Source organism: Peromyscus eremicus, chromosome 20 (assembly GCF_949786415.1).
Source record: "Peromyscus eremicus chromosome 20, PerEre_H2_v1, whole genome shotgun sequence".
Lineage (NCBI taxonomy): Eukaryota > Metazoa > Chordata > Mammalia > Rodentia > Cricetidae > Peromyscus > Peromyscus eremicus.
In genome coordinates this window covers 4,838,674-4,944,336 of record NC_081436.1, presented here as the reverse complement: position 1 = coordinate 4,944,336, position 105,663 = coordinate 4,838,674, and the positions used below count along the sequence as shown (strand labels likewise).

Genomic DNA, 105,663 nt, shown 5'->3' with positions numbered 1-105,663 from the left:
GCAAGCATCCTGCTGGGTGTTTAGACCATGAGAAGAGTGAGTGTTAGGGGTCTGGTTAGAGGACCATCAAAGCCGGTGGTTTACCTGGGCCACAGTTCTGACTCCCGACAGGCAGGGGGTGAGGGGGGTGGGGTGCGGGATTTGGATGTTCTGAAGTGCTTGAGCATGGCCAAGGACCGAAAAATCCTGTCAGAAATAGTCAATGCAGGGTAAGGAGCGGAGAAGTTTGCCTAGGAACATAATTTGGAAGGAAAATCTGCTGCTTCAATACCACAACATGCATTTCAAAGGCAATGACAGGGGAGTTTGCTCCCCAGAGAAATGTATAGAATATACCTACTCTTTGCTTCCTTCCTTCCTTCCTGCTTTTCTACCCATTGTTCTAGATTGTGAATCACTTCTACCCAAAGGCAACCAGCAGACACCAGCAAAATGACCAAAATCGGGTTTATTGACTCATTTCAACAAGGGCACACACCACGGCAGAATGTGGTAGAACCAATGTTCGCTGTAAGGGGGTGGGGGTGGGGTGGGTTAAACTTAATTTTAATTATCTGAGAGTGAAATCAAGGCAGTGAGGCTTTGCTCTGATTGGACTCTGTCGGAAAGTGACACGTCATGCTAACTGGTATTGAGAAGGTGGTGGTGTGAAGCGGGCTGGAGCTATGACTTACAGAGGAGTAGTAGCCATACTCGCCAGGGTGGGCTCATGTTTGCTTATTCTTGTGGCTTGTTTGTTCGTTTTTGTTTTTTGAAACAGGATTTCTCTGTGTAACAGCCCTGGCTGTCCTGGAACTCACTTTGTAGACCAGGCTGCCTCGAACTCACAGAGATCTGCCTGCCTTCTTTCTGGGATCCAAGGCGTGCGCCACCACCGGCCTTGATCATGGTCTTATTTTTATTTCTATTCAGATCTGATTACAGAGAGGTCATTTTCTGTCTTCAGCTATCATGGCCATAGACTGGCCTTGCTTGATAATGGTCTTGTGAAATGACTTACGTTCAACAGGAGGAAAGCAAAGCATTTGTGTGGGCCCAGTGCCCAGTGCCCAGCCAGGGACTGCACTTTTCCCCTCAGCCACTCCCCTGCTTCTCTTCCTGGGAGCTGGGCCTATTCCCGACATCTGCTGAATCAGCAGGAGGGAAACTAATCCGGAGGAGAATCTCCCAGGAAAACACCCTGAGAGAAACCCCGCTGAGCTATGATGCAAATCAGTGATGGCATGCTGGGAGCTGCTCAGAGTAGAGGGAACGTTCTAGACTCTAGAATCCAGAAGAATAACATGGCTTGGAAGTAAAAGATGGAGGCCTGGGGAACAGTATGGGGAGGGGGTGGTGGTGGTGGTGGTGGTGGAGGTGGTGGGGTGTGTGTGTGTGTGTGTGTGAAGATAGGTGTAGAAGGAGGGAAAAAATGAAAGTAAGAATTGCATGTGGTGGCTTGCGCTTGTAATCCCAGTTACTCAGAAGGCTGAGGCAAGAAATTAAATGCCCAAAGCCAGCTTGAACTACAGAGTGAGTTCAAGACCAGTCTAGGCAAGACAGCTAGACTTGGTCTCAAAAAAAGTTTTTTTTTTAGTGCTGAGGATGCACCTCAGGTAGAGTGCTTGTTTAGCTGTGCAAGGTACTAGGTTCAATTCCCAGTACCAGAAAAAGAAAGAAGGAAGGAGAGGGGAGGGGAGGAGGGGGAAGAGGGGAGGAAGCCTTCTGAGGCTGACTAAGAATTAGTGGGGAGGTACAGAAGTTTGAGGATGGGGCTGGAGCAGAATCAGGGCAGTGCTGAAGAGAGTGGTCATGGAGAAGCCTGTGTCCTGTCCCCCTGGAGCTGAAGAAGTGGGTGGTGCAGAGGCAGAGAGGGGTGGAAGCAGCTGAAGGACTCTCGGTGGTGGTCATCTCTCTGGCAGTACATGTGGGAAGGAGACTGGAGAGACCACAACATGTGAGTCTTCCTGCCGTCTCCTGCCTCCACTCCAGGGCTTGGCCAACGGGTGCGGTGTGACATTTCCACACACGCACACGGCATGGAGTGATCAGACCAGGGTAGATGGTACATCTATCATCCCGGTGGATGTTCAAAGGTTTCTTGTGAAGTTGCTTTGGTTTTGGTTTTGAGAAAGGGTCTTATCCGTAGCTTTGGCCAGCCTGGAACTTGCTCTGTAGACCAGGCTGGCCTCAAACTCACAGGGATCTGCCTGCCTCGGCTTCTGGAGTGCTGGGCCTGGCGCTTTTTTTTTTTTTTTTTTTTTTTTTGTGTGTGTGTGTGTGTGTGTGTGTGTGTGTGTGTGTGTGTGTGAGGTTTTTTTTTTTTTAGGATTTATTTATTTATTATGTATACAGAAGAGGGTGCCAGATCTCATTACAGATGGTTGTGAGCCACCATGTGGGTGCTGGGAATTGAACTCAGGACCTCTGGAAGAGCAGTTGGTGCTCTTAACCTCTGAGCCATCTCTCCAGGCCCCCGTGTATGAGTATTTTGCCTGCATGTATGTGTGTACGTATACCATATGCATGGCTGGTACCCATGAAGGCTAGGAGAGGGCATTGAATCCCCTAGAACCGGAATTGAAGGTAGTTATAAATTGTCACATGGGCCGGGCAGTGGTGGCATATGCCTTTAACCCCAGCATTCGAAGGCAGAGCCAGGTGGATCTCTGTGAGTTCAAGACCAGCCTGGTCTACAGAGCGAGATCCAGGACAGGTACCAAAACTACACAGAGAAACCCTGTCTGGAAACAAACAAACAAACAAACAAAAACAGAAAACAAACAAAAAATTTCACATGGGGGCTGAGAACCAAACCCAGGTCCTCTGCAATAGCAGCAGACAGGAATACATGATTTCTGGCGGGAGGGACTTGTGATGGCTATTCTTGGTTTTCAACTTGAGTACATCTGGAATTAACTAAAACTCAAGTGGGTTTTATACCTGTGAGAGACTTTTTTTCTTAGGTCACTTGAAGCGGGAACACCCACTTTTAATCCAGATTAAAGGGTAGATCCACCTTTAATCTGGGCCACACCTCCTGCTGGCAGCGTATATAAAGGTCATGGAAGAAGGAAGCTTTTGCTCTTTGCTTGTTCTCACTGACAAGTCCATTCCTTCACTGGCATTAGAGCCTACTTCTTTGAGATTCTGGCCTATACAGAAGACCAGCTAAGACATCCAGCCTCATGTACTGAGCAACTACTGGGTTCTTGGACCTTCCATTGGTAGGCAGCCATTATTGGACTACCTAGACCACGGTCTGTAAGCCATTCTAAAAAATTTCCATGTATACCTATATATAGATATAGCAATATTTAGATACAGACATCTTCATTCTATAAGTCCTGTCCCTCTAGAGAGCCCTGACTAATTCAGAAGTTGTGTGTGTTTGTGTTTGTGTTAAGTGCACTTGTGCACCCATGCGTGTGTAAGGCAGAGGACAACTTCAGTTGTCATCCCCTAGTCCCTTTCTACCTTGATTTTGAGGCAGTCTGCACTGGTCTGGTCTCAGCAAGAAGGGGCAAGGTTCCTCAGCCGGAGAGTCCCAGGGATCCTCAAGTCCTGGAGGATCGAACCCAGGTTCTCATGCCTGCAAGCAAGCGCTTTAAGGATAGAGCTACCACCCCAGGCCATGAATATGTTAGATTGCAGCCCAAAGTGTGCCTCGATGCTAAATAAGACACAGATGTATAGAACTAGATGTGTGCATTTATCTTCCAAAGTGTCCCGAAACACTAAGTGCAAGGCACTCGAAGATTGTGAGCTGGGTGATGGTGGTGCACACCTTTAATCCCTGCCCTCGGGAGCCAGAGGCATGTGGATCTGTGAGTTCGAGGCCAACCTGGTCTACAGGTGAGTTCCAGGACAGCCAAGGCTACACTGAGAAACCCTGTCTCAAAAAACAAATAATGTCAGGGTTGGAGAGCTGACTCAGCAGCTAAGAGCACTTGTTGCTCTGGACCTAGATTAAATTCCCAGCACCCACATGGCAGCCCACAATTATTTTTAACTCTGGTTCCTGGGGCTCTGGTGGCCCCCTTCTGTTTTCTATGGACTTGAGGCATGCACATGGCGCACAGACATACATGCAGGCTAAACACCGATATACATAAAATTAAATTTAAATTAAAAACATGTCAGTGATACAAAACACCCATTCAAATAAAATAAAATTTAATTTAACTAAATTTAAAAAACCTATCAGGATACACTAAATAGATTTCCCTGTCCAATGTGCTCTGACACATGGAGCGCATACTCAGGAGAGTGTCACAGGCGGTCCCTCTTACCAGGAATGTCCTTTTCCTCGATTGTGCCCTGTTGACACCTTTGCGTCCTTTGGAACTCAGGCTAGCATTACCTATCCAGAGAGGTCACCCAGGCCAAAGAGCCAGCTGATTCTTCCCTCCCACGTACTCAATACGACCTTTGTCACTGTCTTCTCTGGTTTACGGTTTGTTTGTCTGTTTGTTGTTGTTGTTTTCAAGACAGGTTTCTCTCTGTAGCTTTGCACCTGTCCTGGAACTCACTTGGTAGCCCAGGCTGGCCTCGAACTCACAGAGATCCGCCTGGCTCTGCCTCCCGAGTGCTGGTTTTAAAGGCGTGCGCCACCACCGCCCAGCTGGTTTACGTCTTTTGTTTACCTATTTTCTATAAACTGTTTTTCTGTTTTTAAAGTGCTTTATTACACTGTATGTACGTATGTATGCACGGACCGATGGATAGATGGATGGATGTTGGGGGGGGGGGGCACACACGCGCCTCAGTGCTCACCTGTTGGTCTGAGAACAACTTTCCGGAATCAGTTCTCTCCTTCCACTAAGTAGACTCTAGATATCACACTCAGGTCTTCCGGCTTGGCAGCAGACACCTTTACCAGGTGAGCCACCTCGCCCGCTCTGTCGACTGTCTTTCTACCCCACTCTGACTAGGTGGACTCCACGGGGACAGGGACCCGTCGGTATCGTGTCTAGAACAGCATTCGGGACATAACAGGAGCTCAGGGACTTGGTGGAGGGAAGAAGTGAGTCTCGATAGACTCTTCTTTGGGCCTCAGTGCCGGTCGGGAGCCTCTCCAACAACATGGTCAGTCCAGGTTGATTGGACACCACAGCGTGTACTCCAGACTCCTAGGGTCAGCGTAGTGGGAAGGGCAAAGAGGTCAGACTAGTTACCCACAATCCTGTGCACCAGATCCCGGGGGAGGGCAGAGAACAAACACTGGACTGGCTGACTGAGGTCCAGCCAGACACAGAGAAGACAACCACACCAGTGGACTCTCTGGGTGCGGCATACTCTGCCTGTATTGTGCACCACCCCTCAGTTCTGGGGATGAGGGTGGGGTGGGGTGGAATCAGAAACGATGCTTCAGAGCACGATGGCGAATTTCACTCCTGAGGCAGCAGATTGGACTCAAACCCTGACTATGTCACTTGTAGAGAAACAGGCTGAGAACTCGTGCCAGCCAGTGGTCTACTTGGAATCCGGTCCCTCTGAACCACTAACTGGGTGACCTTGGATAAGTTGTTCTCCCACTCCTGGAGTTTTTTGCTTCTTGCTGTCTCTGATGTTACTTCATGTTTTCCCCATATGACCTAGGAAGCCCTCCTGGGGATTGGGACTCTGAAGCAAACTGGGACTCTCCATTTGGCTCCTTCTCCTCTTGGCCCAAGTTCAGGGGAGGGATGACTGGCTCCGCTTTCAGCAGGCTGAGGGCCAAGCCTCGCTAACCTGTGACTTTGGACAAGCCACAGTTTGGACTCCTCTATTTCCTCAGCAGAACTCTTTGGATTTTTGCAGCCAGGGCTGGATTCAGGACAGGGACAATGTTCAGGTGGCCAGCCTCAGTCTCTCCAACCTGAAGGAGAGGAAATAAAATTGCTACCGAGAGTCCTAAACTTCCTTTGGCTTCGTTTTGCATGCTGGGCCTCCTTTTCAGGGCCTGTGTCCAACTCTGTTATCTTATGTGTGTGTGCACATGTGAGTGTACATGCATGTTCAAGTATGTGCAGGTGCACATATGAGTTTTAGATGGTGCGCTGGCTAGTTTTATGTCAATGGCACAAGCTAGAGTCACTGTAGAGGAGGGAGCCTCAATTGAGAAAATACCTCATAAGATTAAGTTATAGGCAAGCCTATAGGGCACTTTCTTAATTAGTGATGGATGGGGGAGGACCCAGCCCTTTGTGGATGATACCATCATTGGGTTGGTGGTCCTGGGTTCTGTAAGAAAGCAGGCTGAGCAAGCCAATGGGAAGCAAGCCAGTAAGCAGCACCCCTCCATGGCCTCTGCTTCAGCTCCTGCCTCCAGGCTCCTGCCCCGTTTGAGTTCCCGTCCTGACTTCCTTTGATGGTGAACAGTGATGTGGACGTGTAAGCCGAATAAACCCCTTCCTCCCCAGTTGCTTTGGTCATGGTGTTTTGTTGTAGCCGTAGTGACCCTGACTCAGACAAGAGGCTTCTGGGAACCAAACATCTCCTGTGCTTACTGGCACCTGCCAGGCCTTCTCCCCAGACACAACTCTGCTGTTCTTTTTGTTTTTCAATTTTTTTCGAGACAGGGTTTCTCTGTGTAGTTTTGATGCCTGTCCTGGATCTTGCTCTGTAGACCAGGCTGGCCTAGAACTCACAGAGATCTGCCTGGCTCTGCCTCCTGAGTGCTGGGATTAAAGGTGTGTGCCACCACCACCCAGCCTTCTGTTACTCTTTTTAACAATTTTATTTTATATGTATACATGTTTTGCTTATGTGAATGTCTGTGAACCATGCGTATGCCTGGTGCCTGTGGACTAGAAGAGGGCATAGGATGCCCTGGAACTAGAGTTATGGATGCTTATGAGCTACTGTGTGGGTGCTGGGAATGGAACCCAGTTCTCTCTAAACCACTGGACCATCTCTCCAGACTAACAAATAACTTCATTACTCTTAAGAGTTTTTTGTTTTTATTTTTGTTTTTTGTTTTGTTTTCCCTTTTCTTTTCATTTCATGTATCCCAGGCTGGCCTCAAACTCACCACGTAGCCAAAGGTAACCTTCTGCTTCCGATCCCTTTGCCTCCATCTAGTAAGTGCTGTGATCACAGTCGTTCATCCGGTTTACAGCAGGGATCCAGCCGGGGCTTAGTGCGCATCAGGCCATCACGCCACCATGGGAGCTACAGCCTCAGCCCTTGAGAGCTTTCTTTCCTTCATCCAGCTTCCTCCAGACTGAATAAAGCCATTTTGTGCTTTCACAGGGCTCTCCGTCCAGCACCTATGCCTTTCCCCTAACACTGTGACGCTGGGCTCAGCTCCATGACCCTGCCTAAACAGACTGAGCAACAGAGCCGAGAAACAGCCTTGTGTCCCAAGGACCCTAAGACTCGGATGGTAATGTTTTATTTTCACGTCCTTTGTCCCTGCAAGCCTGGGCTAGGTGTTTTCCTGGATGACTTCACTTAGACCTTTTTAACTCTAGGACTTTGATATTGTTTTATTGATGATAACACCTGAATTCATCTGATGGGTGCAGGATCCTCTCTTCATCCCACTCCACAGCACTGACTTCGAATAAAGATAGTGGTGCAGCAGGCAAGCCACAGACCACAGAGACAGCCACAGACCACAGAGACAGCCACAGACCACAGAGACAGCCACAGACCACAGAGACAGCCACAGACCACAGAGACAGCCACAGACCACAGAGACAGCCACAGACCACAGAGACAGCCACAGACCACAGAGACAGCCACAGACCACAGAGATAGCCACAGACCACAGAGACAGCCACAGACCACAGAGACAGCCACAGACCACAGAGACAGCCACAGACCACAGAGACAGCCACAGACCACAGAGACAGCCACAGACCACAGAGATAGCCACAGACCACAGAGACAGCCACAGACCACAGAGACAGCCACAGACCACAGAGATAGCAGCTTTTTCTGAAGGGAGGACAAATGCCACAGTGTGGGGAGTTTCTAGGAGTGAAACAAGATGACAGTCTAGGGATATGAGGTATAAAACCCAGAGACAAGCAGTCACATTGAATAGCTCAGTCTCAGTGCTGATTGCTGGGAGAGGCAGAGGCTGGAGGTGGGGAGTGAACTGGAAGTTTAGATTTATTTATTTCATGCGTTAGGGCATTTTGCCTATCTGCATTCTATACACTACCTGCTTGCCTGTTGCCTGTGGCGGTCAGGAGTGGGGTGTTGGGTCTCTGGAACTGGAATCACACATAGTTGTGAGCAACCATGTGGGTGCTAGGAACCAAACCCAGGTCCTCTTAGCAGTGTTCCTAACCACTGAGCCATCTCTCCAGCCCTAGGAATTTTCTTTTCTTTTCTTTTTTTTCCCACTTCTTTCTTTGCTTGTTTTTGTTGTTGTTTGAGACAGGCTGGCCTGAGGATGACCATGAACATCTGACCCTCCTGCCTCCACCTTCAGAGTGCTGGGATTTGAGGCCTGGGCCACCACACCTGTATAAACAGGACTTTTCAACAGAATGTAAGAGTGTGTCATGGGGGTAGCAGGGGTGATCTGGTCAGGGGAAGAAATGCCCCAACACCCACGCCTGAGAAGTGGAAGCCGGGAAGGTGCTACTGTGTGAGCTGTGTTTATTCTTTCCAAAGTCTAAAAATACAAGAAAAGGAAACGCACACACTCACTGGAGCCAACCTGACCAGAAGTGGGGAGAAGTGGCCACAGCAACAGCTGAGAAATGAGACAGGAATTCAGGAATTTCAGGAACTCGGTGACCTGAGCCTGGAAATTCCACTATGACGTGTACGTGACCCAGCTCTTGAAGCTGCACGCTTCCCATCAGCATCAGAAGCACTTTCCAGCAGCCTGGGCAGGGCAGGGAAGGAACAGGGAGGTGGGAGAGGTGACTGGCAGCCAACCCTGTGGCCTGCTCAGGGCACTGGATGGATCTAGTGCGCAACCCTGCATTTAGCCCACTGTTAACAGCGATAATTGGCTTTACCACCACAAGCCCTTACTACGCGTTCATCCAACATCAACAGTCTCATGAAGAAATATCTCCACTTTACTGTTGACACAGAGGCTCGGAGAGGTTCTTTTAAAAAGTGCCCAAGGTGGGCTGGAGAGATGGCTCAGAGGTTAAGAGCACTGACTGCTCTTCCAGAGGTCGTGAGTTCAATTCCCAGCAACCACATGGTGGCTCACAACCATCTGTAATGAGATCTGGCACCCTCTTCTCTATACATAATAAATAAATAAATCTTAAAAAAAAAAAAAAAAAAAAAAAAAAGTGCCCAAGGTCTGGCAAACAGCAGCCCTGGGCACCTTGCTGAGACGGCAGTCCATTTTGAGGGTCAAATAGGTACCCAGAATGGGGGTGGGGGGTGGGGGGGTTATAATGAACTTATATAAGCATTTTATATTTTATTTGGAGGGGTTTTTTCAAGAGTCCCTAAGCCCATTAGTTAAGGAACCTGTATAGAAAGGCCATTGAATTATCAATGGTCCCCCCCACTTTATCTCCCCCCATAGTCCCAGGAAACAATTCACAGTATACTTGCACAGGGGTCTTCTCGGCTGCCTGTCACCCCTGGTAACCTCTGCCATCCTGGAGCAAGGCTTTGCTAAGTAGGTTTGAGAGGTCTCCCCGCTGGGGTGAGACAAGGTTAGGAGTGGCAGCTGGGAGGGAGAGAGTGGGCCTTTTAGAAAAGCCGCTCTGGGCTCTGGGGACAAGCCTGAATTGGGCTGTTCTGGAGGCCAGCGCTCTTCACTCGCCCCCTCAGGCTATCCTTTTCCGGCTGAGATTTGGAATTGCCCAGCCTAGAAGAGATGAGGGCCTCCTGCCTTAATTAAATGCCCAGAGGTTGCTATGGAAACCAGAGCTTCCAAATCCTGGTCAGACAATGGGGAGAGGAGCTGTCTCGGGCCTAGTGAAGCTTCTTTGGGAGGCCTCCTAGGTGACAGAGGTGGGGGCCACGTGGTGAGGAATAGAAGGGGGTGCCAACTTAAAAAAAAAAAGAGAACACCATTCTCCCCTCTACCTGAAAGTGTGGGAAGAGGCCTTTGAGGGCCAAGAAGGGGTCTGTCTGAGGTATAACCCTCCTGGGAAGCGGAGGGGGGTGAGCTGCGGTCCAGCACCTTTCAGAACTGAACACCTCTTTTGTTTCTAGAGAAAGCCTGCCAAGTTGGTAAACAAAGAGAAGAGGCCAGAGGGTAGACACAAAGCGATAAGGCCCGGGACTGCAAAGAGCTGAGTAACACAGCCCAGGAGAGGAGGAGGAGGGCTCTCCTGAGTCCTAGTGATTGGCAGACTACAGCACGCCTGCATACATTGTCCACGGAGGCATGTAGGACACCCATGGGTGACAGACACACTCCTCTGCAGAAGCCGGACTCTTTAGGGACACTCAGGCCCTCACGTTATCCGCACTTCTCCTTAGGATTCCTCTTTGCTCTCTGCCTGGAGTTTCTTTTTAAAGGCTGAGGTGGTCCTCTCGTCACCAAGTTCAAGCTCTGACTCTGGGTATATCAGACAGAACTTCAAGGACTTCAGTGGGCCATGGGTGCTCTTACCTCAGTCGGAGAGGAAAGATCTCACTTTGGAAACTACAATATCACAGTGCCTTTGTGCCAGGACAGTGCCCACAGGAAATAGCCTCTTACCCAATGCCCCGACAGCTAGCCCGGTGAGGGAATGGTGGTATATGGCCTTTTGTTTTTGATCTTGTTTTCTAATGAACTTATATACACATTTTATATTTAACTTGGATGTGAGGGTTCTTAAGAGCCCACTCATTGAAGAACCTCGATAGAGAACCCATGTTGAATTATCTCCCACCTGTATTTCAGCCGGGGTCTCACGTGGTCCCGGGTGGCGTCAAACTCTATATGCAGTTGAGGATGACCTTGAACTTCTGGTCCTCCTGCCACAAACTCCTGTGTACTGAAGTTATACCTATGAGCCACCACGTCTACTGGGATCAGAGCCCAGACTTCCCGCTTGCTAAGCAGCGCTCTGTCCACTGAACTACATCTGCAGCAGCCACATTCTATCATTGCTTTTATCATTAACGTGTTTGTCACGAGAAAGAGGAACCTGAGAGGATGCTAGGTCTGGCAAGCAGCAGCGCTCCAGCCAGAAAGTGGAAAAGATGGGGTTTAAAGCCAGGTTTGTCTGACGTGGTCATTTTTCTGTCTTTGCTTCGCTAGCTTCTTGGAAACTTCTGAGCAGGCCCACTCTGTTCTGAACCCTTCATCTCCCACTCAGTGTTACCTAAATACTTCTGTAGAAGCAGTTCCCAATTCTAAGCTGGTTATTTAAAGAGTTTATGTATAACTTGACTGTTTGGAAGAAAAACACATATTTCGGAGGCAAAAAAAAAAAAAAAAAATGTTAAATGGACCCAGAAAGGCCACTTGACCCAGAATACAACCAACTGCAGTACAGCTAGTCCAGGACTAGACTGGAGCTTCAACTAAGAATACTGTTTCCTAGAGAAATGTATCTGGTTCCAGGTTGAGAAAGAAACCCTTTCTCCTCTCTCCTTCTATGGACCTATTTTCCACCCAGTGGGGTGTTTTGTGGAAACAATGTAAATGTGGGAGCTGACCCCAGGGAACATTTTTAAAGAAGGGACCAGGGGATAAAAGGGTTGAGTAACTAAGGTCCTAGAGCTGAGAGAATCCACAGGCAGGTTTGGTAAAGCCTGGACGACGGTGGGGCAAGTGTGGTGGCTGTCTGGGGCTTAGGGGGCAAGAGGCAGATGATCAAGCAACAGTACAGAGTGCAGAGGAGGGAGGGGAGGAAGCCTTGAGTGAATGTGTGAGGAGGGAGGAAGTCCCGAGTACGCGGGTGTCGTGGACAATGTGATGGTTTGAATAGGGACACCACTCCCCAAAGGCTCATATATTTAAATGCTTGGTCATTAGAAAGTGGCACTACTTGAGAGGGATTAAGAGGTGTGGCCTTGCTGGAGGAACTGTGTTACCGGGGGTGGCCTTTGAGGTTTCAGATGCTCAAACCAGGCCCAGTGGACCTCTCTCTTCCTGCTGCCTACCGGTCCAGATGTAGAATTCTCAGCTACCTCTCCAGCACTACGTCTACCTGCGTGCTGCCATGCTTCCCACCATGATGACAATAGTCTAACCCTCTAAGACTGTAAGCCGGCCCCAATTAAATCCTTTCTTTTATTAGCATTACCAACGTCATGGTTTCTCTTCACAGCAATAGAACACTGACTAAGACAGACACAATGCCTCAGACCCATGGGAATTGGGAAAACCTTCCTCCACGGAGTAGAGTATGAATGTTGACAGAGGATACAGAAATCATCTCCTGCAGCTTTCTCCCTCCAGGAGGTTTGTAGCCTGAGACTGCTCCCCTACAGAGGCCTCCCGTGGAAACTAGCCAGGCCCGCTTTCTCATGCTGTACATAACACACACTGAGGTTCCGGGTTCTTCTATAGTCGGTACCGTTCCATCAGAGAGAGCATGACCCACATGGTCCCCCAGCTTTTCTGTCGTGGGCCCATGTCTTCATCCTCTTATCGGCCCAGTCTGGATTCCAGGACCAAGCCCTCCTGGACAGACTGGAGAGACCACAGTATGCCTTCTCCTGCCTCTACTCCAGGGCTTGGCCAACGGGTGCGGTGTGACATTTCCACACACGCACACGGCATGGAGTGATCAGACCAGGGTAGATGGCACTTCTATCATCCCGGTGGATGTTCAAAGGTTTCTTGTGAAGTTGCTTTGGTTTTGGTTTTGAGACAGGGTCTTACTCCATAGCTTTGGCCAGCCTGGAACTTGCTCTGTAGACTAGGCTGGCCTCAAACTTGTGGCAATCCTCCAGTCTCCTTCCCACATGTACTGCCAGAGAGATGACCACCACCGAGAGTCCTTCAGCTGCTTCCACCCCTCTCTGCCTCTGCACCACCCACTTCTTCAGCTCCAGGGGGACAGGACACAGGCTTCTCCATGACCACTCTCTTCAGCACTGCCCTGATTCTGCTCCAGCCCCATCCTCAAACTTCTGTACCTCCCCACTAATTCTTAGTCAGCCTCAGAAGGCTTCCTCCCCTCTTCCCCCTCCTCCCCTCCCCTCCCCTTCCTTCTTTCTTTTTCTGGTACTGGGAATTGAACCTAGTGCCTTGCACAGCTAAACAAGCACTCTACCTGAGGTACATCCTCAGCACTATAAACAAACAAACAAACGAACAAACAAACATAAAAAATGGAGACAGAGTCTAGGTCTCTTGCCTAGACTGGTCTTGAACTCACTGTAGTCCAAGCTGGCTTTGGGCATTTATCTTCCTGCCTCAGCCTGCTGAGTAGCTGGGATTACAAGAACAAGCCACCATATCCCGTTCTCCTTTCCTTCTTTTTTCTTTTTGATTTTCTTTTTAAAGAAAAGTCCTGGCTTTTCTGTGTAGCCCTGGCTGTCTTGAAATTTGCTCTGTAGACCAGGCTGGCCTTGAACTCAGAGACCAACCTGCCTCTGCCTCCCAAATGCTGCGATTAAAGGTGAGTGCCACCACCAGCAGCCTGTAGTTGTTTTTTTGTTTGTTTGTTGTTGTTGTTTTGTTTTGTTTTTTTACTCTTTGGGATCCACCACCAACTCCCAAATAAATACACAAACACTTACTCTTACTTGTGAATGCTCAGCCTTAGCTTGGCTTGTTTCTAGTCAGCTTTTCTAACTTAAATTATCCCGTTTCTCTTTAACTACATTTTGCCTCTGGGTTTTTCACCTTTCTTTATTCTATGTCTCTTTCTTTCCTTCTTACTCCGTGGCTGGGTGGCTGGGTGGCTGGCCCCTGGCGTCCTCCTCTCCTCCTTTTCTCACTCCTCACTCTCTTCCCTAGATTTCTCCTCCTATTTATTCTCTCTGCCTGGCAGCCCTGCCTGTCCCTCTCCTACCTAGCTATTGGCCATTCAGCTCTTTATTAGACCAATCAGGTGTTTTAGACAGGCAAAGTAACACAGCTTCACAGAGTTAAACAAATGCAACACATCTTTGCATCATTAAATGAATATTCCACAGCATAAACGAATCATAAATCATTGTCTTTTCTCCTGCTACACCTACCTTCACACACACACACACACACACACACACACACACACACACACACAGAGGCAGCCAGGTACTGGGTGGGCACTTACAGCAATACTTTATTTTCTTTATATTGAACATAAGCCAGTTCATACAAGATAGAGAGGGGCTGATGAGGTGTCCAAAGTCATACGAAATTTTTTTTTTTTTTTTTTTTGAGACAGGTGCCTATTTTGGCTCTCGCTCTGTAGACCAGGCTGGCCTCAAACTCACAGAGATCCGCCTGGCTCTGCCTCCCGAGTGCTGGATTAAAGGCGTGTGCCACCGCCACCTGGCCATATGAAATGTTTTTAATTTCATGGTTTATTCTTTCTGGAGGAGAATCTATATGGTTTTTGTTTTTTGTTTTTTTGTTTTTTTGTTTTTCGAGACAGGGTTTCTCTGTGTAGCTTTGCGCCTCTCCTAGAACTCACTCTGTAGCCCAGGCTGGCCTCAAACTCACAGAGATCCACCTGGCTCTGCCTCCCAAGTGCTGTGATTAAAGGCGTGCGCCACCACCACCCGGCCTATATGTTTTTTTTATCATGATCTTAAAAGATCTCCAGAGTCTGGCAAGATGGCTCATCAGCTAAGCACACTGGCTGTTCTAGGGGGCACGGTTTGGTTCCCAGCACCCACATGGCAGCTCACAACCATCTGTAACTCCGATGTCCTCTTCTGTCGTCCAAGGCTCATATGTGGTGCGCGCGCGCGCGCGCACACACACACACACACACACACACACACACACGCAGAGGTTAAGAATCCTTGTGCATTCTATACTTGTTCTGATTGGCTGTATCTATCTGTAACAGTTGTATACTCAATAAACACTTACTGAATGAATGAGTAAGCCTCCCCCTCATTAGGATGTTTTTTCAATGGGGGAAAAACCAGGCCAATAACCAAAAACAAAAAATATCAAAAGAAGACTGAGGGAGAAGTTAAGCCTTGGTTATTCCAGCCCTCCATCCTGTGACCCCAAGGACCGTCTTCTCAGTGGGGCCCACTGCTTAAGACCCACACTTCGGTGGCTCCCAGCCCCTGCCAGTACCCATCTCCTGTCCTGAAATCCACCGACTGCGCCTTTGCAGCTTGTCAGCTGAAAATAACCCTGAAGCTGGGGGTGTGAGCGCCTTCCGCAGAGGGAGACTCTGCCCCCTGCCGGCTGCTCAGCTCCATGGACCCCGGGGAGAGCCAGGATGCTCCGAGATCGAGGTCCCCACGCGGGAACCGAGGGCTGCGAGGCAGAGGGGCGGTGGAAGGGACGGATCCTCCCACGGGACAGGCTTCCAGCCTGCGACCTGGCTTGAGTCTGGGGCGGTTGTGCTTCCTTCCCAGAGTTCGGGTCTCCCAGGTTAACAGTTCGGGAGGCAGGCACGAGGCGGCTTCGGAGGCGCTTCTGGAGCTCCAGGGAGGTCCTGTCTCTCAGAACTTGGTTTCTCATCGATCCCGTTTCCCTGGGCCCGGCTGCGACTGCGGCCGACACCTTTCGATCCTGAGCCAATTCTCTGCGTCGCCTACACTTGGCGTGCGGTGTACCAGCCGCCCCATCACCATGGAAACAGGAGCCTCTGCATCTTTCCTAGAGCAGATCTGTGAAGCTATGAGAAGAATCTGGGTTTGGGAAAGAGAGATAAAGAGAGATGGTGGGATGGTCACAAAGGTTATTGAATATGTACCTTGTGAAGATGGTTGACTTTCCTGATGTTAACGCTGTCCCCTCAGGCCATCCAAACTGACCAACTTCTGACGTAGCCTTAAGCTATATGCCTCCAAGCATCACTTTTCTCATCTATTAAATAAAAATAATAGCCACACTTACTTCACAGGGCTGTTGTAAGAATCCCATTAGGTAATGCACACCTAACACTTAAGTCAGCGCTCAGCACGCAGTGAATACTCAAAATGTAGTTATTCGACATTATTTTTGCATATTTGTTATTTAAGTATTTGTTATTTCTGCCGCTAAATGGCTAGTCCCTTGATAATAATGCCTTTTGGGCCAGGCGTGGTGGTACACACCTGTAATCCCAGCACTTGGGAGGTGGAGGCAGGAGGACCAGGATATTGAAGGCTAGATTCAGCTACATAATGTGTTCAAAGCCAGCCTGAATGTGAGACACACACACACCCCATCTCAAAAAAAACAAAACAAAAAAAACAAAAATGGAAAATCATAAATTTCCTTTTTGGTCTCGTGTGTGTGTGTGTGTGTGTGTGTGTGTGTGTGTGTGTGTGTGTGTGTTGCACAAATATGAGCACGTGGATCAGATTGTGTACCTATTTTCAGAAATGCAGAGGCCGAGCAGGGCATTGGGTGCCCTCCTTCACTCCTTGCCTTGAGACAGGGTCTCTTGTGAGCTGGAAGTCCAACATGTTGGCTAGGCCAGCTGGCCAGTGAGATCTGAAGGTCTTCCTGGCTTCAGCCCACAGTGCTGGGGTTACAGACACAGCACAGCCCTGGCAGGCTTTTTACCTATGTGCTCTGGATCCGAATGCTGGTCCTCACGCTTGTAGAGCTGCGCTCACTCACTGCCCTCTCCCTGGCCCTTTGCTCCTTTTCCTGTCTCTTCTTTGGATACCAAAATTCTAACCATGCTTGCCCCTCCACCCTGGGCTGCCACACCGTCTCTGAAGACTCCCCCCCTCCACGCAGAGTGGAGACCCCCCCCCTCCACGCAGAGTGGCCTGCAGTCTACCGCTGACTCTAACTCAGGTCTGGGGAGTTAATCCTCAAGTGTGGGTCCCTGGGCTTCACCAGAGTGAGAGCAAAAACTCTTAACTGAATCTACAAACGGACAAGCTGGTGCATGAATTTGTGTGAGACTCAAAAAGCCCAAGGGTAGCCAAGATGCTCTTTGAAGGGAACGAGGCTGAGTTCCTGGTCTAGCATGCATCAACGACTATAATAAATCTCCAATAACGGGAACAGCATGCTGTTGTACAATAATAAACAAATACTGCCATGGAACAGAATAAAGAGCTTAAGCACAAACCCAGTCACATCTGGAGTCTTGATTCCTGATGGAGGAAATAATGCAGAACAGCGAGGAAATATCTCCAAGGCACAGACCAAACCACAAGATCACACATTAAATTTCAGGTATAAATATAAAAGGCACTAAAGGCCAAGCTTTCATAAATAAAAAAAATTGAGATAATGCTATTTTGGTCAGTTTGGAATGCTGTAATAAAATAACACAAACTAATATATATTATATACTTATATAATGCAGAACAATAAAGCCTCTAGAAAATATGTAGGAGCCAAGCTTACTGTGTTTAAGAAAATACTCCTCGAGTGCTATCCAGAAGGGTTATGACTCAGGTTGTAACCCTTCTCGAGCAAATGCTGGACAGTCCTGGCTCCATCCCCAGTACACACGAGCAACAAAAGGTGAAAACAGAATGGCTAACTATTATGGCACATGAATTAAAATTGGTAGTTAACAGTGAAAAAATGAAAGTGAAGAGGTAATTTAGGAGCCGGTGAGATGGCTTAGTGGGTACAAGGCACCTGCTGCCAAGCTTGAGTACCTGGGTTCAAGTCCTGGGACTGACTCCTGAAAGCTGTCCTCAGACACTCCTGTGCAATGTGTGGCGCGTGCGTGCGTGCGTGGTGTGTGTGTGTGTGTGTGTGTGTGTGTGTGTGTGTGTGTGTGCCATAAGTGTTTACAAGAAAGCTTTAGTCTGGGAGGAAAAAGTTGGGGCCTACACTGATAAAGAACCTATCATCAGACTGTGAAATGAGAGCTGATGATGTAGCTCCGTGGAAAAGCACTTGCCTAACACATTCAAGGCAGTGGGTTCAATACTTGAGAAAAGAAGATAGAAAGGCAGATTGCAAGTTGTCCTCTGACCTCCACATGTCCCCTGCAGCATGTATGAGCAGGCACACAACACACAAATAAATACAAATAAAGAGTAAAGCAAGCGACACAAAAGATGTAAAGAAAAAAATGAACAACTACAAATCTAGTAAATGTAAAACTTGCTATTAAGGTGGGCAAAAAGCTTGGACAGAAAAGAAGATGTCCAAACAGCAATAAACACAGGAAACAGCATGCCCAAATCTGCCTTCCCTGCACACAGTGCTTCTGCCCAAACCACCAGCCACGACTCAGAGGATATCACATCCATAGTGTCACTTCTGATCAAGGTATTCGCCTCACGGTAACCAAAGTATGATAATGGACCAATGCTTATGATATTCACTGGCCTCATAATGTTCCTTAATGGTCTGAAGTTGCTGGCTTTGATAAAAGCCTTTCTGGTCTTTGGAAGACACCATTACGATACTAGAGAAGTAGTGATGCCTTGCAGAGCTGAGGCAAAATTCCCCAAACGGCTGTATATGCTGGGGATCAGTTGCCAACACATGCGCTGATTCTCCCAGAGCCAGGATTGATGGGTGAAGAAATGAGGAGCTAGGACTGGGGTAGCACTTGGGAGGTGGAGGCAGAAAGATCAGGAGTTCAAGGACATCCTTGGCTACATGATGACACCAGCCTGGGTTACATGAGACCCCATCTCAAAAAAAACGAGAGAAGGAAAGAAATAAATGAAGAAAGGAAGAGAGAGAGAGAGAGAGAGAGAGAGAGAGAGAGAGAGAGAGAGAGAATGTATGAGGCAGGGAGGAAAGGGAAGGGAAAGCAGAGAGGAAAGAGAAGAGAAGAATGAAGGAACTAGGGTTGGGAGGAGTGCTACTACTCACTGGCGTCCAACGTGGTGGCAAGAGTTTCCACCTAAAAACTGAGAAAAAAGATTCTAAAACGTGGCTAAAAACAGTTCCTAATTGTCTCTCTCAAATGAGCGGCAGCTGCTGGTTTCAGCTACTTGTGGGTTCCTAGCGTGTGCGCTCAACCTGCAGTATGGTGGGAATGAGGCCTCTGCAAGTGGCACATTAAGCTGCGTGGTGGATTTAGCCTTTGCAGGTACAAAACAAAAAAAGAGGTTTCTGGGCTACACGCTGCTTGGCTAAAAGCATAGACCCCCAATAGCTCCCAGAGCTGGTGGTAAACGTAGCCATGTTGGGAAGCTGAGGTGGGCGGAGCCAGCAGCCACAGCTGCTGCAGTTTAAGGCAAGAGATTCACAATAAGACAGATTCAGATGTAATAGTTTACAATGTGTGTAAAAATGTACGTAGGCTTGAAAGAGAAAGAAAAAGGAATATATACAGTTATATAAAGAAATAAATAGTTTTTAAAAATAAAGTCTTTAAAGAGACAGTAAAGGTAGTATAAAAAAAAAGCCACGTAAAAATGGATATTACACAGAGAATCTGGATTGTGTTGTCTTTGGGATTTTTAACTGCAGAAAAACATTTGATTGTAAAAGCTGTTGAGTTATGCCAAAATGTATATTTTAAAGGTACCTTGACTTCAAAATTTGAATGTAAGGATATGTTACTTTGGAAAAGAGACTCTGCTTTTGTTCCCACAGAAAGCCAAAGGCTATGGATTTGTTCCAGATTAAGATACATCAGGTTTGACCAGCCAAGACCCCCTGAAAGGTCTCCGATGACACCATGGCCCAGATGATCCAACATCCAGAACAATTTAAAGGCAACTGGCTCAGACGATACAGCCTCATGGACTATTCCATAATTCTAAAATTTTCTTTGTTTCCCCATAAGATACAGCGCCCCCCTCCAGCAGGAAGTAGTAAGAGAAGCTACGCCCAAATTCCCAAATTATATGTAATTTTACTTTGTTAAAGTTAAAACTTTCCTTTTTGAAAAAAAAAAGGGGGGGGGGGAAGTGCTGTGGGATGTATGGCAAATGTGTTGCTAATTAATCAATAAAACACTGATTGGCCGTTGGCTAGGCAGGAAGTATAGGCGGGGCAAGGAGGAGAATAAAGCTGGGAAGTGGAAGGCTGAGTCAGAGAGACACTGCCAGCCGCCACGATGACAAACAGCATGTGAAGATACCGGTAAGCCACGAGCCATGTGGCAAGGTATAGATTAATGGAAATGGATTAATTTAAGCTATAAGAACAGTTAGCAAGAAGCCTGCCATGGCCATACAGTTTGAAAGCAACATAAGTCTCTGTGTTTACTTGGTCGGGTCTGAGAGGCTGTGGGACTGGCAGGTGAAAGAGATTTGCCCTGACTGTGGGCCAGGCAGGAAAACTCTAGCTACAACTCACTGTCACCCTCCTGATGCCCTAACAAACACTTTTCTGTTCTGCTCGACTGGCCTAGCTCTCTCTAGGGAGGAATGCTCCCCCTGGGGGATACTCAATGATTTTATGGAACTGGAAGTCGAGACTAAGCCTTGGCCACTTTGGGCTCTTCATGACTTTGAATCAACAGACCAAGAATGGAGTTAGAGTGTTGTTGGAACTGATTCATCTTCTCCACCAAGGAGAAATTGCTATCCTATTCCATGATGAAGATAAGCAAGAAAGAGTACGTCTGGAGTACAGGACATCTCTAGGGCCTCTCCTAATCCTGCCTTGTCTGTGACTAAGGTAATCGAGAAAAGAACAACTTATAGGCAGGACAATGAATAGCCCAGATCCTTCAGAAATCTCACCAGATAAAAAAGCACAGCTTGCTGAAGTGCTTATTATAGGCAAGGGCAATGCAGAATGGGCAGGAGGAGGAGGTACTCACACCAAATGTGGCCATAAGACCACGGAGAGAGCAGAGGATCAAAAGTATTGCTGTTGTATTTTGCTATGAATGTTTGTATATAAGAAGACTCAGTCAGGTATGATGGTGCACACCTTTAATTGCAGCACTTGGGAGGCAAAGGCAGGCGGATCTCTGTGAGTTCAAGGCTGGACTTGTCTATATAGCAAGCTCCAAGCCAGCTAAGGCTACATAGAAACCCTTCAAACAAACAAACAAAATAATGATGGTGATAATAATAATAATAATAATAATTATTTTATTTTATTTTTACATGTATGAGTGTTTGGCCTATGTACATGTATGTATACCAAATGCATATAGTGCTAGAAGGGGCCAGAAGGGGGCATCAGATTCCCCTGGAACGGTCATGTGGTAGATAGGAACCCAGCCAGAGTCCTCTGCAAGAGTAATAGATGATCATTAGTCATTTGCTCCAGCCCCTCAATGACTTGTTGTTGTTGTTTGTTGAAACCAGGTTTCTCTGTATAACCCTGGCTGTCCTGGAACTCACTCTGTAGACCAGTCTGTCCTTGAACTCACAGAGATTCACCTGCCTCTGCCTCTTGAATGCTGAGATTAAAGGCGTGCACTACCATACCCGTCTTCGATGACTTTTCAAACCCAATTTATGAGGCTGGAGAGATGGCTCAGTTGGAGAGATGGCTCAGTTGGAGAGATGGCTCAGTGGTTGGGAGAGCTTGCTGCTCTTCAGGAGGACCAGTTCAGTCCTCAACACTCATAGGTGGCTCACAACCGCTGGTAATTCCAGCTCCAAGGGATTTGGTGCCCTCTTCCGGCCTCTGTGGGTACCTACAGACACCTGCACACACACACACACACACACACACACACACACATACACACACACTAAATATGTCTTTTTTTAAAAAAAAGATTTATTTATTTATTATGTAGACAATGTTCTGCCTGCATGTATGTCTACAGGCCAGAAGAGGGCACCAGATCTCATTACAGATGGTTGTGAGCCACCATGTGGTTGCTGGGAATTGAACTCAGGACCTCTGGAAGAGCAGCCAGTGCTCTTAACCTCTGAGCCATCTCTCCAGCCCCTAAATACATCTTATTTTAAAACCTACTAAATGTATCAAGCTGTGCAGCATAACTCAGTTTTAGAAAGTTTCCACCATTCCATATGATCCTTTGTGTACTTGTACTATTAATCTCCCTTCCGCTGACCTGACCAAGGACGACTATCTTAGTTCACACTGTTACAGCAGAACACAACGACACAGTGTGGCTGAAACAACAACCACTTGTTTCTTACCGTCTGGAGAACAAGAGGTCTAAGAACACAGTGCTGACAGAGCTGGAGTCTAGGAAGGACCCGCCACCGTCTTGGAAGGCTGTCTTTTGGTATATTCAAAGTCTCCAAAAGATAGCACTTGTCTCTTTCTCTTCTTCTTGAATTTATTTAGTTTTTTTTATTAGGTGTGTAAGTGTTTTGCTTACATGTATGTCTGCACCACACGTATGCCTGGTGCCTGAGGAGGCCTGAAGAAAGTGTCAGATGGTTGTGAGCACCCATGAAGGTTCTGGGAATTGAACCTGGGTTCTCTGGAAGAGCAGCCAGTGCTCTTAAGCACTGAGCTATCTCCCAGTCTAGTCTCTTTGTCTGCTAAGGACACTAATCCAATTAAGGGAACTCAACTTCACGACAGTCTAAACAACCTCGATTCTCCAGGGTTCCACCTCTTACTCTTCTTGTTAGCAGCAGTTAGAGTTGCAATTGTTATCTATTTTCTGTCTTTGTAGCTTTGTTTTCCTGAATATCTCATATAATTTTCAGAATAACACTGTCAGTGCCAGCAAGAAGTTCGACTCAATGATGTCGGCAACGCGCCCGAGCAGTCTCCAGCAAAGCCATAGGGACTTCTGCTGCGGGTCCTCTTGGGTACGTTTACCACAGAAAAGAATTCCAGGATGAGTCAGAGTGAAGCAAAGATACTTCATGGATTTAACAGAAAAACAAGCCAACTTGGAAGACTGAGGTGTGGACATGGAGAGAAGAACGCACCTGGCTGCCTGAGCTGTGGCAATGTATGACTTGAGAGCTTTGTTGCTCCTTTGGCTGCGGGTGTTTATATAAGAGAAAGCATGCCCTGCTATATTTCTTTTTGTTACCCACAGAATTTTGCCCTTGAAAAGTAGGCTTTGAAAATTTTTTTAAGCTACAAGTGGTAATGTAGCTTTGATCCCAGCACTGGGGAGGTAGAGGCAGACGGGTTTTTATGAGTCTGAGGCCAACCTGGTCTATAGAGTGAGTTTCTGGCCATCCAGGACTACACAATGAGATGCTGTCTCAAAATATTTTTTAGATTTATTTGTTTTACATTCATCTGTTTTGCCTGTATGTATGTTTGTGCACTGTGTGTACCTGGTGCCCACAGAGGTCAGAAGTGGGAATCAGATCTTCTGGAACTGGAGTTATGGACAGTTGTGAGCTGCCATGTGGGTGCTGGGGACTGAACCCAGATCTTCTGCAAGAACAGCCAGTCTCTTGTCCTCTGAGCCATCTCTCCATCTCCAAGGAGACCATTTAAAAAAGATTTAAAAATTGTAATGCATATGTCTGTGTTTGTGCACATCAGTACAGTGTCCACTGAGGCCAGAAAGCTAGATTTTGATCTCCTTAAGCTGGAGTTACTGGTGGTTGTGATCTCAGGTCACCAGGCTTGGCAGCAACTACCTCATCCACTGAGCCTTCTCACTGGTCCACCTGTTGTGAAATATTATTTTAACTGTGTAAAGATGTGTTACATTTGTTTATGCTGCAGAATATTGCTTTAACTGTGTAAAGATGTGTTACATTTGTTTATGCTGCAGAATATTGCTTTAACTGTGTAAAGATGTGTTACATTTGTTTATACTGGAGAATACTTTAACTGTGTAAAGGTGTGTTACATTTGTTTCTGCTACAGAATATTACTTTAACTGTGTAAAGATGTGTTACATTTGTTTATACTGGAGAATACTACTTTAACTGTGTAAAGGTGTTACATTTGTTTATGCTGCATTTGTTTAATTATGTAAAGATATGTTGCATTTCTTTCTCCTTGCCTGCCTAAGGCACCTGATCGGTCTAATAAAGAGCTGGGTGGCCAATAGCTAGGCAGGAGAAAGGATAGGCGGGGCTGGCAGGCAGAGAGAATAAATAGGAGAGAGAAATCTCGGCTCAGGAAGAACAAGAGAAAAGAGGAAGGAGAGAGGGAGATGCCAGAGGCCAGCGGCCAGCCACCCAGCCAACCACGGAGTAAGAAGGAAATAAAGACATATAGAGTAAAAAAAGGTAAAAAGACTAGAGGCAAATCGGAGATAAAGAAAAATAGGTTAATTTAAGTTAAAATAGCTAGCCAGAAACAAGCCTAAGCTAGGCCGAGCATTCAAAACTTATAATAAGTCTCTGTGTCATGATTTGGGAGCTGGTTGGTAGCCCAAAAGAAAAAATCTGGTACACCCACCCACCCACAAAAAAAGATTGTGTGTTAAGTGGTCTTGACCAGTTCCAAGGAATCCAACACCCTCTTCTGGCCTCTACAGGCACCAGGAATGCCCATATATGCAGACATACATGCAGGCAAAACGCACATACACAAAATGAAACAGTAAAATAGAAAAAAAAATATTTGAAGGCTTTTTTTTAAAAAGAGAGGGAGGGCTAAAAGACCCTCTCCACAAGAACTGACGGCGGTCCTCCAGCGTGCAGGGGGCGCTTCGAAATAAGGCTCGCCTCCGGATTTCTCACGCGGGCCGGGTCTTAGCGAAGGTCCTTGTTGCTAGGAGACAAGACGCATCTTTCCGCTCCCGAGCAGGGTGTCGCCGACTGCCTGAGCTCTCTTGGCGGAGGACTGAGGTCTAACTAAGGCTCCATTGCCTTAGTTCCAGAAGGTCCCTGTCTATGGGAGCGTTTTCCTTCTAATTTCTCACAAGTAGGTCGTGGCAGCAGGCAGAGGCTCTTTGCCTGGACCCAGTCCGCCGCCCAGCCATGCCTAAAAAAGGAAAAAAGTCCAAGGCACCCTTGTCGGATGAGGAGCAGCTACTTCTGTTTCAGCAGAGGTTGCTGGCAGAGGAGGAGGCGGCCAAGAAGAAAGAGAGGCTTCTCACCCAGTTCTTGAAGGTGATGCTTGTCTTCAGTGTGTTTTGCCCAAACCCAGCGCCCATGAGCTGGCGCCGCTGCCTGGGTCGCCGTTGCCTGGGTCCTTGTGGCCCCACTCATTTTCACCCCGCCCGTGCCTCCTCCGAAGTCCTTGGTCCTAAAATACACGGGTTACAGGCAACATTGTTTTCGGCCTAGGGAGTTCTCTGTGAAGCATGGAAGTGGGGGATAGAGCTCGGAAGTATCAACTGAGCTCCGGAATGAGGACAGTAGATGCTGTCAAGTGTCCAAATTCAGCTGTCTTGAAAATTCTGATGTTTTGTGTGGAGTGGGGGTCATTAGAAAGTCTGCTTTGACGTTTCACCTTGAAGGAAACACATCGAAAAAAACATAATCAGGATCCCCTGGGTATCGGTTACCAAGAGCTTTGGTACTTACTTCAAAAAACACAAGGGCTGATATTTTTCAGGGTGGTATCCACTGTAGTGTGGTAGACCCTTGGCTGAAACGGATGTGTTTATTCCTCACACAGGACAAGCTGGCCAAGGAAGAACACAACAGCGCCCTGAATCTTAATAAGATTAACACGCAGTGGAGAACTGTCCTTAGGGAAGTCAAGACCAGAGAGCTTCACAAAGACATCGAGATCCTCAGCCAAACGTTCGAACGCGTGGTGGACTGCAAGGACAGTGTCATCAAGGTATGGCTTTCTCCCAAGAATGCTTGAGGATGGCTCCCCTGACCTGAGTAGGATGTGTCTAGTGAATTAATATTGGTTTTGTAGGACAAGGTCATGTCTCCCCATACTGGTCCCAGACTCATGATATAACTGAGGAAGAACTTGAACTCCTCACTCTCCTGCCTCCATTTCTGGTATCACAGGTGTGGGCTGCACAGCCGGATCTACCTAACTGGGCTTTAAGCCTTCACAGGGCGTGGGCTCTGAGAAATCTAGCTTCTTGGTTCTAATTGTTGTCAAACGAGAAACGAGATATTGAGCTGTTACCATCCTCTTCTTTCTTGGAGGAACCACTCTCCTTGGTTGTTTGCTGCCCCAACAGCACACCAGCAACTTAAACTTAGTCCCAGCCTTTTTTTTTTTAATGATTACAGATTCTTTTTAAAAAAAAAAAAAAAACAATTTATTTATTTATTATGTACACAGTGTTCTGCCTGCATGTATGTCTGCACACCAGAAGAGGGCACCAGATCTCATTACAGATGGTTATGAGCCATCATGTGGTTGCTGGGAATTGAACTCAGGACTTCTGGAAGAGCAGCCAGTGCTCTTAACCACTGAGCCATCTCTCCAGCCCTAGTCCCAGCCTTTATATCAGCACCAGAAGGCTCAGTTCCAGAGAGGGGGGGCCGACCTGGCCAGGGTTGCCAGGCTCTAGTCAGAGGGCTAGGACTAGAGTGTGGTGGGTTTTTTTTGTTGTTGTTGTTGTTGTTTTGTGAAGGGTCTCACTCTGTAGCTCTGGCTGGCCTGAAACTTGCTATGTAGCCCAGGCTGGCTTCAAACTCACAGCGATCCACCTGCCTCTGCCTCCCAGATTCCAGGGTTTGAAGGCTTGCGCCCCTGCGCCTGGCAAGGTATTGGTATTTTGGCTCTTATTCGGCTGTTTCATTCCACCAGTTTGGCCTCCTTGCTGCAGCTTGAGTAGGCCCTGGATAAGACTGGGAAGCCTCCGTAGGTAAGAGCAGTTCTGGATTTCCAAACCAATCAGCTGGAATCCTGATGCTCTTTTGGAGAGAGGAAGAAGATAGAAACAGACTGGTGTAGCCCAGGCTGGCTGTCAATCAGCAGCCCTCCTATTTCGGCCTCCCAGGCACTGGAATTATTGGCAGGTACCATCAGTGGAGCCCATCCTTATGCTCTTAAGAAGTTCTCGAATCACTCTCATCCTTTAAAGGATTTTTGATATACTTAACAAAGAACCCTGTGGATGATGTGTGTGGGTGTCCATGCCATGGAGGTCAGAGGACAACTCTGTGGGGCCAGCTCTCTTCCTCCTCCTATACGTGGGTTTAACCGTCTCCGTGGCCTCGTACATCCCCACCTCCCACTCTTTAAGTGTTTGTGGTTTCATTTAAGCACAAGTGAAATGTGCACGTGAGCCATTTCTTCACTGTGCTGCCGGCTTTGGGACTGGTGACTTTGATGGCCTCCATGTTGCCCTTTCCCATGCTGCCCTTTCCACCACGGCTTTGGGATTCTGGGAGGACACATGAACAGTCTCGGCACAGTGAGATTTGTTAGACAGGGACAGCACTTCCAGCTCCTTGACACTGTGGACCAGGAACTTACAGGGCCCCATGTGTTTGGTTTTCTTGATGCTCTCATGACCAAGGCTGGGCATCTGAGTCTGGCTCTCAAACCTTCTCCGCAAACTATTGACGCCTCTGCCTTTCTGCTTAGTTCTGACAGACTGGGCTGACTCTCGCTGGAGGAATTTCTTGGTCCTTTCCGCCCACACACACCGACCCCCCATCTTTCGAGACTCGGTTTCTCTGTGTAGCCTTGGCTGTACTGGAACTCACTCTGTAGACCAGGCTGGCCTTGAACTGACAGAGATCCACCTGCGTGCTGGTATTAAAGGTGCAGGTCCAAAAAAAACAAAAAAAAAAAACCCAAAAAACAAAAAACAAAACAAAAAAATAACGGGGCTGGAGAGATGGCTCAGAGGTTAAGAGCACTGACTGCTCTTCCAGAGGTCCTGAGTTCAATTCCCAGCAACCACATGGTGGCTCCCTATCATCTGTAATGAGATCTGGTGCCCTCTTCTGGCCTGCAGTCATACATGCTGTATACATAAAAAAACTCGGGCGGTGGTGGCGCAGGCCTTTAATCCCAGCACTTGGGAGGCAGAGCCAGGCGGATCTCTGTGAGTTCGAGGCCAGTTGGTCTACAGAGCGAGTTCCAGGACAGGCTCCAAAACTACACAGAGAAACCCTGTCCTGAAAAACAAACAAACAAACAAAAACAAAAACAGGTGCAGACCACTCCTGCCCAGCTATGGCCCTCTTTTTTTTTTTTTTTTTTTTTTTAATTTCAGGCTTCACTAAAGATCTGAGGGGAACCAAGATTCACACAGGAAGTGGCAGCTGGTTGAAGTTGCACAAAGGAAGAGAGAGCTGCAGTCCCTTTTTGTTTTTTGAGATAGGGCCCTCACTGGCCTGGAACTCACTATTTAGATCAGGCTAGCCTCAAACCCAGAGAGAGCCACAAGCCTCTGCCTCCGAGTGCAGACATTCATAATCAAGCCCTCGTTATCCTTTTTTAAATCCACCTTTGATCTGTTTGCCGATCTTTCTTTAGTCTTTTCTTCTCAAACAAAACTCCACAGTAACAGCGATGCCCACTGCCATGTTGGCATCTCCCCTGGAGAAGACACACCTTCCCTTCTGCCTTAGCCTTGAGGGGCAGGGTTTCTGCAGACCTGGGCAGCTTCACGTTCAAGGTTACAGCTTAAGTAAGGCCTTTTCCCTCTCTCTCTTTAAAATGATTAATTTATTCCTATTTCATGTGCATTGGAGGGTGGTTTGTCTGCCTGCGTGTCTGTGTGAGGGTGTCCGATCCCTGGAACTGGAGTTACAGAGAGCTGTGAGCTGCCATGTGGGTGCTGGGAATTGAACCCGGGTCCTCTGGAAGAGCAGTCAGTGTTCTTAACCTCTGAGCCATCTCTTTAGCACCAGGCTCCCCCCCCTGCCCCCCACAAGTGCTGGGGAGCAAACCCAACACCTTTTACATGCTAGATAAGCACTTCGCCACTGAGTCACACACCCAGCCCTGGAAGGTTTTGGATCTGGTGTGTGTGTCGTATGTACACATGTGTATATCCATGCCAGAGGCTGCTGCCAAGTGCCTTTCCTTCACTATGGTCCATCGTTTTGTTTTTAGAATACGGTACACTTGGGCGGGAGAGAGGCTCAGCAGCGAAGAGCACTTGTTCTTGTAGAGGACCCAGGTTCGATTCCCAGCATCCATATGGTGGCCTACCATCTGTAACTCCAGGAGATCTGGTGCCCTCTCCCGACCTGTAAGGCCACTAGGCACACACACGGTATACACACATAATATGCAAACAACACTCATGAAATAAATCTAAAACAATCATTAAAAGAAGTCATCTAGGTCTGGTGTCACATGCTTTCAATCAGAGCAGAGGGCGAAGGATCTCTGAATTTGAGGCCAACCTGGTCTACATAGCAAGTTCCAAGCTAGACAGGACTCTATTGTAGTGAGACCCTGTCTTTTTTTTTTTTTTTTTTTGGTTTTTCGAGACAAGGTTTCTCTGTGTAGCTTTGCGCCTTTCCTGGAACTCACTTGGTAGCCCAGGCTGGCCTCGAACTCACAGAGATCCGCCTGGCTCTGCCTCCCGAGTGCTGGGATTAAAGGCGTGCGCCACCACCGCCCGGCTCCTGTCTTAAGAGAAAAAAAAAAAAGCAATTTCACAATTTTGCATGTCCCCCTTGCTCGGGGTCATGTTAATCTTTCTTTGCTGTATTATTCCAGTTCTGGTATATATGCTGTCAAATGAGCACTTTCTTCTTTGAGACAGTCTCACTGGACCTGAAGCTCCTCAATTGGGCTAGGCTGGCTGGCCAATGAGCTTCAGGTATCCACCATGAATGAGTGGCGATCTTCACTCCCTATCCTAGCACTGGGGTTATAGGTGTACCACCAGCCCTGGGGGTCTTTGTGTGGGTTCTGGGACAGGAACTTTGTCAACTAAGTCATTAACCCACCCTCCTTTTTTTTTGAGTCCAGACTGATCTTGAAATTGATGGCAATATTCCTGCTTCAGCCTCCCAAGTGTTAGCTGGGCAGTGGTGGCACACACCTTTTAATCCCAGCTCTTGGGAGGTAGAGGCAGATGGATCTCTGTGAGTTCATGGCCAGCCTGGTCTACAGAGCGAGTTCCAGGACAGCCAGAAGAGAAACCTTGTCTCAAAAAAACAAAAAACAAAAACAAAAACAAAGATTCACAAAGCTCCTCCCTGAAGTTATATAGGTAGAAATGACTGTTAGGGACCCTCAGACCAGCTAAGCTGTGGAGCTCAAGGACATGGTTTGTTAGCCATCACCCAGCACCTGTAAGTAACCCCAATAAACTAACCGGTTCACCAAGGTGGACTGTAGTGGTATCATTAGTCTGTCTCTATCTCTTTTGGGGAGAGTGGGTATTTGTCCCTGTTCTCCAGGAAAGCTACACAACACATCCTTAGCCCTGTGGCAACCGTACTCCATAGGCAAGAACAGCGTGGCAGTCAGTCAGTCACCTCGGCCTGACTGGACTAGCCTCGATCCAGCTGTCAGCCAGGAGCTCGGCTGAGCTGTTGACTAGAATTCACATGACCTCTCCCTGAGCTCTGGGTTTCTCACAGCACTCTGGCTCAGTTCCTGGAGGAACTGGAGGAAGCATTCCCAGGAATAGGCATTCCAAGAGGCGGGAAAGGGAAGCTGGCAGGCCAGAGGAAGGGCAGTGTCAGAACCAGCCCAGTCCAACTGTCCTCTTCACCTCCTCTCTTGATTCCGGTAATCATAAGCTCACTCAAGTTCAAGGAGGTGGAAAGAGAACTCTTTTCTCCTGTCCTCCTTCCCTCCCACTCTCCCATCTTCCTTTTTCTTTCTGGCCTTTCTCTTGAGATGCGTCTTGCTGGCTTCAAACTCATGATCTTTTAAAAAATACTATTTTTAAATTATGTGTATATGTCGAGTGTGTGTGTGTGTGTGTGTGTGTGTGTGTGTGTGTGTGTGTGTAGGGGGGGAAATGTTCATGTGAGTGCAAATGCCCACAGACGCCAGAGGAGGGCGTCAGATCCCTTGGAGATAGAGTTACAGGCAGTTGTGAGGCACCTGATTCCATAGCAAGTGCTCTCAACCTCTAAGGCGTCTCCCCAGCTTCCGAGCGCCCAAGCTCCTAATCTTCCTTCCTCCCAAATGCTGGCATTGTAAGCATGTGTCACTATCCAAATGAGGAATGACAAAATCCCATTGCAGAAAACTGTAGGATGGGAGTGTACCCGTCTCTGCAATGTATACCACAAGAAGCCACTTCCCAGTGGCCCCCGAGTCACTCTGATATGGCTTGACTGGTCTTCCATAGCTCCCTTGCTTTTTGTCTAGTACGGTGATTGAACTCTGGGCCTCATCCATGCTAGGCAAACGTTCTGCCACTGAGATACATCCCTGGAAAATGTTTTTGCCGCCTGTGGTGGCGCACACCTTTAATCCGAGCTCTAGGGAGGCAGAGGCAGACAGATCCCTGTGAGTTGGAGGCCAGCTTGGTTTGCATAGTTAGTTCTAGGCCAAATAGAGCTACATAGTGAGATACTGTTTCAGCGCGCGCGCACACACACACACACACACACACACACACACACACACACACACACCTTGTTAAGTACCCAAGCAGGCTTCAAACTCATTATGTAGTCCAGGGAATTTACAATGCTCCAGCCTCAGTGCCCTGGTATTATGGGTGTGCATCACCATGGCTACCTTACTAATTTATATAAGAAGACAAATTAGGTTCAAGTTATTTTCTACCCTCAGACATCCAGTTCTCCACGGATACCTGGCTTTAATGGTCGCTCCATCAATGTAAATGTTTGTGATCCATCCGGGCGGTGGTGGCACATGCCTTTAATCCCAGCACTCGGGAGGCAGAGGCAGGCGGATCTCTGAGTTCGAGGCCAGCCTGGGCTAAAGAATGAGTTCTAGGACAGGCTTCAAAGCTACACAGAGAAACCCTGTCTCGAAAAACCAAAAAAAAAAAAAAAAAAAAAGTTATCCACAAGACGTTGGCTCACTTCACTTTTTTTTTTTTTTTTTTTTGGTTTTTTTTGAGACAGGGTTTCTCTGTGTAGCTTTGGAACCTGTCCTGGAACCACTTCACGCTTCTTTAGGAAAAAAATATTTTCATTTGATCTCTGTGAGTGTCTGCATATATGTTAAGTACACCATATACATACAACACCCATGAAAAGGGCATTGGATCCCCTGGCACTGGAGTTACAGTTGTGAGCCTCCACATGGGTGCTGGGCATCAAACCCTAGTCCTCTGGAAGTCCTCCTAATTGCTTAGCCAGCTCTCCAGCTTTTTTTTTTTTTTTTTTCTAAGACAGGGTCTTATGCTGTATCCCTGGCTGGCCTGGAACTCCTAGTGTAGACCAAGCTGGCAGTGAACTCACAGAAATCCACCTGTCTCTGCCTCCTGAGTGGTAGGAATAAAGGTGTGCGCCACCAGGACTGGTCCCCACACTTCCAGATGTCATTCTTGCTTTGCGTCAAGTCTCAATGGAAGGGGCTGGAGAGACAGCTCTTAAGGTTCTTTCAGAGGACCTGGGTTTGAGTTCTAGTACACATGGTAGGTACCTCACAACTGCTTGTAGCTCTCATTCCAGGAAATCCGAGGACCTCTGGCCTCTTCTGGCTTCCTGGGGCACCTACAGTACACAATAACATGAACTAGAAAGACATGCATATGTACACACAAATCATAAGTAGATTTTAATTTTTAAAGACTGAATAGGAGAACCAGCATTCCTAAATCCATTAGGAAATAAGAGGAAAATGCCATTGTGCCATCCACCTAGCCAGATGGCTAAGAGTGTGTATGTGTGTGTGTGTGTGTGTGTGTGTGTGTGTGTAGGCCAGAAGTTGTCATCAAGCATCTCCTTCACTTGCTCTCTCCACCTTACATTTTGAGATTGGAGCTCATTCACCAAATTGGGTAGACTGGCCGGTCATTAGGACCTAGGACCTCTCCTCTCTACTTCCCTAAACCCAGGATTACAGGAGTGCCATCATACCAGACTTCTTCTGTGGGTGCTGAGGACCCAACCGATCCATCTCCTCAGCTCCCTGAACCCATTTTTTTTTTTTTTTTTTTTTTTTGGTTTTTCGAGACAGGGTTTCTCTGTGTAGCTTTGTGCCTTTCCTGAAACTCGCTTTGTAGACCAGGCTGGCCTCGAACTCACAGAGATCTGCCTGCCTCTGCCTCCCGAGTGCTGGGATTAAAGGCGTGCGCCACCACCGCCCGGCTTCCCTGAACCCATTTTTATTGTCTCTCGGATGCCACTTGGCCAGGACAGTAATTCTCTTCCTTCTGCCTAGTCTTTGGCTAAGGACTTGACGGAAGCCGAAGAGCAGTATGCCCATGCTCTCCGAAGCCACTTACACAACGTTGACCAGCTCTTGACCCTGCAACGACGCCGTCTCAGCCTCCTGGAGGAAAATTACAACATGGAGCTGGAGGTCCTAACGAAAGAGTTTGAGACAGAAAGGTACGGGGCCAGAGAGTCAAGAGACTGGATCCCGGGGAGTTCCCAGAGCCCATCCCTAATACCAAGGAGCCTCCTTCCTATTCATAATCCCAGGCAGAGAGGTCCAGAGTTCCTTGTACATGAGTCTGGGTTTAATCTTACAGCCTTAGCTTACCTTAACCCCTGCCAGGTCCTTGTCTGTACCTCCTAATTCCAACTATCAAAATTCTATCCATCTAGCAGTACATAGGGATGGGAGAGATATTTCACTGTAAACTTACATTTTTGTTTTTGTATCATATGAAGGTATTACCTATTCAAAAATCAAAATATTCTTTCTGGAAAAAAAAAAGACAACCCAAAACTTTCCCTCCCTGTCTGCCAGTGCCTAAAAGTTTGTACCATCTATAGTTTTGTTTTTGTTTTTTAAGGCAGAGCCTCACTGTGTATCCCTGGCTGGCTTTGGAGTGTGCCACCACACCTGTCCACTCATAGTTACAGTACGGATTTCTTTGTTATTTTTGGTCTACATGCTGTATCCATCATGTCTCCTGTAGGAAGACAATCATTGACCAGCATGAGAAAGAAATTCACTACCTACAAGATGTCTTCATGGCCATGGAGCAGAACTATATAGATTCTGAGTATGAGAGCAAGCTAGAGTTCCAGAGCATGTGGGATGATCTGAAAAACAAGGTACAGGGGGAGAAAGGAAGGACGGGATCTGGACAGACATGACAAAAACTGTTCAGGGCAAGCCGAGCTGGATGAGAGCCTCAAAGCCAACAGTCAATAAAAGTCTGTTGCCCTGAGGGGCCTCCATGCTTCTTTGTGATCTTGTGAAAACTGCTTGGGAGGCAGGACTGGTCTAAAACATTCTGAGAATGTATTTTAGGGCAAAACAAAAAACAGAAAAACAGCCGGGCGGTGGTGGCGCACGCCTTTAATCCCAGCACTTGGGAGGCAGAGGCAGGCGGATCTCTGTGAGTTTCGAGGCCAGCCTGGGCTACAGAGTGAGATCCAGGAAAGGAGCAAAGCTACACAGAGAAACCCTGTCTCAAAAAAAAAAAAAAAAAAAAAAACAGAAAAACTAAACAAACAAATCACCACCATGACCAACAACAAAAAACCAAGAGATCATCTGGCTTTGTCCTTTGAGTTGTAGATGAAGAAACAAAGACCCAGAGTAGCCACATGAGCAACTTGATTCCACTGCTGGTTTGTGATTGGTTCAGGACAATCTAGGTCAGTAGAATCTTGACCCATAATTCCATCTTTCCATCATAGTTTGCAGTCTAGTCAGCATGCAGAAGTTTGGGTATAGAATTCTTGGTTATCAATTAACTTACTTTTGAGGCTGCATCTTCCTTAGCCCAGGCTGACCTTGAGCTCACTATGTGGTAGAACATGACCTGGAACTCACTCTGTAGCCCAGGCTGGCCTCGAACTCACAGAGATCCACCTGCCTCTGCCTCCCGAGTGCTGGGATTAAAGGCGTGCACCACCACCGTCCCAGCTGTTACCTTAAACTTCTGATCCTCCTGCCTCCACCACCCGAGTGGGGTGACAGGCATGCACCCTCATAACCAACCCGATTCAATGCTAGGCAGGCACTCTAAGCTCCACCCCCAACCCTTGCTTTTATGTTAGCCAGTGTTTTACTTTATTTACAATTTGAGTAATTTCCTACATGTGAAAATTGAAAATCAGATTTCACATGAAAATCCCAACTATCAGCTTCACTTTAAAAAGTTAAGAGATATCGGAGTCAGGTGGTGGTGATGGTGCATACCTTTAATCCCAGCACTATGAAGGTAGGAGGTAGTGGCAAATGGATCTCTCTCGAGTTCGAGGCCAACCTGGTCTACAGAGTAAGTTCCAGGACAGCCAAGGCTACATAGAGAAACCTTGTCTCGGGAAACAGAGAGAGAGAGATTTGGAACACGGGGCCTTATTCTTTTTTTGTTTTTGTTGTTTGTTTGTTTGTTTGTTTGTTTTTTCTGAGACAGGGTTTCTCTGTGTAGCTTTGAAGCCTGTCCTAGAACTCGCTCTGTAGACCAGGCTGTCCTCGAACTCACAGAGATATGCCACCACCTCCCATCTCCTCATTCTGTTTCCAGTTGGCATTATTCTCATGGAGCTGGGCCCACCCCCACACTTTCCTGTCCAGGTCATGATGCACTGCCCTGGGGACGTAATTCACTAACCGCTGCTCCCCACAGTCCCTGGGGGTAAGGCTGCTGGTGGGGGTGAACGGGCACTCAGAGGGTAACTCTAAGCGGTTGGTATTTGGGATACATGTCCTAGAATTTGGAAGAGAAGCACTTTCTTCGTCTACAACTGGAGAACATAGTGGAGGATCTGTGGAGAAGGTTCCAGGACGCACTCAAGAACTACACGGAAGCCACGGAGGACCGGAAGATCGCCTTTGAGACCCTGAAGGTGAAGGACGAGAAGAGTTCCAAAGAGATTGAGATGCAGATGAAGAAAATCCAGAAGCTGCAGGTCAGCGCTCCACGGGAGACACTTCCGGTGTCTCGCGTGTTCTTCTGGGGGTCTCGCTGGTTGGGTCAAGACGACAGACTCTGCTCTTAGTCTACCCACAGTCAGTGGCCCCTGCTGTCCCTCTAGGAGGCCATCGCTGCCTTGAAAGGGAAGATCATAGCCTACAGCCGCGAAGGCGAATGGCAGAACCAGTGTATCCGCACCGACAAGGAGCTGGTCCACGTGCAGCTTCGGAAACTTAAGGCCCAACGGACGCAGGCTCGGGGGAAGTCTCAGGAGAACTTAGTCAAACTCACCCTCGAGAGTAATGCCGCCCTCAAGGGCCTGAAAAAGGTCGTGGAGAAGGTAAAGGGGACAAACCAAGAAACCTGGCTGGAGGCGAAAGGGGTTCAGGGAGACATGGGGCGGGGCTCCCTCCTCCTCCTTCGTCAAGTGGTGGATGTCCGTGTTAGCTTTTCTTTTAATTCTGTTCTCTTTGAAATGAACAGGGATTCTTCAGCTTCCCGAGTCCCCACTTTACTTTGCAGAGGGTCTTTTTCTCTGTGTGTCTGATGCATGAATGTTTCCTCACCCCCCAGTAAATGCCGCCGTCTTCCAGCTGGTGATTCTGCCTGCAGCCTGGAAGCTGAAGATCTCTCGGCTGCTACCTGCTCTGCTGCGCTTCAGATTTTTCCTGCCTTTAATTCTTTAACTGGCAGAGGAAATCAAGACCCCTGGACTGTATTATTTCTAGACTACATCATTTTGGGGGGCTTGTCTCTGGATTTCTTCTGAAGACAATATCATTTTGGGACCTGATCTACAGATTTCTTTTGAGACTACCGACTCATCAAGATGGCACTTGTCAGTCATATGACATGCTCCAAAGATAGACACTGTCACTAAATGGCTGTCTTACGCTCTGGATCATTACCATTGGTTAAGTTTTATTATGGCCCCTTGGACAGAGCCTCCTCTTAGGCTGACCCCCAATATCAACCTTTGGTCAGCTCAAAGCAGCTAAGAGCAGTGGTCATCACCCCCAAATACCCTAAGAGCAGTTAGGGTGACCTCTGAGATGGGAGCCAGAGGATAACAAGAGACCAAGAGTCGGACAGACTTCCTGGTAGGCAGACGGATAGGGAGAGGAGGAGCTACAGCTAGGTAATAACGGTGGTGAACTTTCAAGATGGTCACTTCTTCCTCAACCTCCAGACTTGAGAGAAAAGCCTGGCAGCTTTTGTGTCCCACCAGGAGGGCACCTGCTGACGACTAGCTCAAGAAGTTCAAGGCCTGCTCAGGACATGTCACACACGGTTGCAGACCAATCAACCCTCCTGTCTGCTTCCAACTGACCAGCTCTAAAGCAGGGAAGGAAGACTCTTCAGAGCTTTATAACCAGGCCTCCAGAAGGGACAGGACTTTCCAGCTTCCCCAGTTCCCCCTCTGTGTGTCTGCTGCATGTGTTTCCTCGTCCCCAGTAAATGCCTTTCTTTTTTCTAGTTTTTCGAGACAGGGTTTCTCTGTGTAGCTTTGGTGCCTGTCCTGGATCTCGATCTGTAGACCGGGCTGGCCTTGAACTCACCTGGCTCTGCCTCCTGAGTGCTGAGATTAAAGACATGCACCACCACCACCACCCCACCTCCCACCACCACCAACAACCCCCCACCCCCCACCCCTGCTCGTAAATGCCTTTCTTAACTGAGAAGAAAAAGAAGTAATAGCTGCATTTGTGGTAAGAATGTGAAATGCTGGGCTAGTGCTTGGCCCGTGCCGGGCGCTGCATCAACCGGGCAGGCTTCCTACTGACCGAGCTGCTTTCCTGGGCTCAAGCAGGGGGACTATCTTGTTTTTCCTAAGACATCTCTTCATACTCCCAACAGGGTGAAAAGATCCTTAAGCTTGCTGAAATATGTAGGAAATTTGAAACAGAGGAAGAAAAGGTGCTGCCTTTCTATTCCTCAGTATTGACTCCCCAGGAGCAGGAGGAGGTGGAGAAAGAGAATCCAGAAGAGCTCACTGAGGAGCTTGCCAAGGTAAAGGAAGGGGCAGGTGGGGGCTGGGCAGCATCTGCCCAAGGGGACCGTCACATCCCTCCGTCCTCTGTCTCCACTCTCAGGTTATGGTGGACTATTCAGGGATGGAGAACTTCTGGAAGAGATACAACAAGGTGAAACTGGAGGTCCTGAGTCTGGAGCACAGACGAGGGCAGTTGCTGGACATCAGTGGAAAGCTGAGGGAGATGCTCAAACAGTACCTGGACGGCATCTCCGTGAGCGACGAGGTGCTGAGCCAGCTGAACCCGCTCTTCATCGTGAACCATAGAAGCAACCTGCCCCAGCTGCCTGCACCTACCCCGTCAGGGGACGGAAAGCCTCCAACCACTTACAACATCATCGAAGCGGCTCACGTCATCTCCCACACTCTGTGATCCAAGGAGGGGCCTCTTCCCAAACCTCGGAGACTTTCTTCTTGAAACCTGAGTGCTTTGCTGTTACAAACGTAGATGGAGGATCCAGACAGTACTGTAGTTGTTGACTACCACTACCCTCTGCAGCAGAATCAATACATTATTCTTTTTTAAATACAACTTTCTTCATGATTTTATTTTTGTGTGCATTGGTCTTTTGCCTGCATGTATGCCTGTGTGAGGGTGCCAGGCCTCCTGGAATTGGCGTTACAGACAGTTGTGAGCAGCCACGTGGGTGCTGGGAATTGAACCTGGGTCCTCTGGAAGAGCAGTCAGTGTTCTTAACCGCTGAGCCATCTCTCCAGCTCCAATAAATTCTTAAAAAAATTAAGTTTCTTAAAAAAAAAGTCTCATGTAGGCCTTAACTCCCTGTGCAGCTGAGGATGACCCTGAACCTCTGATCCTCCTGCTGCCTCTGGGATTACAGCTGAGTACCACCACATCAGTTTTGTTGGTGCTATGGACTGATCTCAGGATTTTTTTTTTTTTTTTTTTTTTTGCATTCTAGACAAGCATTCTACCAACTGAGCCTTATTCTCAGCCCTTGTAAGATTTTTATTTTCTTTGCCATCTTCAAGAATACGAACATTCTAGTCTAGGGAGAGAATGCCTAGGGGCCTACTAGGAGGTGAATTGTGCCGCCTCCTCAGCATCACCGCGCCAAGGGAGCCAAAGAGATACCCCAAAGACCCAAGGCAGGTTCAAGACCAGTTTCCGGGGGTAAATTAGGACAGGGAGAGCAGGCCAAGGTATGCTCCAAGGCCTCCAGCCCCTCAGCCACAGGCAAGATCCAGCTTCACAGTGCTCTATTTTCTTTTTTTTTTTTTTTTTTGGTTTTTCGAGACAGGGTTTCTCTGTGTAGTTTTTTGCGCCTTTCCTGGAACTCGCTTTGTAGACCAGGCTGGCCTCGAACTCACAGAGATAACGCCTGGCTCTGCCTCCCGAGTGCTGGGATTAAAAGCGTGCGCCACCACCGCCCGGCTCTCAGTGCTCTATTTTCTACCCAAGAAAAGCAGCCTGAAAGCATCAGGGGCACAGGATGTGTTGGTACACATCTGTATTTGTAGCCTAGCCAGGAGGCTCACGAGTCTGAGGCCAGCTTGGGCTACAAATGCAAGACCGACCCCGTCTTTGAAGAAAAGGGGAACCAGAGAGATGGCTCAGAAGGTAAAGCACTTGTTTCTGAAGTCGGTGAGCTCAGTTCAATCTCTGGAAGCTGCCTACAGGTGGAGGGAGAGAGCCAGCTTCACAGTGTCCTCCGATTCCACATTCAAACCAGCGCACACACACAATAATAGTAAAAAAACAAAACAAAATCACTAAAAGAAAAGGGGGGTAGTAGTATCAAGCGAAGAATACAAAGTTTTCTTAACGATCACTATTTATTTCTTTTTACTCTTGTTCCGTTTCTCTTCTTTCAGCTTCTTTTTGGAGACTTTGGGTCTGCTGGCCTTTTTGTATAAGTGATACCCAATCAGGCCCAGGAGTGCTGGCACCATGGCCATGCCCACCAGGGGCAAAACACCCTTCAGCAGCTTTTGCCAGTAGTTGGCTCGAATCAATGCAATCAGCTCCACATCATACTGCACCACGGCATCCGCTAGAAAGGCAGAGGGCAGGGGTAGGGGTCAGAAGCTGCACCCCTGTACCCGCTGGAGGGGCTCTGGGGGAGGGATGGGGGTCAGAAGCTGCACCCCTGCACCCGCTGGAGAGGCTGGGGGGGGGGCGGTAGAACAACTGTGATTTATCCAGAGCTCTGAATAGGGATTAAACCAAGGTAATTTGCAGAAAATAACTGATTCTGGCCATTTGAACTGTAGGGAAGGGCTCCCTCAGAAAAGGCGGAAGAGGGTTAGGAGCAGGCTAAGGACACTCATGTCGATCTTAACTACAACTAAACACGTGGCTTGGAATCAAGGACAGATCTTTGACAGCACAGGAAATCTGTGGATGGGAAACATGCAGGCTCTTCCATATTTACAAGTGAGCATTTATTTAAAGATTTGTTTATTTTTAAGTGTTTTGCCTGATGCACCAAGTGCATGCTTGGTATCCTTGGAGTAAGGAGAGGGTGTCAGATTCCCCCAGGAACTGGAGTTACAAATGGTGGTGAGCCACCACGTGGGTGCTGGGAACTGAACCTGGGTCCTCAAGAGCAGCCAGTGCTCTTAACCACTGAGCCATCTGTCTGGCCCCACAAGTGAGCATTTATATGTGTGAGAATCCTCTGTACCAAACGGACCCCATTTCTAAACAGCCACGTGGATAGGATTTTGTAGAACTATAATTAACTGGAATAAAAGCAGATATCCTTAAAAAGTCCACCCACCGATGAGCACACACAACACGACTGTGAGAGGATTTTCAGAAAAGGTCTGGGAAACGAGAGACGCGCTGAAGGAAGTGGTGGGCAGGCTCAGATAACTTCAACTACAAGCCAAGGAGGAGCACTGGGTGGGCGGAGACAGGGTCTCACTCTGTAGCCCAGGCTGGCCTGGATCTCACTCTGTAGCCCAGGCTGGCCTCGAACTCACAGAGATCCGCCTGCCTCTGCCTCCCGAGTGCACCACCACGCCCACTTGATAAGAGAGATTTTGCTGGGCCCTCCCCACCCTCTTCTCAGGGCTCCCTATAGTATATCACATTGCCAGAACTCTGTGGAGTAGGTCACATTTTACCCAATAGCAAAGAGATACCCATCTTGGAAAATCTGTCCTGTCTGTCTCCACCCTCAGAACAGGTATCAGCAGTAGCACATGAAGGTGAACCCTAGGAACCAGTCGTGGGGGTTACCTCCTTACCAGCTCTATGTGAGGGTTCTTAGAGTTGCCTTTTGGTTTGTTCTGAGTTACTTTAGCGCTCTGAGATAAGCAGTGTAGCCAGCAAGACCCACACAGCTTGAGCAGGTGTCAAAAGTCACCGGCTGCTTGTGTCGAGCCAGCGGGCCCTAACAGGTTGTCTGCGGTCTCCACTGGAGAAAAAGGATGGGCCAGAAGGAGGGGCCCAGCTACTCCTCTCCTCAAATTTGATCTGGACTTTCTCAAGTTCTAGACAGGGCAGAGTGTGTGGCTCTGCTTTGATGGGTGGGAGAAAAGACCTACTCGGTTACCTGGGATAGATGGCGGGTACCCTCGCTTTCCATACGCCAGGTGAGAAGGAATGACTGCTCTTCGCTTCTCTCTGAGGGAAGGAATGAGTCCCAGGCAGTAGAGAGGGGAGCTGGCAGCCCCGGCCCAGCGCCACCAGAAGCACCTCCCACCTCAGTGACACCAAACGTGAATTTTCCCACCTAACAGGTTGACCAGCCAAGGTACCAATAACCTACACACCTCAACTGCCCCCCAAAAACCGACAGCCAGAGAGGTGCCCTCTGCTTTGGATGCCCTCAGGGGTTCCACTGACCTTCACCTTTCCAGTATGGGGGGGGGCCCTTTATCCTACAAGGTCCTGCCTACTGGAGATGCCGAGTGGCAGAGAAACGTCCACCCAGGCAAAGGGGAGGTCAGGCCCGCACCTGTCCAGATACTCACCCCACACACATGTCCAGAAGGCTCTGCTCCAGACCTTGAGGAAGAAAACTGAACTGAGCCACACACCGCCCAGGAGGGAAATCAAAGGCCCCCCATCGACCTTGACAAGTGAGCTTTACTCCGCTTCTCAAACTCAGCCCCCAGCGAAAAGAATTAGAACACGAGGTAGCCAAAGATCCTTAGGGTCTTACTCATTCTAGAAGCCTTTCCAGCGTAACTTAGACGTCTAAGACACTAAGCCAGGGCTTAGGTTAGGGAGAGGACAAAAGGCACAGGTCACATACCTGGAATCACCTGCTTTTGGCCAAGTTCTATAACCAGAGGATCTCTGGTCAGAGAGGTGTCAATAATGCGTCCATCTACCAAGCTGCCCTGAAGACAAAGAGGAAGAACTAACGCCACCTTTCCTCTCACCAGAGAGGCCACACACACACTGGGACCGCCCAGAGGGGATGGCAGCAACCCTCGGCACAGCCTTGCACTGTCCCCGTTTCCCACCCCAACCCCCCGTGGGGCAAAAAGGAACAGGAAGCCCCAAAGGGCTGACACTTCTTAGAGATCTCTCCACCCTTCATTTCTCAGAGCTGGAGAGAAACTGGCGGGAAAACAGGGCGGAGAAAGGAGCAGACAAGAGTATACCCCAACTCCCGTCCCCACGTGCTAGCCGACCCTAGGACCCTAGGATTCAGTTCTCTCGCACAGCTTGCCACGTGTCCAAGCCAAAGCTGACGTGTTTCATTCGGGCACCGCCCCCTCCCAGACCACGCCCCGGCCCCCCAGGCCCCTCACCGTGTAGTGTATGTGCAGCGTGTCTCCAAAGGCAGCGGATTCCGTACACGACTCAGGGGGCTGTACCTATGATCAGACTCCGAGGGTCAAGGCTGCTCCTCCTAAGACCCTATTACTACATCGAGACCCAGCACCTTCTCCCCCAGCTCAGTTCCAGCACTTCCTCTCCTCTTCGTTCTCAGGTTCATTCGAGCCCCATGCTCCCCCGCTATCCCTGGCCTTAAAGGGTGGCGGCGGCGGCGTGGGGGAGGGGGAGGTGGCCCGACAGTGTCCTCACCAGGGTCTCCACTTGGAGGGTCCGGACGGGACTTTCGGTTTCTGGCTCAGCCTCAGCCCGGCACACCGCCCCACCGAGCAGCAGCAGCAGCAGCAGCAGCAGCAGTCGGAGCGGCCAGAGCAAGGGGCGCAGGGACATGACCGCACGAGGTCGGAGCACCCGGGCACCAGGGCTGGCAGGCTGTTCGGGGGGGCAGGCGACCAGGACGCGTTGCCTCAGCTCCAGGCCAGACTGGTGTGGGCGGGTCGCAAGGAGCGAGCTCCTCCTCCTGCGGCCCTCCCTCCACCTTGTCCCCACCTCCTGGAGGGAAGCAGCTGCAGCATTCATTCCCTACCCTGTGATCCCAGGTGGCGGATTCTGACCCATCCGTTAGCCGTTTGGTCCCATGACGAGGGTTGGGCCATGTGATAGCACCTATTTGCCATTTCCCACTGCAATGGGGGCGTTAGTTTCTAACCTTCGAATCACGGGAGGCACAATTGTTCCCATTTTACAGCTAAGGCACTTGCCTAGGGTCATCATGCTAACTGGTGAGAGACAGGATTCAAGCACAAGAATGCATGTCCTGTTCTACTTCTCCTTCTTTTGGTTTTTCGAGACAGTTTCTCTATGTAGCTTTGGGGCCTTTCCTAGAACTCACTCTGTAGCCCAGGCTGGCCTCGAACTCAGAGATCCTCCTGCCTCTGCCTCCCAAGTGCTGGGATTAAAGGCGTGCGCCACCACTGCTCTGTTCTTTCTTCTAAGACATGTTCCCTCCCACTAAGCTGGCAGAGGCAGGTGTCCAAGACAGCCAACTCTTCACCTCTCCCGATCGTTCTTCCCTCAGTTACGACTAGAAAGAGTAACTTCCCCGCCCCCCCCTTCCTGCCTCCCCCCCACACCTTGGAAGGGTTTCTTCCTGTAAAAAGGGATCAGACACTGACCTTTTCTTTCCTGGTTTCCCTCAACACCCTTTTCACAACAGCAGAATGTACAACGGTCTTGGTTTTGTGCAAGGACTTCCGTGTTTAGAAGAGTTTCAAGTAATTTAGGTGGTCTTACCAGTTTCCCTTTTCATAATCTGAACCCTTCCTGAAAACCTAAGCTGTGGTCCCTAGATCCCAGGTCCTGGTCACTCAAAGGCTGTCATGGGGCCGTTTCATGCCATATACTCTTAGACAGTTTCTTGGTTCATGGTCATTTTTTATAATTTATTTATTTGTATTTTATGTACATTGGTGTTCTGCCTGCATATATGTCTGTGTGAGGGTGTCAGACCCCTGGAACAGGAGTTAAAGACGGTTGTGAGCTGCCATGTGGGTGTTGGGACTTGAACCCAGGTCCTCTGGAAGAGCAGCCAGTTCTTACAACCACTGAGCCATCTCTCCAGCCTTGGTTCATGGTCCTCTTTAGCACGGATATTATTCTTAGACACAACTCCACCTGTCTGGCCAGCACCTCGGCTTACACACACCCAACACACACTTGCTCTCATTCGAAACACCCTGCCCTTCCTGCTCCGACCTTTCTGATGGCTCTCATCTATCACACCGAGACTTCTTTCATCTCCCATGTCTAACCAGTCTCCTCCGGGTTCTTCTTCCCAGCCTCCCCAGTGCCTCCATCTCTAGCACAACCACTCTAATTAAGTTCTCATTTTCTCTGTTTTGTGGTACTGAGGATCCAGTCCAGGCATGCACCACTGAGTTGACGTTCCTAACCTAGGATTTAAAAACAAAGAGAAAAAACAACAAAAACAAACCAACTCATTGTCAGGGGCCAGACACTAGTGCTTCAGAGCACTTGCTGTTCTCCCAGAGGACCAGAGTTCAATTCCCTGAACCTACACCAGATGACTCAAAAATGCCTATAACTGCAGTTCCTAGGGCCCCAACACTCTCATCTGGCCTCCACAGGTACCCAAATATGTGGCATACAGATATACATACATACACATAAGTACAAATAAATCTTTTAAAAAAATAACTCACGGCCAGCCAGGTGTGGTAGTGCACACCTTTAATCCCAACACTCAGGAAACAGAGGCAGACAAAATTTCTGTATTTCAGATCGCCTAGGTATGGTGATGCACACCTATAATCCCAGCCCATATAAAACCCTTTCTCAGAAATCAATCAAAACGACAGACAGCAGGAATTCTTGGGGTGAGGGAATGCTCTATAACTGAGGATATGGGATTACATGAATGTATGCATTTTAAAAACCTACCAAATATATGCCTAACATCTGTGCATGTGGCTAGGATATAGCTCAGCCATAGAATGCTTGTCTAGACTTTAATCCCCAGCACTGAGAAAAAGTTCTGTGTATCTCACTATATGAATAGATATTTGGGCAAATATAAAACTGCACTTCAAAGTCTCTCTTGGAACTGGACATGGTAGTGGCTAACAAGATGTAAATCTAAGTGTTGAAAGCAGCTTTAGACTCCTCTCAAGGCACCAATGCTAGGAACCAGATCAGTTCAGGCTCTACTCCTCTCCCCGATTGGCCTCCTGCCCTCCTTTCTGTGCCCAGAAAGTACACAGGATGAGTTAGGCTGTAGCAATCACATTGGATCATGACAATGGAAGGCAGGTCCTAGATGGTGAAGCGCAAAGACGGATCTAAGTCTTTGGTAAGTCGAGACCCACCGTGATAGTCCTGGATTACCTACCACCAAACCCCTCTTAACGGAGATGGAAAGTTCTATCCTATTTTTGTCTTTTAAAGGGAAGCCGCACCCCAAAGCTTCCCTCTTTGGATCATTCTGTACATTGCTACATGCACTCATATCACTTACCATGTCACCAAAAGCTTACATAGTTCCACACTGAATCTGACATGCCAGTTAAAAGCTTGTCACCCAGTTCTCCTTTCCCGAATTGGTCATTTATTACACTGAAAGCCTTTCTCTTTTTAAGAAGTCCAGGCCTGTCGAGTGGTGGCGCATGCCTTTAATCCCAGCTCTTGGGAGGCGAAGGCAGGCAGATCTGAGTTGGAGGCTAGCTTGGTCTACAGAGCAAGTTTTGAACTTGGGATCATCATGCCTCAGACTCCTAAGTGCTGAGATAATAGGTGTGTCCAACCACTCTTGACTCTGAAGAGTGAGCCAAGAGACAGAGCTTGTGCCTCACATTTTTGTGTCTTCAGTGCTCATGCCTGACACGTAAATACTTCATATGTATTAACTGCATCAGATTTCCCTGCTGCTGGACTATGGTCTGGGTTCAGATGATCCCCCATACCTGTTCTGTACCCTCCAGGATGTTTAACTCTTTTCAAGATTCTAGCTAACAGTGACTTTCTTTCCCCTACATCTTAATGAAGCATACATCTACTCTCTTTTCCCTGTTATTGTACATGCTTTGTTTCTCTCTCCCATTTCCCCTCAAACAGCCAGCACACTTGATGACAAGGACCAAGCATGACATGCCTAAAGTCCTCTAGGTACCAGCTGCATGATACTGGACAAATGTTTTGACTTTTCAAACAGGGTCTCTTACAGCCTGTACCGGCATCAAAGCAAAGTTGCCTTAAACCCTTTTTTTAAATTTATTTATGGCATGTACTTACAGGCAGGCATGTGCCATGGTATGTGTGGAGAATTACTTGTCCCATGTGTTTATAGGCAGGCATGTGCCATGGTATGTGTGAATTACTTGTCCCATGTGTTTACAGGCAGGCATGTGCCATGGTGTATGCAGCATCAGAAGACAGCTTGGGAGAGCTGTTTCACTACACGGGATCCCACACAGAACTCAGGTAGTCTGGCTTGGTGGCAGGTGTCTTTTCCTATGGAACATCTCACTAGCTCAGCCTTGAACTCTAGTTCCTCCTCTATATCCCAAGTGCTGGGATTACAAGCCTTCAAACCACATCCAGCCAAATGTTTTATTTTTAATAAACTGTTGAACTATTAAATGAGAAACCACTGAAATATCAAACTATACTTTGAAAATCTCTAAGACAAATGTATATGCTTCAATTTAAGAAGTAAATTAATACAAATGATGTGAACTCGTTTTGTAACTTTTGCCTATATATTCAGAAAAAGTGCAAGGGCCAGATTGGGGGCTGGGGATGCAACTCAGTAGAGTGTTTGCTTGGCATGCATAAAACCCTGGGTTCGGCCGGGCGGTGGTGGCGCACGCCTTTAATCCCAGCACTCGGGAGGCAGAGGCAGGCAGATCTCTGTGAGTTCAAGGCCAGCCTGGTCTACAGAGCGAGATCCAGGAAAGGCGCAAAGCTACACAAAGAAACCCTGTCTCGAAAAAAACAAAAAAAAAAAAAAACAAAAAAACCAAAAAAAAACAAAACCCTGGGTTCAACTGCAGCCCTGCATTAACTGTGCTTGGTGGCACACATCTGTAATGCACAGCCCTGCATTAACTGTGCTTGGTGGCACACATCCGTAATGCCAGTACTTGGGAGGTGGAGGCAGGATTAGGAGTCCAAGTCATCCTCAGCTACATGAGTTCATAGGCCAGCCTGGGATACACAAGGCCCTCTGTCCACCCATTTTCAGACAGGAAGTGTGAGCCTGGCAACTTTAAGAGCTCTCTGCACTTCACTGTTTACCTTCGCCCTGCCAAGAAGCAATGTCAGTTCTGGTGGTTTTGCTTTGACAGGGTCTATGAGCTGCCCGGGAGCTCCAGCTATGTACACCAGGCTGGTCTTGAACTCACAAACACCTGCCTGCCCCTGCCTCCTGAGTGCTGGAATTAAAAAGTCACATGCCAGTCCACCGGCCGAGACCCTGTCTCTTAAAAAAAAAAATCAAAGGAACCCGAAGGATGCACCCAATGGCTGAGGCTGGTCAGGACTTCGGGTGGGAGTGGGAAAAGTGCAGGAGCAGGTGCGGCAGGCGGGTCTACGGAATGTCCGCCTAACATCTGTGCACACTTACGTTGTTGGGATCACTGACAGGAACAACTGCTTGTTATAAAAATATGGGAGTGAACGAGATCTGAATCAGTGAGCGCCAGTGGTTCTCAACTTTCCTAACACTGCAACCTTTTAATACAGTTCCTCATGCTCTGGTGACCCCAACCTTCAAATTACTTCATTGCTACTCCATAACTGTAGTGTCCGATATACAGGATATATCTGATATGCGACCCCGAAGGGTCACGACCCACAGGTTGAAAACTGCTTACGTACGAAACTGTGTAGAGGGTGTTTGTTTCATGAGTGAACCAACGGAGCCTTGGCAGGAGAGTAAAAAGACGGTAAAGGCCATGAACTCTGTGGAAGTTGAGAGAGTCTGAGGAAGTTGAGTCAAGCCTGAGACTTGAGCTGCATCTTCAAGGAGTACTTGTTTTGCTTTTCAGTCTCATGTTGCCCAGGTTGGCCTCAAACTTGTTATGTAGCCAAGGCTGACCTTGAACTCAGCTCCTCTTGCTGTCACAAGCACTGAGATTACACCATCTGTTTTTCTGCAGCGCTAGGGCAGCATCCCAGGACCCTGCACACCGAGCAAGCACTCCACCAGCTGAGTACATGCCCAGCCCTACTGTGGGTTTTTCAGTGAAGGAGGAAAGAGGGCTAAAGGCAAAGAGCCCGGTGTCCGGAGGGAATGCCTGGGCCAGTGCGGCTGAAGCAAAAGGAGAGGGGCAAGTGGAGGGAAACTGAGGGCTGGTGCAGAGGATCTGGAGCGTGGAAGGTGGGAACGCGGAGTGTGAGCACAGCTGTCCTCCGCAGCACACACAAGCAGTGGCACACAGGTAGACAGACGGCTGTCTAGGTTCTGAGGCTCTGTAGGGCACATGACTGGAGGGAAGTGGGTAGGGTAAGGGAAGGCAGTAGTGGGAAGAAAAGGGTAAGGCCATCTCCAACAGTAGCCCACTGATGGGCGTGGGCAGGTGGTGTGCCTTTAATCTCTGAAGAGACTGGCAGAGGCAGACATGTTAGGTAGCAGGTTCCAGGCCAGCAGGGCCACAAATGAGACCCTGGCCCCTCCCCTCAAAAGACCCTCTGAGGGCAACTGACTGAAAGGCCCCAGCCAGGGTCAGGGAAGAATCATTTCCATTAGACTGGGAAGGAACCTGAACTGTGGTTCTGAGAAAGGCAGGAAAGCTGCCCAGTGACACGAGTGGACAACCACATCCAGAAATGCCTGAGCCTTGCAAGTCTGGTCAGTTCACACACAGCTGCCAGATGTGAGCCGGGCACAGCTTCCCACGACCCCCTCTGCTGCTGGGGACTCAGTTCACACACAGCTGCCAGGTGTGAGCTGGGCACCGCTTCCCACGGCCCCCTCTGCTGCTGGGGACTAAATCAAGGACTTGCTTTGTTGTTTTTTCCAGTACTGTGGACGGAACCCAGAGCCTCGAACCTATGAAGCACGCACTCCACTGGCCCCCTTTAGGTGTGGCTTATACACTCCATCATCCAGGAATGATGAAGTTAGCGCCCAAATCCTACAGCTGCTCTAACCAAGATCACGATCGCTCCACCCACACAAGGTGTAGCACACAGAACACTCCCCTTTCATGTGGAATCTGACGCAGTAAGGTCTTTAGTGCCGTGTTTAGAAACCAGAGCCACCCGCTCGGCCTTCTATCCCTTAAGTCTCTGTAGCATTCAACTGTCCTAGGATGGTCCCTGCCAAGATGGCTGGGGTTTGTGTATGCAGTACCAGGGATCAAACCCAGGGCCTCCAAGCAAGTGATCTCCACAGAGCGGAGGGAGGAGGGAGGAGGCACGGGTCAGACTTAGTCCAACCCTCCCGTCTTGTCTGACCACCAGGCAGCCCTCAGGAAGGTGGCCTGCGAGGTGGGTGAGTGGGAGGAAGCCTGTGGAGAACTGCTCAGCTCCATCCACAGGGCACAGCAGTCTTACCTTCAGTATCCTCTCCACTTCTATATCCAGCTTAGAAGCTGCACCGGCTCTAACTGAAGCCCAGACGCTCCCTACAGCGGACGGCTAGAGTGACACACACAAGCAGACACTCACCTTCTAGCCTTTTTTTTTTTTTTTCTTTTTGGTTTTTTGAGACAGGGTTTCTCTGTGTAGCTTTGGAGCCTTTCCTGGAACTCACTCTGTAGCCCAGGCTGGCCTCTGCCTCCCGAGTGCTGGGATTAAAGGTGATTAAAGGAGTGTATCACCACACCAGGCTCACCTTCTAGCTTTAACATTCAACCATCCTGATTCAGCTTCCTCACTTCCGGACCCTCACTGCCTCCACCAACTTTGCTCATGTGACCATGCTCAGGGCTCCCACTTCCTTGGCCCTAACCCTCTGCACCTTTCTCAAGAATCCAGGGTCATTCCTACCCATTCCAGCAACTGGGGTCAGGAAACCCAATTATAGAAACCTGCAAAGGGAAGTATTTGGATTCCATCATTCCCAGCGACCAGTGAGCTCTCCAGCTATTGGGTCAGAGTGAACCAAAGACGGTGCTTAGTGTTCTCATAGCCTGCCCAGGGACATCACTCCCTATACTGATCAGCAGGAAGGAGGAGCATCCTCCTCAGCCATTCCCAAGATTTCAAGGTTCCAGAGCATCCTGAAGTGGATGCCCAGCTCCCCCTAATACAGTGGTGTAACCCATCCTAAACAAATGCCCAAATACAGAGGAAGCACAACATTTCTGCTCACTTTCTATTCTAACTGCATACACGTGCTTGAACTGGAGGTTAGATGCCAGAGCCTCCAGAAACTCACACTACACTCAAGACAGGAAACACACCCCTGTGAAGGGGACGGTTTTGCCTTTCCTCTCACCTAGGCTCTTCTAAGCCTGCTTCCTCTAAGTTCATTTTGGAAGCTGCCTTACCCAGATTATGCTGAAGCAAATAAATCACTTGGATGTGGGTCCTTTGTCAAATCATGACACACAAGCCATGGGAGGCATCCGCCCTGTGGTACCCAGACTTACCTTCAGGTTCCCTCCCTTCATCCTGCATCCCCTCAAAGCTGACAGGTTTGGGCAAGAGCCACAGAGGGCTCCTCTACCTCTCTTGAATCCGAGTGACTAAGGGACAGGGAAGAACCAGTCACCAGCTTCTCCAACTTGTTCTGGTGTCACCAGCCTGTCATTTACTCAATTGCTTGTTAGTATTTACTGTTCTGTGGGGAGAGGGAGGAAAAGACAAACCCAGACCAGGCTGGCCTCCAACTGTCGGAGATCTCCCTGCTCTGCTTCTGAGTGCCGGGATTACAGGCGTGTACCACTACACCCAGCCTCTACTGTTGTCTTATGAAGAGGCTGAGGCTAGGCTCACAGGCTCACACCTGCAATGCAGCACTTGGGAAACAAAGGCAGGAGGATGCTTACAAGTGTGAGGTCAGCAAGCCACGTAGTGGCGATACTCGATTTTAATCCCAACACTCGGGAGGCAGAGGCAGGTGATCACTGTGAGCGATTGTGAGGCCAGCCTGATCTGCAGATCAAGTTCCAGGAGAGCCAGGGCTACACAGAGAAACTGTCTCAAAACAAAATTAAAATAAAAAAGAAAATGCAGTTCAGAAAGTGATCTATTTATTAATAAATAAGGAAAGCACTTGAGAACAATGTTCCTAACTTATGAGCTGAGGGAGCCTGGAGGAAGGAAAGGAAGTAATGCTTGAAGACAGAGGGTTGGTGAGGGGTTGTGTGGCTCAGGGTTTGGAAGCCAGAGACATGGGTGAAAAGCACTGTTCTTGAGGGCGCTGACTGAATGGCAGGAGAAAGGCTGAACGGAGGAATAGCCAGGAAAGAAACGGAGAGGAAACTGAGTGACAATGAAAACTTCACAGGAGTATGTGGGACTCAAACTCAGCACTGAAGCAAGGAGCTGGGGTGTGAGGTGTGGGAGTGGACTTCCCTGCTCATCACCCCTTTTCTCTGTGGAGTTGGGCAGTGGCAGCAGCAGAGGGAAGTGGAGGAGCAGGAATGTAAGCTTCCCAGAGAAGATGCATCCCTCAGGACCCCTGTGGAGTCCCGGATGAGGGTGCACTGACGCCGGGAAACCACGCCCCCAACACAGCCAGCTGGACGGGCCACTGCACTGAACAGATTGTGGTCGGTCTACACTGCACTGAAAACAGATCGCGGTCAGTCTACACTGCCCAGCTGTGCCCTGTGCGCTCTCACTGTCCAAATCCAGGCCCACACAGGCGAGGAGACGCCAATCCATGTACAGGGAGGCCACACTCAGGCTACTGTCACCTCATTCCCAGGGTTGGAAAGACCTAGGACCAGAGGAAGTAAGGTCCAAGTTCGGACCCTGCAAGAGCTTTAGTCCCTGGAGCAGAGGTTCCCAACCTTCTAAGGCTGTGACCCTTTAATACAGTTCCTCGTGCTGTGGGAACCCCAACCTTAACATTATCTCGTTGCTACTCCATATCTGTAATTTTGCTACTGTTATGTATCACAATATTTGACATGCAGGATATCTGATATGTGATCCCTGTCAAAGAGTCACTCAACTCCCAAAGGGGTCTCGACCTACAATTGAGAAATGTGGCCCTAAGTCTATCAACAGGTGGGAAATACAGCTACCTTCAGGGCTGAGCCCCTCAGAAGCTCGTCAGTCACACAGCCCTCATACCCTGGTGCTTGACTCACTGAGACTTCCGTTGGGGTGTGACAGGAAGAAGAGCTCACAACCAGTGTTCCCAACAACCCTGAGCGCCTCCTCCATGACTTACTCTCCGCCCACTCAAGCATGTCCTCCCACCTCTGCAGAGAAAGAACAGTGTGGAAAGGGGCCGTCACAGAACGAACGTCCCCGTCACAAAAGGTCCGTCCCCACGGCCGCGTAGCTGCTGCACAGCATGAAGGTCTCCTCCAAAGCTGCATAAGACAAGTTTAATTTCCAACCAGGGTCACAGTCATTGCATTATCCCACATTTTTGAGCAAGGATAGAGAAGGTGAGTTATTAAACATATACAGTCTACATTCCAGAGAAAGGAAAAAGAAAAAACCCACTTCAGAACTGCAGATACCACTGTAACACCACAAACTTCGGAGGCAGAGGGAAGGGGGAGTCCCCAGAAAGAAACAAGGAAGATCAACAATTAAACCAACCTCAGAAAAGCAGGAGAGTGAGTTTACAGAAATGGAATGGACACCCAACCCCTAAGGACTTGTTAGGTGAATGGGAATATAGAAAGGCCCGTCCCCCACCTCCCCCCAGGAGCCAGAGATGTTACCAAGATGTTACTGCCCCCTGCTGGACATATCTGGAGCAGCATCAAGGCAACATCTACAGCAGCTTCAGCCTGCTCAGCCTCAGGCTGGTCCCAGGAGGCTGAGAAAAACAAGATGCTGGGGCAGTGGGTGGAGTGGACTGAGGCCTGCAATGTACGAAACCTATGTGGAACTAGTACCTAAGAGGGAAGGTCAGAAAGCGCGGCAGAGAAAGAGGCAAAGTCCTCCCCACTCACAAAGAGAGAGCAGAAAATCAAACAGAAGACAAAAACCAGGAAAAGAAAAACAAACAGGCAACAACAGTGAATGAACTGAGAAGGCAAAGCAGAGCTCACAGAGTGGCAACAGGGGAAAATCAGGAAACGGCGGAGAAAGTGTGGAGGGCAGTGTCCGGAGTGAGAGTAATGACCTCACTGTAAAAGGAAACAGAACGCCCGGCACCCCCAGGTACACATCACTCACACTCACGCGCGCACACACACACACACACACACACACACACACACACACACACACACACACGGTATCTGGGGTTTAGTAACACAGCACTAAGTGCACTGAGGGAGACACCCCTGGAACCTCTCAGTTCGGCTGGGGTAGGCTAGGGAACTGATCTGCCTGCTGTGGACAAAGCCGGCAGGAAACCTGGCCGGAGTGGAGCTCAGCAGGCCCTTCTGGGAAGGGGTCCGTCCCTCAGCCATCCTGCAGAGGGCCCAGGGTCCTGGCCTTAGCAGAGAGGTTAGGGCAGCTGGTTTGGAGCTCAGGGCGCAGCCAGCACACACAGGAGCCCAGAGAGCAGCCTTGGCCTCACTGCAGCGACTACGCCAGGACCCAGGGCAGAGCCTCAGGAGTAAGCAAGCGCCTTCTACAGGCCCGCAGCAGCATCTGCTGGACGGAGGAGGGAGGCCCTGACTATCACTGTCCCAGCACCAGCCGCACAGGGTCCTGTTCCCTCCACTCCAACGCCCTAAACCTATTCAGGGACGTGTGTGAGGACTGAGGAAAGCTGCCACCAAGGAGGGTCTGAGGCCCGCACACAGCTGAACATCTTTTAGCTGGTCCTGCCCTGGAAAGAGACTGGAGCATAGGGGTTGATACTGAGGTCTACTATGTCACCCCTACGCCATGGCTTCTGTTACCCCACCTGGTCAGTCCCCAGCAGGCCAACTAGGTGAGAGAATCTGCCCAAGGACAGATGGAGCCACCCAGCCCCAAGATCGGAAGACTGAGGAAGGTCCAGGAGGGCAGAGGCAGGATGCTCCACACCTTACCTTCTAGTAACAAGAACAAGATGGAAATAGACCACACTCCACCCCTCGACATGCAGGTCCCACTAACCCACCTCCCTCTGAGCTTCTGGGGAGGATCTCATGATGGTGGGGAGGACTGATCAAAGTGAGCGGGTCCCTCTCTCCTTCCTACCAATGAGGCAGCACAGAATGGCATCTCCTAGGAACAGTCATCTAGAGAGAAATGCCATTTCCTGCACTCGTAAGGGGGGAGAAGAGATATAAGGAAGACGGTTGCAGAGTCCACCATCTGTCCTAACATCCAGGAACACCAGCTGCGGAGACGAAAGCCATGGGACCCACCCACTTCCCCTGATCTCACCAACAGAGGCAGACGGCACGCTCCACTGGGCAGTGTCCTGGCCGCAAGCCCTGAGCTGCGCTCCACTCCCTCCCCGACCCCCACATATACATCTCTCTATACACGTATATACAGGCGCACACATGCACGCACACACAGAGAGGCCCGTGCAATTTCCATGTAGAATAGGAGAGGGTTAGAAGGACAGGAAGAAGGGGAGAGTGGCCAGGGAGACAGGGAAGGACTCGGATGCCAGAGCACAGCAGCCCGTGCCGAACAGCAACCGGAAAGAAGAGCCCACTCTTCCTCCTGAAGCCCAGCAGGGAGACCACCCCAGGAAACCATAACAGCCTCGTTTGTTTTAAATCCAGTAAATTGGAATGATCATCATCAGGACAGCAGTGGGGGACTGATCATGTCAGTGGCAGGGAGGGAGGAAGGGAGGGAGTCACAGGAGGCAAGGCTCTTGCTGGGCACGTAAACATGAGACCCAGGACTTGGCCACACTTTCAAGAGGAAGGAAGGGGAAATATGGTAGGGAGACAACAGGGACGTGTCAGGAGTGGGTGGGGCAGTCAGATCGGGCTGCCTGGCTCTCACTTCTTGTTTTTGAGTTGATTGGCCAGCCAGTCCAAGCCTTCGTACAGCCCGTCCCCGCTGGTGGCACAGGTGGCCTGAATGTACCAATTGCGGTGACGCAGAGAGTGCAGCCCCAGCTTGTCTGTGATCTCAGCAGCGTTCATAGCGTTCGGCAGATCCTGCAGTGCAAGGAGACACACACACAGACACCTCAGGACCTCCCAAGTCTTCTAGAGCACCCGTTTACCAAAGGCACGTCTATGGCCACCTTCTCCTTCATCTCAAGATCGGAACCAACTACTCCAGGCCCAGAAGGCCAGACCCAGACAACTTTCCACGAGGAGAGGTGGGTTATAAATGTGTGATTCAGACGGCCAAAGATCACGTCTGACAGGAGCAAGGCCACACTACAGGGCACAGCAGGGGAGAGAAAAACCCTGCAGAGACATAGCTACCACATTCATCCTGAGGACTGAAATGCTGCTAAATTCAACTGGGCTGGAGAACAAGGAAAGGGGCATGAAGAAGCCAACGGCTTGTATCTCCCACACTACCACGTAGACAACAGTAGTCTCAGGCCTCTCCATACAGTGACCCCCAAGGCTCCAGGAAGTCTATAGTCGGACAAGGGAGACATCGCACCTGCTTGTTTGCGAACACAAGGAGCACAGCATCCCGGAGCTCATCCTCTGCCAGCATCCTCATCAGCTCCTCTCGGGCCTCGTTTACTCGCTCCCGATCATTGCTGTCCACCACAAATATCAAGCCTAGAGACAGAGAGAGCATCGAACACACGGAGGTAACAGATGTCCCCCCCATCACCACGCCCTCCAAGCACATGCTCCCTTCTCTCCACTTCCGGGAGCTGCATCAGGGCAAGGGCTGGCTGCCCAAAACGGAAGAAGACAGCCACGCTCTGCACAAACCCAGCAAAGCAGTGCCAACCCTGGGAAGTCTGCTGCCATACCTTGGGTGTTCTGGAAGTAGTGTCTCCAGAGGGGCCGAATCTTGTCCTGGCCACCTACGTCCCATACTGTGAAGCTGATATTCTTATATTCCACTGTTTCCACATTAAACCCTTTGGGGGAAAATGTCAATGGTCAATGGCCTCAAATACCAGACTTACAAATAATGACCACTAAGTTTATTCCCATTTCTCTCTTCTCAGCTTTGGACACGACACCAACAACAGGAAGCTTAAAGGATCCTACTGGTAACCCTTGACCTGGGTAGCCTGAAAGAAAATCTGAAAGAGCTGGAGAAACGGTTCAGCAGTTGGGAGCACTTGTTCTTGCAAAAGACTAGGGTTCAATTCCCAGCACCTACAAAGTAGCTCACAACCATCCATAACTCCAGTTCCAGGGGATCCGACACCCTCTTCTATCTTCCATGGACACTAGGCTTGCATGCATATGGTACACACACACACATAGAAATAAGCATATGCGCCGGGCAGTGGTGGCGCACGCCTTTAATCCCAGCACTTGGGAGGCAGAGCCAGGTGGATCTCTGTGAGTTCGAGGCCAGCCTGGGCTACCAAGTGAGTTCCAGGAAAGGCGCAAAGCTACACAGAGAAACCCTGTCTTGAAAAACCAAAAAAAAAAAAAAAAAAAAAAAAGAAAAAAAAGAAATAAGCATATGCTTCATAGATGGATGGATGGATGGATCGATGAAGGAAAATCTACAAAATCAACGAGGCCTGGTCAGAAGGTGCACAGCTCCCTGGGTAATAGGAGCCAACCTCCTCCTCATTCATTCAGATTCCCTTCTCCGTCCCACAAAGGAACAACTACTTGCCCCTTGGTCACTTAGATGTACCTAAGGTAAGCTGAGCGGGAGAGACATGAGACAGCTACAGTGCTGGGGCCTCAAGGCTGGGATGACGACCCACAACCCCACGTTTATCGCAAATGTCCTCCCCCAGCAGGCAGGTCTTAACCAAGATCGCCACCACCGAAGATCTAAACCAAAGCAATTCCAGGCCTCTGGCAGGTACATCAAAGCCCTTCACCTGCTTTCCAAACAACACAGAGAACAATCCAACTCTAATGCCTAAGGGCAACTGTTGAGTGCCAGGCTGCGGAAGTCCCCGCATCAGGGAGGGCCAGGGCAGGTGGGCAAACGGCAGCTCCAGCACCTGCCAGTAAGTTAAACAGATAGATACTCTCTGAAGCCCACAAAATGTGTGGACTTGCCTGGGGAGAAGGGGCCAGGTGGGAGATCCACGAGCAGGCCCCTAGCTTTCCGTCAACCCGCAACAAGCTCGCCTAAGCTTACCAATGGTAGGGATGGTGGTGACAATCTCCCCCAGTTTCAGCTTATACAGGATGGTGGTCTTCCCAGCAGCATCCAGGCCCACCATCAGGATGCGCATCTCCTTCTTCCCAATTAGGCTCTTCAGAAGGTTTCCAAAGATATTGCCCATGATTACAGTGGCTGCTTTCTGAGGTCAGTGAGGCCCAAGGAGGGGCAGTGGTAGTCTGGGTTTAGCCTGGTCCCTGGTATGGAGGGCTTGATCCTAGACAAAGCAAACACAAACTCCTTACCATCATTTGCTTGTAAGGACTTCAGATTCATGGGAATGGCCCAAGTCCTCGCTGGAGTTCATTCACTACTGGCTGAGCACCAGGAGGGACTATGAATACTCAGGCCACTCACAGACTGAACTTCTGAGAGGAGAGGCAAAGCAGGAGAACGCAGGACCCTTGCTACACCGGTAACCTACTCTAGGACGGTTGCTTACTTCATCTTTGCAGATCTGCACCTGAAAATCAAGAAGGTTCTAACCGGTGATTTCTGAAGCCTTTTTAGTTCTGATGTTCTGTTACACCCTAAAACACTGCAAACCCATTTGTGCCTCTCCCTCACCAACCTGACCAGACACTGAAAAGGGTGGCAGAGAGTGGGATGAGGAGTGGCCCTGACTCCTGACAAGGCTCAGGCTTGCCAGGTTCCCAAGGTTTACGCTCTGCTCTAGTCAAGAGCCAGTTCCTTCCCTGCCTGTCACTGTAATCCTATCTCCTTCCACACCAGTCAGTGAGGACGAAACACAGCAAGCCTGACTCCTGAAGAGGACTTTTCCACTCTGAACTGCTGCAACCTGTGCCCTGTCCTACAGCTGCACACTGAGCTGGGGGGGGGGGGGGGGCCGGCAGGGCGGGGGGCGGGGCGAGCTCTTCCACAAGGTCACCTGCAATGAGGTGATCATCTCATCCCTGCATCTTCCCTAACCCCTTCAATCTGTTTTGTTCACAAAACAGCCAGAGTGATTTTAGAGGCCAAATTAGGTCATATGGCTCTTCTGTTCAAAACTTTTGGTTGCTTCAAGCTTCCGTTAGTAAACACAAGAAGCCCTTGCAGCTCCGTGTTCCTGAAACCTAGAACAACGCCTGGTGCAATTCAACAGTTAAATTAACTCCATCAGTCTCACCTCCAGCTCCAGCAAACTGAATGCTTATGCACGGTATACAGTAGACACCCAACACACACCTGCAAAATGGACGAGAGCAGGAAGCAGCACTGTGAAGATTTAGGACACCAGTATGCCCATTCCAGCTACTGCTGCCGACAGAGCTCATGCATGTATGCATTCATCCCCTTCCCAGTCACAAGACAGTCACAGAAATGTGCACCTGAGACTCATGTGTTAGCTCACACCTGTAATCTCCTCAATCAGAGAGTGGAGTCAGAAGAATCTCAAATTCCAAGCCAGTTCCACAGCAAGACCACCCCTCAAACGAACCCTTACACAAACAAACAAAAGACACTTTTTTAAAGTTTTATTATTTTTATATTTATTTTACTTTAGGTATGATTATCTTGCTTGCTTATACGTCTGCATCATGTGTGTCCTTGTGCCCACAGAAGGCATCAGATTCCACTGGATGGGGGTTAGATAGATGGCTCAATGGTTACGAGCACTGGCTGCTCTTCCAGAGGACGAGTTCAGTTCCCAAGAATCACATGGTGGCTCACAACCATGGGATCCAATGCCCTCTTCTGGCCTGCAGATATTCATACACACATAGTACTCACATACATAAAATATGTAAATAAATAAATCTCTAAAAAAAAGAACAAAACCAAACTGATCAGCTGTGAGCTGCTCTATGGGTGCTGAGAATTGAACCTAGGTCTTTTGTAAGAACAAGTACTCTTGACACTGAGTCATTTCTCCAGCCGCCTTAAAATGTTTGCGCTTGGTCTTAGTTGCCCAGGATGAATCTGAACTGGTCCTCTTGCCTCTACCTCCCAAGGGCTAGGATTACAGGTGTACACCAACACTTAAAAATGTACCTCTGAAACAATCTGAAATGGGGGTTACAGGTGTGCTCCACCACTTAGAAATGTACCTCTGAAACAATCTGAATTGGGGGTTACAGATATGCACCATCACTTGGAAATGTACCTCTGAAACAATCTGAAATGGGGGTTCAAACCACCTATGCCAGCCAGTTCTCTGTGCCTCAGGAGGCATGTGTCAGCGGCAGCTTATTCAGCAATCACCGTATGCCAGCTGCTGGCACTCTCTCGAGTCTGGAAACCAGCGACACGCCCCCCAACCCCGAAGGCGAAGGAACAGGTCAAGACAGAGTGCATCTAAACCCAGGAATGTGCACGGTGGATGGCGAAGAACGCTATTTACGAGGTAAAGCACGCAAGTCTGGTAAGTTAGGCTTGTTTTGTTCTGCTTGTTCTCTCTACTCATCTGTAGCAAATTCCAGACTAGTGCACAGAAGTCAGATCAGCAGCCGCTGGAGACGAAGTACTAGGTTGTCCAAAAATAAAAAAGGAACAGTGAGTGCAAGTGTTTCATCTTTAGACATCCCCAGACATCCACTAAGGAGCCACTAAGATGTCCACTAAGGTGTGGCTCTCCCAGGTTTCTCAGACGAGCCCTGCCTTCTGACCCACGAAGCTCATACTCCCGAGACAGGGCTTGGCTCAACTTTAGGGTTCAGCCTCAGCCATGTTGCCCACTAGCCAGCCTTGCCACACTTCCTGCTCCAACTCATCCAGTCAGGTCTAGGAATCTCTGCACTCCTAGGTGAGGGCAGGAAGGGGCAGGGGTGACAGGGGGTGACAGGGACACTTGTCCAGCTGCTAAGATCAGGTGATGTCAACCTGACAACCTCAGGGAGATGGACTTCTGGTACCATGACCTCCACAAAGAAAACCTCCAAGTCTGGGGATCAAGCAAAGAGGTGGTATTTGTTGAAGGTTTACTATTAGGCTCTGGCTGAAATCTTAAACTTATGTCATACATTTCCCACGGTCCTTCATGACCAGACTAGCACCGATTAAATGATGACAGTGAGAATCGCAGCTGAAAGAGAAAATCAGAAGCCAACACCTTGCTTAGAACCTGTAATAACCCTTTCCTCTGCTTCTCTGCTCAACTGTCATGCTCAAGTTACAGCTCAGAGCTGCCCCTAAACTGAGCAATGGCGACATGTGCCTCTAGTCCAAGCACTTTAAGGCTGGAGCAGGACTGCCTGGGAAGAGAAGTTGACTGTGACACCTTCTTCTATGCCGTAACATGCCCTCTGAAGGTCATGGAATGACGTGAGCATCTCATATAGTGAGTATTACTTTGTGAAGCTTGATTTCTTATAAGCCGGCACATAACTGTCCCTAATTAAAATGCAATCCCCATAAGACCTATATCCTTTACTTACTTGGGCCCGCCTTCCCTCCCGTGACGCTGTCACTGTGGATGTTCCCTCAGGCACATTGACTTGAGCCTCAACCAGAGACATCTCTATACCATTTCTTCTGTCCAGGAGGATTGTTACCTTTGTACTACTGTTAGGTGATCGAATGTGCTGTCAAGCTGGGCATGGTGGTTATACACCTGTAGTCCCAACACTTCAGACTCTAGGCAAGAGGATCAGAAGTTCAAGGCCACCTACAGCTATCTATCAAGTTTGATGTCAGTGTGGGCTATAGAGTTCTAGCAAGGGTGGGGGTGGGTGGGAGTGGGGGAATCATCCAGAATGAGCCCCTACCAAAGCAACGTCCACTACACTTCCATGTTCAGTGCCTACTGTCACTGTCACACACACCCAAAATAAAGGCTGAGGGGACACTGGAATAGATGGAAATAAATCCAAGGTGATGGGCAAACCACAGCGCTGTGTGCTAACCTGCTTCTCCCAAAGCTAGCCCAAGCCTCTTTCAAAGGCCCTGGAAGACAGGCGGGTAAGGTACCCAGAAGGGAAGGAGGAAGCGGATGATGGCAAGGACAGAAATAACCTAGAGAAAACCCAAGTGCCAAACAGACCAGGCACAGGCCACTGCAAGGGCTGCAGATGCCAATGGAAATGTGTACATTTAAAAAAATAAAAACAAAAAATTGCTGCTGGTGGTGGTGGTGTTGCACGCCTTTAATCCCAGCACTCGGGAGGCAGAGGCAGGCAGATCTCTGTGAGTTCGAGGCCAGCCTAGTCTACAGAGCGAGTTCCAGGATAGGCTCCAAAAGCTATACAGAGAAAACTTGTTTCGAACAAAAAAAAAAAAAAAAAAAAAAAATTAGCCAGGTGGTGGTGGCATACACCTTTAATCCAGTACTCGTAGGCAGAGGCAGGTGATCTCTGAGTTCAAGGCCATGCCTGTCTCAACCTTAAGGGCATTCTGACGGTCACAGCTCCCATCTGATTCCAAGCACGGAGTCTGTCAGAGGATCTGGCACCACCCCCTCTTCTTCAGGGTCCAGAGGAAGGCAGAAGAACCTCTCAAACCCTCTGCTGCCAGGCAAGATAAAATAAGAGCAAATGTTTCCCAGGTAATTTTCAAATAGAGGTATCATTAATAGAAATGCTATTTGAAACACTGATAACTAAAAGACCAATAGTTTAGGGCATGGTAAGCCTGCATTATTCTCCAGGATAGGTGGTTGGTATACACACACACACACACACACACACACACACACACACACACACATACACATTGTTTTTTGAGATAGGTTCTCTCTATATAGACCTGTCTGGCCTAGAACTCACATAGATCCTCCTGCCTCTGCCTCCCAAATGCTAGGGTAAAAAGGGTGTACTACCATGCCTAAAGACATAGGTAAAGCGTAAGTTTTTCTCAAGAACCTGAGAGAGAACACTTGAGTCAGAACACAAGAACTGACTGGTATCTTAGTAACATCTAAGATTTTCAAAGTCAAGAAATCACTTCTTTTGTCTGTTATCGATGATTCATCAAAAAGTATACTAAACAAGGATGAGGGACTAAGGATGAACTCAGCTGTAGAGTGCTTGCCTAGCATGCAGAAAGGGCTGGTTCTATCCCAGGACTGCACACAAAGGGTGTGAGGGCACACGACTCCAGCCCCAGCACTCAAGATGGAGGCAGAAATACTACAAGTTTACACTCATTCTTGGCTACACAGCAAGCTCATGCCAGCCTAGGAAAAAGACAAGAGGTAAAGGGTAACTCTCAGACACGAATCTCAGTCACACCTGCACCAATCACCAAAGGAAAAGCAGTAACCAGGTAGTAAAGTGGGAATGCACAAGAAACAGTCTGTGCAAAGGCATAAAGACCTGAGGCACAGATCCCACATTTGACTGGTCAAGGTCATGGCAACTGGGAAGTCATTTCTGTGGCTGAGCATCATGAACACACGGACATGATACGGGATGGTACTGGAGAGATAAGGAAGGATCGATCACAAAGGCCCTTAGCAGCTAGAGCAGAGTAACATGGTCAGACAAGTACTTTAGAAAGACCATTCTAATAGCAGATTCACAACTAAATAAAGAAGGCAAAACTGATCTGGGCAGTGGTGGCACACACTTTAATCCCAGCACTCAGGAGGCAGAGCCAGGCGGATCTCTGTGAGTTCAAGGACAGCCTGATCTATAGAGCGAGTTCCAGGACAGGACAGCCAGAACTACACAGAGAAACCCTGTCTTGGGGAAAAAAAAAAAGGGGGGGGGAGCAAAATTGAAAGCAAAAAACATTTGACAAGTACAGTAATACAGATGAGAAATCAAAGTTCTTTTTGTTGTTGTTGTTGTTTCCAAGACAGGGTTTCTCTGTGTGACAGTCCTGCCTGTCCTAGAACTTGCTCTGTAGACCAGGCTGGTCTCGAACTCACTGAGATCCGCCTGCCTCCGCCTCCCCAGTGCTGGGATTAAAGGTGTGCGCCACCACCACCCATGCAGTAGCTTACAGCTGTCCTAACTCCAGGTCCAGGGGACCCACTGCCCTCTCCTGGCTTCCACAGGCACTGCGGAACACACACACACACACACACACACACACACACACACACACACACACACACGGCACACATACAAAGATGCAGGCAAGATGTGCAAACACAGAAAAAACGGTTTGTTGTTTTTTAAGTTCCTGGTGACCAGAGGGAGCACAGAAGACAAGACAGATTTAAAACACGGCACACATACAAAGATGCAGGCAAGATGTGCAAACACAGAAAAAACGGTTTGTTGTTTTTTAAGTTCCTGGTGACCAGAGGGAGCACAGAAGACAAGACAGATTTAAAACATCAACATGGTGGAATTCACTGGGCATTGATGACACACACCTTTAATCCTATCACTTAGGAGGCAGAGGCAGGAGGATCTCTGAGTTCAAAGTCAGCCTGCTCTACACAGCAAGTTCCAAGACAGCCAACGCCACACAGAGACCCTGAATCAAAACTAACGTAGAACTCACAGACTTAATGACTGAAGAAATGTAAAAAGAGCAGAGAAGCCAAACACGACTTGGGAACTGGGTGGCAATTCTTCAGGCAGGAAAAGTAAACAAAAACAAAATTCTAAGCTCATTTTTCTGTGAGTGTAAGCATGTGCATGTGAGTGCAGGTATGGTGGCCAGGAGAGGACCTGAGAACCCCGAGCTAGAGTCACAGGCTGTTGTAAGGCAGCTGACATGGGTGCTGGGAACCTACCTTGGGTCCTCTGTAAGAGCAGTTTGTGCTCCTGACCACTGAGCCATCTCTCTAGCCCTTTAAACTCTGAATTTTGATGCTCAAAACTATGAAGTCCAATGGACAGGGGTGGGCTGGGGACCTGGAAACCACCTATATAAACAGTGACTGACGCTCAGAAGGAACCAAGATGGCCGCCTCTACTAGAGCCACTCCTGCCCTGTTTAAAACTGGGAGACACAGAATATGGAATGTATTTCAGCAAAGTTGGCTCTTCCTCAGCCCTAGGGAATGGAAAATGACCTGGGTAAGACGTGGGGAAAGTTCCCTGGGAGCATCTAAGAATCTTTTCACCAATCTTTAAAAGGAGTGTGAATGTCCTCTTGTCTAGCCTTCAGGTGATACACAGCTCACACCTGTCATCTCAGCACTCCGGAGGACAGGACAGGAGGCGTGCGTGCCGAGAGTTTAAGGCTAGCCTGGACTAGAGACCCTGTCTCAAGGGGAAAACAACAACAAAATCAGTGTAGGGACGGCTCAGTCACTGAGGCGCTTGTCTTGAAAGCACAGGGACCCGTTAGAGCCCCAGAACCACGTGAAACAGTCAGCTCTGGAGGTACCTGTAACCCCAAGGGTAGGAAAGCAGAGACAAGGGAGACGCTTGACTCACTGTCCGGCCAGTCAAGCCAAGTCATTCCTAAGGATACCCACAGTTGTCCTTCAGTCTGCGCGCGCACGCACGCACGCACATGCAGAAAGGAATGCGGGGGGAGGGACAGAAAGTTGTCCCAGCAGGTCAACACACTTGCCACTACACATGACAACCTGGGTTTGACGCCAGGACCCTTGGAGTTACCCTCTGACCTCGACAGGTGTTCCATGATGGCTGCCCTCTCCCACATACACAAATAAAGAAATGTAATTTTTTTTTTTTGGAGGGGGGGAGGATTCGAGACAGGGTTTCTCTGTGTAGTCCTGGCTGTCCCGGAACTCGCTCTGTAAACCAGGCTGGCCTTGAACTCAAGAGATCTGCCTGCCTCTGCCTGGGCTGAAATTAAAGGTGTGAACTACCATCACCTGAAATATAAGTGTAATTTTTAAAATTAAAAAAAAAAGAAAGGCTAGTTGGGAGGCTAGAACAATAGCTAAGAGGTTAAGAACTACACAGTGAGATTCTGTCTCAAGTAAACAAAACTCCAAACTCTTAGGGTCAGAGAAAGGACTCAGCCACGAAGGACTTGCGGCTCTTGCAGAGGGCCCAAGTTCAGTTCCCAGAACCCACATGGTGGCTCCCGTCTGTCTGTAACTGTAGTTCCACCGTCCTGGCATTCGTGGGCACCAGGCACACGTGCTGCACATACATACACACAGTCAAAAACACTTATACACATGAAAAAAAAATCTTAACAAAACAAAATAGGATGATAAGCTATCTTCACAAAGGACACACGTAAGAGCTCTGGTGTTGGGAGGCTGAAACACACAAGGCCGGCCTAGGCTACGGTGAGACACTATCTCACAAGAGTCACCACCCAAATAAGAAGAATAAAAACCAGATAAGCAGAAAACGGGAGAACAGGCCCTTTAATGACCAGCGAATAGATTAAAAGGAACAAACGTTGGGGAGGGGGCACTGGGAGGAGAGGAGGGTGGGGAAACTGTGGCTGGGATGTAATAAAATGAGTAAATTTATTTTTTGTTTTTTGGGGTTTTTTTGTTTTTGAGACAGGGTTTCTCTGCGTAGCTTTGGAGCCTGTCCTGGATCTCGCGCTGTAGACCAGGCTGGCCTCTAACTCACAAAGATCCGCCTGGTATAATTTTTTTTTTTTTAAAGGAACAAATGGTTCCAGCCTTATACTTTAAAATTACTTATAAAACTCATCGTTTTATCTCCAAGTATATGGTTCAATGGCTACAGCGACACTGCTGTGTGACTGTGACCATTATTGTCTCCAGAACTTTCTAATTTTCCCAAGTGGAACTGTACTTGTTAAACAAGAATCCCTGTTCACATGCTGGGGATGCAGCACCTGCATGTAGTATGCACAAGGCCCTGGCTTCCAACTGCAGCTCTGTGGGGTGGCCACTAGTGTGTGTGTGTGTGTGTGTGTGTGTGTGTGTGTGTGTGTGTGTGTGTGTGTGTGTACACACGCTGTGGAACACGTGTGGAGGTCGGAGGACAATTTTGAACAAGTGGTTCTTTCCTTCCCTCACGTGAGTCCCTGGGATCAGGGTCGTCAGGCCTGGTGGCAGCACCTTCACCTGCTGAGCCGTCTCGTGCCCTTTGTGCTGGTTAGTTTGTCAGCTGACCCGAGCTATCACCATCTTTGAGGAGGGACACTCAGCCTCGGAAACACCTCCATCGGATCGGCCATATCAAGTCTGTGGGACATTGTCTCGATTGACGGATGTGAGAGGTCCCGGCCCACCATAGGCAATGCCACCTCTGGGCAGTGGTCCTGGGTTGTGTAAGCAGGCTGAGGAAGCCATGGGAGCAAGCTAGTAAGCAGCACTCCCCATCTCTGTATCAGCGCCCACCTCCAGATTCCTGCCTGGGATTCCCTTCAGGATAAACTACAAGCGGTAGATGAAATAAACTCTTTTCTCTCAAATTGCTTTCTGTCATGGGCTTTATTACAGCGACCTAAGAGACAGCATTCTACTGTCTAAATTCATAACTTCACTAGTCTATCTCAGGGAAGGCAGTATCTGCCTGTTTTATCTGCCTTACTTTAATCATATTCCCTTGCTACTTTAATAAACCTGGGATACATGAGACCTTCCCTCTCAAAAAAAAAAAAAAAAAAAAAAAAAATCCTAGCTGGGTGTGGGTGTGGGTGTGGTGGCAGCACCATGAGTCTGAGGTGAGCCTGGGCTACACACTGAGTCTTCCTTTCTGCTGAGTGCCTCAACCCTTGGGCTTACACCTATGTTGAAATCTTTATTAGATCTCAACTCTGTTTCGTTTAAAAGGAAACAAAACCAAACTACAAAGGGCAGAGACGGCAGCCGGGAAGGCCCACCAGACACATCAGCAGAGTAAATCAAGCGACCGCACATCGGGCACAGTGAGGAAGGTCACTACCAGCAGAGGGTAGGGCTGGAGTGAAGTTTCGCGGGAGATCACCTGCTTTAGCATCCATAGGGGCTGAAGAGATAGCAGTCGAGAGAACTTCTGCTCTGGCAGAGGACCTGAGCAAATCCCCAGCACCCTGGTCAGTGAGCTCACAACCACCTGCAACACCAGCTCCAGGGCTGACGCCCTCTTCTGGCCTCCTTGGGCATCTGCACACACGTGCTATGTACTCACAAAGACCCACACGCACACACATAAATAAAAATAAACTTTTTAGTAAGGATACATGAAAGCCTAGGTTTGAGAGCCAGCACTAACACACACCCCCAGAAAAGGTAAAAGGCTAGAGAAAGGTCAAATCAAATTAAGACCTTAGGTAAATAAAATTACCTATGGTATGAGACAATCAGTAATGATCCTGGTGTGCATTAAAACATGCCTAGCTCCAACTGTGCCTGTGATAGTGGCTACCATTGTGTTCAGGCCAGAGTTGGAAACACAGTAAAACAGAAATCTGGAGAAGACTTCAGGAAACAAAATTTAAAAGAGGCCACACCAGACAAGGACGGACCCCAACCCCCTTGTCTGATGGAGGCTCAGACTCAGTTTTCCCAAATTCACCCTTAAGTGAAGACTCAGTATATGAGCATGCATGGTCAAGGTCCAACATCCTAACACTCAGGAGTCAGAAGCAGGCAGACCCCTCGCCCCAAAAGAATGATCTAGTCAGATAAAATAGACCAGATAAAAACCATTTACCTATTTTCCCCAACATTCTGAGGCACCGTCCTGACCAAAGCTCTTCAGCCTGCCCTAGTCTTTTAGGGTTTGGGTGGAGGTGGTGGTGGGGGGTTGTTTGTTTTTAAATAAAAACAGTTTTTTAAAAAGCTGGTTATGGAGGCACTTGCCTCATTTTGTGTGGTGTTTTGCCCGTATGTATGTCTGTGCACCGTGAGCATGCCCGGTACCTGTAAGGTACCAGGACAGGAGTTGGATCCCCTGGAAAGGGAGGTGCAGACAGTTGACAGCTATCACGTGGATGCTGGGAACCAAACTTGGATCCTCTAGAGAGCAGCCAGTGCTCTCAACGCTAAGCCATTTACCAGCCCCTGCTTTATTTCTTACAACTGCTCCAAGTCCAGGTAGTCTATGGCTGCTCCTATCTCTACCTGTGGATAGCCAAAACAGTTTTCCTCATTACAAAAACCACTGAAAATGTAACAGTAACTGTGGGTAGTGGAGAACCTTAATAAAGCCAATCTGGCTCCTGGTGCAGGTCAAGATGGAGTTCACAGTGAACAGGTCAAACAGAAAGCCAGAATCTGGACAAGGTCAGCTATAGCAGCACCGAAGGGGGACTGGAGAGATGGCTCAGCAGTTGTGAGCATCGGCTGCTCTTCCAGAGGACACAGGTCCAATTCCCTGGACCAGCATGGTGGCTCACAATCATGCGTTAACTCCAGTCCCAGGAGACTGGTCACCTTCTTCCGGCCTACACATGCACTGCAGGCATGTGGTACATAGACATGCACAGCCAAACACTGATATACTAGGGTTTTTTTCTAAAAGAGCCTAAAGAAACAGAAAAAATGTGGTTTATGCACGCTCATCTGTTTCACTTTCTGGAGATAAAGCCTCTCAAAGTGCCTCTAATGCATTCCAGGTCAGCTGGAGGCACCAATCACAAAGCCAGTGGGTGCCCAGGCAGGACTTCAGGAGACCAGAGTCTGCAGACCCATCAGCTCAGGTTTCTAGCTGCTGTCCTAGTATCATTTTCTGTGTGTGCCATAACAGAAAAAAGGTTGGGAATTCCTGCAGACATGAACTCTACCTGCAGGGGCTGTGTGTGCACAGGCTCCCTGTCCCAGACTATGAACTCTATCTGCAGGGCTGTGTACACTCCTGTACAGCCTGGCACAAAGCAGGAGGACTGACCTGGAGCTGGTGACTGACACACTTTCTGAAATGGTCCCATGAGGATGACTAAATATTTGTACTGTCAAGACAGAAAGTGATCCACTTGTGGCCCCCAGTCCTCCTCCTGAATGTGACAAACTGGAGATGTGGTTTCCATGTTCTCAGAGCCCTAGTGTTCCTTGGATGGGACCAAGAGGCTGCCAAGACACCAGGCATGGTATCTACCTGTAACCATAGCACACGGGAGGCAGAATCAGGCCACTGTGGGCTACGTAACAAATTCCGGGCAGTCTGGATGCAGGCAACCCTCTCTCAAAAAGGGACGTGGGTACAGATGGCTTATCAGGCAAAAGCACTTATTATCAAACCTGAAGATCTAAATTCAACCCCAGGATCCACACAGTGGAAGGAGAAAAAGAACAAGTTGTCATCTTACACATTCACGCACGCACACTGAATGGCATGCACATCCCCTCACACACATATAGTAACTAAATAAAAAAAATGTCGGAGAGATGGCTCTGCAGTTAAGAGTACTTACTGCTCTTGCAGAAGACTCAGGTTTGGTTCCCAGCATCCACATGGTGGCTCACAACCACCCATAATCCAGTCCCAGGGGATCTGACGCCTTCGTCTGACCACAGGGACCAGGGACCAGACACATGGTGCACATACAGACATGCGAGAAAAACTCTCATATGAATAAAAATAAATGTTTTTTTAAAAGCCAAGGAAAAAAAGAAAAGGTTCAACTTAAAAAAGAAAAAAGAAGGCCGGGAGATGGTGGCGCACGCCTTTAATCCCAGCACTCGGGAGGCAGAGGCAGGCAGATCTCTGTGAGTTCGAGGCCAGCCTGGTCTACAAAGCGGAGTTCCAGGAAAGGCACAAAGCTACACAGAGAAACCCTGTCTCGAAAAACCAAAAAAAAAAAAAAAAAAAAGAAAGCTGCCTGGGAAGAAGAGGCCCCCCATACAGAGGTTCTAACTGCCCTCCCCCTCTCCCCAGCACCACACCCACCCACTTCTCTCAATAAAACATTTTATGTATTAGACTAAGGTTTTACTTAGGGTGAAGTCTGAACGGAACTCAGCTCAGTCGGAGTGCTTGCCTGGCGTGCACAAGGCGGGTGTGTGTGTGTGTGTGTGTGTGTGTGACTCACTATCTTGTAATGGTTATGCACGCCTGCATCCCAGACTACAGCAGTGGGGGCAGAAGAGTCATCAGTTCAAAGACATCCTCAACTACTTGGCTAGTTTATGAGGCCAGCCTAGGCTACATAAGACCCCCCCCCCTCTCTCTCTCTCTCTCTCTCTCTCTCTCTCTCTCTCTCTCTCTCTCGCTCTCGCTCTCTTGCTCGCTCTCTCGCTCTCTCCCCCTCTCTCTCTCTCACACACACACACACTTTCAACAGAAAACAAATGCTCTCTTGCATCCTAAATTCATTACCATTGTAAGCGTTCACACTGACACACACACATAAAGTAACGAAAAGGCATGGCAGGCTCTTACCAGCAATGGGAGAGCTAGGGGCACCAGGAGGCCTGTCACTCAGTTATGTGACCCTTTTTGAGGAATGTGGCAATAACAGAGGATCCCTCAAGTCTTAAGCCACTCCTTTCCAGTCTATGTGGTGTAACAGATCCTTTCTAGAAATCCACAAGAAAATTATAGCACATGGCCAGGCAGTTGGTGACACATCCCTTTAATCTCAACACTCACCAGCACTCACAGGGTTAGGGAGGCAGAGGCAGACAGAGCTCTGAGTTTGAGGCCAGACAGTCAGGGCTACACAGAGAAACCCTGTCTCTAAAAGCCAAAAAAAGAAAGGAAGTAAATTATAGCACATTCACAAAAGACAATTCTTTCTGGACAATTCTTTCCCAGACAGAATATGAAGCCTTCACTTAAAGTTTGTGCAAGGTGGTGGTGACGCACACCTTTAATCCTAGAGTCAGGAGGTAGAGTCAGGCAAATCTCTGAGTTCAAGGCCAGCCTGGTCTACAGAGTGAATTCCAGGACAGCCAAGGGTACAAAAACCCTATTGAAGGGAAAAAAAGGAACGGCTCAGTTGTTGAGTACAGGCTGCTCTTCTGGAGGAACCAGGATCAGTTCCCAGCAACACCAGCATCCATAACTTATGTCAGGGAATCTGACAGGGAGCTTGAGTTAAGAGTTATAAATGGCCGGGCAGTGGTGGCACACGCCTTTAATCCCAGCACTTGGGAGGCAGAGGCAGGCGGATCTCTGTGAGTTCGAGGCCACCCTGGTCAACAGCGCGAGCTCCAGGAAAGGCGCAAAGCTACACAGAGAAACCCTGTCTCAAAAAACACACACACAAAAAAAAAGTTATAAAATGCCCAATGTGGGCGCTAGGTAGGAACAACTCTGAACTCTCTCTCCAGGCCTTAAAAAGGTAACTACACCTTCATGGAGTGCACATGCAGTATATGTGGGCAGCTGTACGGCAAGTGACCTGTGGCAGTCACAGGACAACTTCTGAACACTGGTTCTTTCCCACATGGGTTCCAGGACTCACACTCAGGGCTCCCAGCTAGGCTTCAGGTGCCCCTGACCTGCTAAGGCAGGGTCTCACCTTCCTAAAGCCGCAACCCTTTAATACACTTCCTCATGTTGTAGGGACCCACAACCGTAGCACTCGTTGCTAAGACGTAACTGCAATGGTCTTATGTGACCCCTGTGAAAGGGTCCTTCAAATCCCAAAGGGGTTGAGACCCACAGGCTGAGAATCACTGTACTGAGCCTGAAGTCTCACTGGTCCCTGAAGCCTTCATGTTTGTTGGTTGGTTTTTAAACATTTAAACATCTCAGTGCCTGAAGGGATGGCTCAGTGGTTACAGCACTGGCTGTTCTTCCGGAGGACTCAGGTTCAAGTCCCAGCACCCACATGGCAGCTCACAACTTTCTCTAACTCCAGTTCCAAAACACCAATGCACATAAATAAAAATAAACAAAAAGGTGTCACTATGTAACTCAGACTGGCCTTAAGCTCATAGGTCCATCTACCTCTGCCTCCGGAGTGCTAGGACTAAAGGAAGTCTTCACTTTTTTTGGAACTCCTTCTAAAGTTCCCTGATTCCTTTTATTATAGAAGTGTTACTTAGTTCTTTACCCCAACCCCCCACAGATCTCGACATCATAATCTCTGGACCTTAACACAATGTTCTGTGAAATGGACACTCAGAGATGGCCATTTTTTTTTTTGGTTTTTTCAAAACAGGGTTTCTCTGTGATGTTTTTGGTGCCTGTCCTTGATCTTGCTTTGTAGACCAGGCTGGCCTTGAACTCACAGAGATCCGCCTGCCTCTGCCTCCTGAGTGCTGGGATTAAAGGCATGTGCCACCATCGCCCGGCAGATGGACATTCTTAAAAGGACAAAAAACTAAAGGAAACACTGTCAACAGGGATCCTAAATACTGAGAACTGAATCTCTAAACTCAACCAGGATGTTCAATCTCTTCCAGTCAGTCACCGTCACTTCTCAGATTTGTGTTCTGTTAAAATGGGTGTCTAGCCAGGTGGTGGTGGTGCAAGTCTTTAGTCCTTGCACTCAGGAGGCAGAAGCAGGAGGATCTTTGTGAGTTCGAGGCCAGCCTGGTCTACAAAGTGAGTTCCAGGACAGCCAGGGCTACACAGAGAAACCCTATCTCAAAAAACCAAAATAAATAAATAAATAAATAGAACGAAAACAAAAATACAGGGTGACATTTCATTTATCCCAGGCTGGCCTCAAATGCAATGTGTACTGAAATGACCTTGAAGTTTTTAAAGTAATTTTTATTTATGTTATGGGTTCTGGTGCTTTGATTGCATGTATGTCTGGACCACCTGTGTACCTGGTGCCTGCAGAAACCAGAGAGGGTGTCAGATGCCCAACAACTGGAGTTACAGATGGCTTGAGCTGCCATGTGGATGCTGGACATCACATCCAGGTGCTCTGGAAGAAGAGCCTATACTCTTGACCATTGAGCCATCTTTCCAGACCCAATCTTTAATTTCTGATCCTCCTGCCTCTGACTTCCCAATGGTTTGTGGTACTGTACCCAGCCAGGGACAGAACGTGAGGCTCATGTGCACCACTCCACCTGAGCTCCATCGCTAACCCCGTCTTTAAAAGGCTTATTTATGGATATGTCTTCGGGTTTTGAATGCACATGTACAAGCACCATGTACCTGCCCGGTGCCCACAAGGCAGAAGTCAGCGGGTACCCTGGAACTGAAGTTAAGGATGATTTTGGGTGGGTGCTGGGAACCAAAGTGCTCTCAACTGATAAGCCATCTCTTCGGCCCCATCCTTTCTTCTTTAATTAAATTATAAGTGTGTACATGTGCATGCAATGCCTAGGAGTCCAGAAGAGGTTGTTGGATCTTTTCGAACTGAGGTTACAGGTGCCGTGAGTTCCTGATGTGGGTGCTGGGAACTGAACACCAGTCCTCCAAATAAGCAGCAACAAACAAGCTCTAACCACTGGGCAAACTCCTCTGGGGCCTCCCTTTTTTTGAGACAAGGTTTCTCTGTGTAACATCCCAGTGCGTCCTGGAACTCACTATGTAGACCAGGCTGGCCTCGAACTCACAGAGATCCACCTGCCTCTGCCTCCCAAATGCTGGGATTAAAAAGACATTCGACGCCACCCAGCCCCGTTTTTCTTAAACAAGGTTTCTTGTAGCATCCAATGGCCTCTAACTCCTGATCCTCTTGCCTCTACCTCCCAAGTACTAGGAGTATATCCATGTCTTACTTATCACACTCAGCTACAGAGTGACTTTTCTTAAAAAAAAAAAAAAAAAAAAAAAAAATTATTTTTACACCGTTTTTATCTGGAGGCCAGAGAGTAGCTTTGTAAGAATCAGTTCTCTCCTCCCACCATGTGGGTCTAGGGCAGGAGCTCGGAATCAAAATCAATCTTCAAGCTTGGCGGCAAAAGCTCTTCCCCACCGAACCATGTCACCAGGCCTACGGTATCACCCATGCCTTTACATCCAAGATGATGGTTCTGGGCCCCTGCCCCACTCCACCTCCTGCTGAAGTAGCAAGAAGTGTCTCTCTAAACTGACACTGGAAAAAGAGATGTCACCACTGTGAGACACTGTATAAAGTCACTGTAACCACTGTCCCTCCTCATGGGCACCAAGCAGCTCTTTCATGAACTTCCTCTCTTTTGAGGCGGCCCTAAGTGTCTTCGTCATCGCTATTACAATGACAGGTTATTAATAGCAGTTAACACGTGTTGGTGCGTGTCTTGCACAATACTCAGTACTTTTGTCTCATTTAGTTCTCATGACAGCCCTGTTAGGTAGCTGCTCCCATCACCCTCTTTACACACAAGGAAAATGAAACTGAGAACAAGAAATTTTACCAAATGTCCACAATAAAACAGCAGATGAAACCCACCTCCCATTTTGTCTGATCCTAGAGCCCACCTTTAATTACACTCTCGTTCTGTCTCTAAAAACACTTTTAACCAAAATGGTGAAAGGAGCCAAACACCCTGGTATGCGGGTCTCTCGGGCCTCTTGGTATGTATTTCCAGCTCTATGAGGAAGCAGATTCACACAGTTACCCCAGCTTTAACAAAGCTGGTTTCGGGCTGGAGAGATGGCTCAAAGGTTAAGAACACTGGCTGTTCTTCCAAAGGTCCTGAGTTCAATTCCCAGCAACCACATGGTGGCTCACAACCATCTGTAATGAGATCTGGCTCCCTCTCCTGATCTGCAGGGACACATGCAGGCAGAACACTGTACACATAATAAATAAATAAATCTTTTAAAAAAAAAAAACCTGGTTTCGAAGAAGTTTCTCCTTCTAATCAATAGAGATGGCCTCTGTCCTTTAAGGCCATTTCACCTCATCATAAATACTGGAAAGGGAGAAGATGAACACTCTACAGCATCACCCTAAGACCTAACAAGACTTCTCAATTCGTTTGTATTTAATTTTGTTAGTGATAATCTTGCTACGTAACCCAGACTGGCCTAAATCTCTATCTCCTGCTGCATCTTCCTAGTGCTAAGGTTACGGTCCCCATCACCAGACTTGGCCTTCCTCTTCTTTTCCTTGAACCACAGCTAGAAACCTTGCAGATTTCTACACACACGCCTACCCTGTGTTCACCTTATAAAAGCAAGATCCTTGACATCAAACCTAGCATGTCTCAAAAAAGGAAGTAAGGTTCTGCTGTGGGGGCTCACACTTTAACCTTAGCACTCAAGAGACAGGGGCAGGCAGCTGCTGGGCAGCAAGGGGACTACCCAGAGAGACCTGTCTCAAAAAAGGAAAAGGAAAAAAAAAACAAGTAAGGGAGGAGGAAGGGAAAGAGAGAAGGAAAGGAAAACTGTTGGCAAGTTGGCAGGAGCCTGAGTATGTGCCACATGGAGCCTGCCTTTTCCAGCTGCCTGCAAGGTCAATGATTCACTCTGTGCAAAGACGAACCTAAGTGGATCCAGCCTTTCTTAAAATGGGCTTTAACAATTTATTCAAACTCAGGACCAATACACAAAGGACCAATCCTCTGGCCACTGCCTGTCCTGACAAGTGGAGACACTACCCCCAAACAGGCCTAAGACAAAATGGCAGCAAAGACAGTCTCCATCTACCTGACTGCAGGTATGCAGAGACTAGATTCTATCCTGTCGCCATGAGTCAAGCGATCAGACTCCTGCAGCAGATCTCCCAATAAAACTTTCATGCCACAGACCGAGGGTGAACCAATCCAACGGCAGCAGAAATAGGTTTTACATTACCTTTCTCTTCACCCTAATGACCTCACTATTTCCTTCTCGCTCCTGACCACACACTCCTCCACCACATTCTTCCTGGCCCAGAGACCAGCAGTAACAGAACCCCAAAAAGGAACAAGACTCTCCCAAAGAGTGACCACTTAACTAATCAAGTGGCCCGTTTTTAACAGGGAACTTTACCTCCCCACCTCCCCGTTCTTTCAAAGGACTGGCGTAAGCAATGGCTTCATTTTCTGTTCCGGGAATCCTGGGACTTCCTAGAGAAAGAAAGCGGATTGGAAGACACAAACTCAGGGCCAGTGACAAGATGCTCCCTCCTCCGGTGAGACCGCCCCCGCTACGCCTGGGGGAGGAAGGCCCCACCTCTCTCCTCCAAGCGAGCTCAGGGCCCCCTCCCCCTTCTCCAGCCTCCTCTCCACCCTCTCCCCACCTGCTGCCCTCTTCCCAACCTGCCCTTCCCAGCACCCCCAAAGCAGAACATGGGAACAGTGCGCAGCGGTGCCTCACCAGTCGGCCCTGAAGCTAAAACCCCAATCCCCGTGCCTCGCGATGGGTGAGGAAGAACAACCATAGCGAGGCTTTTCTTTGGTTCCCCCCCTACACACACACACACACACACAGCTTAGGCGAGGGAGAGAGAAAGAGAGAGGGGGAAGGAAAAAAAAAAAGGCAGCATTCCTCATAGCCTTTAAAGAGAAGGAAAAGATCCAAACAGCCACACCGCCCCCGCATCACCTCCCCCTGGTCAGCTTGCCTCCTCCCCCACCCCCAGCCCTCGAAAGCTCCACCTCTGCAGCCCGGGTCGCCCCCTCGGGCGAGGCGGAGGACGAACCCGCGTGCGCCCCCCGCCCCCACCCCGGCTCGGCGTCCTTCAGCTGCGGGGGCAGGAGCGGGGCTGGGGACCCCCCGCCCTCCGGCTCCGCGGGCAGCGTCCCCCGCACCTCGCCAGGCCGTGCGGGCCGGACCACGGCGGGGGGGGGGGGGGGCCGGGCTCCTCGGCTCCCACCCTGAGCCAGCCGGCCTCTTCCCTGCCCGGACCCGCCTTCCCTCTCCAGCTCCGAACCTGTTCCTGCTCCGGGCGCCGCGGCTGCCGCTGCTGCCGCTGCCACCGCCACCTCCGCCCCCGCAGGTTCCGCCTGGCTCTCGGGCCGCTGCCTCCCCGCTCCCCGAGCCGACCGCGGCGAAGCTGGTCCGCTGGCCCGCTCCTCCGCTCCCTCCTTCCTTCCCTCCACCTAGCACCGGAAGCCGCGACGGCGACAGGAGATGTGCGGCGAACCCCCACCCCCAGCCCGGGATACTTCCCACCTCCACGATCGCGCGAGAAGTGCGCGGCGGCGAGTGGCGGCGAGCGGCGGCTCTCGCGAGAGCCGGTCGCCATGGCAGCGGCTGCAGCAGAAGCGGCCGGGTGCTGAAGCTGAGGCTAGGCGGGGGCCTGTGTTTGGGGGCTGGAAGATCCGGAGGCAGAGTTGTGGAGAGGAGGCTGTAGGGACCGAGGTGAGGCTCCCGGGCTGCAGGGACCTGGAGTCGAGGACCGAGGCCGCACTCCGGTGGAGCCAACCGTGGAGTGTGGATGGCGAAAACCTTTGCTGGAACCTCTCTCTACGCCAGTCCTTGTTTGTAGTAAACAGCGCTCCACACGCACCCAGCTTGCAGCGCCGCTCAACTGGTTCCTGAGGATAGTTCCTATATGAGGTCTGATTCCGGAGATCGTTTCTCCATAAAGGAAGAGGAGAGAGATACTAAAGGAAACACCTGGAATCTGGGTCGTTTTAGGGAGTTGAAAGACAAAGGACAGAAACGTAATTTCTCAGAGGCGGGTCTGATGAAGTCTCTCTAGATGAGTATGGATTTTGGCACCCCAAGGAAAGAGCACCCACGTTCCCTCCTTCCTTCTCTTACACTCATTTTTTTTTTCAACGTGATGGAGATACTACCTGAGACTAGTGACAAGTTATATTAGAAGCTGCGCTAGAAGCACTCTTCACTAGTGACACTGAATGCATGCAATATAAGAGAACACATAGCTCTTCCCTAGAGCTTGACCCAAAATTGTTGCTCTTATCTTCTTCCAGGAAACAGGCTGGAAAGCGGCCACCCAGTGTCTATCCCTTGTCCTGACCATCTCTGGTTTATGCACTCACCAGATCCTCTTATACCAGTTTGTCTTCTCTGGTATGTTTACCTCAAGAATAATATGACTGGCCGGGCTCCCAGCACTCAGGAGGCAGAGGCAGGTGGATCCCTGAGTTTGAGGTTAGCATGGTCTACAGAGCGAGTTCCGGGACAGCCAGAGAACCCCTGCCTAAAATAAAGCAAACACAATAAAGAATAACATGACTGTAGACTTTGAAAGCAAGAGGACCTTAATTTTGAGAAGGTGAGAGATGAGATGTACAGCAAGGAGCTTGTCCTGACTCACTGCTGCTGAGGCCTTTTCTGTAGTAAGCTCTGGGATGGTTTTGTTGTTTGTTTTTTATCATTTATTCACTTAGTGTGTGTGTGCTTGTATGAGAGATTGTGGGTGCGCTCGTGCCATAGCAAGGTGTGGAGGGCAGAGGACATCTTTCAGGAGTGGGTTCTTGCCTCTTACGTTGTTGGGGCAGGATCTCCAGTGTCTGCCGCTGTGGTTCGCCGCTCCAGGCTAGCTCTATTCAATTCTCCTGACTCAGTACCCCATCTTGCTGTAGGAATGTTGCGGTTACAGAAGCATCACGGGAATCCAGCTTTTTAAACAATATGTGTTGTTGTGTGTAACTTTGTTTGGTGTTGGCTTTGGTTGAGACAGGCTCCCTGTGTAGCCCCAGCTTGGCCTGGCACTCACTTTACAGACCAGGCTGGCATTGAGTTCACAGAGAATCTGCCTGCCTCTGCCTCCTGAGCACTGAGATTAAAGGTGTGCACCACACCCAGCAAAAAGGATTTATTTTTAATTATGTGTATGCACAGATGTCTGTGTGTGTGTGTGTGTGTGTGTGTGTGCGCGCGCGCGCGCCTGTGAGTGTGCCTATCTGCTGCAGGGAGAAGACTATAAGATTCCCTGGACTATAAGATTACAATTAGATTTACAAGCAATTGTGAGCTGTCCCCCATGGGTACTGGGAACCTGGTCCTTTAGAGGCAAGAGCAGTAAAACTCTCCAGCTTTTTACACAGGTTCCGGGAATCAACTCAGGTCACAGGCTTGTCTTGCTAGTACTTTCAATGCCTGAACTATGTCCAAAACCCAGCCCAAACTCTGGGTTTTTAAAGGCAAAAGACTCCCCAAATATAGTCACTGTGCTGGCTAATCTTGTGTCCTGAACATAAGCTAGAGAGTCGGGAACCTCCACTGAGAAAATGACTCCATCAGATTGGCCTGTGGGATATTGTCTTTGATAATTGATGTGAGAGGGCTGTGCTCACTGTGAGAGGTACCACCCCTGAACAGGTGATTCCCAGGTGTATAAGAAATCGGGCTGTGGAGCCAGGCGGTGGTGGTGCTCGCCTTTAATCCCAGCACTCGAGCAGAGGCAGGCGGATCTCTGTGAGTTCGAGGCCAGCCTGGGCTACAGAGTGAGTTCCAGGAAAGCCTCCAAAGCTACACAGAGAAACCCTGTCTCGAAAAAAAGAAAAAAGAAATCAGGCTGAGCAAGCCACGGGGAGCAAGCCTATAAGCAGTACTCCATCATGGCCTCTGCTTTAGTTCCTGCCTCCAGGTTCCTGCCCTGAGTTTCTGCGCTGACTTCCAACTCAGTGATGGAATCTGCAATCTGTGAAATGAAATAAACCCTTTCCGCCTCGAGTTGCTTTTCATCATAGTGTTTTGTAACACCAGCAGAAGCCCTACGAGTGGGATCACTGCTGTCACAGACCTGACCGTGTGTTTTGACGGAGGATTATGGTGGCATTTGAACCCTGGGCTGGAAAAGCCGTGGCCCCCTGAGAGCTCAGTGGGCTGTTGTGAGAACTTAGACGATAAAGCAGTGCAGACAAAGGAGGCCCGGCTTGGGACGTCACCGGGAGATTTGAGAGTCCCTTAAAGATTCTGATAGTTTAATTAAGAACCATTGAAGTAGCCAGTAGTGCACACACCTTTAATCCCAGCACTCGGGAGGCAGAGACAGGTGGATCTCTGAGTTTGAGGCCAGTCTGGTCTACAGAGTGAGTTCCAGAACAGCCAGAGCTACACAGAGAAACCCTGTCTTAAAAAGAAGAGGAGAGCCGGGCGGTGGTGGCGCACGCCTTTAATCCCAGCACTCGGGAGGCAGAGCCAGGTGGATCTCTGTGAGTTCGAGGCCAGCCTGGTCTACACAGTGAGATCCAGGAAAGGCGCAAAGCTACACAGAGAAACCCTGTCTTGAAAAACAAAACAAAACAAAACAAAACAAAACAAAAAAAAAAAAAAAAGCAGGCTGGGGAAGCCATGGGGAACAAGCCACTAAGCGCTCCTCCATGGCCTCTGCTTCAGTTCCCACCTCTAAGTTCCTCCGCTGAGCTCCTTCCCTGACTTCCCTGGGTGATGGACTGTAGAACTGCGAGGTGTAATAAACCCTTTCCTGTGCTGGCTGCTGTTGGTCGTGGTGTTTATCACAGCACTAGAAACCCTAACACAGTCATATAGTAGACCCTGTGACACACCTTCTATGTGATTATTACCCTTTCCATTTCTTTCCTAAAATTTTTAACCACACTCCACCAGGCTATACACCCCCACACCCACCACCAAAACTATGCTTTACAACCACTCACCCCGCTCCCTAGTGTCCCAGCCACACCAGCATGCCTTGTGGACCCCCACAGGGAATTGGAACAAACACAGGGAAATGAATGAAGACTTTAGATTCTCTCATGGTTGTATGCCAGAGTGAGAGAAAGATAAAAATGTGGACTGGAGAGATGGCTCAAAGGTTGAGAGCACTGGCTGCTCTTCCAGAGGACCCGGGTCAATTCCAAGCACCCACGTGGTGGCTCACAACCATCTGTAATGGGATTTGATGCCCTCTTCTGGAACATGCATACATGCAGGCATACATGCATACAGGCATACATGCAGGCAGAACACTCATACCAAAAAACAAAACAAAAAAAGATAAAAATGGTTGACAGCATCATATGGCTAGGAGGAATTGCTATTTATAATTTGGGGATGATGGATGGGACTGGAGAATCTCTCAGATCTGTCCTTATCTGTCCTTCACCCTTCTGGAGTATGGAGAAGAGTGTCAGTTGTAGCATCAGAGGGGGTTGGCTGCGGCACAAGCAGGAGCAGAGATAGCAGATACCTTGCTGACGGCTAGCTGCTCGCTGCCACTCTCCACCCTACTAGCCACTTGATCGAGAGTGGAGCAGAAATTGCTCATCCAGAGTTAAAGGAGCCCAGCAGCCTGACTTACAGTTCATCAATCTCTCTCCTCCCTCTGGCTGCCACTGGAGCCCAGTAAAAGCTGAAATTGTAGCCACCAGCTCTGTGGGTTGCATACTCCCACCCTGTCACTGACCCCAGACCTGGGCCTGAGCCCAGGGCCTGTGCCGGGAGGGGGTGTTGGCCTTGCTGACAAAATCCAATTGGAATTTGTCAAGGTTGTGGTTTGGGGCTTAAGTTTGCCACAGAGTGTGATGAAAGACAAGGGAACGCCAGGAGAGGAGGGAGCCAGAGGGACTAGGAGGATGGGAACAGGACAAGCTAAAATGCTCCGGCCACAGAGCCACTGGAGAGCACGTCCTCCCGATATAAGGCATCCCCATGCTATCCAAGCCCGTTCTTACTTCAGTCCCCTCTCCTTTCCCCCTCTCCTCATTTAAGTGAGCAAGTGTCTGACATCTGATAAACTGTCTCCATGGAGCTGAGAAGATGGCTCACAGAGGGCCCATGCCAGGCAGCTCACAACACCCTAAAACTTCAGTTCCAGCCAATTCAAGACTCTGTTTTGGATACTCAGACATGTACATATACACATTTTTTTTAATTTTTAGACTTATTTATGTATATGAGTGTTTTGCCTACATGTATGTCTGTGTATGATGTGTATGCCTAGTGCCTGTGGAGGTCAGAATAGGGTGTTGGATCCCTTAGAACTGGAGTTCCAGACAGTTGACAACTTCCATGTGGTAGCTGGGAATCAAACCCAGGTCCTCTACAAAAGCAACAAGTACTCATAATCATAGATCTATCTCTCCAACCTCCCCCCCCAAACTTTGTTGTTGTTTTGCTTTGTTTTTGAGACAGGGTATCTCTACAGAGCCCTGGCTGTTCTGGAACTCACTATGTAGACCAGACTGGCCTTGAACTCACAGAGATCTGTCTGCCTCTGCCTCCTGAGTACTGGGATTAAAAGGATACACCATCATACCTGGCCTCCCAAAAGAAAAAGTTGTAATGTCACTGTGGAGCACTACCCTGACCCAACACTTCTCAAACTCTTCTGGTCCCCCCCACTCCAGCTGTGTCACCTGACTTAAGAGAAACGTGGGCAGCAGATACATCTCTTGCCTGCAGAGGAATGGAAAATTATTTCTGCATTCCCTGGTATCATCTTTTTGGTGTTATTTTTAATATTTATTTTTATTTTCTATATGAGTGTTTTTGCATGCATGTATACCTGCCATGCATGTGTAGGAGCCTGCAGAGGCCACCCTCTGAACTGGAGTTACAGGTGGTTGTGAGCCACCACATGGGTGTTAGGAACTGAATCCATGTCCTCTGCAAGACCAGCAGGTGTTGGCTCCAATCTCCCTGGGAGCATCTTATGGCCCCCTAAATATGCAGGTGTTCTGAAAATGTGCTGCAAATCCTTTGTCCACACTAAATTATTTTATTCTTTCTTGGTGTTGTTTGGTTTGGTTTTTTGAGACAGAGTTTCTCTGTGTAGCCCTGGCTGTCCTGGATCTCACTCTGTAGACCAGGCTGGCCTCAAACTCACAGAAATCTGCCTGTTTCTGCCTCCTGGATGCTGAAATTAAAAGCATGCACCATCACCACCTGGCTGAGATTTATTTATTCTTATTTTATGTGCACTGGTGTCTTGTCTGCATGTATGTCTGTGTGAGTGTGTCAGAAGCCCTGGAACTGGAGTTACAGACAGTTGTGAGCTGCCATGTGGGTGCTAGGAATTGAACCCTTGTCCTCTGTTGACCCATCTCTCCGGCCACCCCCACCCCACATTGCATCTTAAAGACGTTTCTTTTCAGCCAGGCGGTGGTGGTGCACACCTTTAATCCAAACACTTTGGAGGCAGAGGCAGACATTTCTGTGAGTTTAAGGCCAGCCTGGTCTACAGAGTGAGTTCCAGGACAGCCAGGGCTACACAGAGAAACTCTGTCTCAGGAAAACCAACCCAAACCAAACAAACAAATGTTTCTTTTCAAAGATATTTGACTAGGAATTGGATATATTGGAGAAGAAATTCTGTTCTCTCTACTTATATCTGAAAAGATAAGGGAGGGGCCAGCAAGATGGCCCAGCAGGTGAGGGTGCTTGCCACCAAGCTGGAAGACCTAAATTCAGTCCCTGGAACCCGTGTGGTAAAAGGAGAGAGCTGGCTTCTGCAAGTCGCCCTGTGACCTCCACATGAGTGCCATGGGCATGCCTGCATCCACTCACACGTGCACTCACATGCATGCATGTGCACACATCACAAATAAATGTAGAAAAAATTTAAACGATAAAGGAATTCTTTTACTTGGGTTAAATACAAAAGAACAATGAATAAAGAACAAAACATATATGCAGATAATTCACTGGCAGAGAATGCTAGTTTTGCTAGAAAAATCTCATTTCAGTTGGGCCTGGTAGGGCCCACCCATGATCAATCCCAGTGCTCAGGAGGATGAGGGCAGCCTCTATATAATTTGCATTTTGAGACAGGAATCCCTTTCGTATTTTCCCATGGGCCTTGCATGTACCGCCACCCTCCCCAAGTCTGGCTCAGACTCTGAGACAACAGTACCTGCTCTTCTAAGTTCACGTTCATTGTTCATTGTCACACAACATTTAAGACTTGAAACTCCCAGAGCAGATGTGACCTTGCATAGGAGAGGGGTCAGTGAATGACAGCCAGAGGAGCACGCTGGCCCTGCACACCAGTTTGTGACTGTGTCGAACACAACTATACCCATCCGTTAAGTGCGGTCTGTGTCTGCTTTTGTCCATCCCCCTGCCCATAACTATTTTGGGTCTATAACAGCAGAATTGAGTAATTATGGTAGAGGTGAGTAGACGGCATAAAGACCACAGTATAAATAGCCTCGTATATTTGTCATCCAGCCCTTTGCAGGCTAAAGAGAGTTGCCAACCTTTGTTCTAAGCAATGACGGAGGTGATGCCTAGAGCTGAGGGCTCAGGGTGAGCAGACTCTGTGTACACTTGGATCTGTAAGTCCCCCCACCCAGAAGCCCACCTTGGTCTTACAGACTGAAAATCTGAACTCAGTCACAGAGCATCATTTCAAATACTTCGTGGAAGTCAGCAGGATATACATAAAAAGTCACTGAGTACAGGAGTGTAGGCTTCACATAGGAAACAAAACAAAACACAAAACCACAGGCTGCTACCCCAAGTGTGGCTAGACACACCACCATCTGCATCCACCAGCAGCCAGTCCAGCAACTTAATTTATTTTAGTTTCAAACAGGAACCAAGAACATGTCTCAGTACAATAAATTATCCATTCCCACCCTTCGTGCTGAAGAAGGGAAAATCCTCTACGGGTCATAGCGAAGACCTTTCCTTTGGAGGGACCCTTTCAGCCCCTGGAAGGAGAAGGATTCCCTAAGAGCCTGAGCAGACAGCTAGCTGTCTGAGGACTGGGAGGAGAGTTCCTCACAGTCTCCTGTCCTTTTCCAACCGAAAACGTCTCCTTATTGTCACGCGTGGCCCCACCAGGAGGAGGTTCTGGTTTGTAGTGGGGGAGTTTGAGAATCACAAATAGGAAGAGGTGGTCTCTTTCTGTATACAGGTCCTAATGACTCCACACAGTGTTGGATGATAGCCTCCCTGTCTAAAGGAGTATAAATCTGGGCCAAGAGACCCCAGAGGTTGAGAAGAGGGGAACAATGCAGTGCATTGCATCTCAGTCCATTCGCGTGTTTAAGAACAGAATATGGTGACCTCTTTCCCCGCCAAAGGCTGTTGTTCATCACGGATTTCACCTGACCCTACTCCCCCCAAAGCTGTTTCCAGGTAGGTGCTTTGAGCTTCCAGGGGCCATGATTAACCCTGGACAGAAATCAGAGCAAAGGGTTGAAAAGGCGTACCCATCACACAGTGTTCGTTCTTCCTTAGTCCCAAGGTGCGGCTCATGTCACTTACACACGTTGACCCACTCTGTGACCTTGCATTCCTCACACAGCACGTAGCAGCACCAGTGGAAACGGCAGTGGCAACGCTCCACCCGTGTCTGCCGGAGCACATTGTGCCCACGGCCACAGCACAGGCTGCCGCAGCCATCCAGCAGGCGGCTCGTCTTGTTGCAAGCCCGGCCTCTGGTGCCTGGTGAGCCCACAGTCGGGTCTCGCTCACAGAAGTCAGGAGACTTCTCGAAGTAGACCAGCTCTCCTGAGAGGCGCCGGGGACGTAAGCGGGGCTGGAAGGCTCCAGAATTGCGGTTGTGGGTATCGATGAAGATGGCTCTGCCCAACCGCTCCCTCAGCGCTGCCCCGATGGCCCGGAACTCTGGAGCTGCCCTCCAACAAGTCTTGAATTGGCAGCTGCCTGACGTGCCATGGCACTTGCACTTCCGCTTCAGGTTCTCGGTTACCACCTAGAACATCAGAGCGGCCAGAAGAGGAGGGATGGGGGGCGGGGTGGGCGTGAATGAATGGAGCATGGGACACAGAAGAAGGAAGGGACCCGAACTCAAGAAGGGACAAGTAGACTGTCCGGGAGGTTAGCCACCAGCGCCGCGTCCTCATTTTATGAAGGCAGAGCAAGGCGATAACTCCCAGTCCCCCAAATCCCAGTCCAGTGCTCTTTCCAGAGTAAACACTGATACAGTGGGAGCGAAGGCAAGAGTGTCCCTAAAGTCTATGGGGAAGGTGGCTGTTGGGACAGTTTCTATGCAATGAGCCAAGTGCTGGGCACATATAGTATGGGAGCCTGTTCTCGGGTTCCTTGTGGCTTTACCCAGCAGGTCCGCATAGAGGATGATTAGGACCACGGGCCTGAGTGCAGGTGTCTGAGATGGTCTGCACTTGGCTGTGCTGAGGGAGGTCTTTTGCTCCACCCCTTGGCGTCTCTATAAAAACCCTGGGGCAGAGACAGTCAGGGCCCGTTGGAATAGGTTCCAGGCCCTCTTGAGGCTATCCTTTATTTTCTGTTTATCTCCGCGATATTCTCCACAATATAAATCCTTCTATCTAATATTTCCTGCTGCTCACACTCAAGAAAACTCTGGGGAGCTGTGGGGTTGGTGGGTAAACGCCCCACAATATAGAATACAGTATATGTGGAGCTGGAGATGTGGCTGCATTGTTAAGAGGATTGGCTGCTCTTCCAGAGGACCTGGGTTCAACTCCCAGCAACCACATGGTGATTCGTGACTCACAACTGTCTGTAACTCCAGTGCCAGAGAATCCAATACCCTCTCTAGGTACACAAGTGGTGCACAGACCTATATATATGCAGGCAAAACAACCATACATATTAAATTAAAAAAAATACTAAGGCAGGCGGTGGTGGTGCATGCCTTTGATTCCAGCACTCGGGAGGCAGAGGCAGGAGGATCTCTGAGTTCGAGGCCAGCCTGGTCTACAGAGAGAGTTCCAAGACAGGCTTCCAAGCTATGACAGAAAAACCCTGTCTCAAAAAAACCAAATAAATAAATTAATTTAAAAAAATACTATATGCTAGCTCCACCTTAGTATCCGGTCCCATCAGGCAGCTTCCTGTAGATTCTAACACGTTTTGGGTGACCTACTAGTGACAAGCTTGCCAGTAACAACTGGTGATCATCATACCTCATCCTGTTACTACTCTGTGATCATACCTCATCCTGTTACTCTGTGGGGCCTCTCAGGAGGGAGGGACAGAGAGAGAGAGAGAGAGACTGAGAAAAGTTGGGTTTGGTGGCCACACCCACAATCCAGCACTCAGACTAAGGAGGATTCTGAATTTGAGGCTAGCCTGTACCACATATCGAGACCCTGAGACCCCGGACGAGATGAATACACATACCTGGCGTCCCACCCTGTTGTTGTGGATTCTCATTCTCGCCTGGATGTCCCGGGGAGCTTCTCTGGAATCCAAGAAATCCCGAGAAAACTTCTCTCCAAAGTCCATGTCGTGGTTACAGCCACCCCATTCCCATGTGTCCTGGGGGCCAGGGCTGGGGCCTGAGCCAGGGATAGGGCTGGGTTGGGAGTGTGGAAAACTCTTGCCTCGAGACAGTGCCTGAAGCTGCAGCAGCTTGGCCCGGAGCCGGTCCTGCTCACCGCTGCCCTTCCAGCCACAGCCGCAGCTCACCAGCTTGCCCAAGCTGCAGGCCGTAGCAACAGCATGCATGACCCCAGCAGCCAGCATGGAGAAGGAGAAAGCGCTCTCCCGGAAACCTGGGGAGAAAATGGGTGTGAGTGTTGAGGTGAGGTTTGCAGGCAGCTGAGGGGAGAGGGCAGGTGGGAGAGTGGGGGAGGAACCAGCCAACCTCCAATATCAATATATATATTGAGATAGGGTCTTGCCATGTAGTCCAGGCTGGCCTTGAACACTTGACAAGCCCCCTGCCTCAGCCTCCCAAGTGCAAGGATTACAGGTATGAGCCACCACCTTGCCCAGCCAGCCAATGTCAAAATTTTCTGACTGAATCCGGACTCCATCATTTACCAGCTGAGTGATTTGGGATGATGTCCTAAGACAAGGAATAGCACCAGGACTCAGTTCCCTCCGCTATAAGAAGAGACCCATGGGGTCAAGATATGGCTAAAATCTTGTAAATCTGTCATTTTGGGGTGTGAATGTAAGAGAGAGCCTAGAGCAGTGGTTCTCCACCCTCCTAGTGCTGGAACCCTTTGATACATACAGTTCCTTATGCTGCAGTGACCCGTACCATAGAATTATTTTATTGCTACTTCATATCTGAAATTTTGCTACTGTTATGAATCATAATGTAAATATCTGATATGCAGGATATCTGTTCTGTGATCCCTGTGAAAGAGTCATTCATCCCCCTGTGGGGTTCATGACCCACGGGTTGAGAACCACTGGCCTAGGGAGCCCTCTGAGTTTCCCATGAGTCAGAGGGAGTCCTGAGGAGTTTTGAAGGTGTGTTCCAGGAGTTCTACACTTAAAAGCCTTAGAAATTCCCCAACCCTGAGGGGAGTTTAGCACGAGGTGGGGGGTGGAGGGGGAACCTTTGGTTTGAGGGTTCTTCCCCCCCCCACACACACACACATATTTATTAAATGAGTCTTTTAAGCAAGCTACCATGTACTGCCGAGGTAACAATCCTAACACACTGGAACTGCCTACCCCCTTCCCAGGTTCTAGTTTTTATATTTGCCCTTCAAGATTGCCCTCTATGTTTATTCTAACCTGCTATTACCTTATAAAACATTGGGAGGAGGAGAAAGGCCAGAGGGATTTTCCCCAAGGCCCTTTTAAAAGGTTGGCCTCTTTCTTATGTTTTGGGGGTCACCGAGGAGGAGGCTTGGGATGACAAGTCTTTCCCAGGCTTAGAGAGCCATCCTCACCCTTGGAGTGTCAAACCTTCCACTACACCAGCCCTGCAGAGGAGGAGGGGTCCCTCACTCCGTTTTAAGCAAGGGCTCTTTGGAGTGCTGGGAAGATGAAAGACAGTTGGAGACCAGGGAATCTAGGGCTCCAGGGCCAGCCTCAAGATCCCCCAACCATCCAAGGGTGAAGCTGTTTGCACACGTCTTGGGAATTCCCCTGCAGATGGCAGCTGCCTATTAACCCCATAGTCCCCAAAGCACTACCCTACCCTGGACTGAGCCCCGTGGATCTAAACTCCTCAGGGAGTAAACTCCAGTTGAGCATGGGGAGAGACAGTGGAGCCTCCCAGACCTTTCCTTCTAGGCCAGGCCAGCAGTGACCTGTTCTCTGCCCCTCCAGCCATCCCTCACCTGTTCAGGTGAGGGACACCTGGGGCCCCCACAGCACAGAGGAGGGGGCTGCTCCCCAGCTTCAAAGCCGTCAGGGTCTTTGTTCCCAGCTTTGGCTCCTGGGAACCCCAGCAATTAGGGGAGCAGGTTTAACCCTTAAACGGTTGGGGGCGTCACCCCACCCCCGCTGAGACTCTGGGGACACCAGCCTGGGCTTGTCTGGGTGGAGAGGGAGGGGAGCGAAAACAGGGGGTAGAGGGGGTGTTTGAAGCTTCTTGGGTTGGGGGCACCTCCCGTTCACAGGTGCATCCCAGATCGGGCTGGGTGGAGGCAGAAAAGCGAGGCCCTAGGGTAGGGGAGCAGGGACCCAGCTGCCTTGCCAGCGACGCAGGTGGAAGGCAGGCAGAGAGAGAGGCCCAGACGGGTGACCAGCCCCAGCTGAGCGCGGCTCCCGGGGAAATTCCCGGAGAGGCCCCTCCCGCAGCCGCGAACCGGTCCCTTCCCGCCTCCGCGCGCCTCGGCCTGCCCCCAACCCCTGGGCGGCAGCACAGCCAGCCAGCCAGCCCCGGCAGGGCTCACCGCGCTTGAGGATGGCGCTGTGGTGCGGCAGCCGGCCGCCGCCCTCCAGGGCCGAGCAGTTCCAGCGCTGGTCGCGCAGCTGATGCTGACACTCGTGGACGGCGATGTGCAGCCCTTGGAGCGCGGACGCCGTCACGTCGGGGCTGCGCAGGCACAGGCCCAGCTGCCGCTTACTCAGCCCGGACAGGGTCAAGCACACCGTGTTGGCCGTCAGCGGCGGCTCCCCGGGAAGTTTTAGGCCCAGAATCTCATTGCTTAGAGCCCTGAGAACAAGGGACAAGGCGTCTGGGGTCTGGGGTCTAGTCACACGCCCTCCAATGACCCCCTAGACCAGGTCGGTGCTTTTCCCCCCAAACTGGAAAAAGGCTCACCGACTCAACAAAGCTAGTAACAGGAGACCCGCGAGGCCCAAGGGCGGAGGCCGAGACCCGGGCTCCTCCAGCATGTCGAAGCCCGGAGGCTCCGGTGGGCGAATCGATCAGCGCCTGCGGGACAGGGATATCTGATGAAGAAGGGAATGGCTCCCTGGAACCCAAGGATGCTCCATTCCGGTTCCCTGAGCCATCACTGTGGCCCCACTGACTTATCTCTCCCCAAACTAAGCAATAAGAGTCACCCCTGGACTTCCAGTGCCTGGGTTCTGGAACCCTTCAAAGAGGAAGGATCTAAGTAGCTCAGGGCCCTCGGAGCGCCCCTAGGTCCTGAGACACTCACATGCGGACTTGCGACAGCTCCTCTCAGACCCTCGATCCCTCCTCACCAACTGTTCCCTCTCTGAGGGCCCCACCACTGATGTACCCGCCCTTACAGGGTTAGAGGGAGGGATCAGAAGGGGGTTCCCCACCACCTGGAGGGGTGTCGCCTCCTCGTGCTGTGCTGGCAATACCAGGCAAGCTAGGTTAGAAGAGTCCGGGGCCAGGCGCTCTGACCCACTCTCTGACCTCCACGCCCAACGGGGGAACAAGGTCCAGGTGCCCCAAAGGCGACCGGGAAACCAGGTACCCTCCGCAAACGCGGGTGGCTCCAGCTGAGTCCACTTCCCCATCAACCCCCTCACCCCCCAACTACACATTCCCACTGCCGAGCGCCACCCGTCTGGTCCCCACGGGTCCCACCCCCATCCCCATCCCTTTGCTGGCGTCCATTGCCCTCGAAGTCCGAAGGCACTCCTTTATTCTGTAGGTATGTCTCTGGCTTTCTGTCCGTGCTCTTGAGCGTGGACGCTTGTCCGTCTGTCCGTCTGCCCGCGTGCCTGCCTAGTCTCTCCCCACCCTGTCCTCTACCGCCCCCATTACCTCCAGCGGTTCAGGTGCAGGATCCACAACACTCGCGGTTGGGTCGCTCGGGCTTGGCTCGTGCGGCTTAAACGGTGGGGAGACTGGGTCGGGCTCGGCCCCCTCGGCAGAGCAGCATTCTTCCAGCGCCGGGCTACTCCTCTTCGCCGCTTCTCCAGCGTCGTCGCCGCCGCCGCCGGGAGGAAGGGAGGGTGGAAGGGAGGGAGTGAACGAGACAGCGAGCGAACCCGCGACAAAGCACCGGGGGCTTTGGCTCGGCTCGACCTAACTCACGGGTGGTTCTGCTGGAGCTGACGGAGCTGCGGCCCCTCCCAGAGCCCGGGGCATCCCCACCCCACCCGCACCCCACCCCCTGCCTTGACCAGGGGAACGCAGCCGCTCTCCCCAAAAGCGTACACACACACACACACACACACACACACACACACTCTCTCTCTCTCCCCCGATGCCCGTGATCATGATTAGCCCCACTCCAGGGGAAAGTGGCCTGAGTTCCTCTCACCTGCTCGGGGGTCTGAGAGGGTGCAGTGACCCTGACTAAGGAGCCAGGAACTGGTCCCAATGGCAATATCTTTCATCGTTTTTTCTTTGCCTCCGCTTGCCTACAGAGAGTGGGCGGCTGGAGAGCCCCTTTAACACGCTGACGACGGAGCTGGACGACCTTCGAGTTTCTGACAATCTCTTGTAGAGCCCAAGAGTAGCTATGCGCGCCGGGGCACTGGGAGCCTGCAAGTGAGGAGCCACTGTGCGGCTTGGCTCCCGCCCACCTCGGAGCCACACGCCTGCCCCTTGGGAGGGGTCAGCTTTGGCCTGAGAATTTGGCCTCCGTCAAAAGCTCGGGTAGCTCCAAAGATCTCCAGTCTGCCCCTATGATTATTCCCTTCTCTTGTAGGCTTCCTCTCCAGGGTCTCCTATTCGGAATTCCTGAATGAACGCTTGAGATGGCCCAAATTCATGCTTCATGCTCGCACATTTGCTTTATAAGGGTTGAGGGGAGGCCTCGGGAATTCCAAACGGAGCCCAACTCCAGGGCAGCCAGAAAAGAACCTGGCCTGGGTGCGCGCAGGCAGAGGCATGAACGCCTTACCTCTGGCGGCAGCGAAGGGGTTAGGCGCCACCGCACTCCCGCCTGACTCACCCTCCTAGCTCTAACCACTGCGGACTATTTTTGCCAGAGAGGGGCCTCAGGCTTCCCAACCACCCCCAGCCCCTGCCAGACCGCAGCCCCAAGCACAGCACCACGGCTGGCCCTGCGCGCCCAAGGCGCATGGACTCAGGGACGACCCCCCAGGAAACAGAAGCACAGGGCTGGTACCCACAGCCGCAACCACCACCGGTGGTGGCTAGCAGCAATGCTGGGCAGCCAGCCCCGGTCTGCATTCTTGCAAGTCTTGCCTCGGCCTGAAGGGACACCGCTGGCTAGGTATCTAAACAGTACAGAGGAGGTTAGGTCTGTGGGGCTATTCACTGAGTGCTGGGGAGGAGAGGTGCTAGAGCCAGTGTGCTAGACAGCCTGGACCACAGTAGGGTACTCTTTCTGATTGATTCCACCACCTCTGGAGTAGGGAAAAGCGGTCCAAGACCTCCTGAACCTTCTCATTTAGGGGAAGAGGGCCAAACCATATACAACTTCTGAGGTGGACAAATAACAATTTCAGTAGCTTCCATCCTTACTCCAGAATCCAGGATCCTCACCAGTACCCTATCCTCTTTCCTGCCTGTCATTCTGGGACTCACCCAGGCCCCTGGAAGGGTATTTCACAGACCTTTTCTCCATCAATACCTTACGGACATTTATGTTTCTCCACGTAGCTGTGGTCCCATTCCCACTTTCAATTTTATTTTGTCTTGTTCCTATTTGTCCCCTCTCCGATGCTATCCTTGACTGGCTCCAGCATTTTGTCAGATGTAATGAAAGGGCTAAGAAAGGCAAGCTGGAAAGTGGTGGCCCACACTCTTAATCCCAACACTTGGGAGGCAGAGGCAGGTGGATCCCTGTGAGTTCAAGGCCAGCCTGGTCTGCATAGTGAGTTCCAGGACAGCCAGGACTATGTAGAGAGACCCTGTCTCAAAAAAACCAATAACAATAATAATGAAGGGGCTTAGGAAGATCAGCAGCCGGAGGCGGAGGCTCAACTTCTCAGTGGCCTGGGGGCTCCCCAAGTTGGGCTATCCCAATCCTAAGAGCTTGTCCTGCGGTTCTCTTCTGGCTGGAGTCTAGCTCTCTGATAGAGGCTATGGGCAGGCAGTGGGTGGCCTGAGTTGGCCCTCGGTGCCCTCCTGCCGACCGTCTGGCCTGAGCACTGACCCACAGGCAGCTGGAGGGCGGTGGGCCAGGCGGGGCCTGGAGAGGGCTGTGGGTGCACACCCATTGCCTAATACCCCAAGCACGCAGCCAGCTCCAAGAAAGGGGAGGAGCAGGAACCAGAGAGACCTTGACAAGGGTTGGGACCAAAAGACAAGAGGGGGAACAAAAGGGGGCCGCCACAGGCTACAGGGAGGAAATGGGAGCAACCTGGTCCACCTTCCTTTCCATGAGAAAAGTAGGTTACTCTTCCCCTCGTGAGGTCGGAGAGTGTAGCAAAACTCTGTGGGAAGAACATCGAGGCCCTGAAGGGCGGAGGAGTGTCAAATAAAAGAGTGGGGGCCTCTGGAGATGGGGGGGGATCAAGAAACTGAGGCGGTGGCTACACTCGGGAACCTCCTCCCCCTCCCCCTCCCCTGATGTTTGCCTTGGCTGGGGTCTTGGGTGACTCATCTGTTGCTAAGCCGCTGATAGGGGCGGCCAGCCCAGGGAACCCAAATTATAGGCCCGGGAGGGATGGATGCGCCTGTGGCAGTGAGCTCAGCCCGGCTGCCTCCCTCCACCTCGCCAGTCTTCCACTGCAGTACCGAAGGCCACCACCCAGAGGCGCCAGAGATGTGGCAGACACACCTACTGGACTCCAACTACTAGCCCCAACAAAGCTTGTGGACCACCCTAGGCAATTTTACCCCCTCGTCTACTAGAGGCCCTTGGATGGGCTGCCCATTCCCAGCCCGAAGGGTGGTGCCTGCTGCCTGGCCTGTGCTTCAAAGGCATGCCCAAGAACTCTGATCTTTCTAGATCCCAAGGTCTAAGCCAAGCTCCCTTCCCCCACCCCACCACCCCTCTCCTGTGCCTATTCCGAGAGCCCTGTTTTGCTACTACGTTTCTGCTTCAATCCTTTGCAGTTAGCTGTAGCCAAAAGTGATAGAGAGCTGCGGGTCACGTGCGCCTGTAATAAGGAAGCTGAGGCAGGAAGATCAAGAATCCGAGGCCAGGGGACCGGAGAGATCAGCAGTGATGAGCGCTTGTTGCCCTTGAAGAAGCCCCAGGTCCAGTCCCCAGCACCCACGTGGTGGCTCACAACCATTCATAATCCTAGTTCCATGGGATCCAACAGGCATGGGTGATGTGCACATACATGCATGCAGGCAAAACATTCATACTATAAAGAAAAATAAGTAAATCTAATAAATTTTAAAACAAGAGAGGATTCAAGGCCAGAGCTAGGAGTGGCAGCTCATGAGCCATGCCTTTAGTTTGAACACGGGAGAGGCCGGCCGAGGCAAGTGGATCTCAGTGAGTTCGAGGCTAGCCTGGTATACATGGTGAATTCCAGGCTAGCCAGGGATACATAGTGAGAGCCTGCCTTACAACAACAACAATAATACCTCAAGATATCTAAGAAAGAAGATTCCAAAAGACAGAAAGGTACACAGACCTTGAGAAAGGACCACACTTGGTATGTTCAAAGGATCAGAGGGATCAGTGTGGGGGAGTAATTCTTAAGTGGAAAATTGGTTGGCTGTGAAATTGAAGAACCAGGAAGGAATGGGGTCAGATCCGATGATGCCTTGTAAGCTACTGTAAAGGTTTTTGGCTTTTGAGTGAGATAAGGAATCATTGAATTTGGTCAGGGAAATTCATTTTTATTTGTTTACTTTTTAAATTGTGTGTGTTTGTAGGTGTGTCCTGAGAGGCCAGAGGTGCTGGAGTTACAAGGCACTTGTGAGCTCCCTGAAGTGGGCGCCGGGAATTGAACTCAGGCCATCAGCAAGAACAGTACGTGCTCTTAACCACTGAGCCATCTCTCCAGCCGCAACTTCATTTTTAGAAAGCATGGTCTTGACTACTGTTGGGAAAAGCATGAAGACTTGATAGGAAGAGGTGACCGTGGCTTCTACCACCACACAGCAGCTAGGGGGTGAAAGGGGGCCAGCTTTTGTGTGAACTTTACAGACTGAGGGTCAGGGTTTGCTGACAGCCTAACATGAAGTGTAAAACCCATAAGCCAAAGGTTGATTCCAAAATTTAAAATTAAAAGATATGTATAGCCAGATAGTGGTGGCTACACCTTTAATCCCAGCACTCGGGAGGCAGAGGCAGGCGGATCTCTGGGTTCGAGGACAGCCTGGTCTACAGAGTGAGGTCCAGGGCAGCCAGGGCTATACAGAGAAACCCTGTCTCAGAAAAAAAAAAATGATATATTATTATTTTATTCTATGTGTGTGGGTTCTTTCTTTGTTTTGTTTTTTTATTGTTCATTTGTTTGTTTGTTTGTTTGTTTGTTTGAGACAGGGTTTCTCTGTGTAGTTTTGGTGCCTATCCTGGATCTCACTCTGTGCTGGGATTAAAGGCATGTGCCACCACCACTGCCGAGCTGCGTGTGGGTTCTTTATCTGTATGTCTGTAAACTACATGTGTGCCTCCTGCCTGCAGAGGCTAGCCCTGGTTCCAAGATTTTTGCCCTGGGGATGAAGGCCAGGGCTGTCATTTACTGAAAATGGCTGAAGAAAGAGGAAATTAAGCAATGGGGGGATTAAGAATTAAGTGGTGTTGGACATGTGAACTTCAAGGCGCTTACTTAAGTGTTAGGAATACATTGGGGTTGGGGATTTAGCTCAGTGGTAGAGTGCTTGCCCAGCAAGTGCAAGGCCCTGGGTTCAATCCTCAGCTCTGGAAAAAAAAAAGGAATACATCTAGAGTTCATAGCCAGTTACAAATCAGGGAACATGGGGGCTGGAGAGATGGCTCAGTGGATAAGAGCACTGGCTGCTCTTCCAGAGGACCTGGGTTCAACTCCTTCCCAGCACTTACATGGTACTTAGAATCATCCGTAACTCCACTCCCCGGGTATCTAATGACTTCTGGACTCCACGGGCACCAGGAACACCAGTGGTACACAGACCATACCCATACACGTTAAATATATAAAACAGGAAAATAGGAAGCTTGGAGTCAGAGAGTTTACTAGGTGAGTAAACAGGCCAAGAAGACCAGCTCTCACTGGGAAGTGCATCAGTTAGCATTCTTGCTTCCTTCCTTTTTTTTTTTTTTTTTTTTTTTTTTTTTTTGGTTGAGTCACATGTAGCCCAGGCTAGCTTCAAACTCTGTATGTAGCTAAATATGACCTTTGCTTCTCAAGTGGTAGGATTACAGGTGGGTGGCTGCATACCTGGCCTTATCTTTTCTTTATTTTTACCATATCCATGGTCCAGCTTAAAACATCACATATGCTAGGTAAGGTCATCTGTGTGTGTGTGTATGGTATACACATTCATATGTGTGCACATGCAGAGGCCAGAGGTCAAGGTGAGACATCTTCCTCTATTGCTTTCTGCCTAATTTTTTTTATTTTTAATTTTTCATCTTCTTTCTCATTTTCACTTTGTTTATTATCAGTGTGAGGGGTGCTGAGTGTGCATCATGGTGAGCACCTGGATGTCAAGGACAGTTTTGTGAAGTCAGTTCTTTCTTTTTCCCACTTTGGCACCAGTGGTCATAGATGATACAGTTTCCTGTTTTTCAGCCTGTTTCCCATCCCCATAGAATTATACCAATATATCCAATCAAAAAAAAATGTATGACACCAGGCAGTGGTGGCACATGCCTTTAATCCCAGCACTAAGGAGGCAGAGGCAGGCAGATCTCTGTGAGATCCAGGACAGCCAGAGCTACAGAGAGAAACCCTGTCCCAGAAGGAAAAAAAAAAAAAGGTGTATGTGACCCAGGCCTCCGTGGTGAAAAATTCCTTGAGAACGAAGTCAGTTTACCCATGTGTATTGTTCATTCCCTTGAGCCATTTATGTGGGGCACTATTTGCAGAAACTCCTGACTTTTAGACCTGTGCAGGATGCTGGACCATTCCACATTATCCCTCAGGAATGAATCTTTGGAGGAAGCAAGTATGCTAGGCTAAGATCAGGCCTGAGGAAGACATTTCCCTTAAAAACAAACAAACACTCCACCAAGCTACATTTGGGTTCATATAGAACTCATTTTAAAACATTCATACCTCGTGAGATGCCTCAGTGAGCAAAGGAACTTGCCACCAAGTTTAATGACTTGAGTTCTGTCCCTGGGACCCACATAATGGAAGGAGAGAACCAACTCTTACAAGTTGTTCTCTGATTATGCATGCTATTGCATTGTCTCTCTCTCTCTCTCTCTCTCTCTCTCTCTCTCTCTCTCTCTCTCTCTCTCTCATACACACACAGGCACACACACAATAAATATGGTTTAAAATTTTAATTGAACATAAGTGCCCCAGGAACAGTAACTACATGCATCAACCATTTCTTCTTTAGAGTGATTTGCGCCTCAGTGGGAAAGCCTGATCAATTCTGGGAGTCTGAGTTCTTTGGGATCAGACCTGGGTGATCTAATCAGACACCAAACAAACAAACAGGAGAGATGGAACAAGAGGTCCCCAAAGACTTAAAAATCATTTTCTTTCTGTGTTGATTTTGAAAAGGGACCACAGCCTGCTCTGCTGCAGACTGGCAAACCACTGAGCCACTGACAAGTAGAGTCTACATAGGCTTTGAGTTCACATCTCTGGGGTGTCGGGCCTGAAGGAGCATCCCTCTAATCTCCACTCCAGAGGTGGAGGCTGGGAGATCAGAAGTTCAAGGCCAGTTTAGACTATATCTTGAATTTGAGGCCAGCCTAGGCTACTCGAAGACCTTATCTCAACAAATGAACAACGAAACAAAGAAAGGCTAGAAAGATGGCTCAGCATTTAAGAGCACTTGTAAAGGACCAAGATTTGATTCCCAGCACCCACTCAGTGGTTGACAACTGTCTGTAACACCAGTTCCAGGGAATCTGACGCCCTCTTCTGGCCACTGTGGGCACTGCACACACATGGTACATTTCGCAACATGTGGGCAAAATATTCATACACATATAAAAGACCCTCCCCTTCCCCCAGAAAACTAAAAGAGAAAAAAGAATAACCACTGGGTTTGCTTTTGATTTTGAGATAGGATTTTACTGTATACCCCAGGCTGGCTGTGCTAGATCTCACTGTGTAGACCAGGCTGGCCTCAGACTCACAGGGATAACCCCACCTGCCTCTAACTTCCAAGTGCTGGGTTAAAGGCATGTACCACCACTCCTGGTCGCTCCAAGACTTTTTAATCCTCCTGCCTCGGCCTTCTAAGTTCTGGAATTGGCAGGCAAGTACCACCATGCAGAACTGGTCTGAGCTTTATTCACTCTATTTTTCATTAATTATTAATTTGTTGCTCCCCATCTCGGGGTTGTCTCACATTCGGAGCTGTCTTCTTCTATCAGACTTCCAAGCGCTGGGGTCACAGGCACACATGCTCCACCATGCCTGGCTGGTCTGGTTTTGTTTGTTTGGTCATTGAATTGCTTACATTTATCTGTTTCGAGTGTGTATGTACACGTGCAGTGATCAAAAGGTTTTAGATTCAGCTCTCCCTTCATCATGTGGGTCCCGGGGATTGAACTGGGGTTATCTGGCTTACCAGCAAACACTTTCACCTGCTTTTAATTTACGTGAATGATGTGTATGTACTTGTACATGTATGCACACTCACATGTGGATGCCCCTGGAGTGGAGGGAGGAAGTTGGAGATGGAGTTATAGGTAGTTATAAACTGCCTAACCTGGGTGCTGGGAAAGAAACTCAGGTCCTCTGGAAGAGCAGCAAGTTCCCTCTCCCTCTCTGTCCTGGGACCCAATATGTAAACCATGCTGACCTTGAACTCAGCCTGCCTCTGCCTCCTGAGTGCTGGGATTAAAGGTGTGCGCCTCCATGCCTGGTCCTGCTTTTATGTTTTGAGAGTGTCTCCTATATGCCTGGAGGTAGAAGATAACCTTGAACTTTTGCTCTTCCTGCCTCCTGAGTGCTGGGGTTACAGCCATGTGCCACCATTCCTGGTTTTTCTGTAGTCTGAAGATCTAACCCAGGGCTTTATACATGCTAAGCAAACGCCCTACCCCAGTCCCTGGGGACATAGCTTTAACATTGATTCATTTATTGGCTGGGACCTTGAACCTGGAACCACTGCCTCATCAATTCTTTCCTCTGTAAAATGGAAGAGAGGAAAAATATTAGAATCTCCCAGGAGTGGGGGCTTCTCTGTGTGGCAATGGGGCATGATAATCAAGCTGCCAGTGCCCCCTGTATCTCACATCGGGAACAGCAGCCTGGAAATCCTAGGCTACCATGGCCCTGAAGATAATGGGGTCTCAGGCAAGGAAGAGTGTGTGAAGGAAGAGTCACAGGGTTGAGGGTGGGGGGAAACAACAGAGCTTTGGGGCACTGCAGAAATCTGGGAGAAAAATCCAATGAAAAGCAGAAAACACGTGGGAGGCACAATTTTGTTAACCTTTTAAAAAGAGATTTTATGTATGTGTGAGTGTTTTGCCTGCATGTGTGTATGTGCACCTGTGTGTGCTTGGTGCTAGTGGGGTTCAAACAGCACCTGACTCTGGAACTAGAGTTCCAGGTCCCCGAGAGCCATCACGTGGGTGCTGAGAACAGAACCTGGAGCCTCTGCAAGAGCAGCCAATGCTCTAAAGCCCCGACCCATCTCCCGAGGCCCCCACATTCCTTCATCTTGAGCTAGGCAGGCATGGCGGCACAGGCCTGGAATCCTGGCAGTCAGGTGACCATCACGGGATCTACACATTAAAATTCGATGATAGGTAGAGTCACACAGCAAGATCCTGTCACAAAACCAGAAGCAACCACGGAAACAAAACAAACCTGCTGTTGCAGGTCCCTTTCTCTCTTCCCAGTCCTCCTCATCACCTGACAATCGCTCCACTGTGCCATCCTTTCCGGGGCTAGTTGCCAGAGAAACCTGGCTCATCTTCATGACTCTTTCCACTAATGACATGCACAGGTTGACACACGCCGTAGAGAGACACCATAGGATGACACAAGGTACCCAGAGCGACAGAATGACACATGCGTGCACATAGTTAATCTCCCCGCCCCCACACACACTCACTCATCCACCCACCTGCAAACACAGTCCCAGACACTCTCCATTCTTGAGTCAGGCTTCTGAACCGCTCCTGCCCTATCTCCCACCTCCTTCCTGACCCACTGCTTAAAACGGTGACTGTAGCAAAAATGACTTCATGATCTCCCTGTCCTGAGCCAAATTACAAAATGATTTGGAAAGGGCTCAAAACGCCCTTCTTTAGAAGTTTCTGGATACACCAATACCCAGGAGCATGCACCTTCAGAACGCATGTACATTTCCACTTGGCCTCACATTGTAACACACAGACACTCCACTCTCCTAGCCCACATAACGCAAACTGCTGCATGTTTATGAGTTTCTCTCTACCACGAGCTCGGTTTGGTCAGCCTACCCGACACCCCACGCCCGGGAATCCCTGACCACATCTCCACCCATGCTCTGTCTCTCTCTTTTCCTTCTCTGTCCCGCCGTCGGGGTTCCTGGGCGAGGAGGCATCTCCGCCCGCCCGAGTCGCTGGCCAGAACCACAGCTTTCACCCCGCCATTCAGGATAAGGAAGCGAAGAGACCACAGAGGGAGGCGGGGGATGACAGGGTGACATCGAGGGGACAGCCCCACCGCGCGCGTGGGGAGGCAATTCAGGCTGCAGACAGGTTGTCCCGAAAGACTTGGTCTCCGCGCCCCCTGGCGGATGCTGGTCCCCGACGGGCTCCGGACGCGAAGAAGAGTGAGGCCGGCGCGCGTGGGAGGCCATCCCAAGGGGAGGGGTCGGCGGCCAGTGCAGACCTGGAGGCGGGGGCCACCAGGCAGGGGGCGGGGGTGAGCCCCGATGGCTAGCTAGTCCGTCATCTCTTTGCTCAGACCGGCTAGAGCCACAGCCCCGCTCGCTCCTCATTGTCTGTGGCCCTGACCGGTGCGCCCTGGTGCCATAGTGCGGCCCGGAGGGGCAGCCTCTTCTCGTCATTGCAGTCCCAGCCGCAACTATAAGAGGCGGTGCCTCCCGCAGTGGCCGCTTCAGCCCAGCAGCCAGGGCAGCAAACCATGCTGCCTGCGGCCCGCCTCCAGAGTTACTAGAGCCAGCCTGCGAACTCTCACAACTGCCCTCAGCGCCGCGTCCAGTCCCACCGTCGCGGGCAGCCACCAAAGCCGCCAGAACTGCAGCACAGAACCGGCAAGGCCAGGCAGGCCATGGGGCTCTGGGCGCTGCTGCCCAGCTGGGTTTCTGCTACTTTGCTACTGGCACTGACCGCCCTGCCCGCAGCCCTGGCCGCCAACAGCAGTGGCCGATGGTGGTAAGTGAGCTAGTACGGACGGGGTCGCCACTTGTCCTGGGGCACAGAGCCAGGAACTGGCCCTACCCAGCTCCCACGCTGTGGGGATCACCAACCCACAGACTCCCTGCTGCACTATGACTTCACCACATCCAGGGTGCTCTCACCTAAAACTAACCCAAGGACCAGCTCTGCTGAAGTGGGGCGAATCATTCGCAGGCAGAAGCCCAGATACATCAGGCTCAGAGCCCACCCCATCTAATAAAACTCCTTCCCATGAGCACCAGGTCGGGCCTCATTGTGGTGGGTACTTAGGCGTCCCTCGGGTCTCGAACCAAAGAAGCAGCTATTAGCTTGGAAAAGGGTGAGAAAAGGATGGGATTCCTAAACATTTCAAGGTGGGCAAGGCTGCAGGCTGGGTTTCCTCTCCGGGGCTGTCTTGAAGGAAGATGGAAGCCATGCATGGACTCATAGTGCCTTCTCTGTCCACTCGCCACACCTAGGGGCTCAGTGGTACCAAACTCAAGAACCCAGGGAGCTATTATTGATCCTCTATTGCTCTCTCTAGGCACATAGGCCCAGGCAAGGACAGGGTTGGTTCAGCCCGCATGGTTAATGTGCAGGCCCCCTTCCCCAGACTGAGCCCTTATGCGTCCATCCCACCAGGGGCATCGTGAACATAGCCTCCTCCACCAACCTGCTGACGGATTCCAAGAGTCTGCAGCTGGTGCTGGAGCCCAGTCTGCAGCTACTGAGCCGCAAGCAGCGGCGACTGATCCGACAGAACCCGGGGATCCTGCACAGCGTGAGTGGAGGGCTGCAGAGCGCAGTGCGAGAGTGCAAGTGGCAATTCCGGAACCGTCGCTGGAACTGCCCTACGGCTCCCGGGCCCCACCTCTTCGGCAAGATCGTCAACCGAGGTGGGTGCCCAGGAAAGCGACGTTTCCGGGATTAGGGGAAAAGCGGGGTCAGCTCCAGGGCATGGGCGGGCGAATGCAGGGAAGATGTCTCAGATGTCCCAGGGTTCCGCGATCAACCTGCGGATGGCCAGATGCCCTGCGCTCAGACTCATAGGTCAGACTTAGGCTCCAGGTTCTTTCCAGCCAGGCATTTTGAGCATGATCTTTAACTTTTCTGAGCCACTGGCCCACAGAAAGGGAATTCCGGATCGTGGGCGCTGGGCGACAGTTGACCTTTTCCAGCCTCCCTCAAAGGTGCCTTGGGAAACTGCTCGCTGAGGGGCCGGGTTGTGCTTCGCACTCAGCAAAGTTTGCACTGCCAACACCGACCGACCGAGAGTTTGGTCTAGTAGAGTTCTTGGCTATGCAGCGTTGATCTACTTGGGATATCCTCTTTGGCGCTGTCCCACTTACGCTCTAGACTCTCATTAAAGCATGGTGAGAAGTGTATTCATGGATTCACGCACGCGCACCTGCTTTCTCTATGAGACCTGGAGACCAGCTTTTCAGCACTTCGGCCTATCGGTTGTGGGTTGTCAGGCCTCCAAGGGCCGACCGAGTCCAGGTGTTGGACTGTAGGGTACCAAGCCTTTCAAAGAGGGTGCTGACCGGGCTCCACGAGTTCTCTCAACTGGTGCGGGGTCGCTTCACCCACAGGCTGCCGGGAAACAGCATTTATCTTCGCAATCACCTCCGCCGGGGTCACACATTCGGTGGCGCGCTCCTGCTCCGAAGGTTCCATTGAGTCTTGCACCTGTGACTACCGGCGGCGAGGCCCTGGGGGCCCCGACTGGCACTGGGGGGGCTGCAGCGACAACATCGATTTCGGCCGCCTCTTCGGTCGAGAATTCGTGGACTCTGGGGAGAAGGGGAGGGACCTGCGCTTCCTCATGAACCTTCACAACAACGAGGCAGGGCGCACGGTATGTCGGTATGTTGGTATGTCCGGCTGTACGCTGGAGCCAGGGGCAGGAGCGGAGGTGGAGTGGAGTAACGGTCCAGGATAAGGACAGAGGCACACGGAGAGGGCTTCCTGGGGGAGTGGGAGTCTAGGAGGGAAGACAGAGAAGAGGGGGTGGCCGAGGGCAGAGGGATCCCTGATCTGATGACAGACTAGGTTAGGTTAACAGTCAATGCAACACATAGGATGTACTGCGATGGTTCCGTGGCACGCTTTTGAAAAATAAAACTGACTCGCTGGTGTGGCGCTGTCTGGCCACATTTCAGCAGGCAATTTCGCACTTCCGTTCCCCTGGACTTAGTTACACCTGGACCTTGGTTGAGGTTTCCACAGCAGCCACACGACGGGGTGGGGGTGGGGTGGAGTTGGAGTAGGTGGTAGTATGTAGGATGTTGGCTTTGACCCTGCGACATTTTTCCTTCCCGCCTTCCCTCCTCCCCCAGACCGTGTTCTCCGAGATGCGCCAGGAGTGCAAATGCCACGGGATGTCCGGCTCGTGCACGGTGCGCACGTGTTGGATGCGACTGCCCACGCTGCGCGCCGTGGGCGACGTGCTGCGCGACCGCTTCGACGGCGCCTCCCGCGTCCTGTACGGCAACCGGGGCAACAACCGCGCTTCGCGGGCGGAGCTGCTGCGCCTGGAGCCCGAAGACCCGGCGCACAAGCCGCCCTCCCCTCACGACCTCGTCTACTTCGAGAAGTCGCCCAACTTCTGCACCTACAGCGGACGCCTGGGCACAGCCGGCACAGCCGGGCGTGCTTGCAACAGCTCGTCTCCGGCTCTGGACGGCTGTGAGCTGCTGTGCTGCGGCCGGGGCCACCGCACGCGCACGCAGCGCGTCACGGAGCGTTGCAACTGCACCTTCCACTGGTGCTGCCACGTCAGCTGCCGCAACTGCACGCACACGCGCGTGCTGCACGAGTGTCTGTGAGGCGCTGCGCCTCCGGGAACGCTTCCCCTGACCAGCTCTCTGGCACTCGAGACCCACCCCATTCGCCCACCCTGGCACCTCCAGTCACGTTCCCGAGGTTCACAGTGACCCATCTCTCCCACCTCCTACCTGGGGGCTCCTTAAACCACTTGCCTGAGGCAGTAGGAACCCTTTTGCCATCCTGAGGGCCCTGCCTCAACCTACCTCCCTCCCTCTTGGTGGGAGACCCCTTGTTGCACGGCCCCCTACTTGGCCAGGGGGCGAGAGGAGGGCTCCTCTTCTCCTGGGGGAGGGGGGTCAGCTATGAGGTGTTGCAGTCCCAGCTGTACTGTGTCAGTGACCTCCCTATCTCATTCCACCTCTTCTTCCGCTCTCCCAGCATCCCTACAGGCCCCTTCCATTCACTGTCTAGCCAGCACACCTGGGCAGCAGGGTCTTTCCTCTCCCACCCGTACGTAGCTGAAGTCAGAGGTTCCAGGGTGAAAGGGCGGCTGTGATGATGTGGGAAATAAGGTTAGAAAACCCAGCAGAAAAAGCTCCATTCCCCTAGTCTCTGTGATGGAGCCACTGAACAGCTGTGAAGCATGCCTCCTTCAGCCGCCTCCCACCCCTTCCTGTCCTGCCTCCTCATCAGTGTGTAAATAATTTGCACTGAAACGTGGATACAAAGCCACGAGTTTGGTTATGTAAATAAAACTATTTATTGTGCCGGGTTCCAGCCTGGCTTGCGGAGACCGCCTTCACCCCGACTCCTCTGTTCTGCCCTTAACCTCGTTGTTATCCAACTTTTTTTTCTTTTACCCAGTTTCTCAAAGATGCCCTTGCCCACCGGATCAGTATTTCCTTCCACTGTAGCTATTAGTGGCTCTTCACTCCCATCAATGTATCTTTCTCTGAAGAATAAAATCGATATTTTTATCAATGACTCTGTTCCATGAATCCAGAACACAACATGGTTTACAGTGCCCCCCCAAGGATACTTACTTTTCTTAATCAAATAGAAGAGATATATTGTTGAAGAACTCTTTTCCTGGTCCCAAAAGAGGACCCTGAAATTCTGACCCTTGGGTGACCTTAACTGGGGCCACTAGGGATCCAGGTCTCTCGAGAGACCCGCCTGCCCAGGAGCCCATGCTGGGCTCTCCTTCCTAGCCTAGCAGCAGCTATTTGTGTGATGAGAACAAATATGTCAACTTGGTGGGGATCAAACAGACCAACAGTCTACTTCTCCTACCTGAAAGAGTTGGGACAATGGCTACAACGGAGTGATGGCTGTGACCATGTCCTGAAAAACAGAAAGAAAAGCCCAAGCTGAAAGGGTGTCCTTGTCCCTGAGGTAGAGGTCCTCTTTTCCTGGGGTCTAGGCTTTGGGCAGAGGAAAGGCACATGCTTGTACAGGACGTGGAAATACCTTATAAGCACCCCAACTCTAGCCTTGGGGTAAGGACCAGGTTACAAGTCATGGGCCCTAGATCTGGCCCCAGACACTGGCATGTATGATGAAGAAGAGATGAGTGGAGGCCTCAGCATCCAAACAGGAGTGGGCCTTAAAGTAGCAGAACCCCAAAGAAACCCAAGAGTGGCTGGTCCACAACAAATCACTAAGCCAGCAGCTCCCACAGAGAGCCAGAAAGAGGGCTCCTCTGTTAACAGTACCTGCAGGACACCTCTGCTCACAGTCACCAGTCAGTAGGATAAGAATCCTGCTCACACTACTAACCTGACTCCAGTTCTTTCTTCCCGCCTTCCTTGTCAAACCATACCCTTAGCCCTCATGAAGGAAACACGAATCTTTCCTA

General features: G+C 49.9%; 5 protein-coding genes and 1 non-coding gene across 8 annotated transcripts; 2 read left to right on the top strand and 4 right to left on the bottom strand.

Annotated features, from left to right (window-relative positions):
• The first annotated feature begins 24,489 nt into the window (after positions 1–24,489).
• On the top strand, positions 24,490–38,079 carry Ccdc65 (coiled-coil domain containing 65). 2 transcript variants are annotated; one of them, XM_059247473.1, is made up of 8 exons: positions 24,492–24,816; positions 25,328–25,495; positions 32,918–33,087; positions 33,624–33,762; positions 35,374–35,571; positions 35,698–35,916; positions 37,434–37,586; positions 37,670–38,079. In XM_059247473.1, the coding sequence occupies exons 1-8, from the start codon at positions 24,685–24,687 to the stop codon at positions 37,979–37,981; spliced, it is 1,491 nt and encodes a 496-aa protein (XP_059103456.1). In that variant the 5' UTR covers positions 24,492–24,684; the 3' UTR covers positions 37,982–38,079. The 2 variants fall into 2 exon arrangements, with proteins under 2 accessions (XP_059103458.1, XP_059103456.1); XM_059247475.1 differs by lacking the exons at positions 35,374–35,571; positions 35,698–35,916 and having other exon boundaries at positions 24,490–24,816.
• LOC131897294 (U6 spliceosomal RNA) lies at positions 29,232–29,340 on the bottom strand. Its single transcript, XR_009375645.1, has one exon. It is a non-coding gene; the product is annotated as a U6 spliceosomal RNA (small nuclear RNA).
• Positions 38,080–39,373: 1,294 nt separating the features above from the next.
• On the bottom strand, positions 39,374–44,632 carry Fkbp11 (FKBP prolyl isomerase 11). Its single transcript, XM_059247569.1, has 6 exons — positions 42,617–44,632; positions 42,340–42,405; positions 41,835–41,922; positions 41,551–41,584; positions 41,130–41,200; positions 39,374–39,620 (listed from the first exon to the last, which is right to left on the bottom strand). The coding sequence occupies exons 1-6, from the start codon at positions 42,941–42,943 to the stop codon at positions 39,403–39,405; spliced, it is 804 nt and encodes a 267-aa protein (XP_059103552.1). The 5' UTR covers positions 42,944–44,632; the 3' UTR covers positions 39,374–39,402.
• A 9,264-nt stretch (positions 44,633–53,896) lies between these two features.
• On the bottom strand, positions 53,897–76,868 carry Arf3 (ADP ribosylation factor 3). 2 transcript variants are annotated; one of them, XM_059248161.1, is made up of 6 exons: positions 76,628–76,868; positions 75,745–75,821; positions 57,182–57,422; positions 55,872–55,982; positions 55,547–55,671; positions 53,897–55,083 (listed from the first exon to the last, which is right to left on the bottom strand). In XM_059248161.1, the coding sequence occupies exons 3-6, from the start codon at positions 57,327–57,329 to the stop codon at positions 54,922–54,924; spliced, it is 546 nt and encodes a 181-aa protein (XP_059104144.1). In that variant the 5' UTR covers positions 57,330–57,422; positions 75,745–75,821; positions 76,628–76,868; the 3' UTR covers positions 53,897–54,921. The 2 variants fall into 2 exon arrangements, with proteins under 2 accessions (XP_059104144.1, XP_059104143.1); XM_059248160.1 differs by lacking the exon at positions 75,745–75,821 and having other exon boundaries at positions 76,628–76,867.
• Positions 76,869–84,627: 7,759 nt separating this feature from the next.
• On the bottom strand, positions 84,628–89,619 carry Wnt10b (Wnt family member 10B). Its single transcript, XM_059247885.1, has 4 exons — positions 89,546–89,619; positions 89,175–89,437; positions 86,713–87,086; positions 84,628–85,300 (listed from the first exon to the last, which is right to left on the bottom strand). The coding sequence occupies exons 1-4, from the start codon at positions 89,617–89,619 to the stop codon at positions 84,842–84,844; spliced, it is 1,170 nt and encodes a 389-aa protein (XP_059103868.1). The 3' UTR covers positions 84,628–84,841.
• An 11,310-nt stretch (positions 89,620–100,929) lies between these two features.
• Wnt1 (Wnt family member 1) lies at positions 100,930–103,864 on the top strand. Its single transcript, XM_059246842.1, has 4 exons — positions 100,930–101,033; positions 101,679–101,932; positions 102,629–102,894; positions 103,376–103,864. The coding sequence occupies exons 1-4, from the start codon at positions 100,930–100,932 to the stop codon at positions 103,862–103,864; spliced, it is 1,113 nt and encodes a 370-aa protein (XP_059102825.1).
• Positions 103,865–105,663: the final 1,799 nt, after the last annotated feature.

What these genes read in the sequence shown, in the direction of transcription:
- Ccdc65 (XM_059247473.1), top strand. Translation starts at nt 24,685, where the DNA reads ATGCCTAAAAAAGGAAAAAAGTCCAAGGCACCCTTGTCGGATGAGGAG. An exon ending in AGAAAATCCAGAAGCTGCAG is followed by an intron (nt 35,572 to 35,697) that starts GTCAGCGCTCCA and finishes CTGTCCCTCTAG; the next exon opens with GAGGCCATCGCTGCCTTGAA. An exon ending in TCACTGAGGAGCTTGCCAAG is followed by an intron (nt 37,587 to 37,669) that starts GTAAAGGAAGGG and finishes CTCCACTCTCAG; the next exon opens with GTTATGGTGGACTATTCAGG.
- Fkbp11 (XM_059247569.1), bottom strand. Translation starts at nt 42,943, where the DNA reads ATGAATGCTGCAGCTGCTTCCCTCCAGGAGGTGGGGACAAGGTGGAGG. An exon ending in CCCTCCAAGTGGAGACCCTG is followed by an intron (nt 42,406 to 42,616) that starts GTGAGGACACTG and finishes GTCTGATCATAG; the next exon opens with GTACAGCCCCCTGAGTCGTG. An exon ending in CGCTGCACATACACTACACG is followed by an intron (nt 41,923 to 42,339) that starts GTGAGGGGCCTG and finishes CTTTGTCTTCAG; the next exon opens with GGCAGCTTGGTAGATGGACG.
- Wnt10b (XM_059247885.1), bottom strand. Translation starts at nt 89,619, where the DNA reads ATGCTGGAGGAGCCCGGGTCTCGGCCTCCGCCCTTGGGCCTCGCGGGT. An exon ending in TTACTAGCTTTGTTGAGTCG is followed by an intron (nt 89,438 to 89,545) that starts GTGAGCCTTTTT and finishes CCTTGTTCTCAG; the next exon opens with GGCTCTAAGCAATGAGATTC. An exon ending in ACAACAGGGTGGGACGCCAG is followed by an intron (nt 85,301 to 86,712) that starts GTATGTGTATTC and finishes CTGATGTTCTAG; the next exon opens with GTGGTAACCGAGAACCTGAA.
- Arf3 (XM_059248161.1), bottom strand. Translation starts at nt 57,329, where the DNA reads ATGGGCAATATCTTTGGAAACCTTCTGAAGAGCCTAATTGGGAAGAAG. An exon ending in CACCACCATCCCTACCATTG is followed by an intron (nt 55,983 to 57,181) that starts GTAAGCTTAGGC and finishes TTTCCCCCAAAG; the next exon opens with GGTTTAATGTGGAAACAGTG. An exon ending in TTGTGTTCGCAAACAAGCAG is followed by an intron (nt 55,084 to 55,546) that starts GTGCGATGTCTC and finishes CTTGCACTGCAG; the next exon opens with GATCTGCCGAACGCTATGAA.
- Wnt1 (XM_059246842.1), top strand. Translation starts at nt 100,930, where the DNA reads ATGGGGCTCTGGGCGCTGCTGCCCAGCTGGGTTTCTGCTACTTTGCTA. An exon ending in CGGCAAGATCGTCAACCGAG is followed by an intron (nt 101,933 to 102,628) that starts GTGGGTGCCCAG and finishes CTTCACCCACAG; the next exon opens with GCTGCCGGGAAACAGCATTT. An exon ending in ACAACGAGGCAGGGCGCACG is followed by an intron (nt 102,895 to 103,375) that starts GTATGTCGGTAT and finishes CTCCTCCCCCAG; the next exon opens with ACCGTGTTCTCCGAGATGCG.